The 144179-nt window shown below is 36.1% G+C and overlaps 3 protein-coding genes across 16 annotated transcripts in view; all 3 read left to right on the top strand.

Moving 5' to 3' along the window:
* Positions 1–49665, top strand: part of LOC142339546 (MAP/microtubule affinity-regulating kinase 3-like) — a 125541-nt gene extending 75876 nt beyond the window's left edge. For 4 of the 9 annotated variants that reach the window (XM_075389670.1, XM_075389671.1, XM_075389664.1 and 1 more), the window contains 8 exons: positions 1–124; positions 11142–11374; positions 19332–19529; positions 22032–22082; positions 25590–25649; positions 29613–29768; positions 36257–36440; positions 46300–49665. The exon at positions 1–124 is cut by the window's left edge and continues 54 nt beyond it. In XM_075389670.1, the coding sequence (XP_075245785.1) occupies positions 1–124; positions 11142–11374; positions 19332–19529; positions 22032–22082; positions 25590–25649; positions 29613–29768; positions 36257–36440; positions 46300–46413 (1120 nt within the window). In that variant the 3' untranslated portion in view covers positions 46414–49665. The remainder of the gene's footprint in view (positions 125–11141; positions 11375–19331; positions 19530–22031; positions 22083–25589; positions 25650–29612; positions 29769–36256; positions 36441–46299) is intronic. The other 5 variants (XM_075389666.1, XM_075389665.1, XM_075389667.1 and 2 more) reach the window with 5 other exon arrangements.
* A 10644-nt stretch (positions 49666–60309) lies between these two features.
* On the top strand, positions 60310–82974 carry LOC142340162 (uncharacterized). 2 transcript variants are annotated; one of them, XM_075390668.1, is made up of 8 exons: positions 60310–60809; positions 62581–62825; positions 66391–66624; positions 76701–76850; positions 77176–77396; positions 79061–79547; positions 80365–80531; positions 82614–82974. In XM_075390668.1, exons 1-8 carry the CDS (start codon positions 60706–60708, stop codon positions 82827–82829), a joined length of 1824 nt encoding a protein of 607 aa, XP_075246783.1. In that variant the 5' UTR covers positions 60310–60705; the 3' UTR covers positions 82830–82974. The 2 variants fall into 2 exon arrangements, with proteins under 2 accessions (XP_075246783.1, XP_075246782.1); XM_075390667.1 differs by having other exon boundaries at positions 60311–60809; positions 62578–62825.
* Positions 82975–111420: 28446 nt separating this feature from the next.
* LOC142339545 (alkaline ceramidase-like) lies at positions 111421–142427 on the top strand. Of its 5 annotated transcripts, none has more exons than XM_075389659.1 (6): positions 111421–112112; positions 132983–133360; positions 137048–137196; positions 140829–141052; positions 141153–141481; positions 142112–142427. In XM_075389659.1, exons 2-5 carry the CDS (start codon positions 133262–133264, stop codon positions 141473–141475), a joined length of 795 nt encoding a protein of 264 aa, XP_075245774.1. In that variant the 5' UTR covers positions 111421–112112; positions 132983–133261; the 3' UTR covers positions 141476–141481; positions 142112–142427. The 5 variants fall into 5 exon arrangements, with proteins under 5 accessions (XP_075245774.1, XP_075245773.1, XP_075245777.1 ...); XM_075389658.1 differs by having other exon boundaries at positions 141153–141517; XM_075389662.1 differs by lacking the exon at positions 142112–142427 and having other exon boundaries at positions 111421–111860; positions 141153–141575.
* Positions 142428–144179: the final 1752 nt, after the last annotated feature.

The raw sequence follows: 144179 nt of genomic DNA, 5'->3' as shown, positions 1-144179 counted from the left end.
CCAACAACAACAGCAGCAGCCCAACCCTGCTTCCTTCAGAGCAGGTGCCACTGGAACAGTTACCCCACAGACTAACCCGGCAGCAGCAGCAGCTAATAATGCCCAGACATCTCTTAACAGACAAGTAAGTACTTTAAAATTCTAACTTATCTTTATTTTACAGAACAGAACGTGGAGCGTCGAATTCACTCTATGGCGCTTTTGAGTAAAATAGGGAAAGACGTTTTCAGCAATAAATACAATCCAAAAGATTGGATTGTATGGGCGCGCTGTGTTCTTATAGCTGTAAGCTGAGTGTAGCTATATTGCTGTGTTGTTAGTTTTTTTTTACAGTTCAACGAATTTGAATTGTATTGGGACTCTTTTTAAGATCTGTTCACACATTTTTATGATTGAAATTATAATTTTGTGCACGCAGAAACAAAGTAGAGCGAAAGAGCGGGTGGCTTTGCGGCGTGAAGTTTTTTTGCTCCAATTTCAAAGCAGAGTGAGAAAACGGCTTTTGAACTAAAATTCGCGTTCTTGCTGGTACTTGTTCACATGCGCCTCTTCGACTTCGATTTTTGCTGGTTTTTCGGTTTTTATGGTCGGATTGTTTTCTAAATGGTTTTCACAAATCCATTCATAATCCATTTTAGTTCTAGTTTTTCGTTCAGTCAATGAAAATTCATTGAATTGTATGCCAGGAATTGTTCTGCTATATTTTTTGTTTCGTCATCTGGCGCTCTTTTTTTGTTTTATAATTTGTTCTACAACATTTTTTTGCTAGAGTGTGTGGTGACATTTTAACGCTTCATTTCTTACTTTTTGCTCGAGCTATTTTTCTCTTATTAATAAATTATGTCTGTTGCTAAAAGAAAATTGATCTTAAGATAATGGATCTCAAGGGCATGACAGTCGATTCGTTAATGCTTCAGTTTATCACGCCCGAATATCGGGGGTTTGATCCTCTCCATTGTCAAAAATTTTTGCACCCAAAATGTTCTCATTGATATGTTACTGATGATTGGCGGCGGCGATAACATTTTGAACTCACTTTTGCATCTATTTCTCTGTAATTAACGGCACGCAAGTCTTTTTCGCAGCTGTTCCGGCAATCTGCCATCTACTTTTTTTAAGTATCTGTTCACTTTTTTTTAATAGCCGCACAGCGATAGCTGGTGCTATTGGCCTTCTCTTGGTTTTTTTTTATTTCGGCGTCATGATTTTTGTTACGACCATATGACGTCACAGCCACTTTTTGTTCATTCGTTCATGCAATTTCAACTGAATTACATGTGTGACGTCATTTGTCGCTCATAGTGGAGCGAGTTTTTTGTTCATGCGCGTGATTAAATTTTTGGTCACACTTGACTTACCTCACTCTCAAAAATGACTTCCTCAATTTGAAATTGACTTTTATTTACTTCAATTCAAAGAGATAAGGTCAAATGGGTGTGTGTCACTCTAAATGAAGGTTATTTGAGATCAGCTAATAGAGACAGCAATAACTTTTGCAGATTTTCAATCAAAATATAACAGATCAGCCTTCAATGAGAAGACGAATTTTTTTGGTCTGTCTTTTACTGTATTTTTAGACCGCCGATCTACGAATCTATTGCGGCTATTTTCTGGCAAACTGCCAGCTATGTTTTTTTATTATTTTGATGTCAATGGGAAGTCAATCTAGACTGCTGATTGTAGTAGTAATGGGAGCGGAAAATGCGAGTAAGATTGAATCGTGATTTTTTCCCAATCTGCTTTTAAATTGGAGTGCAAACCTGTTTGAGCAAGATCTTGTTTTTTGAAAATTTCGTTCACGAGTCGTAATTAGTTTTCTGTTCTTGTTGTTTTTATCTATTGCTCAATCTCATTAATGGCAGGGTTCATCTAATGCAAGTTGGGCATGAATTTATTGAATTACTTGATTTCTTAGTGGATGGTTTGTATAACTTTGACAGTGTTTTCCTTGAAAAACTTGCCATTGCACAGTCATGTCTATTGCACGTATTCATAGATTTTATGCTTTGGTAATAATTGCTCTCATGCATACCAGTTCTTATCGGCTTGCTAATGAGGTGTTAATGATCCTTTTTTTCGTCTCCGGTTCAGAGCTGCTATGACTTTCTGTCCGGGTATTGGCATGAAATACTGGTTAGTTTTTCAGTATTGCCCGCGTTTGTCTCGATTTTTGCCTTATCACTCAGTCTCTATAGTGTCTGGTCTCACCGAAATCCAATGAGGGCGAAGGGTACCCCATTAATGAGTTCAGATAACAGCTACTTCTTTTATCGACTTGAACTTTTTTTCAAAAATTCTTTAGTGAAATCTATTGTTCGCTTCTTTTTTGTTATTTTTGTTAGTCTTGTCTTTATAGCCTGATTATGAGAGATAATATTGGAGTGTAAGTAATGTTTTCATTTAATTGCTAATGATTTTTATGACTTTGACTATTTCATCAAAAAAATTTCTATCATTTTCATAATTTGCTGATCGATATGGCTTTTGATGTAGCTTAGTCTCAATAATGGTTTATAGGTTTTCTAATGGGGCGGAATTTCTAGTATCAATCATCCATTTTTTTAACTAAAAGAATTGATGAGATGTTTTGTGTGGTAAGTTGACAGCCATTTTCAAAATTCTAATTGATGATTTTGGCAACACTGGCTTTCCGACGAAGTGGTTTTTGAATTTTATTTCAGATAGTTTTTTTTTGCATCTGGAGTCCTATGATTTGTTGACTGTCAATGTTTGATGTTAAAGAGTTGTTGACCTTTCGTTCATCAGTTAATTCAATTATTTGGATTGTAGTTGATGGCTTGTTCTGCTGCGTAATTAGTCTTGTTGGTTTTTCGTTTTTCATATGATTTTTTTTATAGTTGCGAAGCTGTAAGCTGAGCGTAGCGATATTGCGGTGCTCTTGGTTTTTTACAATTTAAAGAATTTGTATTGGGGCGCTGTCTTTTTTTAAAGATCTGTTCACACATTTTCATGATTTTTGAAGTCAAATTGGAGTAGTGATTTTGGTCACGCCGAAACAGGAAGTGGAGCGAAAAAGCGAGTGGTTTTGCGGGGTGAAATTTTTTCGCTCTAATTTTAAAGTAGAGTGAGGAAACGGTGTTTGAACAAAAATTCGCATTCTCTCTAGTGGTTTTTTGTTCACATGCGGCTATTTCACTTTGATGTTTACTGTTTTTTCGATTTTTTGGATCGGATTTGTTTTCTAGATGGATTTCCCATTCCATTAATAGTCCGTTCTAGGTTTAGTTTTCTGTTTAATCAATGAAAATTCTTTGAATTGTACGTCAGGACTTGTCCTGATATGTTTTTTTGTTTCGTCGTCTGACGCTCTTTTTTCGTTTTACATTTGTTCACACAGCAAAGCTGAGAAAGTCAAATTTTTTGAATGACTTCTTCCTCTAACTAGCGGCATTTGCGCGCGTGACGTCATTTCTCAGTCGCTTTAGTGAAAGTTTTTAAGTTATTTGCGTGATTAGATTTTGATCATACGTGACTTACCTCACGCAATAAAATGACGTTTGCGCTTTAAAACTTAAGTTTAATTTGAATTTGTTTAAGGTCAAAGGAACTCATATGTGCAGTAAAGGTCCCTAATAAGAAGCTTCTGTGGAATGAATTTTAACAAGCTTTTTAATAGCCGCCCTCATCTTCTCAGCCGGCTATTTTAGCGCTCCTATTACAATTCAAAGAATTTGAATTGTATTGGGGCGCTGTCTTTTTTTTTTAAGATCTGTTCACACATTTTCATGATTTTTGAAGTCAAATTGGAGTGGTGATTTTGGTCACGCCGAAACAGGAAATGGAGCGAAAAAGCGAGTGGTTTCGCGGCGTGAATTTTTTTCGCTCTAATTTTAAAGTAGAGTGAGAAAACGGTGTTTGAACAAAAATTCGGTTTCTCGGTAGTGGTTTTTTGTTCACATGCGGCAATTTCACTCTGATTTTTACTGTTTTTTCGATTTTTTGGATCGGATTTTTTTTCTAAATAGTTTTCCCAATCCATTCACAGCTCATTCTAGGCCTAATTTTTTTGTTTGAATTAAATTCTTATTTCTCGGTAGTGGTTTTTTTGTTCACATGCGGCATTTTGACATTGATTTTCTGTTTTTTTCTTATTTTTTTGGTTCAGATTTTTTAAAAATGGTTTTCTTAATTAACTCATAGTCCATTCTAGGTCTAGTTTTTTTGTTTAGTCAATGAAAATTCTTTGAATTGTACGTCAGGACTTGTCCTGCTATGTTTTTTTTACTTCGTCGAATAAAAAATGTTTCGCTTTACCTCATTTTGCCGCCTTTTCAACATTTTGCGTGAAATCTTTTTGACTTCTCTAGGCTAGTTTCTCTCTTCTCTGATTCTGCTAAAAGTGATTTTGAACATCAGTTGCTCAGCAAAGCAATTCAAAATGAACAGAGTTAGTACAAAAATGGATGTCAGAAATAGAAACAGGATAAACCCATAAAGCCCAATTTTAGATGCCCGCTATTTGAACGTCGTTCCTATAAGTCTTATTTACCATCTCTAATGCTTATTGTTATTGATGGTAGCCCCTGTAGCCTCTCTCTAAAACAGAAGTATGTTCAACCACGAAATGCCATCAAAATAAATCGGACTTAAAAAAATGTTTTTGTACAAAATTTTTTTTTTCAATATTTTCTGTTATTTCAATCCCAATCATGCTTATTGGAATCAACGGCGGCTATTTTCCGGCAATCTGCCGGGTATGTTTTAATTTATCGCTGAATGTTTTTTAGCCTAGTTTTTTGAGCGGCGTCGATTTTTTTTTCAATTTAGATCTGCATCTGTTTCTATCTCTATTATATGGCACGCAGGTCTATTCTTTCGCAGCTATTCCGGCAATCTGCCGGCTATGTTTATAATACCGATTTTTAACCTGAGTTCATTTCTCGTCGGATCATTTGACTTTTTATCCGCCAAAACTGGATAAACAGGAACAGGCCGGAGAGTAGCGGAGCAGTTCCTAGGCCTTACTAGTCTCGGCTGTTGTGATTCGCCAAAACTGTTGAGTTGAGATGGATTCATAAATTCATGTGATTGGTGGTTTTCAAGAGTTACCATTCAATTTCCACCCCGAGAGTTTGACCCCCTTTCAACTTCGCCCTCCTCCTCATTCCACCCGTAGCCCTGCCTGCCACGCTACACCCCACTTTCAACTAAGCTTAAGCTAGCCTTTCTGAACCGCAGCTAGCCACTGCTGACGAAGCCAACCTCTCAACAATCGTTTGAACCTCTGAAAAATAGTCTGTCGTTTTGAAATTCAAACATTTTTATATAGTTTAAAAACTATTCATAAATTCTCCAAAAAAACTCAAATTCTTTTAATATTTGAGGCACAGACTTAGCGATTCCAAGTTGTTGCCAATAATTTGAGGCCATTGGACTGGCAGCAAAACTTCACAGATTTGGTACTTCATAACCGCGCAATCTCATTGTCTTAAGAGCTCTCCTTATTCACTTTTTCATATCAATACGAGAGCAGTAAAGAGAGCAAAAAGGGAGTAGGTTAAAACCGTGTTTTTTTTATCAAATTACCTTTTAAGTGGAATGGGAAAGTGGCATTTGAACATTTTTTTTTTGGTTTTTGAAAGGAAATTTGCACGTCTGGCAAATTGATTTTTAGTTCTGCTGTTTTTTTGCATGGTTTCAATAGGCTTCTAAAGGTCGTAAATGTGTTCTTATACTGAATAGTTGTACTTTTTCAATTTATCAAAGGGCAGTTCATATGATGGTTTATATAACTAAGACACTTAGTTTTACGGATTGTATTTGTTCTTTGCGTTGTCCTGTTTCTTAGTCTCATTAATGATTGATCTCATTGATGACGTAAAAGAAGACGTAAAAGGAGCCATTCAATAGTTTAAATTAATGTAAAGGTTTTAACTACTTTGCCTGTGCTTTTTAAATAGCCACCGTCACCCTCTCAAACGGCTATTATTTAGTCGCTCTCCTTTATACAATTTATGATCTGGAGTTTATTGGGGCTCTGTCTTTTTTGTAAGATGGTTTCACATTTTTCCATGACTTTGATCTTTCATACGATTCCTAGTTTATAGATTTTTATGAGCCAGTGGAACTTTCTAAGGGTTGAAATTGGGTCGCTGTATGTAGTTCCGAAGCAACATTTCTAATGAAATGTTGCTAAAATTTGTGATAATTTTCCGAAATTTGCAACTTCTTCGATCTTTTCAGTAAAATGACTAGCGTCAGTTTTTGATGTCTCGAAGATGGGTTACTGAACAAATTCCTGAGACAAAAAATTGGTTTTGAACATTTCAATTTTGCGAAACTAGGAAACTTTCTTTAATTTTTGCCATTGTTTTTTTTTTAAAAAGTGATTTCTCAATTTTTTGTCGCTGTATTTGTCAATTAACGTATTTCAAGGCTTGTTTGTGGGTTATTGGTTATTTTTAAATGAATTAAAATTGGCCTTCAGCGTTAACGCTTCAAGAGCTTGAGCAACGATTAAATTTTTGTTTAGTTTGGTTGATTGTGTTAGTTTCAGCTTTTTGTTGTTTTTTTTCGGGTATTTTTCAATTGGTTTGCTGGTCAGTTACCTTGGTTCTTAAGTTTTTCAATCAATTCGTTTTTCAGGACTTGTTCTGATGTTTTTTAAAAAATTCGCCATCCCTTTTTGATCATGTTTTTTGTTTCTTGACTCGTGACTTACCTCTTTCAGTGTTTCAGCTGAATGGATTTAAAATCCTTTCAGGTATTGATTCAGGCAATGTAGTGAATACGGTGAAAGTCAAAAGTGCAAAATCAAAGGAAGCAAGATAAACATATAGAGCCCGGTCATTAAGTCTTAGTACAGTAGGTTATCAAAGTTCATTAAAATGATTGCTAGCTGGAATTAATATTATGCTTAATAGCCTTCCATTTTGGAAGCTGAATGAAGTTGAAATCTAATCGAAAAATGCAGAATTTCTACACCAAGTAAGAACACTGACTTATTTGTCAATTTTAATCTCTTTTTTTTCTTTTTCCCGGCAATTTGTCGGCTATGTTTGGGTCTTGCCCATTTTTGAAGTTGTTTTTATAACTACAAAGCTGTAAGATGAGCGCAGCTGTGTTGCAGTGCTCTCGGTTTTTTTCATCTCGTCACCTGAGGCTCTTTTATCGTTTTACTTTTCACACAGCAATGCTGAAAGTCAAATTTTCTGAGTGACTTCTCTTACTAACGGCGTTTGCACGCATGATGTCGATTCTCACTCTCTCTCTCTCTCTCTCTCTCTCTCTCTCTCTCTCTCTCTTTCTTTCTCTAGGAAAGTTTTTAACCACTTCTGCGCGCCATTGTAATCAGTCGTGACTTATCTCGCCAAATAAATTGACTTTACACTATAGAACATAAGTTCAATTTGAATTAGTTGAAGGTCAAAAAGATCACTAATAAAAACGGTTTCTGCGAAATGAGTTGTAACAAGTTCTTGTCAAATTATGGCTGAATGTTCTGTACTTTTGAGCAGTGCCAATAACTTTTTCATTTTATATCTGCATCTGTTTCTGTCTATATTATACGGCACTCATGTCTTTCTCAGCTATTCCGGCAATCTCCCGTCTTTGTTGTATAACCAAGTAGTCTCTTTAATGGGAGTTTTCATCGTTTGCTAAAGAGGCATAAATAAATCTTATTAATAGTTTGAGTTAATGGTTAGAGTTTTTGATGACCTTGAAATTGTTTTTTTTTCTGAAAAGCTATTAGCGAATGTTTGCGTTTTGCGTCTTTTTTGTGCTTTGTTTTTGTCATAGCATTAAAACTGATTGATCATCAGATCAATGATTGGTTGCTAATGAGGCTTGAATTATCGAAGTTTTCATTTTGATTTTGGTCTGTTTTCCTTGCGTGTTTGGTTATGTGGCTCAAAATTGTTTTAATTTAAGTTGATGTATATACTTTCTGTTGATGTATATTGCAATAGATATTTGCATTAGAGATTTCTGAGAATTTTGAGATGTCAGAGAAGTTTTAGTTCCATGTTTTAATGACTTAAATGCCACGCATCTTAATAGACATTAGTGAAACTCTTGTTGCTAAATGAAACTGTGTTGTTCGGTTACTTTGTCTCGTAGTGGTTTTGTCTATTGGTGTTTGGGGTTTTTGACGTGTTTTTCTAGTGTTCTTTTTTGTGAGCGTCTTGGATGACTTGGTTACTGATTTGATTACTGTCAGAAGATGTTCTTTTAAGGAGTTGGATAGCGTTATATTCAATTAGTTCATTTCTTTAAATTGTATTTCAGGGTTTGTTCTGTTATTTTAAAATTCATTTTACCTTCTGTTTTTTTGTTTTACAAAAGTCCCAATCTTCACCTTTGAATTCTGACGTACCTAACTCGTTTCAACTGAATAGGTTTTACAACCCGTTAATAAATTATGCAATATAGTGGAAATGCTCAAGGTCAAAGGAGCAAATGCAAAAGAAATGGGATAAACCGATAAAGGTCATGACGCCATAGTGCATTAGGTTATGAAGTCGTAGTGCATTAGGTTATCAAATTTCATCAAAGCGATTTGGGCTCACTTTAGTGGTAAGCTAAATAGCATTTAGTTTAGAAGATGAATTAAGCATAAATTTAGAATTACCTGAAACTGCACTCAAATTTTAAACGCTTTTGGACACTTTTTTGTTTCAATTCTGTTTCAAATTCGATGTTTGATAAATTCTTGGTTTAGCGGTGCAATTTTCAATTCTCAACTCTCCCCAGTTAACTAATCAATTCGTGTATGCAAAAGCAGTTCTCTAACGATTACTTAGCGCTCGATGTTAAAATTTGTTTTTAATAGCAGCACAGCGTTAGTTGAGGCTATTATTGGCCTTCTCTTGATTTTTTACAATTCAAAGAAATTGAATTGTATCGGGGTGCTGTGTATTTTTTAAGATGTGTTCACACAGTTTTTAATCACTTTGATCTTTCAAAACGGGATAAACAGGTAAAGCCCAGAGGGCATTAAGTTTAATTAGAGGCCCAAAGTGAGCTTTAGTAGTCCTTTAAGTGCTTAGAGTGGTACTGCTCCTGGGATGGCCTTAATTTAAGGTTAAAAGGTCATTTTAAGGGCTCAAAATGTTGCAATTTTTAATGGTTTTTGTGATTTTGTTGAGTCTTTTGTTTGATTAGTCTTAAGTTGAAGTTTTTAAAAGTTAATGAAGGTCTTCTGCAAGACAAAATTACTTGATATGACCGTTTTATGAGCTATATGGTTTGGTACTACAAACACAAACACTCAAAATAATACTAATTTCTGCGATTTTTTCAAGTTTTTTTTGAAAATTTTTGTCATTTTTGAGTTTTCCCAGCTTCAGGGGCCAGTGAATCTCCTTTATGGTTTGGTAATAGAGCACTGCATAGTTTCTAGTAACAATGAACTTGTTTTCAACATTTTAATGTCTCGAATTTTAGCATTTTGTTCATAAAATCTGCAATTTTTTTAAGGTTTTCTAAATTTTTCGTCAATTTTTGATAATTGTCCATTCTTAAGTGCCATAAAACCTATTTCACGGTCTGTTAAAAAGTTACTGCTTGTTTACTGGTTTCAATCGATTTGTTTTCAACAATTTAACCTATCGAACTTTTCTGAACCTATCGAACTATCGAAATTTTTTGACAAAATTTGCAGTTTTTTTCAAGTTTTTTTCAAAACGGTTGTCTTTTATTCATTTTTTCTTGCCTCAGTAGCCAGGCAACCTCATCCAGGGTTTGATAGTATGTTTTTTAATGGTTGCTAGGGGGCAATTGAATGGTTTTCAACATTTTAATGGAACGCATTTCTATTTGAATTTATTGCCTATCGATCTTTGAGCCAATATGTTTTTTTATGGCTTGGAAATGGGGTTCCTAGATAGCCTCTAGAGATAGAGAAATGATTTTGAAGATATTAATTTTTTGATTTTCAGCAACATGCATTAAAATATGCAATGGATTTCATTTTTTAATTTTTTCTGACATTTTCTAAGTTAATCGATCTTCAAGGGCCAATGAATTTTTTTTCTTGCATATATAATACTGGACCGATTTCAAAAATAGAATTTTTTTGAACATATTTTTGAAATAAGTATACTTAAAAGGATCATGTTTTGTCGCAGGGGTAAAAGCATCGAGAGTTTTAGCAATGACTATATTTTTGTTTAGTTTATTTCATTGTTTTAGTATCAAAATTTTTTGAGTTGATTTTGTTTATATTTTGGCTGGCATTTTTCTATTGATCTGCTGGTCAGGTAGGGTACTTCTAAGTTTTTCATTCAATTCTTTGAATTGTCTTTCAGGACTTGTCCTGCTATGCTTTTTTATTTCGTCGCGATTTTTGTTACAACCACTTCAAATCTGCTTTTTGTTCATCGTTCATGCAATTTCAACTGAAGTGCGTGCGTGACCTCATTTTTCGCTCTTAGTGGAGCAAGTTTTTCGTTCATTTGCGTGATTAAATTTTTGGTCACGCTTGACTTACCTCACTTTGAAATTGACTCACAAAAATGACTTCCTCACTTTGAAATTGACTTTTATTTACCTTAATTCAAAGAGATAAGGTCAAATGGGTGTGTGTCACTCTAAATGAAGGTTATTTGAGAGCAGCTAATTGAGGCAGCAAAAACTTATACAGATTTTGAATCAAATTATAACATATCAGCTTTCAATGAAAAGACGAATTTTTTTGGTCTGTCTTTTTTACTGTTTGTTTGAGACTGCAGATATACGAAGCTATTGCGGCTATTTTCTGGCAATCTGCCATCTATGTTTTAATTTTTTATCAAAAAATGGTTTTTATTCAGTCTAACTAAAGAATAAATCAATATAATGGCGACACGAAGTGTCAACTATGTTGATACCTCTGATGCTTAGTAGAATAATTTCTCATTAACCGCGTGTTTTAAACTGTGGCTGAAATGTACGCTGTTTTTGCTCATTGGCGCTTGCTCTAGTTTTTGCTCTATGGTCTAAGTGGCCTTTTAAAAACAGAGGCAGTAAAATCAAGTCAGCGGAGTTAAGTTCCGAAGGAAACGGAGTTAAGTTTTGAAGGAAACATTAATTGCTGGAAATTTCATGAAAAATTATGAAACTATATCTGCCAGTAGATAGGAAGAAGTTGATTACTGTTAGTGTATGTAAAGAGGTAATGGGTTGAATATTTGTTACAGATTCCTGGGAGACAGACATATCACGGTGGAGCAGTCAGAGACCATAGGACTGCGCTCAACATGCCCAACCAGGCCACAGGGGGAGGGGTGTCTTCGTCACCATTCGTACCCAACAATCAACCGGGAAGCAGAGGGACACACCACACCCACACACCACATGGCACCGAATTCAGTCGTGCTAACCCCGCCCAGATGTCTCTCTTTGACAGAATATCCAACAGATTTAGCAAAAGGTTAGCAACACTTTCAACAAATTGCGTATAAGTCCTTTTTAATTCTTATTTGGTTGCTGTGTGTTCTGTCTTCTGAGGAAGACCAACTTGAAAATTTTTGTGTTTTAAACTTTAGTGCCATAAAGTTTAAGAAATGCTAATGCGATTGATTAAGCTCAGTGGATTGGACTGAGATTTGTCCAGCGCTTCGTTTCTTTCTGCTGTCTGGTGCGTTGATATGTCTATACTAAAGAGCACTCTGCCCTAGCAGCGTTTTTGTTTGAGTAAAGTTTTTGGTTAATAGCTACGAAGTGATAGCGAGTCGATTACTGATCCCATCTTTGTTTTTGTTTCAATTTGGGGAATATATATTGTATTGGTGCGCTGTCTTTTTTTAGAAGATCTGTTGACACTTTTTTCGGCCTTTTCTTGTCAATGGAAAATCAAATTGGAGTAGTAATTGAAATCATGCTGGTGTAGTAAGGAGCGAAAATCAAGTAGACCATGATTATCGGATTTTACGAGCAAAATTTTTTCACGTTCGGCAGTTTGTTTTCTCTTTTTGATGATTTGTGCCACAAATACCTTAAAAAAGTGATATGCGTGTTCTGATAGTGCATACATGCAGTTATTCAAACACCTCAAAAGGCAGCTAATGTTTTTAAGACTTTGCCGCTATTTGTTATTATGAAATATAGTGATTCTTTGGTTGAGACAGTTTCGCTCCTTACAGGTCACAGTGGCTGTGCAATGTGGCATGTTCCAGTTCATTTACCGATTTGATTTGAAATCTGAGGGTTTTACCGGCTTTGACACTTATTTGTTTTCAAAAAAGCTATTGTAAGGCTTGTTCCCTCTTTTTTAGTTTTTTATTTATCTCTGACTTTGTCTTATGATTGGCATCTGTTGTTGGCTCTCCTATGAGTCATATTGTGATCTAAATAAAGATTTTTTCATCTAACAGTTTAGAAAACTTTTACTTAACTTGTGATCTTGCGCTTTTTGTAGTTCTTTTTGTTGCTCTGTTCAAATCTAGTAGTTTTAACGATTTAGACTCCATTTGTTCTTAAAAGTAATGGCTTTTTCAAAGATTTTGCTTCTTTTTTAAATTGTGTTTGTTTTGTTATTTAGTCTCACTTGTCTTACTTGTGATAGGTCTTACTTGCTCTCTATTTGGGCATAATTAAATCCATTTAAGCGTTTCAGTCATCTGCTATTGACTTGACATCAGTTTTTGAGTAGTCCTGATTGTTCCTAAAACAGATGTTTAATTTTTACCTGAATTGGTTATTGCGTTTGTTACATTGCGTGAATTGTTAAATGAAAGTTGTTTTATGCATTTTTCGATTAATAGTGCGATAGAAGACAAAGACTTCAGATTTTAGGTGCGTGTTTTAACTACTCCCATGCCACTTTTTTCCAATTTTTTTCTTATAAATTCATTGATGCTAAGTGTAGTTTGTGTTGTTTTTTACATTGTCTGGCAGCGGTTTTCGACAGTTGTTGTTGTTTACTGTCTAAGATCTCCTTGTGTTGACATTATTTTGTTGACATATTAGTGGAGCTAATAAATATGCCAACTCCACTTTTCTAAAAGAGACAAGAGTTTTTTTGTGTTTTATTTTTGTGAGCATCTGGGTCTATGATTTGTTCAGTACCAGTAACTTATCTTCCAAGGATGATTGTGTTGGCCTTCATATGTTTGAATTGTATTTCAGGACTGGTTATGCTATATTTTTTTAATTCGGTGTCTTCCCTATTTATATTACGACCATTTGATAACGCGCCAAGAAGTCCAAGTCTAACTGTTCTAGGTGACTACTGCCATTTTGAAACTAAATTTTTGCGTATAAGGCCATTCGTTGCTTCTTTTTGTTTTGGTTTTTAGATCGATATTGTGGTAAATCTTAAATGCTATAACATACTTGACTCTATAAAATGACTTCTGTACTCACATGCCAAATTTAAATTCAAATATGTATTATTTAGAAGACATCATTGCTTGAAATTTAATTTGCAAATAAGGATAATTTGAATTCAGAGTCCTATTTTAAACGCACAGATTTGTCTTTGGTCTTGGTGATTTTTTTTTTAATTACCTGGTCTCCGTGGTCTGTTTCGCGGCTATTAGCATAGTTTCGAGGTAATATGCTATGCTTGGTCAGTATTTTGCATTGCAACAGAAATAGTATCGGGAATGAAATAAAAGAATTTCATTTTCTCATTTCTCTTCTGCATGAAAACCACAGTTTTGCAATGCATGCAACAATTTGCAGGAATGCTTTAAAAATGCTCTTAAACAAAAATCGTAGCAATTATATCAGGCCTAAGGTCTTAGTTAATTCATTTTTTGTACAAACAATTTTTCGTTCTCTGACTTGACTTTGTGTCCTCAAAAGCAGGTACAGCACGTAGGGAATTTAGTGGTTGAGCAGCTCTCTTAACTTTTGCTAGACTCTTAAGTGCATCAACTACCGAAGCTTCTGAGAATACAGAAAATCATTGCGTAAAGGGTCGTGTTGGCGAATTGGAACCTCAGTTGGGCCCACCAACGTCACCCCACCGCATTTCAATTTGTTTTTTATAGCTGTAAGCTGAGCAGAGCTATATTGCGATGCTCTTGGTTTTTTGTCTGACGCTCTTTTTCGTTTTACATTTGTTCACATAGCAAACTTGCAAAAATCAAATTTTCTGAATGACTTCTTCCTCTCACTAACGGCGTTTGCGCGCGTGAGGTCATTTCTCACTCTCTTTAGCAAAAATTTTTTTGCGTGATTAGATTTTGATCACAAGTGACTTACCTCACTCAATAAAATGACTTTTGCGCTTTAAAACTTAAGTTCAATTTGAATTAGTTTAGGGTCAAAGGAACTCATATGTGTAATAAGGGTCCGCATTGAAAAGGCTTCTGCGCAGCTTTATTAATTTATCGCTGAATGTTTTTTAAATTGCGTTTTCAGCGCCGTCGATAACTTTTTTCAACTTATATTTATATTTGTTTCTATCTCTATTATACGGTGTGTTCTTTATACGGTCTATCTTTATTATACGCTCTATGTCTATTCTTTGGCAGATATTGCGGCAATCTGCCGGCTATGTATATGGAATTTGTTGTTTTCGCAGTTTTTTTTACTGAACATTTGACTTTTTTGTGACAGAACGTGAAAAGTGCATATTGCACAGCATTTGTTCCAGAGGGCGTGAATTGATTCTGAATAGAGAGTTTTTTGATATTTTGATCCAAGCTTTTTTGAGGGTTTTAATAGCTGCGTCAGCCACTAAGACAGTTATTTTACGCTAGTGCCTTATTGCGACTCGAAAAGTATTGGAATGGCACAGAATTGGATGATACATTATTTATCAGTCTCTTCGCTGTTTGCAATAATTTTTGACCGTTGATTTTGTTCTCGTCGAACGAGGAATAAGAGCTAATGCACGATAGTAGTAGACGTGTAACTTTTTCGAATCTTTTTTAGAAGTGAAGAGCAGTATTTTATTTACGAGCTGCAATTCATCAGTTGTATTAGTATCATTTTTGGTACATATCTAGTAATTCCGGATTTCATCTTTATGCCTCAATTGACAGAAGAAAACTATGCTCAAAACTTTTTAAAAAGTAGATTGGTACTATAATTAGTTCTACTATTTAATAGCCGCCCTCATCTTCTCAGCCGGCTATTATTGCGAACGTATTTTTTTTTTTACTTCGTCGAACTTTTTTTCGCTTTACCATTTTGCCGCTTTTTTGACATTTTGCGTGAAATCTTTTTGACTTCTCTAGGCTAGTTTCACTCCTCTGTCATTCTGCTCAAAGTCCTTTTAAACAGCAGCTGCTCAGCAAAGCAATTCAAAATGAAGAGAGTCAGTATAAAAAAAATCAATGTCAGAGATAGAAACGGGATAAACCCATAAAGCCCATTTTTAGATGCCCGGTACTTGAACTTAGTTCTCATAAGTTTTAGTTACTATCTATAATGCTTATTGGTATTGATGCTAGACCCTGTAGCCTCTCACTGAGAGACAGGAGTATGTTCAACTACGAAATGACATCAAAATAAATCGCACTTAAAAATGCTTTTGTACAAATATCAATTTTTGTTGATATTTTCTTTTCTTTCAATCCCAATAGAGTTATGGGAATGAACGGCGGCTATTTTCCGGCAATCTGCCGGGTATGTTTTTCTATTTCAATATATACCACCAAAGTAATTTGAATTGAACGCTGTCAATATCAAAAATTGAAATCAAAGATACATCAGCTAAGTTTGATCTTAGATTCTTATTACTTTTCTTTGGTACATGTTATATCGTTCTATTTGGTTTTCATTGCTCTCGAACGAAGTTTGAAGCAATTATTGGAAAGGAATTTGTCTTAAAAAGCTATTGAAGCTTGAGCGATTTAAGTTGACCTTCCGTCTTCAAAAAAGGGGTATACTGGTAAAGTCTGAGGGTATTTATAGTCTGGAGAGCTCTTAGAGCTTCAATAGGCTCTAAGTGTACAGTTTACCAGAGCTGATCAAGAAAATGTGGGCAGGCAGATATTCATGGCTTAAAGAGCAATACTGAGCCACGTTCTCTCCCCGTTATATCCACCATTTTGTCCCCCGCTTTTATATTAATTTTCTCCCTGTGAAGCTAGACGTCCTGGGCTTAAGCTAGCTATATGCATAGCCAACCGTTGGCCTGTTGTTCGAGAGCAAGTCTGCAGACAGCAGTCGGTCACGTTATTTCTGATTCTTATATCTCAAAGTAAAAGAGTTGAGTTTAGCTATCAAATACAAGTTAACGTTCTATTTGAGCGTAAGAAGTAGTTTTTCTATAAGAACGTAAAAAGAAGTTTTCTTTTTAAACTCGGTTTTGTCTTTTCTATCTCATAATTGTCTGCTAAGGTGTAGATTTATGTTGCTAGGGTTTTGTAAGTAGCATTTACCGTTCAGCTGGATTACAAAAATGTAATGTTAAATATTATGTTTAATTGCTCCCAAACGAAGCTTGTAGCAATTACATTAGTCCTGTTGGTCTTTTTTATGCGATTTTTCGTCTGACCCATTTGACTTTTCGTCCTTAAAAACAGGATAAACAGGTAGCGCCCAGCGGGCATTAAGTTCCATTGGAGGCCATTAGCAGCGTTTAGTAGTCCTTCAAGTGCGTAGTGTGGTTAAGCTACTGAGAAGGCCATAGTTTAAGGTTAAAAGGTTATTTTCAGGAGTTTTTCAGCCCAAAATGTTGCAATGTTTCGTGTTCGTCATTTTTCAATTTTTTTGGACCAGTCTAAAATCGAGGCTGGTTAAAGTTGATTAAGGTCTTTTGCAGGACTTAAATACTTTTTGTGACCATTTAAAGAGCTAGGAACCTCCTCTAGGGTTTTATAATAGGTTACTGCATAGTTTTTAGATGTAATGGAATGTTTTTCAAGATTTTAGCATCACGATTTTTAGCATTTTTTGGCAAAACTTTCATTTTTTTTCAATTTTCTGACATTGTCATTTTTCAGGTTTTTTCAGCCTCAGGGGTCTGAAAATCTCCGTTAGGGTTTGATAATAATTTGCGGGAAAATTTTTTTGGCCATGCCTTGGTTTTCAACTTTTTAATATCACAAATTGTGGCAATTTTTGATAAAACGGTTAATTTTTTTGAAATGTTTTTTCAGTTTTTAGGTTGTTCCAGCCTCTAAAGCCAAGAACCTCCTCTAGAGTTGGATAATAGGCTGCTGTATAGTTTCTAGATGTAACGAATTGTTTCTCAAGATTTTAATCTCACGAATTTAGGCTTTTTTTAAAAAAAATTATGTGTAATTTTGTTAATAAGCTGCTGCATATTTTCTAGGGTTAAATGGAATAGTTATCAATATTTTCATGACTCGAGTTTTAGCACTTTTTTGATGAAACTTGAATTTTTTTCAACTTTTTGGAAAACTTTTATTATGTTCCAAGTTAATAGATCTTTATGAGCTAGTGAAACTATTTAGTGCTTGAAATAGGGGTACTATTTATCTTGAGAAAATTTATTGGTTCTGAAGATAATAATATCACAATTTTTAGCAAGGTTTTGTTAAAATATGCGATTGTTTTAAAATTTTTGAATTATTTTGTCCTTTTCTGAGTTTAACGATCATTACCGGCCAACGACGTTTTTCAAGTCCTGATGATGGATTTCATGACAGAAAACCAGAGACGAAAAATGTTTTTTTGTCAAATCTGGAAACTTTTCTTTTGAATTTTGCGCTTTTCAGTTTTTATATGATTTAATTGCTGACAAGGCTAGAACACTAGAAGTGGCAGAGTCAAATCTCATCATGGAAAATATGCCTAGCTCCTTCCCTCACTGTTGGTTGGGGTTTTTGTCTTCTCTTTCTTGTTCATGTTTTATCTCTCACACTCTATCCCTATCTCTCTCTATCTCTTTCTCTCTCTTTCCTTGATGCAGCACTTCTTTTCCGCAACTCTTTCGTTGGTTCGGCACTTCAGCTGCTGATAAGCGTCGTGATATCATCTATTACCCTCATTAAAGCTGAATTGTAGTAGAAATGCTTTATCATAAATGAACTAGCACTTTTTAGGAAATCATTGTTAATTGCTCTCAAACGAAGTTTTTAGCAATTATATTAATCTTGGTCTTTTTTATGTGATTTGTCGCTTGACCAATTTTTTGTCTGACGCTTTTGACTTTTCGTCCTCAGAAACAGGATAAAGAGGTAACATTAAGTTTTTTGGAGCCTTTCAGCTCTAGTCTCCATGTATGCTATTCACAGAAACTCATTTGGAGACATACTTATGGTGTGAAGGGCGGGTCTTTGAGATTGATCCCACACCTCTGCCCCACCCCCACCCACATCAGCCCCCCCCCATTCGCTTCCTGCGATTCGTTCAGGCTGCAAGGGCCCCATGCTTCCAATGATCCCCCTCCCACTGTTGCACCCCCCCCCCCCCTGCTGCGGTGTACCCTCCACCCTCCCCGCTGCGCTCACCTCACAACCCTTGAATTAAGCTAAAGCTAGCCTCACTGAACCGTGGCTAGCTACTGACGAAGCCAACCGCTCGCCGGTCGTTTGAGAGCAATTCGCCCGACTTGTCGGTCATGTGTTATTGCTCTCGAACAAAGTTTGAAGCAATTATTGTAGACGTGAATGTCTTTTCGTTGGAAAATTTTCGCTCGACCGTTTTTTCGATCATGCTTTTTGATTTCACTTCTCGGGTGACTTCTTGATTTTTGCGTGATTTAAATTGCACTTATTCAGAATTTAAGTCTATGCTATTGAAAGGCACTGATAGCTGTGAGGTATGGTAAATACTTTAGTCAGTTCTGCCGGATTTTGGGGATTCGAATCTCCTTGGTCACAGTTTTTTGCGCGCATAAAATTATCTAAGCTACAGCCCCCTCTGATATAAATCCCCGTTTGTCTATCGAGAAGAATTTTTCCGACGTAAGACAGTTAGTTTTTACTTGAATAGTTTCGGGTTTTTTCAAGTCTCTGTTCTGCTCTTTGGGGTCAATCAAGTTTTAGTTGGGAGCCCTCGGCAGTTTGATGGCTATTTATCCCATATTAATCGATTCGACTATACCATGAGAAATAATAGGATTGCTTTTCCGGCCAACCTTTATCAGTTGCTGTTCAAAGGCACAGCTTCAAGTTTTACGTAAGACGAGCAAATCCAAAAATTGCACCGTTGGTTCTTAGAAGTTGTCTACTAGAAATCAGTTTAACTCAGATTTGTGCACTTTGGCGGTGTTCAACTATGGGAAACGAAGTAAAATCTCAACCCTCAGTTTTAGCTAGATGTCATAAGTCTGGAATTTTGTTTTTAGTCAACGTCTCTGGTGGGCATATTTTTTCCACCACACTCGCACTTGATATGTTAAAATATATTGTGCTTACGGGCTCTTAATTGGAGACGGAGGATCTGAAATAGTCTGAAGTGTGATCGCTTTTGATAGACGTGCCAAGATGACTTTGAGTATTATGGATGGATGTTTGTAGAGTGCCTGATGAAAAACACGATAAGCGTAAAAGAGGTTCTGTGAATGCACACACATTCCTCTTGTGTGGTTCCTCCACTGGTAGGAAGGGGGGAGGTGGGGGTGGTCGGAAGAGGTACTCGAGTGGGGATGACATGTATGCATACACGTACATGTCTAGTCCAGAGTCCACCCCCATCCAGAACAGGGAAGACGAACAGTGAGTCATCAGTTAATCTAAGTTGCCAACATATCCAATCTAATTGAAGACATTCTAAATCATATCACGGGAGGGAGATGTGAAGAAAAAACTATGTCCATGGCTATGTTTCTATGAACAGATGAACTGTTTGATTCACATGCGACTTATAGACTTGAAAATGTCTGATTCAAGTCACCATTCCAAACGAGTTGCTGTCATCTAATCTAAATTGGAGTCTTAAACTAAAGCACTAGTAATAAACTGTACCGTTGTGGGTTGTCTAATTGTTTTAAACACGACAAGTGTGAAGTCATTGATTGCAAACAGACAGTTTACAAAAGGTGGATTTAGGTATCCTTAGCATAACTATTCCATCCCATTAGCCTCATAATTGCTAACATCTTGAATTATTGGACTCCCTCGTGAATCCACGTAGATCACAATATCATAACTATTCATGGAAACTGATTCCGATCATTCGAATTCGCAGATGGAATATCGCTCCTTTTCCCAAGTGATGGCCATATCGAATAAATGACTGCATACTACTCCACAGCAGTCTTCAAACATGAAACCTTGAATGTTGTTTCGTACAAGAAGGCGTGTGTTTGAGTCCGTAATGCTGAAACGTACCTCTATCATGCCAAAAAATAGCAGTTGTCCCTGAAAAAAGCAGTTGTGATGTATGTCACTCGCTGTTTAACTGGAAAAGCTCGTTTCTTTATTCCTTGATAGTTTGAAAAAGTTACTTTTAAGCAAAAGCTAAGTTTATCTGAATGCGAAAAACAGCAGATGAAACATTTTGCGTTCAGATTTTTTACGTCAAACTGATTTGTTTCGCTGTACCCACTTTTTCAACATTTTCCGTGGAATGATCACTAGACGAATTCAATAATTCGCTCATTCTGTTCAATGTTCGTACAATGAGAAGTTGCTAAACAAAAAAAACCTGAAATGAATGGTTCCAATGTCGAAAATAAAAATCGAAAATTAAATGGGATAAACCCATAAGGTCTAGATTTGGAAGCCCTCTACTTTATTTTAGTTTGTTTTAGGCCTTGCTAGTCACCAGGTCTAACGAAAATTGGTATTGATAATAGTCCCTTTGTCCTCTCAATAACCAGTAGGAGTAAGCCTCTTTACCAAATGCAATCGAAATAAAGCAGTCAGTTTTTGTTTTTTCTTTTCTGTTTGTTTCACTCCTAATCAGTTGAGATTCAGTTGCAGGTATTTTGCGACAGTCTACCGTGTATGTTTTTAATTGCTCCTGAACGAAGTCCATTGCAATTATTGTAAACGTGTGTGTCTTTTTTATGCAAAATTTTTGCTTGACAATTTTGATTTTTCGAGTGATTTTTACGCCCTTGACTTTTTGCATTTCGCGTGATCTAAAATTCCCTCTCAATCACAATTTCATGCAGCTGAACTCAATTGGCGGCAATTTAATACTAAAAGTCAAATGAAAAGTGCGCCGAAACTGGTGTGATCTTTTACTTTAAATCTTAATAGTGGTATATGTTAACCTCTAATGTGGTTATTTGAAGCCCATTATAGAACTTCTTAGTCCCATTTAGGCTACCCCCCCCCCCCCCGACTGAAGCAGGCTGCAATTGATTAGAGCTCCCACTAGTCGTTCAAGAGCAATTCTTCCGACGTTTAGTCGGTTATGTTCGGTTGTTACCAATTGGTTTTGTTATTTAACTTGTTTGGGGAGCTAACAAACAAATACCGTCCATTTGATTGTATTGCACCCTCAAAAGTAAGTAATCGCTTTTCTTTTTGTTCAATTTAGCTGAAAAGTCGAGAATCTCGTCGCTGGAGGTTTTTTGACTCTGGTCTCTTCTTTGAGAAACTATATCCAACAGTTGTGAATGAAAGACATTTCGATCCAAAACATGCGTTTCCTCCTATTAGGTTTTTATGCTGTGATAAAACTCCATATTTTTTAAACCATTTCTCTTGTTCTTGGCAAAATCTCTTAAGAAAATTTGACCATATGTGCTTTTAGAAAACGTCTAATAGCAGGAAAAAGTTATGGGTTACTCTCGTGTATTCCAGTGATGTATATCTATCTCAACACATCTTTTACTTTTAAAATTTTGGGTATTTTTCGCTGGATCTTTCCGTCCGCTTCAGGTAACGTATGGGCTTTGGATTTCAATATTAGAATAGTTTTTCTAATAAAAATAATTTGTTTCGCGACCTTCGTAGCATAAACGGACAAGCAGTAGAGCCATTAGTGTTCAAAAAGACCAAAATGTCAAATGTCTGTCTTTCAGTACTTCAATATATCACTTTTCAGCGTTCGGCTTTTCTAGAGTCATTGAGTCATTTAAGTGATGAACAGATTGCGCAATTGGTTGAACCCTTCGCGTTGACTTCATTCGTTTCACTTCAATTCATCGACCATCTCGCATAAGTTGGATCGCATTGCTAATTGTTGTCATGGCGGTATTTTCAAGTGTTGTCGAAAGTTTTTTAAGAGTACGTGTTTGGGTAAGTGTTGTTTCTGCTTTGCAGGTTCAAAAGCGACATACCAAGTAGCAAGTCTACACGATTTCAATCCACCAGGTAACCAACTCAGCTCAGAACCTCCTAACATCTCTTATCTTGATCTTCTTATCATTTTCCTATTATCTCATTCGTCTATTTTACCCACCCATCAATCCTTTTTCAGACCTCCCCTTTCAATCTATCTCCTACACCTCCACTCATATTTTGACGTTCTATAACCCTACGTTTACCCGTTCCTTTCTATCCAAAAAGAACAGAAATTAGTTTAATTCGCACATTTGCTGATAAACCTAAATTTTGACTTTCGATTGTGTTCAACCATACTAATCATGGAAGATCTATTAACATAGCAACAAACGCTTATTTTATTGCTAACAGTTAACTCATTTTTAAACTAAAAATTAACAGAAAATTGACTCATCTCTTTGTCTGTTCAATTTGTATTTACATGTACTTCACATGTTTGACTTGACATCACTCGTCTTGTGTTTTGTAGCTGCCATCATTTTCTGGCTCGGCGTTAAAAATAGCAGTTTTTTTGCTGGTTCGATTCAAAAATTTTTAGCGCCTACTTTTTTGTTGTTCAAAAGCAAACACCATGTTCATCGTCATCTCATTGCTCAACTCCATGAGACAATGGGAACTATGTAATGATTTTAGTGAGCACTCGAAGCCGAAATGTTTTTGACTTGTGGATTTGTTTAGAGATCAGAAGTATCTTTGGCTTTTGGACTTAGAACAATTGACAAATGAAGGAACCATTATAGCATGTCATATCACGACTAAAATGGATATTAATCCTCGCTATCATCTTAAAGCTGATTGCTGAACTGTTTATTAATTGCTCTCAAACAAAGTTTGAAGCAACTATTGTAAATGTGGGTGTCTTTTTTGTGCAAAATTTTTGCTTGACCATTTTTGCGCTTTTGTTCTAAAACATTCTTTGATTTCTCGAGTGACTTTTTCACGCTTTTCGTCTTCATTTTTGAGTGATTAATAACCGCCGTCATCCTCTCAACGGCTATTATTTAGGTGCTCTCCTTTTTTTCAATTCGCTTTACCTTTTGGTCACATTTTTCGTTTTACTTGAGTCACAATTTTTTTTACTCGTGACTTACCTCACTCACTGTCTCAACTGAATGGATTGAAAGTTCTTTCACACATTGAAATACGCAATAAAGTGAATACGGTCAATGTTGAAGGAGCAAAATCAAAAGAAACGGGATATACCAATAAAGCGCGGTCATTAAATCATAGTGCATTAGGTTATCAAAGTTCTTTAGAGGAATTGCTAGCTGACATTAGTATTAAGCTTAATATCTTTCAGTTTACTAGCTGAATTAAGTATAATTTTAGAATCAAACTGAAACTGCACACCGAATTAGAACACTTTTTGAAACTTAAGAAAAAATCCGTCAAATTTGATCTCTTCTTTTCTGATTCAATATGTAAATCGATTTGTAAATCTGTGCCAAGCTAGTTTTCTGCGTTCACTAGCAGTTTATCTGTTATAGCTTTCCTGCGTTTTCATAGAGACACATTTCTTTCAATATTTCACAGCAAGAGCATCTATGTAGATGTCGTCATTCTCTAAACGGTTACGTAAGTCACAATTTCTACCGTTGACTTCTTAATTACCTCTCACTGTTTCAAATGAACCGAGTTCGGAATTCATGCCGCACATTTACGCAAATAAATTCAGTGTCGAAAAGCTGTGTCTAGCGATTAGGGATAAACCAACGGGCGCTAAGATTTATTTTCTGACGATTTATCTTCTGGTCGTTGGCAGCTATTTTGTTTTGCAAAACGTTGGCTATGTTTAATATTATCTCTTAAAATGTTAATGCTATTATTGGTCTGTCTGGCTCTTTTTGGTTAAGTGACTGGCTGGTCAGGTCAAAATCTTACAGCTTTTTGTTCAATTCTTTGCACTGTTATTCAGTACTTTTCCTAATCCGTTTTTTACAATCAACGCAATTTGGATTGTATGAGTTTTTAATGGACGCACAGCGATAGCTGGAGCTAATATTGGCCTTCTCTTGTTTTAACCATTCAAAATAGTTGAATTTTATTGGGGTGCTGTTTTTTTTAAGATCTGTTCACCTATTTTCATGATTTTTGAAGTCAAATTGGAGTAGTGATTTTGGTAACGCCGAAACAGGAAGTGGAGCGAAAAAGCGATTGGTTATGCGGCGTGAATTTTTTTTGCTCTAATTTTAAAGTAGTTTGAGAAAACGGTGTTTGCACAAAAATCGCTTTCTCGCTAGTGGCTTTCTTGTTCACATGCGGCCATTTCACTTTGGTGTTTTACTATTTTTTCGATTTTTTGAATCGGATTTTCTTTAATTGGTTTTCCCTATCCATTCCCCATCCAGTTCATTCCAGGTCTAGTTTTTTGTTTAGTCAATGAAAATTCTGTGAATTGTACGTCAGGACTTGGCCTGCTTTTTTTTAAGTTTCGTCATCAAGATTTTTGTTACGACCATATGACGTCACAATCTGCTTTTTGTTCATTCGTTTATGCAATATCAACTGAATTGAGTGCTTGACGTCCTTTTTCGCTCTTAGTGGAGCGAGTTTTTTTGTTCTTTAGCGTGATGAAGTTTTTGGTCACACGTGACTTACGTCAATCTCAAAAATGTCCTCCTTACTTTGAAATTAATTTTTTTTTAATTCAAAGAGATAAGCTCAAGTAAATGTGTGTCACACCAAATGAAGGTTATTTGAGAGCAGCTATTAGAAGCAGCAATAATTCTGACAGATTCTTGATCAAAATAGAATTTTTGAGCATTTAATAAAAAGATTTGTTTTCTGTTTCTTTTACTATCTTTTTGAGACTGCATACCGACGAAGCTATTGCGGCTATTTTCTGGCAATCTGTCAGCTGTTTTTAATTGGTCTCGAGGAAAGTTTGAAGCATTTCTTGGAATATTTTTGCCCTTTTGTTCTATATTTTGATTTCACTTCTCGAGTGACTTTAGTGACTTTTTCACGCTTGATTTTTGCGTGACCTAAATTGTTCCTACTCAGAAATTAAGTCTTTCTGAAACGAAATCGACTGTAAGATAAGCAAGCACAAGGGTCTGATGGCCGAGTGGTAAATGCTGCAGTGGATAAGTGGGTAGGTCATCGCGGGTTCGAACCCCTCCCTAGTCGGATTTTTTTTGCACTCATAATGAAAAATTTATCTAGGCCACGGCCCCCTGTCGTTCGAGAGAATTTCATCTGACGCTTGTCGGTCATGTTTAATTTTGATGTTTTGCTGTAAATTTACAAAATTTTTGCTTGTCTGGCAATGGTATGTCAGTCTGCCGATTGAGTCAGTGATTATCAAATTTTGCTTTCAACCTTTTGGATTGTAATTCAGGACTTGTTAATTAAACGAAACCTGGCCTCCCTGAACCGTATCAAGCTTCTGATAAAGCAAACTCCTCGCGAGTCGTTTGAGAGCAATTCGCCCGAAGTTAGTCAGTTATGTTTAAATACGTTTCATGATTCATACTTTTCATGAGTCGTGTCGTCCAAATTCACTGGTCAAGTTCACAATTGATTCTATATTTTCAGCGGCCGTCGTCACAAAAGTTTCTCAGTTTTCACACATCATTCTACTGCTGTTTCTGCAGGGCAAGTAGCACACTCACAATACATCGGACAAACAACCCAATGGTCTCTTTATATCCTCGTGACCTGTGAAATTCTAATTTTTCGAGGACTTATCACATTCTACATTGTTTTTAGCATTTTTGAGAACCTGAAAAACAAAAATACTGGAAATATGTCTGAATGTTAGTAGTGGGTAATATATGCTATCCAGCCACCTTTAAAAAATCACCTAAATTCACATATATTAAATTAAAAATAAAATAAAATGTAAACTACCTATTTTTTTAAGGTGGCGGGATAGCATATATTACCAAGAAAGAAGTAATTTTGCCCTGATAATTGTTTGTTTAGTTTGGTTTAAGGGTAGCACTATTATTCAACTTAGTGTAAATCGTGGCAAAGAAGTACAACTATGAAACGTTGATGGCAATTTTGTTCCGAGTTAAGAAACTGTTGGGATGTTTTGATGTGATTTTCTACTGATACTCATGAGCTTAGCTTAACTGTGTAACTCTGTTAGCAACATTGTCTATGATGAACTAGTTAACATTGTCTGTCTGCTGAAATTGAGCTACTATTCAGTACAAACAAATGTCATCTTCATTTCAATCATTATCGATTCTGATCGTCTCCGTTGCTGATAGTCATAGTCTCGTGTCATCTAGTAAATGTGTCCATTGGTGGCTTTTTAATAGTCACCCTTGTTTTCTCAGCTGGCTATTAGTGGCCCTATTTTTACTACTCGAAGCGCAGTATAAACAAGTTTTATTGGAGTGAATTTTGAACCAGGAATTGACGGGTGAAAAGTTTTTCAGTCGTTTTATTGTTGAACAAAATTGAGAGTGGAGCCAAAAGATATATGATTTTTGTTCAAACCGCTATTTTTGAGAGAGCGAGTTTTTCTTTTCAAGCTTTTGTTTTTCTTATCAAGCTTCTTCTTTTTTTCTTATCAAGATTTTTTTTTTGTTTAATTTTTTTTAGTTTACGTGGTTTTAGTAGGCTCTTGCAAAAAGTTAAATAAAAATAAGGATGTTCAGATAGTCTTTTGAAAACTTTTTAATAATCAATTTGGGTTTTATGGTATTTTATCTGTTTTATTTGAGCTGTTTTATCGCATTCATTGGAACTGAAACGACGCCTATTGCTCAAAATAATTTTACCTATTAAACAATTACAGTTTTTATGGTATAAAAGTCATTGGAACTGAAACGACGCCTATTGCTCAAAATAATTTTACCTATTAAACAATTACAGTTTTTATGGTATAAAAGTTTTCTTGCTGAGAAAAAAATTCGATTACTTTTAAAATTATTTTCTGCCAATTGCTTGCAGTTGTTCACATTTCCGTAAATGTTAAAGTTTGTGAACCTGAGATGGCTTGCCTATTGCTGTATGAGCAGTTTAAGCTGTTTCATTGTATGAGCAGTTTAAGCTGTTTCAAAAGAAAATGATTTTTGTTGTAAAGTTTACTTGCTTCTGTTATATAAAGAAGTATTTGAACTTTTCAATTTTTTAAATTAAGTTGTTTTTAGGCTAATTTCTCCTATTATTTTTTAAAAGTTTCTACAGAATTTCTTTTCAATTGCTTCAGCATAGAATGTACCAGTTGATTGAAAGGGAAGTTTTCATGACTGAGACTACTCTTCGAGTAATTTCTTTAATTTTTGAGACCATGTTTTTTTACTTTGTTGAAAAAACTTTTTTACTTTGTCTTCACCTTAGTTCATAGCTTGTTTCACATTTAGTGTGAAATGTTTTTGACTTCTGTAGGCTAGTTTTACTCTTCTCTCATTCCGCTCAATGTTCTTCTAAGCAGCAATTACTTAGCAATTTTATCTAGAATGAACAAGGCAAAATCGAAAAGCGAAATTTAAAAATGGCAACGGGTTAAACGCCTAAAGCACAATTTTAGATGCCTGCTACTTGAACTCTGCTCTTATAAGTCTTGGCTAACATCTCTAATGCTCATTGTATTGATACTAGTTCCTGAAGTCTCATTAAGAAGCAAGAGTATGCTCAACTACGAAATCAATCAAATTGGTTCGCGCCTTCAAAATGTTTTTGTACAACAATCAATATTTATCATTGTTTTTCTGTTCCTTCAGTCCCAATCGGTGTTATGGGAATCAATGGCGGCTATTTTCCGGCAATCTGGTGGATATGTTTCTTTTTCATTCCGAATCGGGGTTATGGAAATCAACGGTGGCTATTTTCCGGTAATCTACTGGGTATTTTTAAAGTTTTGCTTTTCTCCGCTGTATCTTCCGCCCGACAATGCTGTTCTTCGGCTAACGTTTTTATGGACAGTGGATTTCGATTTCAGTCTATTTTTCTAAGTATTTGGAAACTGTGCAAGAAGAAGATCTATGTGCTCCAAATAACAGTACTATAGGGGGTTTTGTGATTGATGCTGTACTGGACTGTTTTTAATAGCCGCACAGCGATAGCTGGGGCTATTATTGGCCTCCTCTTGGTTTTTTACAATTCAAAGAAATTGAATTGTATGGAGGCGCTGTCTTTTTTTTAAGATCTGTTCACACATTTTCATGATTTTTGAAGTCAAGTTGGAGTAGTGATTTTGGTCACGCCGAAACAGGAAGTGGAGCGAAAAACCGATTGGTTTTGCGGCGTGAAATTTTTCGCTCTAAATTTAAAGTAGAGTGAGAAAACGGTGTTTGAACAAAAATTCGCTTTCTCGCTAGTGGTTTTTTGTTCACATGCGGCAATTTCACTTTGATTTTTACAGTTTTTCGATTTTTTGGATCGGTTTTTTTCTAAATGGTTTTCCCATTTCATTCATAGTCCATTCTTGGTCTAATTTTCTGTTTAGTGAACGAAAATTCTTTGAATTGTACGTCAGGACTTGTCCTGCTATGTTTTTTTATTTCGTCGTCATGATTTTTGTTATGACCATATGACGTCACAGCCACTTTTTGTTCATTCGTTCTTGCAATTTCAACTCAATTGCATGTGTGACGTCATTTTTCGCTCTTGGTGGAGCGAGTTTTTTTGTTCATGCGCGTGATTATATTTTTGGTCAGACTTGACTTACCTCACTCTCAAAATTGACTTCCTCAATTTGAAATTGACTTTTATTTACTTTAATTCAAAGAGATAAGGTCAAATGGGTGTGTGTCACTCTAAATGAAGGTTATTTGAGATCAGCTAATAGAGGCAGCAATAAAATAACCTATACAGATTTTTAATCAAAATATAACTTATTTTAATCAAAATATAACTCAAAATATAACTAGATTTTTTGTCGTTATATTTGCCGAACGCAATTGGATAACTTTTTTGCCCAAGTAAATCAGAGCTGCAAATGCAACACCTAAATGGACTGAATATTTCGCACCACGATTTGCTTAAGCTCATTTGCACTAACCAAATGCAGCTTAATTTTGCCACATCTCATCGGAATGTTTTTTGTCTTCATGTGTATGAAATTCATCTACGGTTGCGTCAGTTGATTTAATCAGCAGAAGCACTAATTGGAAAAATATATTTGGGATTATATGTTGAATTGTCCGACTTTCTTCATTTTCACATCTTAATAACATTTGATTGGATCTAAGTGTACCGTGATATACGGACAAGTTTGAATGACTTTCTATTATGAGCGTTATTATAAACATTCTAAGAAGTCGCTAATCCTGGTAAGCATCGAAATAGATTGTTCAAGACAAATGTCTCCCTGCATTTGTTTCCAACAGCACCGATCTGATTCGAAACGGAGCTTGTTTCTTGATACATGTACAAAACTCTTGCAAGATTTTACATATCTTGATTTCATTTTGGTTCGTGCTATGGAAAGAAGTTGCTAAGATTTACAATTTTTTCTCAAGGATAGAGGGCAGTCATATATGAATGATTTAAATAGACAGTTATTTATTATTATATATTATCACATTTAATAGAATCGAATTTACGCGGGAGTTGGCAGGTATTCAAAACTGTATGGTTGAAAGTGAGTTTTGTCTTCAGGGATGCGGACGCTAATGTGACCAATGGGGGAGGAGGTGGTGGTATGGGTGCGGGTGCAGCTGGAGGTGTGGCTGGACCGGGAGGACACAAGCCCAGATCCCTCAGGTTCACTTGGAACATGAAGACCACCAGTGCCATGGACCCTGCAGATATGATGTAAGTTGCGACCATTTTTGTATTTACAAACCACTCTTGTATAGAGCAAGCCGGATAATCTGCTCGATTGGTTATTCTTTAGACACTTTTTTTACAAACAGAGATCGTGTTACTGAGCAAAGGGAGTAAAGTGATCACTTGTAATAGTTTCAGAGCAGATTATAGCCGTTTGCCGTTTTTTTTTTAAAAAAAATGTTACCGTTTTCCCGAAAAATTGTAAAAAAAAATTGAACATTTCGAATTATGGAAATTATTGAATTTTTTAATTAAAAACAGCTCAATGTCTTGATTTCCTTTCAGTTTCTCCAATTCTAAATAAGTTTAGTGCTTTTGAAATCAAGATTCGGGTTATCTTAGCTGTGTCGAGCAAACTTATGAGGTGGTCTTATCCTTCTAAGCTAAGCACCATTCAATTCAAGTGATTGAATTGGTATTCATAATAACGACACACTTACGTCATATTGATTTCCTTGTCATCGCACACAAATGAAAGACAAATTTTTGTACTACTTTTATTTTTCTTCTATTTACTAACAAAATGATATGTTTTTTCGTTTCCTAAGAGGTTTTCTGTCTCATACTTACTGCAGAACAAAGCCGCCAACTCTTAAACACCCGAGATTATTTACCGTGTCTTCATGTTCTCATTCGACGTAATTCTTACGAAAGGATATTAAAACGTTTCATAAATTTGGAAACAAAATAATACTGTAATGCTTGTTTGATTCCTAAATACTTTATTGATTCATATGTGAGTAAATTGTGGCAATATTTTTTGCGCGCATGTTAAGCTTTTTTGTATAGGTTATATTTTGTTGAACCAAAATTGTCTGGGTAAAATGTGCAATTGAACCAGAATCTCGAGGACCACTTCTTCCCGAGTTCGCAATTTGTAAAGAAGAGGAAAACTTGCGTTGGCTGGGTGTTGTTTTTGATTTGAAAAATTCCTTCTGCAAAAAGTCCACAATAATCGACAATTCTTAAAAAAAAACTCGTGTAATTTTTCTAATTTCTGTAAAAATTGTTTTTTTTAATAAAGAAGGGCTGAAAATCGCTGTTGCATTCAGCTTAATTGCAAATTTTTATATCAAAGTCTTCATATCAAATTTTCTACAGTGTTTTTTTAATTGCTCTCAAACGAAGTTTGTAGCAATTATATTAGTCCTGTCGGTCTTTTTTTATGCGATTTTTCGCTTGACCAATTTTTCGTCTGACGCTTTTGACTTTTCGTCCTCAAAAACGGGATAAACAGGTAGCGCCCAGCGGGCATTATGTGCTCTTAGAGCCTTTCAGTTCTGTTTCAGCTCAAACTGTCTTGGAGACTTATACTTATGGTGTGAGGGGCGGTTCTTAGAGGTTGACACCCCCTTTGTTGACCCCCCCCCCCCACCCCCACTATTGGCTCCACCCCCCCCCCCACCGCGCTTTTGCCCCCCCCCCCCCCACCCAGTGCTGCCCCCATCAGCCCCCGGTGCACCCCCCCCCCCGTGGCTAGCTACTGACCAAGCCAACCGCTCGCCGGTCGTTTGAGAGCAAGCAATTCGCCCGACGTTAGTCGGTTATGTTTTATTTTTGTAATGCTTTTTGCACTTTTTTTACCACAACACCTCGTTTTTTAATAATGCGTTTTTTGGAAAACTGTCGTAAAAAATCTATTTTGTCATGTAATTACCTTTAAAAAGGTGCAATATGATTTTAATAAGCTTTCGTTTTTTTGATAAATAATTATTTAGTTTTTTGCAAAAGTGTCGTTGTTTAAAGAATCGTATCCTAAAACTTTTACTTTTTGTGTAGAACTTTTTGTGCAAAATTGTGTTGAAAATGTGTTTTTGGAAATTACCTTTTAGAAATCTACATTTTAGCTCTAACTCATCGGCAAATAGTGTTTTTTTTTAAGTTTTAGTACAGAAACTTTTTTTGGAAAAAAAAATTGAACAAAGCATCCTGAACATTCTGCTTTTACCCAAATCATTTTTCATAAAACGTTTTTTGGAGAACTGCTTCGTAGAAACGAATTTGAGTTTCATTTTTCTTAATCAATGCTTTTGCGACGTCTCATTGTTCTGAAATTGTTTTTTTACATAATGCGTTTTGGAAAACTGCTTTAAAACAACAAAACTTAGTTGGATTTGTTGGATATTTTGAAGTGTTTCGAGAAGTAGAATGTACTAAAAGGCTTAGATCAGAAATTAGAAATTTCTCAGATCAACTAGATATTGCTAAATTATGTTCTGTTACATGAAGAAAACCTAAAAATGGTCATTTTTAATTGCTCTTGAACGAAGTTCATAGCAATTATTGTAAACGTGTGTGTTTTTTATGCAAAATTTTCGCTTGAGAATTTTGACTTTTCGAGTGACTTTTACTCCCTTGACTTTTTGCGTTTCGCCTGATCTAAAATTCTCTCTCAATGACAAATTCAAGCAGCTGAATTCAATTGGCGGCAATTTAATACTAAAAGTCAAATGAAAAGTGCGGCGAAACTGGTGCCATTTTTTTGCTTTAAATCTTTATAGTGGTATATGTTAACCTCTAATGTGGTTATTTAAAGCCCACTATTGAACTTCTTAGTCACATTTAGGCTCCCCCTCCCCCCTCTTCCGACTGAATCAGGCTGCAATTGATTAGAACTCCCATTAGTCGTTCGAGAGCAATTCTTGCGACGTTTAGTCGGTCATGTTATAAATTTTAAAATGTTTCAAATCGAATTAACAATTTCAGAATAATTAAATGTTAGGAGAGAACATTTTTGGGGAGTTTTAAGTTTTTCAAGTTGATCACATCATTTATTTCCAAGACACGAATCATGAAACACAGTTTTTGCAGAAAACATAATTCCAAAGTTACACAATATAAGACATTTTTGTTGAAATTTGATTTTTCCAAAAAAATTTTTTTCGTACCGGAATATCAAAATTAGACTTTTTACGACAATGATTTCCAAATCTTTGAAGGTTAGTTTTACAACCCGGCGCTCCAAAAAATGCATTTTTAATGTAGTTTTTGGTAAGTAGGTATTTCAGGTTGCAATTTTGTAAACAATGAAATTTTTTGTGACAAAAAGAAGCTGCAAAAACATTTGCTTTAAAAAACTTGCCTTTTTGTAAGAATTTTGCAGAACCTTTTTAAAAATTACATAAAAAAGACTTGTGGTTGAATTATTTAATACAAAATATTTTTACAGCAAATTACTTACAGTAGGAAGTCAGATATAATTAGATTTGTATCACTTTTACATAATAAAAACGGCTTTTCCGGAAGAGTTAGATAATACCCAAAATAACATTTTTCTACAGACTTTTGAATTATATTTTTTTGCAACTTATTATTTTTTTAATATTTTTTTAAAGACAACTTATTAGAAGGAAAATTCTTAAAGACAACTTATTAAAAGGAAAATTTTTTAAAGACAAATATTTTTTAAAGACAACTTATTAAAAGGAAAATTATTTTTTTAAAGAAAACTTACTAAAAGGAAAATTTAGGTACAAAAAGCATTTTGTCTCGGAATTACGTTCAAAAACTCTTTTTCTGATGATTTAGATATAACGAAGTTGCATTTCTGGAGAGCAAATTAGCAGCGAAATCAGCTCAGAACTTGATAGTATTAGTTCTTAGCAATGAATATGAGCAATTTGATAGGTTATTGATATATTTCAGATATTGCTAGTACTGGTTCCGAAATGATGCAGCTACTCGTCTAAACTCTGGCTTTGGAGGACAAAGTTCCTCTTCGTTTTCATCTCATGTCTTTTTCCAGTCATCTTTGAAGCTCGCAATTAACTGTACCATATGCTTTCTCTTGTATACTGGTTGCTGAGAGTTTTGACGACGTTTTTGCATATTTTCCTTGACAGGTCTTAAAAGGTAATCCAACGGAAGTAAACTATTGAAAAAGGCAAGATGGGCGTTTTTGCTGATTCCATGTATTTTTTCAACTGATGCTCTCTTTCTTTTTCTTTGGATTATCAGCAGCTTCAGTTTCTTTTGAGAAATCCAAAAGACTGACTGTCTTGTTGTTTCTTTGCTACCAAGATCTCGGTCAAGTGTGTTCTCTTCTTCTGTACGACAAATTGCTATACAAATGCTCAGTTATTGACGCGTACTCCCAAGCATTGTAATTTTGTTCTGGCTTCCGTTCCTGCTCGTTGTCATAATCGTCAGAAACAAACTAGAACTTCAATTCCTCATTTGGGCCCTTGAGATTCGTTCTTGTCAGTTGCACTGAGTTGATATTCCTTTTTCGGGGATATTTCTTGTCGAACACAACAAAAAGTTAAATAAAAAACTTTATTCTTATTAAAAGCTTAATTTTTTGAAACTATTTACTATCAGATGCATTTTATGTTGTTGACGAATAAAAAAGACAAGTAGAGTAGCAATTTCAAAAAATATATAAAACCATATTGCTAACCTCTATTAGACCGGGTTTTCGTCGGATGAGAATCTGGAAGTTCTCAGGGAAGTAAGCAATCTTTACTACAGGGCTTAGATTTGATAACTTAGTTTGGCGGTCAATATTGAAAGCGAAGTATCTGAGACGATAAGTGCTAGTTTTAATTTTATTACTGAATAGCATGAAAGTGAAAAGAGTTAAGTTTTTGTGTGATGAAAATTACATAATTTTAACGTAATTGTCACGTGGTATGACGTTATTATCAGTAACATTTCAATAGCGTGAGCTCTAGACTTTTTGAGCAATTATTAACATGTAGGTTCTTATTAGTGTGTGTTATCCGTTGATCTTATGAGTTCAATGGTGCCTATAAGGAGGACATCACCTGATTAGTTTGCTCAATGCAGCTAACGTGACCCGACACCGTCGCTTCTAATGCAAAACGCATTAAACTCGTTTAGACAGGGACGGCTAACAGTGTTGGCCGAAAAGATTCTTTAATAGCCGCACAACGATAGCTAGGGCTATTATTGGGGTTCTCTTGGTTTTTACAATCCAAAGGATTTGGATTGTATTGGTGTGCTGTCTTTTTTTTAAGATCTGTTCACGCTTTTTTCGGCTTTTTCACGTCAGTGAGAAGTCAAATTAGAGTGGTGATTTTAGTCAAGCTGAATCACTAAAGGGGAGCGCAAATCAGAGTAAGTTTAAGGAGTGATTTTTTCCAAACTACCCTTAAAGGGGAGTCAGAAATTGGTGTTCAGTTTTTCAGTTTTTTTCAGTTTTTGAGAGGCAGTTTTTTTTTCACGTGCGTCAATTTGACTTCTGATTTCAGAGTTTCTTTTCCTTGATTGCTTTTAGTATGATACATTTGTGTTCTAATTGCGCCTAGTTGAAATTTCTAGAATTCATCAAGGGGCAGCTGAAACTTTTTATGACCTGAACACTTTTTTTAATCAAAAAACATTTAAGAATTATTGATTTTGACAACTTTCAAATCTGTTGTCTTATAACTAAGTATCATAAATGTCAGGTCTCATTGGTTGATAATGAGGCGCAAAAGAACTTAATTAATGCTCCGAGTTGATAGCTTATTAGTGTTCATGATTTTGACGCTATTTTTTCTCAAAAATTCTACGTTTATTTTTTGATTTTTTGTTGTATTTTTGATTTTTTTTGTTGTCTTATTGTTTATTGTCATTATTAGCAGACCTCATAGGTTGCTAATAGGGGTTATTCTAGTTGATTAAATTGTTTCTGTTCAAAACTGATGCCTTCCATGACTTTGACATCAATTGTGTTCGAGAAATATAATAGAATTTCTGAGTTTTGCGAGTTTTCGTTGTTTATTATCTTATTATCTTATATATTTGTCTCATTATTTACCATTTTTAATGGTTTCTAAAAAAGTTTTTTTGTTTGAAATCTTTTCAATTCATAGCTATTGCTTTCTTTGACTTACATGCGGCTCGTTTTTAAAAAAAAAACTAGTGAATATTTGAGTTTTGCGAGTATTTATTGAGCTTATTGCTGTTTTATCACTTAGCCCCATTAATGACAGATTTCATCGGATGATAATGAGAAACAAGAGAATTTAATTAGTGGCATGAGTTCATAGAAGTCGTTTTTTGATTTTGACCGTGTCTTTAAAGAATTTTATGATTTTTTAGTATTTCTTGAATGTTGACGAAACTATGTTTTCTGTTATGGCCATCGTTCAAAAAATGGTTATCAAAGTTTCCCATGTAGAATGAATTAAGAAAATCATCGAGCTATAATGACTCGAATGATTGAGCTCATTGGGAAAGAGTTTTTACAATAGATAAAGAAGTTTTGATCCTTTTCGACTTATAGTTTTTTCATTGCATAGTCTGTCTGCCCCCCCCCCTCCCTCCCCCCCCCCCCACACACACACACACACACCATGCGCCCTTCACCTGCCTTCCATCATTTACCTCCCGAAAAGTGTTTTGAGGAATTTATTTTTGTCTTTGGCCGTTGCAATGCTATCGATAAAGCAAAGCTACTTTGCATCTATTATTACCAGCTATGTTCATGCTCTAAGTGCATCTTGCAAAAGTGTCTTTGCTCTTAGGAGTGAGATTCGGAAAATCTTGGACAACAACAACTGTGACTACGAGCAGAGGGAGAGGTTCTTACTGTTATGCACGTATCAGGATGTCTCTGGAGTTGCAGGGGGTGCTGGAGTGGCTGCTGCAGCTGTGGGAGGGGGATCCAGTGGAGGCTCTGAAGCCAATATCATCCAGTGGGAGATGGAGGTTTGTTTTATATCCTATTTCGTTGCCCTACTTCCAACAACCTGAAATTGACGTTCATGACGATGGCAGAGCGCTTTCTCGCATCGATATCACCAGAGCATTTCTCGTGAGCTCTCCAGTTTAGTGATAGTTGCGATAACGAGCTATTATTGGCCTTCTCTTGGTTTTTCTTTTCAATGCTACATTGTGTCCACTGAAATCAAAATATTTCTCGTGCTAACTTCAGAGCGGTATCTTAGAAGGTTCTTTATGGAATCTCTTCCGCAGATTTATTGGAATTGGGCATATAAAAGACCTTGGTATTTTTGGAGTTGGGTTAAGTTGTCTAATAACGGTTTCATGGTTAATTAACAAAAGGGCTGCTCGTCTCGTTTTCTTGTTATTCTCCGTAGTCCTAAAATTAGTCGTCTTCAGGAAAAATAATACAAGATATAATTATTAATAGCCGCCTCATCTTCTCAGCCGGCTATTATAGCGCTCCTATTTAGTTTTTTTACAATTCAAAGAATTTGAATTGTATTGGGGCGCTGTCTTTTTATTACGACTCGAAGAGGAGTATTGAAGAAGTCCTTTTTTAAATCAATTTGATTGGAGGGTGAAACGGGAAATGAAACGCGTGAAAAAATTTGGATTGATTTTGGTGCTGAACAAAAGTGAAGAGCGGAGAGTGGTTTTTGTTCATACCGCTGTTTTTGAGAGAGCGAGAAATTGATGTGTGAAAAATTTTTCTCTAAGCGAGCGAAATATTTTTGTTCACATGCGGCTTTTAAAAGCACTTTTTTAAAACTTTTGATGGTTATGAGGTTTGGTTATGATATTGTATTAATTTCAGGCTTGTTTTGATAGGAATTGAAGGTTTCAAGTAGTTAATTTTGAGTTTAATGCTCATTTGGAGGCTTTTGATCAGTTTTGCTGATTTTTAGACGAAATTTAATGATTTTTTGCCTGATTTTTGTTTTAATGCTTTAAGTGGGATTCGAATAGAAGTTTGTTGCTTAAGGAATATTCAGCTACCAACTGGCTAAAGTTTTATTGATGTAACTAATTTTTTCTGAGGAAAAGAGGAAAATTGACAGAAAAATTGAGAAATTTTAAACCTTTTTTTATTTTTTTTGCAGTTTTTTCTTTCTTACTCTTCGACAAGTTTCTTAGCCTTTTATGACTTGCACATTGTTTTGCGAGCTTTTTATCGCTCTAATTGGAAAAAATGTTACTCGGTTTTATGTTTCCTTGTACTATTAAAGAAAACTCATTTCCCGTTTTTCCCGTTTTTTTAATCAATTTGTTTTTGAATGCCGTTTTTATTCTTCTTGTTTTTTTTGTTTTACTGCTTTAAGTGGGATTTGAATAGAAGCTTGTTTCTTAAGGAATTGTCAGATACCAATTGACTAAAGTTTTGTTGGTATGAAGCATTTTTTTCTAAGGAAAAATGACCAAAAAATTCAGAAATTTTAAACCATTTTTCTCATTTTTTCCAGTTTTTCTTTTTTTAATCTTACACAAGTGTCTTACACACCCTTTTATAACTTGCCCATTGTTTTTCATTGCTCTAATTGCAAAGGAACCTTATTCGGCTTTATGTTTCCTCGTACTATTAAAAAAACTCATTTATTTTTTATAGTTTTTTGTTGAATGTTTTTGAATGCCGTTTCTATTCCTTTATTTTTATGGCGTTTGTGGAGGTTCAAGGTTCACAATAGTTGTTCCAGTTGTTAGTTGTGTAGTCAATATTATGGGCGCTTTTCTCCTTCGTGTCGTTTCCGGAATTCTTCCGGCTATGTTTTTTTTTAAGATCTGTTCACACATTCATGATTTTTGAAGTCAAATTGGAGTAGTGATTTTGGTCACGCCGAAACAATAAGTAGAGCGAAAAAGCGAGTGGTGTTGCGGCGTAAAATTTTTTCGCTCTAAATTTAAAGTAGAGTGAGAAAACGGTGTTTGAACAAAAAATCGCTTTCTCGCTAGTGGTTTTGTTCACATGCGGCAATTTCACTTTGATTTTTACTGTTTTTTTTTCGATTTTTTGGATTGGATTTTTTTCTAAATGGTTTTCCCAATCCATTCATAGTCCGTTCTAGGTCTAGTTTTCTGTATAGTCAATGAAATTTCTTTGAATTGTACGTCAAGACTTGTCCTGCTATGTTTTTTTTTCACTTCGTCGAACTTTTTCGCTTTACCCATTTTGCCGCTTTTTCGAAATTTTGCGTGAAATCTTTTTGACTTCTCTAGGCTGGTTTCACTCTTCTGTCATTCTGCTCAACGTCCTTTTAAACAGCCACTGCTTAGCAAAGCTATTCAAAATGAAGGGAATCAGTATTAAAAAATCAAAGTCAGAAATAGAAACGGGATATACCCATAACGCCCATTTTAGATGCCCGGTACTTGAACTTTGTTCTCATAAGTTTTAGTTACTATCTATGCTTATTGGTATTGATACTAGATCCTGTAGCCTCTCAGTAAGAGACAGGAGTATGTTCAATTACGAAATGACATCTAATTAAGTCGCACTTAAAAATGTTCATTCACAAAAATCAGTTTGTTGATATTTTCTTTTCTTTCAATCCCAATAGAGTTATGGGAATCAACGGCGGCTATTTGGCGACAATCTGCCGGGTATGTTTTGTATTTCAAACGTTTCGATTACTTTCGGTTCTTTTTTGCGATGTATAAATGCTGGATGCTTATTACTCAGAGGATTCTCTCTTTTTGATGTTACTTCATTAATTGTTGACCGCGTCAGCTATTCATTCGTATATTAGTTCGCTCTTGTTTTTTATACTTTGCAAATGTAACACTTTCTCTATTACTTAATCTATTACTTATCTTTTACTTAACCTTTTGGCACTAGTTTAAGTGGAAATTTTCAGCAACTATTGACCAGATGCGCTCTTCTCCTAACTGGCTCAAGGCGTTTGTAAGAAACAGTTGCTCAGCAGAGCCATCGAAGGTAAATAAAATTAAGGATAAAGTGATATAGCGTTTATAGAGCTTTTAAAGCCCATTACTTAACTTTGCTTTTCTCGTCACTGTTTACAAGGGTTACTACTAACTCTTAATACTATAATTTCTTCGATTATCTTGATGAGTAACAAAATTGGCCCAAAATACTTAATACTTAAAACAATCAAGAGTTTTGTTTATAGCTGAGCGGAGCTATATTGCGGTGCTCTTTGTTTTTTTTTACAATTCAAAGAATTTGAATTGTATTGGGGCGCTGTCTTTTTTTAAAGATCTTTTCACACATTTTCATGATTTTTGAAGTCAAATTGGAGTAGTGATTTTGGTCACGCCGAAACAGGAAGTGGAGCGAAAAAGCGAGTGGTGTTGCGGCATGAAATTTTTTTGCTCTAAATTTAAAGTAGAGTGAGAAAACGGTGTTTGAACAAAAAATCGCTTTCTCGCTAGTGGTTTTGTTCACATGCGGCAATTTCACTTTGATTTTTACTGTTTTTCGATTTTTTGGATTGGATTTTTTTCTAAATGGTTTTCCCAATCCATTCATAGACCGTTCTAGGTCTAGTTTTCTGTTTAGTCAATGAAATTTCTTTGAATTGTAGGTCAAGACTTGTCCTGCTATGTTTTTTTCACTTCGTCGAACTTTTTCGCTTTACCCATTTTGCCGCTTTTTCGAAATTTTGCATGAAATCTTATTGACTTCTCTAGGCTGGTTGCACTCTTCTGTCATTCTGCTCAACGTCCTTTTAAACAGCCACTGCTTAGCAAAGCTATTCAAAATGAAGAAAATCAGTATTAAAAAAAATCAAAGTCAGAAATAGAAACGGGATATACCCATAAAGCCCATTTTTAGATGCCCGGTACTTGAACTTTGTTCTCATAAGTTTTAGTTACTATCTATGATGCTTATTGGTATTGATACTAGATCCTGTAGCCTCTCAGTGAGAGACAGGAGTATGTGCAATTACGAAATGACATCAAAATAAGTCACACTTAAAAATGTTTATTTACAAAAATCAGTTTTTGTTGATATTTTCTTTTCTTTCAATCCCAATAGAGTTATGGGAATCAACGGCGGCTACTTGCCGGCAATCTGCCGGGTATGTTTTGTATTTCAAACGTTTCGATTACTTTCCGTTCTTTTTTGCGATGTATAAATGCTGGATGCTTATTACTCAGAGGATTCTCTCTTTTTGAGATGTTACTTCATTTATTGTTGACCGCGTCAGCTATTCATTCGTATATTAGTTCGCTCTTGTTTTTTTATACTTTGCAAATATAACACTTTCTCTATTACTTAATCTATTACTTATCTATTACTTAACCTTTTGGCACTAGTTTAAGTGAAAATTTTCAGCAACTATTGACCAGATGCGCTCTTCTCTTAACTGGCTCAAGGCGTTTGTAAGAAACAGTTGCTCAGCAGAGCCATTGAAGGTAAATAAAATTAAGGATAAAGTGATATAGCGTTTATAGAGTTTTTAAAGCCCATTACTTAACTTTCCTTTTCACGTCAATGTTTACAAGGGTTACTACTAACTCTTAATACTATAATTTCTTCTATTATCTTGGTGAGTAACAAAATTGGCCCAAAATACTTAATAAAACAATCAAGACTTTTGTTTAGAGCTGTAAGCTGAGCGGAGCTATATTGCGGTGCTCTTGGTTTTGTTTACAATTCAAAGAATTTGAATTGTATTGGGGCGCTGTCTTTTTTTAAAGATCTGTTCACACATTTTCATGATTTTTGAAGTCAAGTTGGAGTAGTGATTTTGAAACGGGAAGTGGAGCGAAAAAGCGAGTGGTTTTGCGGCGTGAAATCTTTTTAGTCTAATTTTGAAGTAGAGTGAGAAAAAATTGTTTGTTCTTTTTTGCGTGATTAGATTTTGGTCACAAGTGACTTACCTCACTCAATAAAATGACTTTTGCTCTTTAAAATTTAAGTTTAATTTGAATTTGCTTAAGGTCAAAGGAACTCATATGTGCAGTAAAGATCCCTAATCAGAGGTTTCTGCGGGATGAATTTTAACAAGCTTTATTAATTTATCGCTCAATATTGTGTACCTAGCTTTTTGAGGGGCGTCGATTTTTATAATTTAGATCTGTCTCTGGTTCTATCTCTATTATACGGCACGCGTGTCTATTCTTTCGCAGCTATTCCGGCAATCTGCCGGCTAGGTTTGATGATTTTTGGCGAGTTTTTTTTTCAATTAAAAAATCTCAATTGAGTCTGCTAAAGCGCAAGTTTTAATGTTATTTTGCTTTTATGATTTCGCTTCTGAGCATGATTTGATTCCTAACTTTTTCTCATATTTTTCCTTGACTGTTTTACTGCCGAAACCAAAGTGTGTCAATTCACTATTATCAAACAATTCTTGTAAGCTAGTCGGTGCTTACAGCAAGGGGATTCTGAGTCACCCTGCACTAAACTTCCCAAACTCTTATATGAAGAGATCCTTGATGACAGTTAAAAGACCACAGAAAGAAGGAAAGCCATCTTCAACTGAGTTTCTTAAGTATTCAACATCCTGGCAAACAGTTTTCCAAAAACCAACATTTCCCCCCTTTCGTTGACTAAATGAATTGACTGAAATACAATTCGAACATAGCACCGGGGCCAGTAAAAGATAATTAACGACAACAGCAGCCATAACTCAAATCATGGAAGTACACAAAAAGATTTAATCAAAACTGTAAATACTTAGAAATATTATATCGGCTTTCGTTAATAAAAAATTGGATGCCACTTCAATTTTCAAAGCGGATTGTTGCAATTTTACGTTCATGTTATCATATGAATTCTGAGTGCCAGCTCATCTAACGTGATGGCCACCCTCTCAGCCCGCTATTATCGCGCTCCTACTTTTTTTCACTTCGTCAAACGGAAATTTGTTTTGTGTTAACCCCATTTTGCCGCTTTTTGATATTTTGCTTGACGTCTATTTGAGTTCTCGAGGCTAGTTTTACTGCTCTTTTGTTATGCCTAAAGTGCTGCATTGCTATTAAGCAGTAGTTGCTCAGCAGAGGAATCTAAAATGAACAAAGTCAGAATCGAAAAAAGAACTCAGTAACAAATCAGATAAACCAAAAATTAGAAATGGGTTAAACCCATAAAGCTCAGTTTCAGTTACCAGGTATTTACACTTATCAATCTTAGTTGCCTGGTATAGTGATGTTAATTGCTCTCGAACGAAGTTTGAAGCAGTTATTGTAAACGTCAGTCTTTTGTGTACTTTTCTTGCTTAAATTTTTGCATTCTTCATTTTTGCATGATCCCAGTTGCTCTCACTCTGAAAAAAGTTTGTAGCTAAAATATATGCGATTGTATCAAAGGAAATGACAAGAAAGATATGGCCAAATGGTAAATACTTCTATCGAGGACTCCGGAGGTCGGGGATTCTTATTCCTCAATCGTAGGATTTATTTGCATCCATGAAGAAAAATTTATCTAAGGTACAGCATTTGTTCCCGTTATGTTCTTTTCTATCATTGTTTTTATCCCGGCTGATGTCTTTCGATGCAAGAATGGTTTTTGTGATGCTCTCTTGAACATGCTTAAGTGTATGTGCTTTTATTTCTTGAAAAACATTGGAGGCTTGCAGTGAAATTGAAATGCAATCGGAAAGATTTTGTTAGTTTTTTTCCCTTTAATTCGTCAAGAAGTGCGAGTATTGTATGATTGTCTTGCTCCTTCTTGAAAGCTGACTGCAAATTGCAGCTTTCTGTTATTTTCTACCGTGGTCCTTTCTCCACTGCTCAATCGCTGCTTTTCAGTTGGTCTCAAGTGAGAAGTTCGTTGGCTTTTTTTAAAAATATTGTAAGCTTGCAATGGAACACAAAGTTGAAGTTAAAAGTTTTGTTTCCGTGTCTAATTAGTAGCCGCCGTCAGCCTCTCAACGGCTATTATTTAGGCGCTCTCCTTTTTAAAATTTGCTTTACCTTTTGATCACGTTTTTTCTTTTACATAAGTCACGGTTTTCACGATTGACTTCTGTTTTACTTCACTCGGTGTTTCAACTGAATAGATTTTAATTTCTTTTGTTTTGAATTAAGTAATTTTGTGAATTAGGTCAAAGTCAAAAGAGCAAAATCAAAAGAAAGGAGATAAACCTTTAAAGCCTGGTCATTAAATCATAATTCATTACATTATCAAATTTCCTTAAAGCGGTTGCTAGCTGGCATTAATATTCTGCTTAATAGCCGTCAGTTTAGAAGCTGAATTAAGTGTATTTAAGTGCAAATTTTACCAAATGTGCAGAATTTACACACCAAATAAGAACATTTTGACACTTAGAAAATTTCGATCATTTTCTATCTCTTATTATTCTTTTTCTGTTGCAATCCCGATATGCATCAAGCGGGTCAACGGCGGTTTTTTCCTGACAATTTTCCGGCTATGTTTTTGTTATTTAATTACTCTCTAGGGAAATTTTAGCAATTATATCAGTCCTGTTTTTTTAATCCGATTATTTGCTTGATCATTTTTTCGTCGGACGCCTTTGACTTTTCTTTCTCAGAAACGGGACAAACAGATAAAGACTCGGAGGCGTTAAGTTTTTTTGGAACCTTTCGGCTTAATCGTCTCTAAGTATGCGATCGACCGAAGCTATTGAGGTGACTTAAATTCATTGTGTTAAGGGGCGGTTCTTGGTGTTTGAACCCCTGAGACCCCATCTCCCCTCCCCCATATTGCTAGCTAGCATCCCTAAGCCCCAGTTGGCTAGTACCAAAGCCAACCACTCATCGGAGCAAAATTAGCCCGATATTATTTGGTTATGTTTTATCCCTCGATACAGTATCGCTAATATTTATTGCAAAAGCAGCTTTTTAAAGCACCCTTGACCATGCAAGTTCGACTCCCCCCAAATGCGACCCCCCCCCCCCCTTTCGCTCCAATTAAGCCCACAAATGCAACCTCTTTTTCTACTTTTTCTTCTGTAAGTTAAGCTTAAGTTAGCCTCCCTTATGCAAATCTAGCTACTTGCGAAGCCAACAGCTTGCCAGTCTTTTAAGTTTAAGAGGCGTGTACCACCAGTGGTATTGTTTTCAGTTTTTGAAGTTGCACAGTCGTAGCAATAATTTTGTTTATGGCAGAGGTTCTAATTGCGTTGAAATTATTAATTGCTCTTGAACGAAGTTCAGAGCAATTATTGCAAACGTGTCTTTTTATGCAAATTTTTCGCTTGACAATTTTGCGCTTTTCTTCTAGAACATTCGTTGACTTCTGAAGTGACTTTTTCACGCTTTCGTTGTTCATTTTTGAGTTATCTCTATTGCTCCGAAGTAAAGCGTGTTGCTAATATTAAATCGGTTACAGAATAGCAGAGATAAGTGATTCGTAGCGCAGTGGTTAGTGCGTGTGGATGTAAATCGGGAGGTCAGTGTATCGAATCCCGGCGGGAAAGGTTTTTTGCACCCATAAAGAAAAGTTTATCTAGGCTACAGCCCCTGAATTAAATTGATTCGCCTGTCGTTCAAGAGCAATTCTTCATAGAGCAATATCAGATTAAGTTTCAGAACGTCTGTAAGAAGTTTGTGCAACAAGGTGAGATATCTTCTCCTTACATGCCAAACAATGCGGAAAAAACGTTAGAACGAACACAAAAATTTGACTAGATAGCTGATGGCTTTTTCATGACTTGTTGAAAATAATTGATTTCAAAAATTAAAAAATACTTTTACTTCGGATTTTTTTGTCTTTTTGTTACCTAGTCGTGTTAATTACAGGTCACAAATGTCATTTTTGTGGTCGAGGTAGGGCGCAAAGGTACAAAATTTAATGTTTTTAAAGAAGTCGTTATTTATTTACTGGCTTCGACGGGTTTATCGCAAAAGTAAACTAATTTTTGATTTTTGTCTATATTTGACGTTCTTTTTGTAGACGTATTCTGATTAATTACAGGTCTCAAGTGCTTCCTTTGGACGAATAAACAAACCTATTTTTTTTATTTCTTAGCTGATGGCTTTCATGACTTTGAAAAAAAATGTTTTCGAAAGATTCAGAAATTTTACTTCATTTTGCTGTTTTTTCTCTTTTTTACCTATTCTCATTAATGGGAGGTCGCATACCACATTATTGGCGTTGGCGAATGAGGAAGGCTTAACTGAACATACTTTGATTAATTTTTTTTAACTTTGCTGTTTTTTTTTCTTTTTGTCTAATTGTTACCCCGCCTTATTATGGAGTGGTCCTATATCTTTTTTAGTGATGTACAAGTTTTTAAGTTTTTTTGTTTATTTTCAGTTTTATCTGACGCTATTTTTACTAATTTTTTTGTTCGTCTTGACTTACTTTCGTAATAATGGCTGATCTCATCAATCTAATGTCGCATTTTTTACTCCACTGAGTTATTTACGTTGGAGGCAATCAAATTAATCATTCACATTTTTTGAAAAATACTTGGGAATTTTTGGGGGTTTTCTATCTGTTCCTCATTTGGTAGACATTTATGCCAAAAATGTGGATGAGCGGGATCGGAAATTTATGTGAGAGCGCACATTACTGAGCCTCCTTGTTGATAATTATTGCTTCTCTTGTCAATAAAACGCTTTCAGTGACATCTAAGAGTTTCCCTTTCTCTCCTTGTTTTAATTCTAATAGCAGTAATCGGCTCTTTTCCGGCAATCTGCTGGCTATGTTGATGGTATCATTACGTTTAAGTGTTTATCAGTACAGGTTTATCATCAAAAGTGAGTGGTTTCGATGCTTTGACACGCAAAAGGAGGTCGCATTTTTTGCCTCCATAAAAATCCTAAGCTACACCCCTCAGTTAAATTGCCCCTCGCCTGTCCTTCGAGAGCAATTCATTCGACGTTTGTCGGTTTGTGTTTATGAACAGCTTCTTAAGTTGTTCATTGATGTTTTGTTTTCCTTCGACTCCTGTGACGCATGCGTATATTCTAGGTGTGTAAACTCCCTCGGCTGTCTCTGAACGGTGTCCGATTTAAACGCATTTCGGGTACCTCAATCGGTTTTAAACAGATTGCCTCCAAAATTGCCAACGAGCTTAAACTCTGACGACAGCAGATAACATCACTTCACTCTCAAATCATTCTAGTCTCCTCATCTCAAATTTATTATCCTTTCTCTTTGTCAATTTTGTGAACCACCAAAACCATCAATCAACTCAGACCACCTAGAATGACCTCAGCTTCGAATACTTCGAGCAGCCGCATCGCTTCTCTACGTAGACACAAGACGTCAATCCTCCTCAACGTGTCCTTGTTGCGAGATTCTGTTAACAGTCGCAGTCCTTCCATGAATTCCATCAAAATATCAAAGATGAGGAAAATCTCAGAAGCATTTTCCTATTTGAGAAGTCGACTATTTTTCTTTACTTTTTCAGTTTGTTCAACACAAACATTGATGTCTTTTGAAACTTCAGTCGCCATTGTTTTGTAAATCTGGCCTGGCCGTTATATTCTAGTTATTGATTTTGCGAATAGATCAGATATTTCAGTATATATGGAAAGAGACATTATGTTGTATTGATGTGTGTGTGTGGCGGGTTATGAGATGTTTCTTTCTCTTCTATCTGTTGGTGGTGCTGCGGCTGTTTGTTCCAATTTGTGGGTTAACGTCTTGTTGTGTATTTTGGTACCAACTTGCATCCTATTTGTAGTGAATATCTCCCAGTTTGTTATTCTTGAAAAGATTGTGTATACAGAAGTAGACTGCTCACGCCACCATGATTCAGCAATTACACTTCTCAGTCCCTTTTGTGAACAAAAGGCCTCCCTTCTGTGCTGCTAAGATTCTTTGTTGGAACGGCTTTTGATTTTGTTTCCTGAAAACCAAAAACTGGGATAGGATGCTAGTGTTGTATACAAGAGCAATGATTATGGTCAAACATTGATTGGTAGTGATCTACGATTTGGTCTTGCCGTTTCAATCTTATCTTGTTAAAAACTCGCCCCGTTTTATGTCCATTTTAACTTCAGTCAAACTGAAAGAATTGTGCCGTATAGAATAGTCGACCTTTACATCCACCACCTCCCTCCATTTGTGCACCCTTTCGCACTACATAGAGCGATTAAGAGTGATGTTCCCAAATTTTATCCGCTTATTGGTAACGCCTGATACTTATAATGTGATCTATATAAATGTACTATTTCTGTGATTGTATTGGTTTGGTTGTAAATTAATGAAGTCCCATTTAGATCGAATTTGCGTTATTTTTCATACATGAATATGCATACATAGATATGAAGCAGTGTATTAGATTATTGATTACAAGTGATTATTGATTTGCGATGATATCATAAATGAATTTAATGATTGAATTTGATTTGATTTGATTAGCTCCCTTTGCCCCCCTCCCCCTCTCAAATATGTATTGTATTGTCGCCGTATTTTACTGTACTCTCTCTGAATATTCTCTCACACAAACGCTCACCATGCGAGGACAGTTAACTAATTTATTAACTAGTTAGTTAATGGATTGATTAGTTAATTAGTTGACTGACTTCCTCCTTTCTAAGCCATATCCATTCTCAGCACCTGTTCTTTTACTCCTCTTGTCTTTCCCCATTCTCCCAAACTGCAGTAGTGTACAGATTCATTTAGTTTCACCCACTTTAAATGCAACGTCGCCTAAATTGAATCACAGAGGCTCTGCCGTAGTGAAGAACATGCCAGAGTTTTAATCCCAACTCTCAAATTGACTTCGTAGACGATCAAGAGTAACCCTTATGCAGCTATTTAATCTGCAACAATTAGCCAAGAAAAAGGCTGATGCAGATCTCGCGTTGGCTTAATTAAGAAGGCCGTAAAGACTTGTGTCACAGGTACGTCGAGGATATAATTATAACAAAATGTTAATTGTATTACAGCACGGTACTAGTTTGAGGTTAGCATTACTAAGTGGGTTATGCATTAAGAACGGTTATGCCTAATTGGGGTTCCTAGTTAAAACACATTTAAGAATCTTGCAACAAAGATATCACAACAACCAGTATGTATTCATTCTTTCGCAGGACAGCCTTTCACATTTTGACGAAAATGGCACTCTTAGAACCAATTTAGTTCAACTTTCTAATGTGTTGGGATTATAAGCAAGGTCCTTAAAAATAAGAAAAATTCTTGAAGTTTTGATAGCAATTGTGGTATGAGTCAGATAGATTCCCAATAGAAGGTGCTATTCTAGAGACAGCTTCACGCTCTCTCCCACTCCCTCTCTCTCACTCTCTCTCCATGTTGCAACATCACAAACACTTTTGTGTTGTCAATAGACTGAAGCAGTTTTTGTTCCATTCTCATTCGGATTGATCACAGCTCACTAATTTGCACAAATATCAATAACACACTGTGAGTTGGTCTACTTTATCGAAAGATGGTAAGAAAGAAAATGATACCAGGAAAGTTGAAAGGTGATTTGAGTTAATTTTACACGCTAATGTATATTCGTCAGTTGTAGAGAAGGGCAGATATGTGAATGTTAAACTAAACAGATTCAAATAAATTCCGTTATTGCTAAATAGGAGAATATACCTCTTCTTGAAGTGGAATTGCAAATGTTTTTTGTTTATGTTTTGAGATAGTTTATTCTTAAGTTTGCATCGCACACCTCGCCTTCTTCCTATAGAGTGACAATTAATCCTCTTTCGATTATTTAGTTCCCACTCTCAAGACTAACTCACTAGATGTTCTTTCAGTTATCAATCAAACACCATTCGGAACAGATTCTAGTCTCGTTCACGTACAACATTGGCGCTGAGAGCAACAATTTTTCTATCAATCATTACAATCGAGTGAAAACCAGATTCAATTTTTATCGCTGAAATAATTTAAAGCGAGATAAAAAATTTATCTTTACTATTGTTGCTTTCGGCCCGCATATATGAGCTTAATTGTACGTCACTACTAGGGACCACTGCCCGCATCAGTTTAATAGCACACCGCAACAAGTAAAGGTCCCCTAAAATATCCACACCAAATTGATTCTCAGAACCTGATTGCGATTAACTTTCGCTTGTGTTCAAATTAACCTCAATATAATCAGACAACAGAATAATTGACCCATAATCAGCTTAATTAATTCACAATTAGTCTGCCACGTTATAATGTGCGAGTAAGAATTTTTGTGCCATCTCTTTTAAATTTTAAAATCATCAGACAAAGTTTTTTTTTATGTTATGGACTGTCGTAAAGAAAGTTCTTATCAATAATCCACCTGCAGTCTACTCCCATTCCGCCTATTCGGTCTCCCCTTTCCTCCTTCCACTGCAGCAGGTGTTCATTTGTCACTTTTGGTTGAGTGGATAATTTTAACTTTGAAGTTCTCTTATAAATAACTCTTCTTACATCAATCGGCCTCCTCTCTCAGTCCCAATTGACTCAAATACATAATTGCTCTGCTAAATTTTGAAAGGACAATTATTTCTATGCTGTAATTTAATTGCAAATAAATCGTTTTTATAGTTGTCTCGTTTCCTCTTGCAAAAAGTGCTTGCTTCTTTTACACGTAGCTTATTTTAACCGCTTCCGCTTAGCTTATTCGCAAATTAATATCTGCTAATTTGTTGTGTAAAAGGAGAACAAGCTACGCTCATATTCGCTCATTGTTCATATAAATTGGTTATTGAAATTTCACTATTTTTTCCAGACTTTTCTGGCAATCTGAGATTCGGAAGGAAAATGCTCTGCGATTGCTAAAAGACATTTTAGCAAATGAAAAATAATGAGTGTGTATGCCAATTAGTCTTTCTGATAATTTAAACGGTAGGATTTGCGAATTTCGGTATTCGTCGGCTATTGTTAGAGGGATCGGTAAGTTCGATTGAATCATTCAAATTCTACAGAAAAATTGAAGGAAACTAAGAAACTCATTTGAATGTGCAAGCAACATATCTCAATAAGTCAACCTATGATTTTTTTAAATAAATAACAGCCAGTTCTATGAGATATTTACATTCTGAGCAGCTTAAAGAGAGGGCTACTTATTTCTGCTCAGTAAAACGCTGAAGGTGGGCTTCAATTGTAACGGTAATAAATGTCGCCGCAGTCAAAGCTGTACACATGGTATATGAATAATTGGTAGGCTGACTAAATAAAAGAAGCATGGGTCATATAAATGAAAATAGAGCCGTCCCAGTCTGCTTTTGATTGAGAACACACAATTGATACTTATCTGCTAGCAGTCCAGAGTAAAGATTTTTGACTTGAGATATAGTTTGCAGCCAGAAATTATTGTGAATTCTTTAAAGTGAAGATTGCGACGTCGTGGTGAGTATACTGTCAACGCAGTGGACAGTTACAGGGTTTCCTGGCGTGTTAAGTCATGTAGGTGTCAGATGTCTCCTATTGACAGAGTTCTTAGAAAGACTTTTTTGACAATTGGAGAGCTGTGTCGCAGATGAGAACGCTTTATTGTGTTTACTTTGTCCTGTTGGTTTACCAGCTTACCTTCTGGATTGTTTTCTATTTAGCTGCCGTGACCTATTTATACTATAAATAGTTAAAATAGCTATCAAAGCTACTAAGAGATATTTATCGCGACCATAGCAAGAAAAAATAAAATTAAAGAAACATTATTGAAGGAGAAATTTAAACTGATAATAAGCAAAATAATTCTAATTTGTGGCAGAGGGAAAAAGCTTGATAATTTTTGGAAAAGCCGGGGAGGCAAGTTTCAGGCTGTGAGAGTTGTGTCTCTAATTACGGTGCTGGAATTCCTCATCGTTTGCTGTTTCACGGGCGAGAAAAACGGAAAGAGCTGCGAGATAAACTTCAGCTTGGCAATGAGGAGCCATTGTCATGAGCTGAGTTAGATTCTTTTCTGTGCGTTTGGGGAGTGATGCGCTAGAACGTTCGAGGTCTATACTTGGTACCATAAATTAAATGAATGGCCGTACATACATATAGTAGTTCCGACCTCGATACAACTCAATAACTTGGTTGGGATGATTATAGGTCGATGTTTTCCCGCAATTAGGTGTTTACAGATAAATTAATTCCGAATGGGATCAAAGTTTCTCAAAGTACCTTAGCAATAATGCGGTTCAGAAATATATGAATAGTTCATTTAATAGGGTAATGTTATTCTTGTGTTCACGTACTTGAGGATTGAACAAACATGAGGCAGGGAATTTGCCCAATTTGAATAGTTTTGATCAGCTATAAAGAAAATGCATTGGAGGCTGAATTTTGATGTTCACCAAGTCTGTCTGGATGTTTACAACCATGTGTGTTAAATAAGAGAATGTGAATTGCAAAAAATGACATTTTCGATACACTTCATAATTGTGTCCCTAGTGAACAATATTAAAGTAGTCGTTAGCTCTGTCTGCAAGGGCAAAAAAATATTCGGACGAGTAGCGAAATATTACCGTAAACTTTGGATTGATAGGAAATTGGAAACACCCCAATGTGAAATCGCTCCTTTTCCTCGATGTATTCGTTTTCTAATTGACCGGTGCTGCAATGCACTGGGACTTGCTTAAGAGGATGATCTGGTGCGAGCGCAAAGTAGTTTTACACGTTTAGGGAAGTGAATTCGGTGTCCTGTATTAGAGAGGGTTCGTAAATTGGTCGTAGCTGAAGTTTTATCTAGACGGGCGATGCAAAAGTTGTTGTACCGGTACAAATGGGGCTTGGTCACGGAATTCGAACTGAGGTACGCGGTCTGTGTGGGCAATGAAATGAAGGCCGAACAAAGGAGGAAAAACCATTCCTCATAATTCGAACACCTTGGTTGTCCTGTAGACTGGGTTGTCAGTTCTTGTCACAACAAGGAATGCGATTATGAGAACTTGTATCCCTGTGTCACATATGAAGAGCTAATTGTAAATGGCAGGTTAGAACTCAACGATAGCAACTGGTGTGCTGCATAAGGAACTGACTTAATTACTCGACTCGAGATAGTGGTGATTCGAATAGCTGTTTTGGGGGTTGAGCGCTATGGTATTTAATGATAGTACGTTGTGTAAATAATCTGTGAGGTCAATGGGGAAGATGAACTCGGACTCTTATCAACGGTTCTTTCAATGAGCCTGCAGTTGAAGCTTGTTTGAATGAGCTGGGTCTTGAGGGGAAGGTTGTTGAGTTTTAATCGTAAGGGGTAAATACTAATTGTGTCTGTAGACTGTAGCGGGCGTGGGTAAAGGATTTACCCCGGTGAGAGAGAAATACTTTTTCATGAAGCGATCGAAACTGTTTGGCGGTTCCCGACAACCACTTAATCTAATCATTGAGTGGAGAATGCAAAAACAATTGAGTAAGGACAAAAATATTGAAAAGATTTAATTGGGAATATTTGAGGTGGCATACGATTCTAATAAACTCAATTTTAAGGAAAACGTCCTTTTGAATGACATTTTAATGAAAAATTGCCAGAGAGAACAATTGATTGCACGAAGCAGATTTGCTTCGTACAGGCAGGCACTGCTCACCAGGAGTGTACTGAGCGTTAGGGGAAAAGTCTTCCGGTCTACAGTGATGACAGACTAAAAGCAAAGAATATAGAGGAACAAAGCCCCTATGTAACTCTTCTTAGATCCTCCATAGCAACAATATAACAAAGTTGAACGCAAGTTTTGATCGTCTCGCTAGAGCGTGCAATGATTGGGAAGCTGCTTTTGAGAATAAGAATGTGAGCTATGAGATGTAACGACATAAGAGAACTCACTGAAGACGAGACAGACCTAGATAAGCATTCGTGATTGTTAGTGATTTAGAGGCCTTAACATTCTTCTCCTGCATGTGGAGTTTGTAAGAAACGTTCAATGAATTTTTGACCAAGAGTCGGTTCCTAAAAAATGGAATATGTTCTCAAGTTCTTCGAGAGTTAAGGGCCCTGAGAAATCCAGTTGTTATTTTGCCCTAAATTTGTTTTTGATTGGCTTGGTATGGTTGCCCAGTTTTAAGTTTCTGGCAAAAAATTGAGAATCGTTATAAATTGCAGCTACCAGACTGGCTCAGTTGCGTTAATTATTCCTTTTTGTCGAGGGTGACTGCTGGACAATTTTTAAAACTGCTGGACTTTGTAACTATCAGACCATCATCAGTGACTCTTGCAAACGGAGAAATCGGCAAAATCTGGGCCTGCATCAGAGATACTATTTTAGTGCTGTGTTCTAATTGCAGCTTTTTAATAGTCGCAAAGTAATAGCTGAGGCTATTATTGGTGCTCTTTTGGTTTTTTACCGTTCAACGAATTTGAATTCCTTTGGGCGCTGTTATTACGTCGCCGATCCTACACCTCAGCACTTACCGCGTTTGCAAAAAGTAGTGACCACATTTTGTCACCACTTACCTCGTAGAGGGAATATAGTAAAATTGTGGACACCAATGACAATAAGGGTTGCAGATAATCCTGACAAATTTCGGTCACTGATCTCAAAAAATCACTTTTTGTCATCAGTGTTCCCATTTTGTGAGCAGGGGCATCGTCATCAATGTCCGCAACTTTGAGCATGCTTTTTCATTTTTAATTTAATGCTTCGCTCAGAATTTGGCTGGCTGCCATTAATTAATTCAAAAATTTCAAAGTCATTTACGGAAATTTGTAAGCATTGTCCACAATTGTAACATTTAGATCAAAGAGTGAAAAATGAATAAGCTAACACACCCTTACATTTACCTCAAATTAGCTCATCTGCAAGTGAATTTGACTCAATGGCGATCATTTTAATGGCACCAAACGCTAATCGAAGCATCAAAAAAGAGACATTTTATAATTATATGCAGATTATTTTAATGCAAATCACTGAGTGATGTTCTAATTTATAGATATAATTCGAATTTTTGATTATTTTATTTAAAAAACTGCTGTTTTTCCTTTGTTTTTAAAACAATTTACTCAGTGCTGTTTGACTTTTAAATGTATAGATAAAAATTGTCTTCTAATTATTTTTAACAAAAATCCCTCGGTGCTTTTCTTTTCACTAGCTGATATTTGGATCCTGGAGAACAGATTGTTAAAATGATCAAGCAAATACAAAAAAAAATAGGTAAATTCAATCTCATAGAATTAAAATCAATATTTCATTGGCATAATGAATATAACTTTAGACAAAACGCGAACAAAAAAAGTAAGCTTCAGTCAATTAAAAAAATGAAGAAGCGGTCAATGCTAACTATAGGTTTGGCATTTTTTAAGGATCTGTTCTTACAATTTCATTTTTGAATTCAGATTGGAATAGTAATTTTGATTATACCGAAACATGAATTGGAGCAAAAAAGGCGACTCGTTTCCTGAGGCGTGATTTTTTTGCTCTTATTTCGAAGTAGAGTAAGAAAACGGTTTTTGAGAAGCAATTCAAATTCGCGCTGCTGGTTTTTTTTTGTCTGCAAGCGAGAAAGTGACATTGACTTTTACTGTTTTTCCTATTTCCTTTCTGATTTTCTAAATGGTTCTCCCAATTGTTTTATTGCCCATTTCAGATGTAGACTCTTTTCACTCAATGAAAGTTTTTTTATTTCATTGTCAAGTTTTTTGTTACGACCCTATCATATCGAAATCTTTTCAAATATCTATTTTAGTCAATTTGTTCACGCAACTTTAAGTGAATTGCGTGAGCGACGTCATATTTGTCTAGGTAGAGCGAGTTTTTTGTTCATTCGGGTGATAAGGTGTTGGCACACGTGATTCTCCTCACTCTCAAAAATGACGGACGTCCTCTTTCTAAAAAAGATTTTTCTTTACTTTTTTAATGTGTTAAGGTCAAGTGTGTGTGATTGTCATTCATATCACAGGTTTTCTTTGAGCAGCTAATAGAAGGAGCAAAAAATTTTCCAGACTCCCTATCAAAATATAACCTGTCAAACATGTCAGCGTTTAATGAAAGAAGTTAATTCTGTTTTTTACTTTTTGTGACTGCACATTACAATGCTATAGCGGCGATAATCTGGCAATCAGCCAGGTACAGTTGCATGACGTTGTTCTTGGCTTTTTCAAAAAATATAACTTAAATATTACTGAAACGCGTAATGTAGGCTTTAATTTAGGCGAGGAATCATTACAAGAACTAGCTCTTAAGGTCAGGAGATGACCTCGCTTTAACCACAGGAAAATAGCTGTGAGTGTTCCGCTGAACATGAAAGTGGTTTCTGATGGTATTAAATTGTCCAAAAACGTATCTAAAGCTTTGTTTTGTCCTGCTTGGTGTGATGCAATACACAATGAATTCGTTTTCCTTATAAAAAATGTGTCGCAGTTTTTCAAATATTCAATCAATTGATGTCAAATCTAATTGAACCAGATTACATTTCGCAAACAAACATGAGAGCACTAAAAATATTTTCGAAAGAAAAGCTTTTTTATAGCCAAGGCTACAGTCAACAGTAGGCGGTTTGCATCAAGGAAACCTAGTCACCCACAACAAAGGTGAGCGCCATCCGCGTCATCTAACAAACCACTACAAGTTGCGGGAGGACAAAACGAATGGACATTAAAACAGCAAAACAGCCTTTTTTTGCATTCATCGATGAAAATCTATACATACTTTAAACCGAATGATATAAGCATTTCGATTGAAGTGGAGCAAAAGCAGTTGTGGTTTGAAACGATCGGCTTGAAATTGGTACATTAAACTGAAAAACCATTTGCAGCAAATCAGATCTAGAGCATGTATACAGTGTCCTTGTTAGTACGTCAATATAAAGCAACTTAATAGCCTAAACGCGTGTCTGGGTTGACGAATTAAAATTCCATTCGGCCGCAAGTTTTTATTCCTGGTTGGAACTGGAATTGTCTAGTAATTTTGTTGTAAGCGAAGGTTCGAAATTCAATTGGTTTTTGGACATGAATTTAGAGTTTCATAAGAATTAGGCATCAATCAGTTTGAAAAAACTTATTGACAGAACTGTTACTGAAATTTGGCATTTACGGCAATTCTGTTAAATCGGTTTCCACATCGCTGGCCGAAAAACAAAAGTATACAAATTTTGCTCAAAATAAAGTTTCATTTGTCGACAGACCACATACCGTTGTCTCACTGCAAGTTTGAAATATCTGTTCTTGCCCTCTGGACCAAAAGTTGCAAAAGCTATTTAAGTTTTATAGCTTAAGTTCTTTTCGGAGTTGCAAAGATAAAACATTTGATAGCAGTGAAACATGTACTATGTTCTTGAAAAGGACCTTAACAAGGTAAGTTGACTTTCAGGAAAGCCACGGAGAATGGCACTAAACTGATTGCATACAGTGACTCTGAGTGAGGTTGTAATCTTCAATCGTCAAGCGCTAGGGCCTTTTGTTTTCAAATGGGCAAAAATTCTAGTGTTATGAATTTGTCGAGTAAAATATAAACTAAAATTGCAGCGACAACAGCTGAAGGCAATGTATATGCGTGTGGGTCTGCTGCACTGGACATAATGTATCTCAAAGGTTTTTATCTCAAATAAAATATAATTTTTCTGCTACCCTTGTATTTCTTGTTGAAAATCAAACTTGTATTGTTTTCAGTAGACAAACACCTTACAATAGCAAGTCCAAACAATTCATCATTAAACTTCGCCATTAACGTTACTTATATGAAAAGAACATGTTGAGTTAAAATATGTTCCTACTAAAAACCAAACCGCTGTTTTTCTGAAGACAATTCACGGCCAAGTTAAAACAGAAAACTTTGCCCAGGTAATGTCCCTGAGGCGGACGCCTCTGAAACGTTGATTTTGTTCTCTTTTCTTATTTCGGATGCTTTATTTCAGTGGAAGTCATAATGTTTTCTATCTTTTGGAATGTTGAAAAAATTTGCTGGAAAGAAGTTCGCTCACAAGAGACAGAAGTTGCTGGATTGACAAATTGACTTATAGGAATGAAACGACCCACTTTTTTTAACCTTTTTTTGAACTATTAAGAAGTCAATCACAAATATCAGATCAAAGTAACTGATATCGAATTGTAACCGATATTCATTTTACACAATCTGTTTTGTAGAAGACTTTCTCCGCTCATGAATTCCTCCGGCCCTACCATTGAAAAACCTTCACAAACCTGTTTGTGGTTGGTTTTGCTTAACTTCAAGGTAAATAAACTTCAAGGTGGTTGAAAAACACAAACAAGTCAGTAAAACAATCGAGAGCAATTGTGTAGTTTTGTCGTTTTGAAATCTAATTCATGACATGCCAAATTTAAATTTGATGCGAATAGCAACGATTTTACCTATTCTTAAACATATCTCACTAACGTGCGATCAATTGCTCTAGAACAACTAGCGATCATTTGGTTCCGGAAGTGAATAACTTCGGGTTGACATGAGGGAAAAAAATTTAAAAACTGAATGCAAAAGGAGCTTTCTTCTGAATGCATTCATGACAGGAATAGCGGCTTTTAGTTTTTTTGTTACGCAAGGCACAGCCAATTATTTTTTGGTGATAAAATCATCACTAGTTGCACTGGAGTACAGCAAGGTGACTAATAAGGACCTTTATTTGCAATAAATTTTTTGACCAATTATGCAATCAATCAACAAAAAGATGCCTAAACAGTAGCAAAATACTTGGTATGTCGATAACAGCGTTGAAGCTGGGACCGGAATTCAATTAAATCGAAGGTCGCAATTTCTATGTAGGGGAGGCCCAAAACAGGACTAACTTTACACAAAGACAAATGTGAATTGTGGTCACCCCTCGAACTTCTGGAATTAGATAAATCTATCCTGCGGAGCAAACCGCAGGGACTTGAAATACTTGGTACTGCGGTTGGCACTCGCGATTATAATGCATCATGCCTCATGTTTGCAAAAACGAGTCGAGAAAATAGCAGTATTGTTGGAAGGCCTTGATCACATGGATGATCTTCAATGCGCTTTAGCTGTTTGCGATTCTGCGTCAATGTCTTGGTTCTGTGAAAATTGTTTATCCGCTAAGGTGCAAAACTCCTTCTTATAAAGTTTTGGAGATCTTAGGATCCTTTGGTAACCTGCAAAGGGATATCCTTGAAAACATTGTGTGTTCAACATTGCCAGAAGATGCGTGGCTTCTAGCAAATTTGCCTGTCATTCAGTCGTGAATAGTTGTAATGGGACCTACGGATGAAGTCAAAGCAGCTTGTGTTGACTGTATAAGATCAGTTTCCTCAGTAGCTTCTCAAAATGCAGATGTCCAATTGCCAGAAGTTTACCTTGATCTTATTTCAAGCATCTCGCATCTTGTCATTAAAAATTATACAAAAAATTTATCTCAAGAAACTAAAAATGCAAAGATAATCAAGGATTTGTTATTCAGTCAAACGCACGACAGAGAAAAAACCCGTTTTTGTCGCTGTCACTTCCCAAGAAGGAGCATGGCTTGCGGCAACACCTGTTCCCTCACTAGGCCTTCTTTTGCAACCGAATGAATATGGGTTAAGTTAGAAATGCCGTTTAGGCATTCTGGTTTGTGATTGTTACGAAAATGCCCATATTGCAAAACTAGAACATTAGATTTGTACGGCAACCATGCTGTCGCTTGATGCAGTCAAAAAGACGGAATTGCAAGACATCATTGGATCAGAGATCGTCTTGCTGCAGCTTTCTCGTTTGCAAATCTTTCACCAATCCTAGAGAAGGAAAACTTGATTCCCGAAAGCGAAATAAGACCAGGTAAAAATTTCATTCCATCCTGGACAGCCGACAAACCAGCTGCTTTTGACGTTACGATTACGTCATAGCTGCAGTCAACAAGAGTTTTCAGTGCGGCAGCGATGGCAGGCAGGAGTGACCACCAAAATAGCTGAGGAGCGGAACTTCAAAACTCATAACGCTAATTTGGGGGTTTTGTCGTTTATTCTGAAAAAGATTCTCAAGAATTTGGCCCTATCGACTAACAGTCGGAATTGGTTTTCGAAGGGACGGACTATCAGTATCTTACAATAGATTATCGCAATCATTGTCTACATTTAATCAGGGGGTCTGTCTCAATGATTTTGGCTGGCTCAAATTAACCAGATTTAGTTACGGGTCCTCAATTAGAAGAGTCCAGATTGGTGTTTTGCGATAAGCTGCGAAACCCTTGCACCAAACGGGAGCTTTTTTAATTTGGAGTTCTACCACTTTTGTTCTTACCTGACCAAAGTGGGGAGAATGAAAACAAACATTGTTTATGTGGAAAATGAAAAAGACTGATGAAATGTGATTCATAAACTGTTGATCTATTGTATTGATAACCACCGTTATGTTAACCAAGTCAATTATCCTTTAAATTTAAGCGATAAAAAATAATTCATTCAATTGTAGGGGCATTGCGGTAAAAATTACGTAACAGCTTGGTTGAAGCGGCGTGAAAAAAAATTGAATTATTGTTCTCACTGTTGGCCTCTTCTGAATCATGTTTTTGTGGAGAAGAAAAAGATTGCGGCGTGCTTTCCAATGATTTGCTGTAATTACTTTCTTTTTTTCGTGTAAAGAATGTAAGTGAATTTTTGTCCTCTTAATCGCGTAGTTCCTTTGTCGCATTAAAGAGTAATTTTGATTGCTTTCAAGTTTTATGTTCATTTTTTCATTCATTTTAGTATCCAGATGAAAATTTTTAGAATTTTAATTTAAAAAATCAGTGAACTTTTTAGTTTTGCGTGAAATATTTTTCGTTTTTTTTTTGTAATGAGCAGAGTGAGTTATTTTTCTCATCGAGTTTTTTTCGTAGTTGAGAAAGTCAGTAAGTACATTGACTTCATCTCACATTGCCCCGTCTATTTTCTAATCACAATTCTCCATAATTAATTTGTGCTTTGCTCTTTATTTTTCAGTCTCTACTCTCAAATATCATCAAAGCAGTAATTAACTCTTCTCTTTAATACAGAGCGAGTGCTTGTATCAAATTCTAAACAAATGCCAAATTACAATTTTACTCAATCTTATTTCGTTTAATATATGCATGTTTTACTGACACAGCACTTCTAGGCACACCAATTAGAGCAAACTTTGCACGCAGAAAGTCTCAAATTATCAGTTTTTACTCCGGATTAAAACATGCTAAGAACAAAGCAGGTCAAAAAATGAAAAGTTACGAACTCGTTTGATTTTTTTTACTGTGATATGTTTAAAAGTTATCTGAGGTTTGTGACCAGCGAAAGGTTATGAGACTACGCAAAAAAGCGACTACGGTCTGGTTAGCAGAGATATTTTAATTTGATTACAAGAGGTGTTATAGCATGATAGAAGAGACCAAATTGAGATGCTATTGTAATACATAGAACAGCTGGCCATACTCTTTAACATACAGCAATATTAATTTATGCTCATTCGTATCATCTGCTTCAGAATTATCAGAATTTGCTTCTAGCCATAGTGGCTATACAGTATTAATTACAAGACGTCTAAGTTATTGTTACGTGATAGTGGTGGTTGTGGTGGTGGAGTTATAATCGATTCAGTTATAAATACCCCAATTGTAATGTCGCTGAGGAGTCGCAGTGGAAACAGATTGGGAACTATGACTCCTAAAGTGGACATAGCGTCTCTGCCTACTACTTCTCTGTTGAGACTTATCGATGACAGGCTAGCTTGTCAAATCATGGCTCTTTTTGAATAATAATTGAGTGTGTCTAATTTTGGTCACGTACAACAGTTACGATTTTGGCAGAATTTTAAGTGTTTCTTCTCTATTAGAGAATCCGCTCAGTTTAGGAGTTAAAATTAGTAGTTAGAAGAAAAAACAAAATATGAAAGGCTTTGAGTTGTTCCCAATTTTAAAAATAATTGAGAAATATCAAATTAGAAGCAGTTTTAAACGGATAATGGCACAAAAAACCAATCTGATGGGAGCTGTTGACTAACCAAATATCATTCCTGATAATGAATCGCTGACTTTGAAAAAAGATAAAATCTCCCGTGAACTACCAAGGCCTACTGAAAACAAACCTTACAAAATTAGGGAAAAGTTGCGTCAAGACGTTGAGTGGTTTCCAAAAACATATCGCAAAAAGTATTCTTCCCGTATGATACATTGAAGTTTCCTAAAGTCGGACTTGAGAATAAAAAATAGACATAGATTAGCAGTGTATTTTCGGCCCCAATGACTTGATTGCATTTTAAGTTGCTTGTTCTGAAACACGGTTGTTCCCAGCTGTAGTAGTTGTTCCTTGTTTTTGTTTTTTCTAAGTTTTCGGTATCATTTGATATAGTTAATGCAAATTCAGAGTCTGCATAGAAAGTGAGAAAATATGTTTGGAAAATATTTGGATTGATTCTTGAAAAATAGTTAGTTGGCGTCAGGTTTATGGTTAATTCACCACTTTAAATTCATATTAGTTATAATAAAAAATGTGGGGACATGTAGAACTTGACACTGGAGAACCATGTATAATTGCGGTTTCACGAGAACTAAGGTTGTTATCGAAAAATATCAAACATTAAGGTAGGTTAGGAGTTAATGTCTTCTTCGAATCGGGACAATAGCAAAAATGATTGCGAACCTGTGATAGGTAAATGTTTTTCTAGAGTATCAACACTCTGTGCCCCACAGAGGCAATTAAATGTAAATCACTCTGAGATTAGGGCTAACTACTTGTAGAAAAATTGGTTCACTAGCAGAAAACTCAAGTTGTACTGAAGTGTGACACTAGTCGACATTCCATGTTCTGCGTTACCACCTACCTGATGAGTTTTCCTTTACCTGATGACATACCTGATGGGTTTTTGATTCAGTCTGACCATAGCCTGACCAACGTTGGCTGCAATGATGGTACCACATGAAAATTTGAGACGCAAAAAAAGTGGCCATAGTCACCAAAAAAAGAGCAATGCTGCTCATAAAAAGAACAGTCTGAAATGTGCGGAATAATAAGAAAAATGGCATCTGAGAACAGGCCGCAGTAGGCCTAATGCTGTTCCGCTGCGATTACGGAGGAACCAAAATTATTGATCTTATTGTTTTTATCAGCTGGGTTGACACTCGACTGGTTGGATTGAAGATAACTACAACGAGCTGCACATTTCTTCCTCCTAATTAAATGATAGGTTCCTTGGTTAATCTTTTAGAATCATTTACTAGATTGGGAACTAGGTATAGTTATTGATGTTTGTGTCACTTTTTAAACTTCCAGGGAAGTTCATTGTTCATTTCTAATAATAGTGAATGCTTTCGAGCTTTCATTTGTAAATTAGTTCAGTTTGCTAATATTTTTGTGTTGTAGTATATCTGGTAGTATATTTGAAACTCAGAACACGGCTAATCCACTTTTTTTAAAGACAGAAGTGTCACAATAATGAAAGAAATTTATCGAAAGGTAATCTTAAAAAGAAAAGAGCCAATTTGTCTCATAAGAAGTCGCTATTTGCGATCGGAGGTCACAGATGATGACAGTGACTCATCAACACAGCGCAGATTGGCATCTGATGGGGGAGGACGAGGAGGAGGTGGGGGGTTAGAGTCTTCTGTCGAGGAGAGGTCTCTGATTCCCTACTCAGCACCTGTCCTTCTCCCTAAGTCAACGACATCCTTTAGGAATGGAGGTGGTCTCCATGGCAACAACTTCAGTGCCGAGTTGGAGGCACTCGACTGGACTCTTAAAGGTATGTATCTATCTCTTAATAAAAACCAATGGAAAAGTTGATTCAAAGACACCAAATGTTATAAGGGAAAGCAAAACAACTTAATCGCAAATCGCAAGATCAAAATTGTAGACTTTAACGATTTAGCCGGAGAGCGAGGAGGAAACTTACAGTAGTAGAAAAAATTTTGATTTTTTCCGTTTTGGCCCCCAGGACGTTATGCTCCCCCAATTACAGGGAATGTACTATTACATAGTAAATCAGGATCTATTCTGTTTTGGCCCCCCAGCTTAGTGAGCATAAATCTTTTATGACCCCCAGGCGCACGTGCTATTTTCTTACATAGTAACGTGCTATATAACAGCATATAATTTGTAACTGGGGGGTCATATAAAACACGGGGGGGGGGGGAAACAGAATAGATCCGTAAATCACTATGTGAAAATATGGCACGTGTGTCTGGGGGTGCAAATAATATGCTGCCACTAAGGTGGGGGCACAAACGGAAACGATCTAATGTTTTAGTCACAATGGGCTAATTTTAAACAATGAAATTCCGCTTTTAAGCAAAAAGTTACAACACGGTCGTCAGAACATGCATTTGAAGCAACGAACCTCCCTCAGTACGTTATATTTCCCCCAGTTACAGAGTACGTACCATTACACAGTAAAACACTGTGTAAAGAATATGGCACGTGCTTTGTAACTGGTGGAAATATAACATACTGAGGGAGGTTCCTTGATTAAATGCATGTTCTGACAACCGTGTTGTAAAGTACGTTATATTTCCCCAGTTACAGAGCATGTGCCATTACACAGTAAAACATCGTGTAAAGAATATGGCACGTGCTTCTGGGGTTTGCAAATAATATGCACCCACTAAACTGGAGAAGAGAGAAATGGAAAAGCCACTTAATGTTGAAATGCCACTTTTGTAACGTCTCAGAAAAATCAACGCAAAGATAGCAAAAAATAATCAGGAAGAACTCTTAAAAAACTGTTTTAACGGCTGCTCACTCCATACGTTGTTAAAGTGAGTTCTGTAGAGCCGAGTTAGTTTTGAAAAAGTTGTTCAAGCTCAGCTGGCTGTTGTCAGAGAAAATAGGTTGCATTTTTCTCAGATCATAAAGGTTCTTGAACTACCAATCAGTAAAATGTGATTAAAGCTAAATTAGAGGCAGTGGAGGAGAAAAGCTCTGTTGACAACTACCTCGGCTATCTATTTTACAATTGTTTTTCAACTCGGAGTGAAAACTTTTAAAGTAATTACAAATTATGCAAACTGAGACAAGCTAATTGATGCATATGTCGTTATGTTCGCCCATTACGGGAAATCAATTGGCTGGACCTGAGACGCCTTTTTAACAAATAGGTTTCTCTATTTTATAATTTTGAAGTATTTTTGTGGTTGTCACAAAAAACAGAATGGGAAATCATGACACTATAAGTCTCTACTAGGATAAAATAGGATTCGCTCATGAGTTTCGTCATTTTAGAGCTTTGCTACATGCTATAACTGTATCGTTGAGCAGTAGCACATAATATACATTTCTGGCTCGAGTAAGTAGCAGTAGAGGTCTCAATGATGCCTCTAATTTTGCAATACGCATCCCCGACATGGCACCCCTCTTAAGTGTCCCAAAGAAAAAATTAAAAATTTCAATTTCGTTGTCATATGTGGACTTCATTTTCGTTTTCTCTCTGTACCGGTTAGAGCAGTTATATTGACTGCATGAAGCGGTTAAGTGCTTTACCTGTTTGTTTTCAGCTAGCACGAAGAGATCTTTTCGTCCTACAGAATGTAGTTAACGGAGTTATTTATTGTGATCTCGATCATGGTTTTGCGACATCTTATACTAGGCCTAATCATATGGCCGCTTCAAAATAACGAAGACAAAAAAAAGCAAAATGGATGAACATTTCCCATTTTGATTGCAACATGCTGCCAAAAGCCTTTACAAAAAAACATAATACATTTTAACTTGACTAGGAAGAGGTTCACTTTGGAAATCGATAAATTCTTTTTTATAAGAATTGAATTGTTTGACGTCGAAAACACGTGCTTTTTCTATATAAAATGTTGTTACCACTTTGCAGGTCGTAAGCTGTTTTTTGCGATTATTTGTAAATATGTCAATGTTTTAGTTAGTCATGTGTTTTCCTTAAAAAAATGTGTCATTTACTACTACCAAGGCGCAAAACTAATCTGGAACTCTTTTTCTGCAATTTCTCTGACAATTTCATTTAATTAACTTTTTCAATGAAAGAACTTAACCAAATTTAAGCAGTCCAAATTTCTTCTGTTTTTATTTGTACACAAAATTTTGGTTCTAATGTTATTTTTACAAGCCGGGTAGACCTCAGTATTCAAGAAGTTTTAAAACAATAAATAAGAAGTTTTACAACAGATTCAATGAAATTTTTATGACTACATATTCATATAGACGTCATAATATGATATTTTCTAATTTTATAAATTTCAGGTAATTTTTTCAGGTGTTTTTACCTGAATTTAAATTAAACTTCTTACTTAATTTTGGCCGCAATATTTGAGTAAATCTGGGAAAACTGAGGTGAAAACACATGAAAATGAGAATTTTTCCTTTACTGCTCAAGCCTTATTTTCTGGTTTTTTTCAGGCTTTCCTGATGCTTTTCAGGTACAAATTTAGCCAGTGATGACTGAATTTTCATGTCAAATTCTGGTGCTTCAGGTATTTCTCAGGTGATAAAAAATTGCCTGAACGATTCAGGCAAATTCAGATGTTTTTTTTTGCTCAGGCAAATTTACTTGAACTTCTTTTAGATTGTAATCATAGAACTTTCATTTATGAAATAGTTTTAGTCATAGAACTTTCATTTATGACAATGTTGTAGTTCTACCAATTTTTTAAAACTTTGTTGATTTTTGAAGTCAATGTTCCATAATATGAAAGCTCTAAGATTAAAACTTTTTGAATTAACGGGAAAATAACAATTTATATCAGACAGTTCAATTCAGCCTCACTATTGTTTGTCTTCGGCTATTTGAGTTGAACAGATTTGGTAAGATGTTAACCATATAGTGTTAACAGATTTACAGAAGTCTGCACATGCAGATTGATTGCATTAGTGGCAAATGAAAGCATTTAAATGGCACTTCTCAGAGAAAAGTTAATCAAGACATTTTCTTCATTTTAGAAATGAAGGGAAAATTGGGTCTTTCCCATTATAGCCCCGCCAGCTTTGAGCTTTGTAGTCAGATAACCTATAGCTCCCCCCATTATGGTAAATATACCATAATGGGGGATATAATTTCATGGGGGCTATAATGGGAAAGATCCGAAAAATCCCATGTTCTCTTAGTTGATATCTAGGATCTATTCTGTCCCCCCCCCCCCCCCCCCCCTAGTGTTTTTGTGTTTTTTATGACCCCCAGTTACCAATTATATGTTGTTATATAGCACGTTACTATGTGAAAATAATGCACGTGCGCCTAAGGGTCGAAAAACATATATTGCCACTAAGCTGTAGTGCGGGGGGACAGAATGGATCCGATATCTATTGTTCCATAAGCAGAAACTGATCCGTATTATGCGTGTGAACAGGTGACCTTCTGCAGCTGAAGAAGAGTTACATGTGTACATTTGAGGAGCAGCAGAGGGAGATAGAGAGACTGGCAGTCCAATTGGAACAGAGTGAGAGGGAAGTGAGGGCTAAGAGGGCAGACTGTGAGTCACTCTCTCTTCAAATGGAAAGGAGAGTGAACACTCTTCAGAGAGACATGGAACACATCAATGTCAAAAATGCCTCTTCTATTAAATCAATCACTCACTCCAAAGGTTACACACCTTTTTACTTATCCAAATACCTCCATATTGGCGCCAACTAAGGGATGGAAAAGCAATTAATTTTATAGTTAAATTAAATTTTTAATTTTTTTTTTCTAAATTTAGAAATTAAATTTTAAGCGGTTAAATTAATTTTTTAATTTTCTTTAATTTTTTTAAAATCAACTCTAACTAATTTGGGATCTATTCTGTTTTGGGCCCCCAGTATAGTGAGCATAAATTTTTTATGACCCCCCGGCGCACGTGCTATTTCCTTACATAGTAACGTGCTATATAACAATCTATAATTTGTTACTGGGGGCCATAAAAACACTGGGGGGGGGGGGGGGTGGGGGGGGGGGACAGAATAGATTTCCAATTTGTCTTGATTTGCTGCTCATATGGATTTCGGTGCTGTTTTTCTTTAAAACCTACCATCGTATTCAGTTAAATGGATTATCAAATAATATGATTTGGGTGTTAAGTTTTATTCCGAATTGAACCGGATTGAAAAATAACATCGTATGAGGTCTTCTTGAAACGAAAATTTGGATCTATTCTGTTCCCCCCCAGCTTAGTGAGCATGAATTTTTTATTACCCTCAGGCGCACCTGCTATTTTCTTACATAGTAACGTGCTATATAACAACATGTAATTTGTAACTGGGGGTCATAAAAAACACTGGCGGGCCGAAACAGAATAGATCCGAAATTTTTTCCAGAACTCCAAAATATGAGGATGCCGTAGACAAAGTCTTAAACATCTTCAGCACTCAGGTCAGTGTGCCATCTGATCCCACCATCCTTGAGCTCTCACATTTGCATCCTGGTCTTGAATTGGTGTCAGGACAATATACTCAATGCCATTATACCCAATGCATAAAAGTCCCAATGAAACAATTTTTAAGTGCATAAAAGTCTGGACGATGGTGTTAAACTTGTGCGATCAGATTTCACCTCGGTCTGGTATGGTATGATCAGTGCTGTATAATGCAGATGTTGAAGCGATGTTGTATTAAGGAAATTTTCACATGGAAAGGATTTAAAAAAACGAAAAGAGCTGTACATTTTTGAAAGCGACAGCAATGTGTGTCCTATCAAAACACATAGTTTACCAATCAACCCTACACACAGTTGGATGACACAACACATAATTTAGAAAAGAATGCGTTGTAAAGCAACAGAATGCCCTGGCTTGTGTATGAAAAAAATAATTTTTGTTCAGATCAGAGATAAATTTTATCGCTCGAACTGTAACCGGAGGTGGTTTTGAACGCTCGGAAGTTTGGACAATGATCTGAAACATGTTTGATTAGGATCAATTTTTTTCTTGGATAGCCTTAACAGAGGTCCTTTCTGTCTAGATTGGTCTCATTGGTCTCATCACTGTTGATTTTGACCTCACTGCCTGCACATGCAGAGCTTACCTTTGTCCAAATTACCCCCTGATTACCACCCAAAGTAATGTAAGAGTAGAGGGGTAACGGTCTATAGGGAGAGACTATGTACGATTAGGTCGGGGGTAATAGAGGCAGTGGGGGAATTTTTAGATTTCACCCCCCAAAAATTACCCCCCGCTAAAAAAAGATTGTGGAGAGGGTTTAGGGGGGTAAAATGATACAAGGTTAGCCGGTAATGGGGTGTAGGGGGGAATTGTAAGATTTTACGTCCCCAAAATTTACCCCTCAAAAAGATATAAAATTAGGAGGTAGTTTTAGGTGGTATAACGATGTAAGATAAGATGTGTAAATAGGAGTAAGCTTGGAATTGTTAGATTTTACCCCCGAAATTACCATCCAAAAAGAGGTTAGATTAGAGGGGAGATTCGTTTTTTTTTGGGGGGGGGGGGTGGGGGGGGGGGGGTAAAACGATGCAAGATAGGGGAGGTAATGGGGAGTAAAGGGAAATTTTTAGACTTTACCCCTCAAAATTACCATACAAATGACGTTAGATTAGGGGAGGGATTCTTCTTTGGGAGCTGGGGTAGAAACGATGTAAGATAAAGGGTGTAAATGGGGAGTAAGTGTGGATTTTTTATATTTTACCCCCAAAAATACCATCCAAAAATATGTTAGATTGGTGGGGGATCTTTTTTTTGGGGCGGGGTGGTGGGGGGGGGGGAGGTAAAACGATGTAAGGTAAGTATGGTAATGGGGAGTAGGGGGAAATTTATTGATTTTACGCCTCAAAGTTAACATACCAAAAGATTTCTGATTAGGGGGTTTGTTTAGGGGGGTTAAACCGGGTAATGGGGGGTAAGGGGGGACTTTTTAGATGTAATACCCCAAAAATAACGCCCAAAAGCATGCAAAATTAGGGGATAACTTTAAGGTGGTAAAACGATCTAAGATTAGGGTGGTAATGGGTTGTAATAGGGGGAACTTTAGATTCTGCCCCCAAAACACTTCCCAAAAAACAAGTAGGACTGGGGGATAAATTTAGGTGGGTAAAACGACGTTAGGTTAACGGGGTAATACGGAGCAAGGCGAGATTACCCCTCAAAGAGACTTAAGATTGGGGGATAATTTTTGGGTTTAAACAGGTGTAAGATAAAGGGGTGATTCGGGTTAAGAGAGAATTGTTGGAATTTACCCCCAAAATTAATATCCAGAAAAATGTAAGATTAAGCGGGTAGAACGGTGTAAGATAACGGAGGTAATGGGGAGTAAAGGGGAATTTTTACACCTTAGCACCCGAAATTAACCCCAAAGAAGATGTAGGATTAGGGCCTAAATATAGGGGGGTAAAACGATGTAGGTTTAGGTGGGCAATGGGGGTAAGGGCGGAATTGTTAGATCTAAATCCCAATAAAACTAATAAGAAAAAATTACAAGTTAAAATGACATAAGATAAGGGATAAGTGGGAGTGAAGGGGAGTTGTTAGATTTTACTCCGCAAAACGACCATCCAAAAAGATGCAAGATTAGTGGGTATCTTGGCATTCTAAGGCAAACTGGCTCAGGGGAACGAGGTTGTGGGTTCATGGCTATGACTCTGCGACTATAGACGTAGTAGACGATGTAAGATTGGGGCGGCTGGGGGATAAAACGATGCAAGAGTAAGGGGCATCGTTTTAACCCCCCCCCATTAACCCTGCTCTTTCATCATTTTGCCGCCCAAAATTGCCCCCTAGTCTTACACCATTTTAACCCCACACCCAATTACCCCCCCCCCCCCATTACCCCCTACTCTTGCATCGATTTACCTTCATTTCCTGCCAAAATGATGCAAAAGTTTTGAGGTGAATTGGTTTAAAACTCCCCCCAATTACCCCCCTAATCATACATCTTTTTTTCGGGTGAAAATTTGACACGGGTAAAGTGCCCTAAAGTCCTATCAGAGGTCACTTTGATCTGGAAGGACTGATCGGAGTTCAAAACAATCTGATTAGAAATCATTTCGGTCTGGACCTCAACCTACGTTGACAAAATTATTCAATAATAAAGAGTTCAAAGTAACCAACAGAAACGCTTTCAGTTTACGTCAGCGTAGTGAAAATGTTTGCATGACATCGAAATGTGAGTCAAGATTCAACAACCGTTCAATTATCACTCGCGCTAAATTTTGTTTTTATTTACTGTTCAAAACATATTTTCTTAGTTGAATCATACTATAAAACCAAAGAAATTGGATTTGATTATTGTTTGGTTTCCAAAATTCCATATATTACACTAGTATGATAACAGAAATCAGAAATCTTTTTTCCTTGCATTGATGTAATTGCTTTCAAATGAAGTTTGTAGCATATTATTGTTGGCTTATGGTATTGGTTTGAAAAAATTGGCTGGAAGATTTTTTGTTTAACACTCATCCTCAAAAATGGGATCAACAGGCAACACCCGGAAGTCACTAGAGCTTTTTCTCTTGCTAGGGTTTAACTATGCACCGAAAGTTTTTTGAAGACATATTTTCTGGGTGTGAAGGGCGGTTCTTGGAGTTTGGTCCTCCCATTTTACCCCCTCCCAACTCCCACCTCCACTTCACTTTTTCCCCGAACCGGCCCCCTTTCAACCGCTCCCCAATTTTTACCTCTGACACAACCGTCAAGCCGTACCCCCCTCCCCGCCAGACCCTCACCGCGCTCACCCCAAACCCCTTCCTAAACGGTAGTTATCTGCAGACGAGGCCAACCGCTCGCCAGTTGTTTGATTAAGAGCTAACCGCTCGCCAGTCGGTTATGTTCGGGTTTTTTATCAAAAATCCTCAATGATGTGATTCCCGGGAACCATTTTGCGATGCGTCAAAATCAGTTGATATGGAATTTTGATTGAAAAAAATGGACGCTTAATTTGAGAGTGATTGTACGAAGATGAGTAATTTAGATAACCTGAGCTGCCGGGTTATGTTTATTAAGGTCATACATGAAACACCTGTAGAATGTTGAGATAACAACAAAACATGTTCTAAATAGGGAGACAAACGTTTGTTATGGTATCGATGCAGCTAAAGTGTCAAGCAATAGTTTTCTGATGAGTTTTTTTTTACTTTTAGTACTTTTTGATAACATTATGCGGGTATTTACTGCATTGGTGAAATTTTATGTTTCATATATGACGTTGTATCATTAACGAAAAATTTTTCTGAAAAAGATAAGCACATTTTTTCAGACAGCAATTTATTTGTGATTTCTCTATATTTTATAGGAATGCATATTTGAACTTTGTGTGTTAACTGGGAGTTTTATGTGACCTTGAATGAAATTAAAGAAGTTTGTATGACGTTTTACCAAGAAAAAGAGTTCGATCCTAATTTGAGTGAAGTTTCATTTGTCATCAAAAAAAAATTTTCGAACTTTTTTTTCAAAAAAAAATTAATGCACAAAAAGTTTAGAAGATAAGAACTAGCTCCAACCTACAAAAAATCACGATGCAAATTTTTCATTGAAAGCGATATTAACAGAAAGCTAATTACCGAACCTAAGAACACTTAACGTACAAAAAAGTGCTGCATTTTTTTTTCTAGTTTGACGGCATAAGTTTTTGACTTTCAGTTGCTTTATTTAAACGTTTTATATTTACCAAAGAGCAGTCTCAATTTCACTGGTTCACTTCCAGGTATTACTGATATCATAAAAAATATTGATTTTAATTCATCTTATAGGTCACTAGAAAAGATTAGAATGCATAAATTTGGGCTGAAAAATAAGATTAGTTCTACAACTAACGAGATATCATCGCCCTATTTGTGGTTGCTACAAAATTTAGTCGACAGATCTCTTAACCTTCTGAGAGAAAACGTAAAAATTTAGCCAACAAATTCATCCTAAAGGTTAAAAAATCTCATTGGTCGGTAAATCATTAGTTCATAGGACCAGAATACAATTTGGACGAAAAGACTAAAAATTTATACTTCTAAAGATAGCATTTAAACTATGCGTGGATCGAATCAGAAAGCCTGGAATTTTATATCAAAAGCATTTGTAATTAGTCTTTATGAAACTGTTATTATTTTCAGTTTACTGAAGCTACTTCTTTTTCTCATAAATTCAGTTTTTTTCTTCCCCTTCTTGGCACACCACTTCTCTCTGGGACTCATGGGGTTATATAAATCAAGAAAAGATAAAAAAAATTTAACCTATTCTTGCCAACTTTGCAAATCAATTTGCTTATTTTCAGTTTTTAGAATGAGCTCTGCCTTCTTTTCCAGAAAGTACAGGTACAGGTCACTGTCCAATCTGACCTTTTTTTTGACACTTTTGTACATTTTTCAGCTACGTCATTAAATGTGGACTACAGCTGATTGGTGATGATCGCAAAAATCTGTGGTACTTCGTTTACCATTGCACATTGAATTTGTTCTGTAATAGTTCATCCCGCTCAATTATGGATTCCTTAGCCAGACTAGTTGCAATTAAAGCCCTTTATTGTTTGACTCAATGTTAACTCATATAAATACAGAACAGAAATTTATTCATTGCACTGACAACTTTATCTATAGGGAGAAAATTTTTTTAATGCCATCATCATTGGTTTTTTTAAAATTTGCTTTTTTCACAAACACGAACAAGGCAGAGTCTGGATCATGAAACTTTCAGATTGCCTGTGTCCTATCATAAATAGAACGATCCAAAGTCTAGACCGTGTTCCGTTTTGCTCTGGACGTGTATTTTCATAGGGATTCCTGAGCGAGCAAATGAACGCACCGAAACTTTGAACGAGCCGAATTCTGTATCGTAGATGGTTTTGGTCTGCCTGTGTATTGTCACCCCTCACCGCGCTCACCCCAAACCCCTTCCTAAACGGTAGTTATCTGCAGACGAGGCCAACCGCTCGCCAGTTGTTTGATTAAGAGCTAAACGCTCGCCAGTCGGTTATGTTCAGGTTTTTTTATCAAAAGTCCTCAATGATGTGATTCCCGGGAACCATTTTGCGATGCGTCAAAATCAGTTGATATGGAATTTTGATTGAAAACAATGGACGCTTAATTTGAGAGTGATTGTACGAAGATGAGTAATTTAGATAACTTGAGCTGCCAGGTTATGTTTATTAAGGTCATACATGAAACACCTGTAGAATGTTGAGATAACTACAAAACATGTTCTAAATAGGGAGACAAACTTGTGTTATGGTATCGATGCATTAAAGGGTCAATCAATAGACTTCTGATGAGTTTTTTTAATTTTAGTACTTATTGATAACATTATGCGGGTATTTACTGCATTGGTGAAACTTTAAGTGTCATATATGACGTTGTATCATTAACAAAATTTTTCTGAAAGAAATAAGCACATTTTTTCAGACACCAATTTATATGTGATTTCTGTATAATTTATAGGAATGCATATTTGATGATTGTTTGTTAACCAGGAATTTTATGTGATCTTGAATGAAATTAAAGAAGATTGTATGACGTTTTAACAAGAAAAAGAGTTCGATCCTAATTGGAGTGAAGTGTAATTTGTCATCGAAAAGAAATTTAAGAACTTTTTTTCAAAAAAAATTAAAGCACAAAAAGTTTAAAAGATAAGAACTAGCTCCAACCTACAAAAAATCCGGATGTAAATTTTTCATTGAAAGCGATATTACCAGAAAGCTAAAAACCGAACCTAAGAACGCTTACCGTACAAAAATGTGCTGCATTTTTTTATAGTTTGACGGCATCAGTTTTTGACTTGCAGTTGCTTTATTTATATGTTTTATATTTACCCAAGAGCGGTCTCAATATCACTGGTGCACTCCCACGTATTACTGATATCAAAAAAAAGTAATGATTCTAATTCATCTTATAGGTCACTAGAAAAGATTAAAAGGCATATAATTGGGTTGAAAAAAACATTAGTTCTAGAACTAACGAGATTTGATCGCCCTATTTGTGGTTGCTTCAATATTTAGGCAACAGATCTCTTAACCTTCTAAGAGAAAATGTGAGAGTTTAGCCAACAATTTCAAGATAAAGGTTAAAAAATCTCATTGATCGGTAAATCATTAGTTCATAGAACCAAAATTCAATTTGGACGAAAAAATTGACAATTTTTTTCGCAAGATAGCAATTAAACTATGCGTGGATCAAATCAGAAAGCCTGGAATTTTATCCCGAAAGCATTTTTAATAAGTCTTTATGAAACTTTTATTATTTTCAGTTTACCGAAGCTACTTATTTTTCTCATAAAATCAGTTTTTTCTACCCTTCTTGTGAAGTTTACGATGATTCTCTAAGGCACACCACATCTCGCTGGGACTCATGGGGTTAAATGATTCAAGAATAGCTAACAAAATTTACCTATTCTTGCCAACTTTGCAAATCAATTTGCTTATTTTCAGTTTATAGAATGAGCTCTGCCTTCTTTTCCAGAAAGTTTAGGTACAGGTCGCTGTCCAATCTCACCATTTTTCGACACTTTTGTAAAAAGCGCTCACCCCAAACCCCTTCCTAAACGGTAGTTATCTGCAGACCAGGCCAACCGCTCGCCAGTTGTTTGATTAAGAGCTAACCGCTCGCCAGTCGGTTATGATCAGGTTTTTTTATCAAAAATCCTCAATGATGTGATTCCCGGGAACCATTTTGCGATGCGTCAAAATCAGTTGATATGGAATTTTGATTGAAAAAAATGGACGCTTAATTTGAGAGTGATTGTACGAAGATGAGTAATTTAGATAACCTTAGCTGCCAGGTTATGTTTATTAAAGTCATACATGAAAATCCTGTAGAATGTTGAGATAAATACAAAACATGTTCTAAATAGGGAGACAAACGTGTGTTATGGTATCGATGCAGCTAAAGGGTTAAGCAATAGACTTCTGATGAGTTTTTTAATTTTTAGTACATTTTGATAACATTATGCGGGTATTTACTGCATTGGTGAAATTTTATGTTTCATATATGACGTTGTATCATTAACGAAAAGTTTTTCTGAAAAAGATAAGCACATTTTTTCAGACAGCAATTTATTTGTGATTTCTCTATATTTTATAGGAATGCATATTTGAACTTTGTGTGTTAACTGGGAGTTTTATGTGACCTTGAATGAAATTAAAGAAGTTTGTATGACGTTTTACCAAGAAAAAGAGTTCGATCCTAATTTGAGTGAAGTTTCATTTGTCATCAAAAAAAAATTTTCGAACTTTTTTTTCAAAAAAAATTAATGCACAAAAAGTTTAGAAGATAAGAACTAGCTCCAACCTACAAAAAATCACGATGCAAATTTTTCATTGAAAGCGATATTAACAGAAAGCTAATTACCGAACCTAAGAGCACTTAACGTACAAAAAAGTGCTGCATTTTTTTTTCTAGTTTGACGGCATAAGTTTTTGACTTTCAGTTGCTTTATTTAAACGTTTTATATTTACCAAAGAGCAGTCTCAATTTCACTGGTTCACTTCCAGGTATTACTGATATCATAAAAAATATTGATTTTAATTCATCTCATAGGTCACTAGAAAAGACTAAAAAGCAAACAATTGGGTTGAAAAATAACATTAGTTCTAAAAGTAACGAGATATGATCGCCGTATTTGTGGTTACTTCAAAATTTAGGCAACAGATCTCTTAACCTTCTAAGAGAAAATGTAAAAGTTCAGCCAACAATTTCATCCTAAAGGTTAAAAAATCTCATTGATCGGTAAATCATTAGTTCATAGAACCAAAACTCAATTTGGACGAAAAAACTGACAATTTTTTTTACGCAAGATAGCGATTAAACTATGCGTTGATCAAATCAGAAGGCCTGGAATTTTATCCCGAAAGCATTTGTAATAAGTCTTCATGAAACTTTTATTTTTTTTCAGTTTACCGAAGCTACTTATTTTTCTCATAAAATCAGTTTTTTCTACCTTTCTTGTGAATTTTACGATGATACTATAAGGCACACCTTTTCTCGCTGGGACTCATGGGGTTAAATGAGTCAAGAATAGCTCAAAAAATTTTACCTATTCTATCCAACTTTGCAAGTCATTTTGCTTATTTTCAGTATTTAGAATGAGCTCTGCCTTCTTTTCCAGAAAGTACAGGTACAGGTCACTGTCCAATCTCACCATTTTTCGACACTTTTGTACAATTTTTCAGCTACTTCATTAAATGTGGACTACAGCTGATTGGTGATGATCGCAAAAATCTGTGGTACTTCGTTTGCCATTGCACGTTGAATTTGTTCTGTAATAGTTCATCCCGCTCAATTATGGATTCCTTAGCCAGACTAGTTGCAATTAAATCCCTTTCTTGTTTGACTGAATGTTAACTCATATAAATACAGAACAGAAACTTATTCATGGCATTGACAACTTTATCTATAGCGAGAAAATTTTTTTAATGCCATCATCATTGGCTTTTTTAAAATTTGCTATTTTCAGAGTCTGGATCATGAAATTTTTCTGTCTGCCTGAGTCTTCTCATAAATAGAACGAGCCAGTGTCTGGACCATGTTCCATTTTGCTCTGGACGTGTCTTTTCATAAGGATTCTTGAGCAAGCACATGAACGCACCTAAACTTTGAACGAGCAAAATTCTGTATCATAGGTGGTTTCGGTCTGCCTGTGTATTTTCAATTGCCTGGAAGCAAAAATGGCCTGGATGGGCATTTTCATAAGTCATTTTTCAACCTGGGGGAAAATCATGAAAAAGTAAGAGAATTGATCATCTTTTGACCTTTTCATAGACGAAGAGATTGCCAACCTGACCAGATCCTTGGAAAAGAGTGAGGCTCATGTCTCCCAGCTGATGGAACAGTCCAGGTTGATGAAGGGAGAGATGGAGTCACGTGACCACACCAGCTCGGCCATGATTGACTCAATCAACAATAAAATTGGTAATTAACACACCTTTGCTTCCTCTCCATAATCATGACTTAATTCAACTTTCAGTGTATTTTTATGTGTGAGCAACTTGACTCCGTTATGCGGAATGACATTTTTTGTTTGCTGTAGGTAAAAGTGATTTCAGTCCTAAATTGAAGAATTGATCGATAGTGTACGTATAAATTCTACTTTCAATCATAGTACATTGTAGTCTTAATGGCCAGTGAAAAAAGCGATGTTGGATTGTTAAAGAGAAGCTAAAGCTCTAACAATTGAGTACCCTATACAAATAGTACTATAGTTCCAAAGAAGGGAGGAGACTGTTTTGTTAACCAGTTAGCCTGACTGGACAACACGAGGATGAGTTGGAGAAAGTGAGGAAACTGAACAGTGAGAAGATGGAGTACGAACTGGACAAGATGAGGAAAAGTTTGACAGAGTCACACGAGAGTGAGATGAACAAAGTAGAGAAGTCATCTGATATGAAGAGACAACAGTTGGAACACAACATAACAGAACTGAACGGAAGAATTGCAAGACAGGATACTGAACACAGGGTTAGTCATGTGTTCAGTTCATGTACACATTTCAGGTCAGAGGCCAAAATAACCTCTGAGCCAAGTATGACTGAATGTTTTGTACTCTTGTAGTCAATGTCAGTGTCGACTTGGTAAGTTTTCTATGCCTACATGACTTGTGATCTTGACAGAATATTTCTTTCAAGGAGCAAAATTAATCTTGACTGGTTTTTGATATTCCCGTTTGACTTGAACAGCGAGTTCTAAACGACTGAATTTTCGTGGCAAAAACCAATTTGATATTCGCTATGATAAGTTGTTAGGTTAATTATGACCATTAGTGACAAAAATAATTATTTTCGTCACTCGTATTTGCAGATAAACGCAACCGATTTCCACGATTTTGAGCATTCCCATTCCGATAGCCTAAAACATTATTGATCGAGTTTAATTGCTGATAACTTTAGATCCCTATGGGTAGTTTCAAAAAAGCTTATTCCCTTTCTAATCCACGACTTAAACACGGAAGTCTTAAAGTGCCAATAATTACTGTGCCAGGAGTTAAAATGCTAGAAGTTCTCGCATACGTAGCCAGAAGTTTACTGCCATGAACTTTCGGCATTTTCAAGTTTGCGAGTTGAGATTTTGTTGTAGGTTACCTGACTTCTTAAAACATGCAACCAGCACGTATTAAAGTGACTAAAGTAAGTGAAAGTTAACATCTGGCTACCTGTATAGAAACTTCTTGCACCGCGTTCGACATTCTGCACAACATTTGGCAATTTAAAAAGTTTACGTGAGTGTTTTAAACAAGGCTAATTCTGGATAAATTCAGTTCTCGATAAGCGTCAGAACCAGCTCTCGCGGTTCGTAACAATGGGCAACTTCTCTAAAGTTCTTGTACTTCTGTAGTTTTTGTAAGTTTAGAGTGAAAAACACGGTATTAAAATCATTTTTTTCTAAAAGTTTGATTAGTAATAGAAAAGTAGCGCATTGGAGACGGTTCTTGTTGAGTGCTTTGTTGTTTTTTTGTACCTTTTTTTTCATTTTGTCAAGTGATTTTTCTTTGGTTAGAAAAGTCGGGTCTTTCCTATTATAGCCATCCCCCCACACGAAATTATAGCGCGCTCTATTATGGTATAACTACCGAGATGGTTGACTATAAATTACCTAACCACTAAGCTGGGGGAGGGGGGAAGCTATAATGGGAGACCCGAAAAGTCGACATAGCTCTGTCAACAGAGTACGGAAATATTGACCTACATAGTTGCTGTGGCAACAAAAATTGGATAAAATAAACAAAATTGTTATTTTTCTTCCTACGCAAGCTCAGCACCAACAGCCTTATCAAGTTTCTGTCAAATTAATTGACCAATTTATGCTCTCTGAAGTTGAGGATTTGCCGACATCAGAGATATAGTACAGTTCAAACTCAACAAAATGATCAAGTGTTTCTCTGACATCCGGAATTTTTCAATTTCTGAGACCATAAATCGGGCAATTAGTTTGACAGAAACTTGTCTAGGTATTAGAAAACTTTCTAATTAAATTGTTAAACTTGGGCTTTGAAGCGTTAGAACATTGCCTCTCATTTTCACCAGGATGCTTTGAATTCAATCAACACTAAGCTTGGCACCGATGACGTCCGAAAAAAAGCATTACAGAAATCTTGCATATTAGATATTGAACGGAAAATGTTTCAGTCTCTGATGAGCAAACTGAAAGAGGACCACGAGAGAACCCTGCAGACGACCATCAGTCGAGAGAGGGAACGAACTCAGTCAGAGTTACACGACTTACAGCGATCACTCTCTAACAAACACGAATACGAATTGGACAATTTAAGACGCAAACTGACCAATCACAATCAAGAACTGGAAGACAAAAACAAAAAGCTTGAAGTCGAAATTGAGCGACTGAAAAAACGGGAAAACGATTTAGTTGTTGAAATTGAAAATGTCAAAAGGAAAAATCGAGAAGAAATTTTGTCTCAAAAAGAGAAGCTTCAGTCGGATTCGAACACAGAACTTCAGAGTTTGGAAAAGAAACTGAGAGAGAAGTTTGAGATTGAGATTAAAAAAGTGAAAGATGACAAAGGCAAAGTGGAAGATGACTTGAAGATTTCTGAGATGAAGCTGGCGGACATAAAGAGCAAATTTGTTCTACTCGAAGAGACGCTTCAGAAAATGGGTAATTTTTTTATTTGCGATTACCTTTCAGTGCAGAAAGTTCTGTTTTATCTGTATTTAATTGTTTGATCTTTTGGCCGCCACAACAATAGTTAGCTTTCGAGTTTTCTTGAGAATTTAATCAAGGGACATTTGTGCGCAAGTTTCGTTTTTTTTATAGGATAGGATAAGTTAAGGATATGTTGAAAAGTTTTACAGAAATAGGTGAAATTTTCCCGAAATTGCGTAGAAAAGCGGCTAAATTTTCAGAAAATTCGGCGAAAAAACCTTACATAATAATGCGTTAAATGCGATGAAATGATTTGGAACTTTGTAAAAAAAAATGCCCTGAATTTTTTGAAATTTGAGTATGCATTTCATCACATCTCGAAATGCGTTGAGTACGAAATGCGCTGAAAAGCGGCTGAATTTACAGAAAATTCAGCCACTTTTCAGCGCATTTCGTACATAATTTTCTTGACCCGGGTAGTTGTGAGAGATAGCAGAGATAAATCGTATAGACCGGAAAAAAAAGAGCAACACCTAACTGACAAATATTGACATAGTTTTCTCTGACACTGCTAATTTCGGATTGGAGCTTTCCTATGTGATGGATGTATTGCATTTCGAACTTTGGGTTTGAACCGTAACTTAAGTATTTAATAAAGATATTTAAAGAAATCAAGTTTTAAGCTCACTAAAGAAGTTTTGTGGTTATACTAGTCCAACTACGAGTTCTATCTTGCGAGATGTCGAAATATTCTTGCCTATTTTGCGAAGGCGATTAAATCCAATTGAAGAATATGTTTGATTGTAACGAATGATTGATGATTTTTCAGAGGAGCGTACGATCAGCAGCATAGAGAAGACTAGTTTCAAGCTGGTCAAGGCACTCGGATTGGAAGATCCGAGGACAGACAAGTCACAGAGTCTCTCTGCTGCTCTCGAGTACCTCAGATGGACTGCCAAAGAGACAATCAACAGCATTGCCACAAACCAGACACTTGTGAGTATAGACACAATAAGAGACACAATAATAGTCACACTGTTAAATTATACTAAGTTTACAGAGGGACCTGGAATTTTTGTCAATTAATGTGGTATTATGCGCAAAAGTGTCCATTATTACTGTCAAAAAAATAGCAAATATGGCATTAACCAGTGATGAGCTGCATGTTCATGCTGCTCCTAGTGAGAATTTTTCCAACTAAATTCTAAATTTTCAAAATCAGCGCCTCCACAATAGAATTATTCAAGTATGTTGGATATTCCGATATTGTATGGAACCTAATAGCAATTTCAGTTACAGTTTCAGGTTCAAGATGATTACTTTTAAAGCAATTTTTAGACCAATTTTTAAGCAAATCAACACCGGATGAAGGATAAATTAATTTTTCATCATTTATGGCAGTGAATTATTCGAATTTGCCAGTTTTTAATTGCTCTTGAACGAAGTTCATAGCAATTACTGTAAACGTGTGTGTCTTTTTACGTCTCGAAGAGGAGTATTGAGATTCTACAGGTTTTTTAGCAGAAAGCAAGTTTGTTCATGACTTGAATTTTGATTTCTTTCTGTTCGAGCGTTTACCTCCGTTTTTGATAGTTGACTTCTGTTCTCGAACATTGGACTTTAACAGTAGCTTCGTTTGTAATGTATAGTAAATAGAAACTGCTGGTAATGTTCATGGTGAAGAGGTCATTTTGAGATTTTTTGTTCATATATAAGTCATCCCTAATTATCTAAACTACACCGCACAACCACCCCCCGCCCAGCACCTATCTACCCCCCACCAACACCTACCTAACCCCCATCTCCACCGCATCCCCCTACCCCAACTTACCACCACCCACCCCTACCCCCTCCCTTCACCTAGCTAACTCCACCTAACCCACCTCTCCAACTACTCAAACACTACCCACCTCTCCAACCTATCTACCCACCCACCTACCTACCCCCCAACACCTACCTGCTCCCCGCCCCCAAATTACCCCCCCCCCCCTCCCCCACCTACCCCTACCCCCCAAACTACCCCCTCCCTTCACCTAGCTAACCCCACCTAACCCCCCCCCCAACTACCCCAGCACTACCCACCTCCCCAACCTATCTACCCACCCACCACACCTAGCCCCCCCGCGCACCTAAAACAGTGTCGGCATTTTTTAAAAACAATTTAATGTGGTTTGTTGGGCAAAGTGTTTTGCACCCATAAAGAAAAATTGATCTAGACTAAAGACCATGAATTAAATTGCCTCGCCTGTCGTTTAAGGGCAATTCTTCCGACATTTGTCGGTTTATGTTTCATCATTTATGGCAGTGAATTATTCGAAATTGCCGGTTTACCGCATTTATGTACGTATTCCTCCTGAAGGCAGTTAAAATTTTTTCTTGCTGTTCTTATCCATTTGAACTATTTTCACCGCAATGCCCGGACTCTGGTAACATAGTAAAACAGTTCTGTTACATCAAATTCCAATAATGAAATAGTAAAACAGCACTGGAACAGAGTATCCTAAGGGCTTTTTCGTTTTCATTACGGACAGTGAGAAAACTTAATATTTATTTGCTCTAAAACGAAGATTGTAGCAATTATATTAGTCCGGTGGTCTTTTTTATGCAATTTTTGTCTGACTTTTTGATCTTTTCGTCCTCAAAAACGGGGTAAACAGGTAACGCCCCGAGGGTTTTAACTTTGGTAAGAGCCTTTTGGCTTACTAACCTGTAAGTATGCGATTGACGGAAACTGCTTTAGAGACATTAAATTCATGGGGGGAAGGGCGGTTCTTAAATTTCAACTATGTGTTTGTTTGGTGAATGTTGCATGCATGATTGTAAAATGAATCAAAACCACAAATTTGGGATCTTTTCCGTTTGTGTCTCCCCCCCCCCCCCCAAGGTTAATAGGTGCATTTAAATTGCACCCCCAGACGCACGTGCCATATTTTTACACCATGAAATGACACGTGATCTGTATCTGGGGGAGCATAGCGTACTGGGGGGCAGAAACGGAAGTTGATAGTCGTCTGAAATATGACCCTCAAAGTCATTTTAAATGAATCATTCTAGGATTAATATTGTTGATGTGTGCAGGTATTGGACATTTGTGACAAATGGAAGACATTCGAGAGGGAGAAGAGTGATGAGGTGAGGAGATTGAGAGAACAGTTCAGTCATGAGACAGAGGACTTGATTGAGTTCTCAAAACAGGAGATAGGAGAGAGTTACAGACATAATCTGGCCACTTTCAGACCCATTCCACAACAACCACATACAACATCGCCACATCCTCGAGATCATCAACAATAATCACAGACATATTTCAAAACTACTAACAAGCTTTCTATTAAGATTTTTTGGATCTCTTCCGTTTGTGTTGTGCCCCCCCCCCCCCCAGCAGCTTAGTGGGTGCTTTTAATTGCACCCCCAGACGCCCATGCCTTATTTTTTACTTAATCATTTACTATGTAATGACACGTGCTCAGTAGCTGGGAATGTATTACGTACTGAGGGCACAAACGGATGTTCAAATCACCGATTTTTGAGATTTGAAATTCTTAAAAATCAGCGCTTTTCTGCCGTAGCATTCAAGTTACAACACGTTACCGACATGTCAATTGAAAATATTACACTATAGATGATTACTTTATTTTGAAGATTGAGTATATGGAAACAAAGAAAACTTCCAATTTGCGTTGACTAATTGATTATCCCCCCCCCCCCAACGTCGCTGCGCTTTTACCAAAAATGTGTGATCAGACATCAACTCATACTCGCAATTTCTTTTGCAAAGTGCGTACGTAAATCGAAAACAGCAAATATGTGATTTGAATTTGATGCGGGTGTTCAGAAGTAAACAAGAAAAAGATTGTGCTGAAATTCCAAATTACTTCAATTATTATGAGCAGTAGAGTTCATTTTTCATATTTTCAGTCCCGGTCTACGTATTACCCCTAAAATGTCTAAAAAAGTGAGATTTGTGGTAAATGCGTCAACTTTTTTCGCTGCAATTTGCCGCATTTCTTGATTGGAAATCTCGACCCGTGTAGCAGAAAAGAATATTTGAACCAAAGTTTAAAGATATGGCACAAACAAATCCGTCACAAAAATTATCTCTCAAGCAAATTCTTGCAAACTGTTAAAAGCCTCCCAAACTTTCTCACGCGGCCATTTCTCTTTTCTCCGGACCTAAAGTCGATATGTCCAGATCGAAATGAAGGCACAAGGAGGGTTTCGTTCATTACACGATCTGGAAACACAAATGAACGTACGATAGTCTGGACATAGGCAATTTTGAACGCACGTAGTCTGGGCAGAGATACATTTGAACGCACGATGGTCTAGACATAGGCAACTTTGAACGAACGGAAGTCTGAACATAGTGACCTTGGAGCGCACAAAAAATTTTGTGCGCCAGACACTTGTGAGTATAGACACAATAAGAGACACAATAATAGTCACGGTGCTAGGAAATTGGCCGACAGGGCGTTTAGCCGACAAGGAAAAAATGGGAAATTTAGCCGACAGTTTTATCATAATTGGTCATAAAAGTCTCATTGGTCCATAAATCAGTAGTTCGGTTGTGATAGATTCATATCAAGTCCCACGGGCCGCTGAGGCATGGCCATGGCCCGCGAGGCATGGCCAGATGTGGTTAAATACCTTTGTTACGCTAGTTGATAGACCTTCGTTACACTAGTCGAGCAAAAAACTGCGGTAAATTTGTCCGCTTACGAAATAGTGTTTTAAATTGGCCAATCACAGCTTCTGAATAAGTTTTATTGCTCATTTTAATTAAATTGTTGGCTAAATTTCTCATTTTTTGGTCGTCGGCTAAACGCCCTGTCGGCCAATACGGCGGCCACCAAAAGTCACACTGTTAAATTATACTAAGTTCACAGAGGGACCTGGAATTTTTGTCAATTAATGTGGTATTATGCGCAAAAGTGTCCACTATTACTGTAAAAAATAGCAAATATAGCATTAACCAGTGATTAGCTGCAAGTGCATGCAGCTCCTGATGAGAATTTTTCCAACTAAATTCTAAATTTTCAAAATGAGCGCCTCCACAATAGAATTATTCAAGTATGTTGCATATTCCGATATTGTATGGAACCTAATAGCAATTTCAGTTACAGTTTCAGGTTCAAGATGATTACTTTTTAAGCAATTTTTAGACCAATGTTTTAGCAAATCAACACCGGATGAAGGATAAATTAATTTCTCATCATTTATGGCAGTGAATTATTCGAATTTGCCTGTTTACCGCATTTATGTACGTATTCCTCATAAAGGCAGTTAAATTTTTTTCTTGCTGTTCTTATTCATTTTGAACTGTTTTCACCGCAATGCCCGGACCCTAGTAACATGGTAAACCAGTACTGTTACATCAAATTCCAATAATGAAATAGTAAAACAGCACTGGAACAGTATCCTAAGGGCTTTTTCGTTTTCATTACGGACAGTGTGAAAACTTAATATTTATTTGCTACGAAGATTGTAGCAATTATATTAGTCCGGTGGTCTTTTTTATGCAATTTTTCTTCTGACCCTTTGACCTTTTCATCTTCGAAAACGGGATAAACAGGTAACGACCCGAGGATTTTAAGTTTGGTAAGAGCCTTTTGGTTTACTAGCCTGTAAGTATGCAATTGACGGAAACTGCTTTAGAGACATTAAATTCATGGGGGGGGAGGGCGGTTCTTAAATTTCAACTGGGTGTTTGTTTGGTGAATGTTTCATGCATGATTATAAAATCTATCGAAACTACAAATTTGGGATCTTTTCCATTTGTCCCTCAAAGTCATTTTAAATGAATCATTCTAGGATTATTATTGTTGATGTGTGCAGGTATTGGACATTTGTGACAAATGGAAGACATTCGAGAGGGAGAAGAGTGATGAGGTGAGGAGATTGAGAGAACAGTTCAGTCATGAGACAGAGGACTTGATTGAGTTCTCAAAACAGGAGATAGGAGAGAGTTACAGACATAGTCTGGCCACTTTCAGACCCATTCCACAACAACCACATACAACATCGCCACATCCTCGAGATTATCAACAATAATCACAGACATATTTCAAAACTACTAACAAGCTTTCTATTAAAATTGTTTTGATCTCTTCTGTTTGTGTTGTGCCCCCCCCCAGCAGCTTAATGGGTGCTTTTAATTGCACCCCCCAGACGTCCATGCCTTATTTTTACATAATCATTTACTATGTATTGACACGTGCTCAGTAGCTGGGAATGTATTGCGTACTGAGGGCACAAACGCATGTTCAAATCACCGATTTTTGTGATTTGAAATTCTTAAAAATCAGAGCTTTTCTGCCGTAGCATTCAAGTTGCAACACGTTACCGACATGTCAATTGAAAATATTACACTATAGATGATTACTTTATTTTGAAGATTGAGTATATGGAAACAAAGAAAACTTCCAATTTGCGTTGACTAATTGATTATCCCCCCCCCCCCCCCCCAACGTCGCTGCGCTTTTACCACAAATGTGTGATCAGACATCAACTCATACTCGCAATTTCTTTTGCAAAGTGCGTACGTAAATCGAAAACAGCAAATATGTGATTTGAATTTGATGCGGGTGTTCAGAAGTAAACAAGAAAAAGATTGTGCTGAAATTCCAAATTACTTCAATTATTATGAGCAGTAGAGTTCATTTTTCATATTTTCAGTCCCGGTCTACGTATTACCCCTAAAATGTCTAAAAAAGTGAGATTTGTGGTAAATGCGTCAACTTTTTTCGCTGCAATTTGCCGCATTTCTTGATTGGAAATCTCGACCCGTGTAGCAGAAAAGAATATTTGAACCAAAGTTTAAAGATATGGCACAAACAAATCCGTCACAAAAATTATCTCTCAAGCAAATTCTTGCAAACTGTTAAAAGCCTCCCAAACTTTCTCACGCGGCCATTTCTCTTTTCTCCGGACCTAAAGTCGATATGTCCAGATCGAAATGAAGGCACAAGGAGGGTTTCGTTCATTACACGATCTGGAAACACAAATGAACGTACGATAGTCTGGACATAGGCAATTTTGAACGCACGTAGTCTGGGCAGAGATACATTTGAACGCACGATGGTCTAGACATAGGCAACTTTGAACGAACGGAAGTCTGAACGTAGCGACCTTGGAGCGCACAAAAAATTTTTGAATGGAAACAAGAAGGCCAAATCTGATGAGCTTATGGCTGACTAAAAACTCTTACTAGAGCGCGCACTCAAATGGAATAATTCTACGAAGAAAACCTCAACTCACTTGAGTGCAAAAGTTGCAAAATGTTGGAAGCGGGAAAGGTCGCATCCAATATTTTGCTCTGTTTTTGTAAAATATCACGCCCAGAATTATAAACCATTGCCGAACTTGTAAAACAAAATTAAGCTTTTATTACTGCGTGGCTGGCACCACCTTCAATTAATAATTTCATCGAGCACCTTTTATTAATTTAAAATGTACCAACTGCTGGGGCAATTCGTCACATCCATCACCATTAAATATATATACTTGAAATGAATATGTTACAAAAACGTTCTGTAGAATCTATATCAATGAAACTGGCGATAGGTCTTGACATAAAGGGACGAAAGTCTGGAGATATGCAATTTTGAGCGCACGAAAAACGCTCAAAATTTCGAAAGTTTGGACATAGGTGTTTTTGAACGCACAATAGTCTGGATATAAACGCACAAATTTTCAAAACTAGAGCGCAAAAACTTTGGTTTGGAACGCACAAAAGTCTGGTCTTATGTTATTTTGAACGCACGAATGTCTGGACATAAGGTCTTTTGAACGCACGAAGAACGTAGAAATATTTTCGAAAGCACGATAGTCTGGACATAAACGCACAAATATTCAAAACTAGAGTGCAAAATTTTCAGTTTGGAACGCACAAACGTCTGGTTTTATGTTATTTTGAACGCACGGAAGTCTGGACATAAGGTCTCTTGAACGCACGAAGAACGTAGAAACATTTTCGAAAGCACGATAGTCTGGACATAAACGCACAAATATTCAAAACTAGAGTGCAAAATTTTCAGTTTGGAACGCACAAACGTCTGGTTTTATGTTATTTTGAACGCACGGAAGTCTGGACATAAGGTCTCTTGAACGCACGAAGAACGTAGAAACATTTTCGAACGCACGATAGTCTGGACCTAAACACACAAATTTTCAAAACTTGAGTGCAAAATTTTTAGTTTGGAACGCAAAAAAGTCTGGTCTTATGTTATTTGGAACGCACGAAAGTCTGGACATAGGGTCTCTTGAACGCTTGAAGATCGCAGAATCATTTTTGAACGCAGGAAAGTCTGGACATGGCTATATTCCGTCTGGGGTGGTCTGGAAATAGACATCTGTTGTCTGGGACGGTCTGGATATATGGATTGTTGGTCTGGAACTTCAACATGGGAGTACTTTTGAACGAGAGTTGCTCAGCATAAAATCTGGAATCAACAGTCAGTACCGATAAACGAACACGAAAACAAATTTCCTGATAAGTGTCAGTTACCATCTATAATGCTGATGGCCACATGTTGTTGATACTAGCCTCTGTATCGTGTCATTGTGAATCAGTAGTATGTCTAATTATGAAATGAAATAAATTAATTCACATTTAAAAAATTTTTCCTTGCACTACAACCAATTTTTTATTTTTATGTTCTTTCAATTAATATCGGGGATTTGGGAATTAATGGCCACTGTTTCCCGACAGTGTGCGGTGTTTGTTTGTGATTACAATATTTTGATTGAAATGAGCTCTGTTGTTTTCTGTTTCAGCATAGACAAGACTGGGATCTGTCCAAATGTTTTTCCTCTCGGGTGATTCGCAGAGTAATTTATACTTTAATGTTATTTAGATTCCATTTGTTAGAATCTAAGTGCCACTGGCTGTTAGTGTCAAACTAGTTTTGTGTAATTGCTCATTTAATTGCAACTAAGATTTTATTGAAAGAACAAATAAGTGCATTTGGTCCACATTTGAAAATCATTGGGATCTATTGTTACGCGAACTTGCCATAAGAGAAAAAGAACAGCAAGTACGCCCCTAAAACTTTTATTTAAACGCATATTGAATACAAAAAAAAACATCAGTTACGACAAAATATCACTAACCATTTAAATTCTTGGAATGCAAGAAATTAAATGAGACTTCTCAATGATGAGAATAAGCTGCAAGTTGACGAAAAAAACAACAAAAACTGAAAAGTTTAAAAAATCATTGAAACTGTATAGTATCATAACCTTTGAGACTCTTCGCTATAAAAAGATTGCCTGGGGTAACAAGATTCCGGAAATATTCAATTACATCCTTTGGCGCAAAAGTTTTGGTTTGGAACGCACAAAAGTCTGGTCTTATGTTATTTGGAACGCACGAAAGTCTGGACATAAGGTCTCTTGAACGCACGAAGAACGTAGAAACATTTTTGAACGCACAATAGTCTGGACATAAACGCACAAATTTTCAAAACTTGAGCGCAAAATTTTTAGTTTGGAACGCAAAAAAGTCTGGTCTTATGTTATTTGGAACGCACGAAAGTCTGGACATAGGGTCTCTTGAACGCTTGAAGATCGCAGAATCATTTTTGAACGCAGGAAAGTCTGGACATGGCTATATTCCGTCTGGGGTGGTCTGGACATAGACATCTGTTGTCTGGGACGGTCTGGATATATGGATTGTTGGTCTGGAACTTCAACATGGGAGTACTTTTGAACGAGAGTTGCTCAGCATAAAATCTGGAATCAACAGTCAGTACCGATAAACGAACACGAAAACAAATTTCCTGATAAGTGTCAGTTACCATCTATAATGCTGATGGCCACATGTTGTTGATACTAGCCTCTGTATCGTGTCATTGTGAATCAGTAGTATGTCTAATTATGAAATGAAATAAATTAATTCACATTTAAAAAATTTTTCCTTGCACTACAACCAATTTTTTATTTTTATGTTCTTTCAATTAATATCGGGGATTTGGGAATTAATGGCCACTGTTTCCCGACAGTGTGCGGTGTTTGTTTGTGATTACAATAGTTTGATTGAAATGAGCTCTGTTGTTTTCTGTTTCAGCATAGACAAGACTGGGATCTGTCCAAATGTTTTTCCTCTCGGGTGATTCGCAGAGTAATTTATACTTTAATATTATTTAGATTCCATTTGTTAGAATCTAAGTGCCACTGGCTGTTAGTGTCAAACTATTTTTGTGTAATTGCTCGTTTAATTGCAACTAAAATTTTATTGAAAGAATAAATAAGTGCATTTGGTCCACATTTGAAAATCATTGGGATCTATTGTTACGCGAACTTGCCATAAGAGAAAAAGAACAGCAAGTACGCCCCTAAAACTTTTATTTAAACGCATATTGAATACAAAAAAAACATCAGTTACGACAAAATATCACTAACCATTTAAATTCTTGGAAAGCAAGAAATTAAATGAGACTTCTCAATGATGAGAATAAGCTGCAAGTTGACGAAAAATACAACAAAAACTGAAAAGTTTAAAAAATCATTGAAACTGTATAGTATCATAACCTTTGAGACTCTTCGCTATAAAAAGATTGCCTGGGGTAACAAGATTCCGGAAATATTCAATTACATCCTTTGGCGCAAAAGTTTTGGTTTGGAACGCACAAAAGTCTGGTCTTATGTTATTTGGAACGCACGAAAGTCTGGACATAAGTCTCTTGAACGCACGAAGAACGTAGAAACATTTTCGAACGCACAATAGTCTGGACATAAACGCACAAATTTTCAAAACTTGAGTGCAAAATTTTTAGTTTGGAACGCACAAACGTCTGGTCTTATGTTATTTTGAACGCACGAAAGTCTGGACATAAGGTCTCTTCAACGCTTGAAGAACTCAGAATCATTTTTGAACGCAAGAAAGTCTGGACATGGCTATGTTCCGTCTGGGGTGGGCTGGACATAGACATATTTTGTCTCTGATGGCCTTGATATATGGATTTTTGGTCTGGAACTTCAACTTGGGAGTACTTCTGAACGGCAGTTGCTCAGCATATGATCTGGAATCAACAGTCAGTACCGATAAACGAACACGAAAACAAAGTTTTCTGATATCGTGTCATTGTGAATCATTAGTATGTTCAATTATGAAATGAAATAAATTAATTCACATTTTAAAATTTTTTCCTTGCACTACAACCAATTTTTATTTTTATGTTCTTTCAGTTAATATCGGGGATATGGGAATTAATGGCCACTGTTTCCCGACAGTGTGCGGTGTTTGTTTGTGATTACAATAGTTTGATTGAAATGGGCTCTGTTGTTTTCTGTTTCAGCAAAGACAAGACAGGGATCTGTCCAAATTTTTTTGCTCTCGGGTGATTCGCAGAGTGTTTTATAATTTAATATTATTTAGATTCCATTTGATAGAATCTAAGTGCCACTGGCTGTTAGTGTTAAACTAGTTTTGTGCAATTGGTTGAGAAAAAAGAACTTATATCTGTTGTTTTCGAAACTTTATTCTTCTCGACTTTGTTTGCCTATTAGCTGCAGAAATCTTCTCAACTTGAGTTAGTCTCTCTGATTAATTGAAGTGGAACAAACCACTTAGATGTTAATAGTTAGTCAATCTGCTTTCCTGATCTACGAGCTGAACAGCGCGTGACCCCTTTCCTCTCTCTTTCTGACAGGAATTTGTTGAATCGATCACATCATATCACTCCCTGTTTACGAATTAGCCATTTACTCATTTTCTCTTAACTGAGTCACTTCGACATAAAAAAAATTGAATTCAAACTATGGGTAAATCACTCAGATTTTTTGTGTGGCAGATTCCGAATTACGTCTCTAACCGAGAGACTAACAAGGATGCTCGTTAATGTGCGTTCGCACATGATGTTCCGACACGAGCTCATCTACACTTTTGACTTAATTGTCAACCAAATGAAGAGATAATAAAAATAGATGTTTGAGTTTTAAAAAAAAACGTTTAAAAACCTAAGTATTTATTGAATTTCATAATGCCATGCCTCATTACATCGCTGATGAGATTTTTCATTGAAAAAACTACGATAAAAAACAAACAACAAAAAAAAGCAAAAACAAAAATTTCACAGCAAAAACTAAATATCTAAACTTGAACGCACCTATTAGCAACGCCAAATGCAATCGTGTAAAACCTTAACTGCACTAATTTACTCCATACTATACAGTAGATGGCATTTTTCTTTAATGAGACAATGTAACAAAGTCGACAAAAGGAAATAATAAGGCGAAGTTGAAAAATCAATCAACATTTTCTAAACCAAATAATTTCTAAGTTTTAAAAATTATTAGCTTTAACAAAATCCACCCAATTAAACTAATAAATTCACTAAATAGTCATTATGAAGCCAATAGGACCTGTTGTTGGTTAGATTAAGCCATAGGAACGGACTACAGAAGCAGAAAAACTCAAAAAATTAAATAATTTGCGAAAACATAAATTTTTGAAGCCATTAAAATCATTAGCTATTATCTGAAAAGCATGGGTTGTTCCGTCCATTTTAATTCATTTTAAATGCAACTATAATTTTAATAAAAGATTAAATAAGTGCATTTGGTCCACATTTGCAAGTCATTGGGATCTGTTGTTACGCGAACTTGCCAAAAGAGAAAAAGAAAAGCAAGTACGCCACTAAAACTTTTATTTAAACGCATATTGAATACAAAAAAAACATCAGTTACGACAAAATGTTACTAACCACTTAAATTCTTGGAATGCAAGAAATTAAATGAGACCTCTCAATGATGAGAATAAGCTGCAAGTTGACGAAAAAAACAACAAAAACTGAAAAGTTTAAAAAATAATTGAAAATGTATAATATCATAACCTTTGAGACTATTCGCTATAAAAAGATTGCCTGGGGTAACATCAACCCAAAAATATTCAATTACATCCTTTGGCGCAAAATTTTTGGTTTGGAACGCACAAAAGTCTGGTCTTATGTTATTTGGAACGCACAAACGTCTGGTCTTATGTTATTTTGAACGTAAGAAAGTCTGGACATAAGGTCTCTTGAACGCACGAAGAACGCGGAAACATTTTTGAACGCACGATAGTCTGGACATAAACGCACAAATTTTCGAAACGCGAGCACAAAAATTTTGGGTTGGAACGCAAAAAAGTCTGGACTTATGTTATTTTGAACGCACCAATGTCTGGACATATGGTCTCTTGAACGCACGAAGAACGTAGAAACATTTTCGAACGCACGATAGTCTGGACATAAACGCACAAATTTTCAACACTTGAGTGCAAAATTTCTAGTTTGGAACGCACAAACGTCTGGTCTTATGTTATTTTGAACGCACGAAAGTCTGGACATAAGGTCTCTTCAACGCTTGAAGAACTCAGAATCATTTTTGAACGCAAGAAAGTCTGGACATGGCTATGTTCCGTCTGGGGTGGTCTGGACATAGACATATTTTGTCTCTGATGTTCTTGATATTTGGATTTTTGGTCTGGAACTTCAACCTGGGAGTACTTCTGAACGGCAGTTGCTCAGCATATAATCTGGAATCAACAGTCAGTACCGAACTTAATTCTTCTCGACTTTGTTTGCCTATCAGCAGCAGAAATCTTCTCAACTTGAGTTATTCTCTCTGATTAATTGAATTGGAGCAAACCACTTAGATGTTAATAGTTAGTCAATCTGCTTTCCTGATCTACGAGCTGAACAGTACATGACCCAATTCCTCTCTCTTTCCGATAGGAACTTGTTCAATCGATGACATCATATCACTCCCTGTTTATGAATGAGCCATTTACTCATTTTCTGTTAACTGCGTCACTTCGACATAAAAAAGTTTCAATTCAAACTATGGGTAAATCACTCAGATTTTTTGTGTGGCAGATTCCGAATTACGTCTCCAACCGAGAGACTAATAATAGGTTTAACTGACTGTTATAGTGTCTCCGCAGCGGACAGCAATTTCAATCTTATTACAATTGGGTATATATTTGGTGTATTTTGGCATATTGGTCTTTTTGGGACTGGGTTCTTTGTGGTATAACTTGTACGTCATAGGTAACAATTACTAGTTAATACTTGAACAACTAAGACACGTTACCAGTTAATTTTACTAATCTCAATCGTATTTAGTAGCGGAGAGAAAAATAGAAAACATATAAGTATTAATTTTTGTTAAGCTCACAGCAGCATTTGGGACAGATCGACTATAGCTGCCTTTGCGCAGTTTTTGTTCCTCGTTTTCAAAGGAAAAATCAGGTTAATTTACACTTTATTCTTGTAAACCGTACGTCAGCATGGGCCTATAACCCTTTGGGCTATATTGGTGTGAGGTTAAAAAGGGGATGGGCTAAAAGCCTGCGACCTGCCATGCTTACATGCTGTTTGATCCCAACTGCGCTATTTCCTTCTTTCCTTCCTGTTGGACACTGAGCGCGTGAAAAAACGACAAAAGATATATACCCGCCCTCAGTTCTCCTTTTCCGTTACATTATAGGTTTATTTTTTCTTCTTTCGTTTATCATCATCCACCTTTTCTCTCCAGTCTGTCTTCTGCGAATGTTTGAATTTATGATTAAAGCTGATAAAACAGACTTTCGAACGTTTATTTCACAAACATCGGACGGATATAGCTAGTCTACAAAGGCAACTTCATCTCGTCTGGTTAAGGCATCAAGCAACATAAACTTGCATCGGCAAATTTAGCTGGATCTTTTTTAGCAGGTCCTATGTCTCAGATTGGTCGCCGATCCAATTCGTTCAAAAACTATTGGGCGAAGCGAACAATTTTGAGCCATGTTTGTAGCTATGTTTAGGAAATATTAATTTTTTTTAAAAAATCGGTCTTGTTAATTTTCAAAAGTAATATGTACAGCGCGTTTAGAACGGAAAATCTAAGCGAAAGTTTTGAAATAATATACCCACAAAAATTCTCTATCTAATGATATAAATCATTTGTTTCATTTATATTTACCCGTTAAATTTGTTCATCGGTAATTATGGAAATTAAAATTCATGCCACAGATTTTTTTGTGCTTATATCAACTGGGATTTCTCAAATTTTCTGCATGGAAAAAGCCAAAAATTTTAAGATAGCGCTCTTATAGATTGTCATTGGTTGGACGCGCGCCGCGGTATGGCCCCAATAAACCACCCGCGATTTCCAGATTACATCAGGCAGCTGATGAAAAGCATGGGAATGGACAGCGATTTGCTGGGACTGGCAACAAAGCGATGCTTTGAGAAATGACGTTTTTTGCTTCATTGGTCCATTGCAATAAATTATAAATTAGAAGTCCTGTGCACTTTTATGATTGTAACAGTTTACAATGTATTATTTCTGAAAGATTACAAAAATATTAAAAACCCTTGGCTTGCTTTTTTGTCAGCTTGTTTTTGCTTCGGTTTGCTCTGCGTTCATGGATCTGTTCCGCAAACACGGAGTTTTTTCACTGCTCCTATAGAGTTTGCACCCTTATCAGTCCTAACCAAAGCAGGCGTACCCCGACGTGAGACGAACCGTTTCACTCCCATTACACAGGATATAGTTTCTATGGACTGAACGACTTCAACATAGACAGCACGAGTAGTCAGACAAGTGAAGAAAAATCCCTATCTCTTCTAGGCAGTCCGACTGACTGTAACGTCCAATGGGCCAAAGTAATCAAACTTGTTGTTTGTGACGAGATTATACTAGTACGCGAGTCTCTCCTTTGGGAGGTCTGCCATCATTGTGTGGATGTTTGCCGCACGGAACTTACTGCAGAAGACGCAATTTGAGTTGATGGAAACGTGAGGAACGTAGTTTGAGGATGGCGTAAAATTCCTGTACTTTTAACCGCAAATAATTGACGACTTAATGGTGGTTTTTCAATTGACTGTGCGGCAGAGATAGTTTCACAAATGTATGACGCGCAATCAGCACGATAGGATGCTTAGTTTTAAAGTCCTTTTCCATTAGCCGTTGGAGTCAAGCGAAAGAATGCATGAGACCGCGCGGCCCAATAAACGGTGTAAACTGAGCAATGCGGCTGCTCTTCTTGAGGTATTTGTTGTCACGAATGTTCTTGGTTTCGGCACTAAAGGACATTCCTTGAAAAAATACTGTAGATGGGGCTCGGCTTCTTCCAGCTTAAAAAGGTTTGTTATGCTGCCGTCTGCAGCACGTTAACTCTCAAGAGATGCTAAAAGACAGAACATTTATGCGGTGATACGGAGCAGTTTTTGATAAGAATTGAACTTGTTAATTGAGACTAATGGCATGCCTTGTTCCATAACTGGCTTGGCTACCGATGCGGCTAAAGATGAGGTGGAGTCATCATATTGTTCCTTCGATACAGCTCCGAGCGTGTTGTTGTCGATGACGTCAGTATTTGGTACGAAAGGGAATCGCTTTGTCCAAGGAAGTCAGGAACCGCTCAACCAGCTGATAGGCAGCGAAATGTCAGCGGACAGATACCGCATGGCTCCAATTATCAACGTTAGTGTAATCCAGGATTTCACCTATACGATTTGTAACGAAGATGGTGTATTTGTTATTTGCGTTTACCCCCTGCAAGAGGCCCCTACTGTTTGTCGACATTAAAACTCTGTCTACAGTAACGGTCACTGCTCGATCAAGCTTTAATTTTTCAGTCGTGCAGCGAAAAGAGCGACTTTCAATTACAGCTTTGGAACGATCATACCTTCATTGGTGCGATGCGGGCAGTCGTACGCAATCAGTATTTTGTACTTCATTTGCCATTCAAATCACTATCAGTTTATCTGTTGTGTTGTCTTGCGGGTGCACTTAGCACAATTTTGAATTAGAATTCGCTTATTGAATTACCCATCATTTGCTTATCTAATTTGCTTGACGTAAATACAATTGTAAGTGAGTGTGTTAAATTCAGCAACTGATCGCGAGATTCAAAATTAAGAGAATGAAAAATAGATGAAACTAGGTCAGTAAAGGTCACAACGCACATGAACAATAGTTTTCCCGATGCGGGAAAGAGGGCAACAGACTGACAAGAATAACAGGGTACTAAATGAACTGAACATGACTTCTTTAAATACTTCCGTCACATTTAAGTAAAGCAATAAAGTAAGTACATAATTTAGGATTTTTACTGCAGTAAATTAGAATGAGTTTAATATGTACAACATTTCCCCCCTTTTCGACAAATTGAAAATTGCCTAATGAAATTTTTAACAACAAAATTGTTAACATATTAATACTTTTTCACGGGTTACATAATTTTCAACAATATATTAAATGGTTATGATAATTTGTGATAATTTTTTAAAAAAAAAGGTTTAAAGTTTTCGAGTTTCATTGAGAATTCTCCTCATCAATGAACAAATTGTCTTCAGGGCTGTGATCAGCTGGTGGAATGCTAGGATCTGTTAATGACACTTCACCTATGATTGGCGAGGGGTATGGGTTGAAAATTGGTTCAACTCGAGCTGCAGTGTCCACAATTGTTTGCACAACCGAGGCTGTACTGATTCAATGTCGATCACTATTGTTTTTCTTCTAGCTCGCATCAAGTTTCGGGGACATGAATTTGAAGATTTGCCCGACAAATCATCATTGTTTTTTTGCTCGTTTTGCTATCTTTGGCAAAACTTGCTGAAGGGACTCTATGGGGAAGGAGGAGGACGGTAGTTGCAGATATGTGCTGGTGGGTGCCGCTGCAATCAATGGTTGGGCGGCTGTGATTTGTGTGGCGAGATTGATCGAGGCGTTAGGAGTTGTGTTTTGCGGTTCGAAAGCGGTCGGCTTTTCTGTACTTAATTCTGATGGAGCAAGATTTGCCGGAACTTTCGGCATTCGCACTCGCATTGCATGAGCAATGTTGAACCTGTTTGATGAAACGCCGCTTGCATTATTCCGTTTGCAGTGTTTAATTTTACGATCTGCTTTTTGTATTCTTGTAAATTCTTTTGCGCATTTGAGCCTCAGTAGACTTTTCAAAGATGCGTGGTCCTCGTTTGTTGATATACCCGTGAAGTCTGGTCTCGCATTCATCCCTAGTTCCGAGTTTTGCATTATCGCTTTTGCGAATTGTCATCTCCAAACTGCCGGGCTCGTGGATAACGAATGTGTATTGGACTGTTTTTTGGAGAACAGATCCGGGGGCGAACACTTCATAGAGGCACTCAAGATTCATTCTCGACCGTTTGATGGGGTGGCCTTTCCCGGAAAAATTGATACGGACCACCAACTTTTACATGGTAATTGGTCGATGCAGTTTTGAAGATCGGAAGAAGAGACGATCGTTATCATTGGCGTTCAGTTCTCGTGTCTGTGCCTCTGGCGTCGCCTTGTGCATATTTCGTTCCACCTCCTCGTCACTGCGATATGTTCCTCAGTGTTCTTCAGGGTTCAATTCATTGCGGGTTACTGTTTCTTCGTCTAAATAGTGATTTAAGATTTTATCATAGCTTAAATCACAATATTCAGTTATTGTACTGATATTGCTAAGCGGAGTGTTAGCACGACGACCAAAGTGGGATTCGAAAGGCGAATACCCGTTAGTTTTACGTTTGCATATGCAAAGCTGATACCGTTTTCTTTTGAGTGCTGTTCTGATATTGCTCGAATTTGGTTCTGCATGTGCTTGTTTTATACATACAAGGCTTTGTTTTGTAGTACCAATAAGTATTTTTAATAAAGCGATTGCCCGGTGATCATTTGCTTGGGCTAAAGTTACTTTTTTATAATTTTTGATACAAAAGTTTTAAAGAAGGGGGACTCCATGAAGTATATAATTAGCTATAAATTTTTTTACACTTAAGGCGTTTGCATTTTCAAAAGTTTATGCTGATGGACATGTAGATAAATGTTCTTTCTCATTATTAATAGGGCCTGCAAAAGCTCTTTGTGCTTCCTGGTGAAGGACTATGCATGATTTATGAGGCTGATATTGCTTAGCTGGTATAATTGATTTGGGGTTTTGTCCGATCGCAGTGCAAGATTTGCACTCTATGGAGCGGAAAAGTAATTCGCGGACCATGTATGGCCACCAACGGTGTTGGGCCATACAAACCATTCCCCAGCTGCCTGTTAGACTGACTTGGAGGTCTTCGATTAGAGCTTCTCTTAGCGCGTTCGGAATGGCCACCTTTTCATCCATATATACACAGCCGCCGTTAACGTGAAGGTCATGCCAATAACTGTGCATGTGTGGCTTGAATATCTTCAGGCGTTCTACATCGGATCTGATGATGCAGTCTCAGCCTTCTTTGAGCACTGCATCTTTGCTCGTCAGGGAAGCTATAAAATTTTCGGTGAAAACCTTGCCGACAACTGTATCGAATGATAGAACTTGAGGGTTGTCTGTTAGAGGGGAACTGATGTTGGAAGTGGGGGGTGACTGGCGAGGCGTGTTCGGAATTGTGTCCGTTGTAAAAGACACACAGGGTGAAGTTCTGGATAATGTCTTAGGGCCGCATTTCTCTTTCATTGCTGAGACTTTGCTCATGTTGGATAAAGTTGAAATCAACTTTTGATTGCTTTTCAATTGAGCATGTGAAGTACTTAAAAAATTTGAGTTTGTGGTATTAATTAGGAAAGGAAGGTGTGACTTTGATTTGATTGACAAATTAAATTGTTTTATTTCATTAAAATGTTGTGCATTTTGATAAGCGAGAGATGCTTGATTGCAGTTTTGCGACCCCGAATTTGGTATTTTGGGCTTATTTTGTAATATAGAAGGAAAAGTTTTTGTACTATGCAGTACAGGTGACAAAATACTTGGTTGTAAAGAGAAGCGAAATGGTAGTTATGGTAAGAATATTATTTGATTGCATAATTTGATCACAGTTTTGCCGGGCATGTGTTTATTAGTTTTGAGTAAAACGTACTCCCGATGAAGGTGTGCTATTGAAACTAGAGTGGTTAAATGGGATTAACTTTAAAGTAGTGATTCGCTGGGCGAATGGTCAACTTTTTTGAGAAAAGCGTACGCGCGATGCATGTTTGCAATCAAAATTAGAGTGAATAACTCGGATTAATTCCGAAGTACTGTTTCGCTGCGCGAGTAGTAAAATGTTTTTAGACAAACATACCTGCGGAGCAAGAGCGGTCTGCGTATTAGAAGAAAGCTTTCTAGATAAATTATGAGGAGTGTTTTGATTTTAAATTTGGAGTTTAATATATCGGTGATTAAGGATCTATGCTGAATATTGGATTGTCTTGGTTACGTTGTTTTGTTATGTGAGTTTGCGTATCAAATAAATTGTCTAATTATTTGTAGCATCTGTTTGTACACCAAATAATTTAGCATCTGTTTGTGTTCGTGACGAGGTGGCAACTATAAACTCTCCATCATTTTTTGAAATGTTTTTGTTTCTGGTTGATATGTATTACGAGATATGTAGACTACTAAGCCCATTTTTGCTCCATTAAATTTTCTAGTTTGAATTGTTAAGTACAAGACTATATATCCAGCTTGATAAACGACCATTGCAATATTCGTTGGATCGGTGTTCTTTTCAAAACTGAAAGAAGAGCTCGATGGTTGGTTATTACTGGAAATTCTTTCCCTTAAAGTTAATTTTTGACATATTTTCTTGACCAGACTAATCTAAGTAGTTCTGGACCATTAATACTGTAGCGTTTTTTTTTACCATTTAAAAAATCTAGAAGCAAATGATATTGAATACCAACCGTTAACCGTCAGTTGTTTCAGTGCTGTATTGAGGACTGAACGGGTGGCATCACATTTTATGCGTGTTTCGAGTTGCGGGTTGTAATGAATGTCTCCTATGTGATTTGGTATACAAGTTTTAGCATTAAAATGAACACTATGTTCATCAGTCCAAATAGAATCAGTTGATTTACGACGTAAGGGCCTTAAAGGGTGGTAAAGTTGAGCCTAGTTGGGAATAATTTTACTGATATAATGTAGAAAGCCCAGAAACGAACGTAATTTTTCAGTGTATTAGGTGGCTGAAGTGTAAGGATGGCAGAAGTTTTCCATTCGAGGCGAGATATTCCAGATTGAGTAATATTACAGCCTACCCACGAAAATATTTGTTTAGCGAAGTGGTATAGTCTTTCAATCTTTGAAATCTGATATTTGTTTTTAAGGATGATTTTATTAAGAACTCCTGAATCTAAGCCTATTTTTATAGTTTGGTCTCTTTTGATTGTAATATCACTGGCGGAAATTAAAAATAGATGGGAGCAGTTATTAAGTTTTTCATTATGTCCCTCTCTAGGTAATCTTTTTTTTAGTGTTAACTCTGTGCTTTAGATTTGGTTGAAAAATTTTGTGGAATTTAGATTATACAATGTGTGTTTTAGATCTACCAATGCATGAAATAAGTTGTGGAAATTGATAAGAGGACACAGAGTAGCGATTTTGTTGATCATACTGTGTTCAACTGAATTTAGACTTTGGGCTACTGATATGCCAAGCGCCTCCAATAGATCTCTACCAATGAGTGGTTGTAGGCCGTCTCTAACTACAAAGAATTCAGCACCATCAATTCGCCAACCATTATTTTCTACTGGCATCTGCATCATGCCTATTACAGGTATGGGCTCATTCGCAAATTTTTGAGCTCCTTAGAGTGTGCCATTGTCAGCCATCGTGAAAGAAGGGAGTTGTTAATAACTTCAGTAGCAAGTGATTTGTTTATGTGACTGCTTACACTCCCAGAGCCGATGAAAAGACCCGCCTTGTTATTTCAATTTTGAATTGTCGTGTTTTTCGGTTCAACCTGCAGGGTATTACTCGCAATGGTGGCCAGCATGTTGTCTATCGAACTATCGTATTCTGATTCACATTCTGGATTATAGTTTGTTTTTACAATAGCGTTAAAGGAGTTGTCAGTTGTATTTTCGTCAATGGAATTCACAATTGGGATTGGTAGTTTTTGTCGATGCAGATTTCGGCTGACGACACACCCGAGATAAGTATTTTGAAGACCACAATTGTTACAAGTTTTGCCTTTAACTATAAGTTTGTCTCTTTAATTCGTTGACCAAGTGAGGCCGCAATTTCGACACAGTTCATTTGCCTGACGAGTTTGTGCTTGAAAATTTAGACGTTGATTTGAATAACGAAATTTACGTTGTTGTATTATGGCGTTCAACTGTACAGTGGGCTCGCTATTAATTAATTGTAGTTGATTCCACTGACCAAGTTCCATATCAATTGCCAAACGTAATGCTTGAGCAGGGTCGACAGTTTCTGTCAGTAAATCTTTGTGAATTTCGGAATTTTGCATGTTGGCAATAAAACCGTCTCTGATTAAAGTGTTCTTGTTTTCCATGTTCACAGTTTTCTGATATATCCTTTAATTTGCTAAAGAAATGTTCGCTGGAGTCTCCCTTTGACTCTTTTGTTGTAAGAAGCTTATGTCTGTCTAAAGTAATATTACGTGGACGAACAAAAACTTTCTTCATGATTCTTCAGCGTTGCACAGTAGTCAATTTATCCATCTTGAGGTGCGGGTTTTGGCTGCATACAATCCTCCTGCCTTCTGTTCCAAGGCTGATGTACAACATTGAGACGGCTATGCGATCTGCTTGGTTCCAAGGTTTGTCATCACACATGACTCCAATTTCTATTTGTCAGCGGTCTATTGGCAGCGGTTTTACCAGTTCAATTTCAACTGCGCATTTCTAGCCAGTCATTTGCGTTCCGATTGAGCAGAAGGTCTTTGAATTGTGTTTTCGTAGATTGGTTCTAGGGTTAGTTGATTGTGCTCGTGTTTAGGGTCAAGTAGAATGTCCAAAGCGATGTTTCTTTGGCTAGGAGGGCCGATTTTGCCTGTTTTTGCCACTTCTTCCATTCAGAAATGGATCTGAGCCGAATTTTTCCTAAAATGGCTCTACGCCTATTGGGGTCTGTTTTCTAGCAGCTGACTGCGCCATCGACATTGTGTACTTGATGCGCGATCCAAATCACTGTCAGTTTATCTGTTGTGTTGTCTTGCGCGGCAAGTGCATTTAACACATTTTTGAAATTGAACTCGCTTAGCTGATGGTGATATGCAAAATTAAGAGAATGAAAACCAGTTGAACTTAGATCAGTAATAGTCACAACCCACATGAGCAATACTTTTCCCGATGGGAGAATTGGGGCAACAGACTGACATATGAATAACCGGGGAACTAAATGAACGTGACTTCTTTAAAGACTTCCTTCAAAATTAATTACAAGAATAAAATGAGTATATAGTTCAGGAAATCTGCTGCACTAAATTAGAACTAGTTTACTATGTAAAACACGGGTTTTGCCCAGGACGAACGCCGAATCTGTTTTAATATCTCGGGAATTGCAAGTTAGCTAAGCCCATTGTACTGAATACGTCTGGCTGGCTATCGCCAATCTTGTGTTCAAGATATTGAAACGGTACTGAAAACTTTTTTCTTGGTTTAGTGATCGTAGCCAACTGCGGTAGTTCAACACACCATGCAAGGAACAAATTAAATGTATATTTTTGTACCTTGTCATCCGAACGCTTTCCATTGAAATATCAAATGTCTTTCAAGATTAGACAATGACCTACAGGAACGGTGCGACAAGACCAATTGGGCCGTAGACCTTTAATACAAGACTTAAAAACCAAGCGTTTGCCTATTGTTAAACAATTTGTGATGGTGCTATTGGTACCCCTGCTCCAACCATATTGTTATTTTTGGGATCCCACCTGATGCACGTATTCGTATTCTTCCTTGGGTGAAGACATGATTTCGCGGTCTGCAGATTGAGCGGACCCCTCAATTTGGTCAGCCAGATCTGGCCAAAGACTTCCATCGCCAGCTAGTTGGAGAGTATGTAACAATTCTTTCGACCTAGCGTGGGCCCTCTAAGGGGATACCACTGAATCAAGGTAATCATCCATGTAGAAATTATCAAGTACGACTTTTACGGCTTCCGGATACTTTTTGGCGTTATCACGTGTCATTCGATGAAGTGCGTAGTTAGCGCAGCAGGGCGAATCCTTCGGCCCAAAGATGTAGCCTGCATACTGTTGTACCACAACACTTGATGTGAGTTACTCCCGCCACAGAAAGCGCAAAGATGGCTGATTACATGGTATTACTCTCAGTTGTAGAAACATTCCCTCAATGCCAGCTGATACGGTAACTGGTTGCTCTCTGAACCGTAGCGTTACTTAGATTAGGTTTTGTACTAAACCCTTACGACTTGTTAGGAGATGAGCCCTGGATTTTAGCTGCCTCTTTTAGTAACCTAAGAGCCTTGCCCGGAATGTTTGGGTTACCAGCCGGATGGTGCAATAGGAACCACTAACGTTCTGAGCAGGTTGCACCCTTGTGGGCATCTTTGAACCCTACAACGTAGCCGATGTTTAAGTCCTCCTTCAGTGTAGTGGACTTACGAGCTAGTCATTTGTCAGCCGGTTTTCCAAAGATCGCAATTAGACCGGCGCTGAGAATTAATTGTTGAGCAATTCGATGTTATCTTCAGCCCATAGGCTTCAGACAATATAGGTTTTTCATATTATGCACTGGGGTGTTTTCAAAACTTTCTTGCGCACGTGCATTTGTGGCGAATCTTGGGTCTAGTTGCTTAATTGCGCCATACGACTAACTTTTGTACCACAATTTTATCGGACCAGCAATTTCGAAAACCTGCTCCATATCAGCTTTGAAACAAGTGGAGACGATATCTGAAGATGACGTAAAGGGTCGCTTAAAACCCAGCCTATGGACAGGCGAAGAGCAAAGGATGAGCACTTCTCGGTGGCAGCAAAGTACTTCAACGGGTGGATGGCATGATACACATCCTGTCCATGTATCATCTCGTTGTTTTCATGGCAAAATGTTACAGCGTCTTAAACTGTCATAAGCGGGTATGCTTCCTGTAATGCCTTAGTGTTGGTTACGTCGCTGCTCAGTTTCAATTTTTTCTTTAGGTAAGGATCGAATTTAAGGTGTTCGAACGCTTAGTTGTTGGATGGTGTCACAGTCAGCTCAACCAACGTGTTACAGCGTCTTAAACTGTCATAAGCGGGTATGCTTCCTGTAATGCCTTAGTGTTGGTTACGTCGCTGCTCAGTTTCAATTTTTTCTTTAGGTAAGGATCGAATTTAATGTGTTCGAACGCTTAGTTGTTGGATGGTGTCACAGTCAGCTCAACCAACGTGGTGCCCAAAACATCCTCGGTACTTATACCCTTGACTGTTAATTTCAATGTTGTACACTGCAAACTAAATCTTTTTGCAATAATCTTGGCCACCCAGGAGTTACTGCAACTCGTGCTGTGGCATACTTACCAGAAGAGCTAGCCAATTGTAATCCAGTCACATGAATAAGACCTTTCACATTACTGACAGATGACATTGCAGTGGTCTTACACGATAATTGACAACTAGAAGGTTTAGTTTGACTTGCGCCATCAAAAAAAATTTCTTGTTGCTGTTGGTTGCAAAGTATTTTGATTGATAAACTTCCTCGGCAACAGTCTTATCTGCATTAGCGGGGATTTGGGCACTATCGAAAGAGGTGTTTTTCCTTTAAAAATGACAACCACAGCTTTTCTTCGACCGCTACTTTTGATCGCTGAACGGGAAATTTTCTTTAGTTTTTTTCCCCTTGAGTGCCCTTAGATTGTGTGTTAGCAGCAAAAGATTTTGAAGCAACTTTAGCGTAGATTGCTATGTTGGTTTTATTCCCAATAGTTGTCTTTGATGATATTTGTTTCATCAAGTCTTTTGGCTCGGAGTTTTGCCCCAAGCAATCATTGAAGTTGATGAGTGTCCAATTATCCAATGATTTTGGACGTTGAACAGTGAACAACACTCTTTTGCTCTGCTGTTTTAAGGAGCCAGACGTTCTTGAAGTCAGCGCCGTGTGAAAATGACCTAACGACCCCAACATGACTTAAAATGGTGGCAGAAATATCTAGGATGTTAATAATATTTCGCACATTCAGATGTGGGAAACTTCTGAGTTTGTCAAAGTGCGCACTGGATTTGGCCTGTGGCTCACTAAACTTTAGTTCCAGAGTCCTAGGTTCCAGAGTCCTAGGTGCAAGGTTTTTCTGTTACAAGAATTTTAAGTTACGTCTGCTTGTTGTCGTGCTTCAGGGACTGCGAATCATCCGCACTTTTAAATTGCGCGTACAATTCATATCATTGCAAAGGTTAGTCGTTGTACTGCAACATTATCCATTCCGGAAGTGGGCCAATCTTCTTGCTGGCGATTGCTGCCGCAAAATGTTTAATTAAATTCACACTATCCGATGACAAGACAGGGGTAATGGAGTGCCCTGGTATACTCCAACAGAAATGTGCGAGGTGGTGTGACCGCACATCGGAGGTAATATTGGCGTATGAAACGTAGGTAGAATATTGGTTGCCGTGAAAAAAATATTTAAGGGAGGGACAACAACTTCCAGACTGGATATACAAGAACACGGATTGAATAGGTGCTGCTTTCGGAAACGCAGTAAATATTTCTGGCGGAACAATGTTGGGGGGTGTAACAATTGATTTCGGAAGATTAACATTTCGTATGTTTAGGTTGACCACACTTAATGTGTAAATTTGCCGGAAACGCCAGATTTCAGGGTCTGGCAAAGCATTGGTCGAGATGAGGTTTAGTAGTGATTGCTATCATGATTGTGAATGTGGTGGATAATTAAATTAGGGTAAAAAATTGTTTGCGGGAGAAAAAATGATCTGAGCAGGCGGAAAGGGGGTAACTAATTAGCATTCTTTTATTTGGGGTTAGTGTTGTACATTGGTCCTGCTACTGGTGGTGAGAGAGCGGAAAGTTTTGCCCAGAACTAGACTCCGAAAAGCAATTAGCTATAAGGCAAAAACAACACACAAAAGTGAAATCAGAACACAGTACCCAATGGCAAGACGGAGCAAAATCAATAATATTACCTATTCTCGAGGAGCGATCATAAGACATTTTTTGCCAATGAATTTTGACAATTGCAAAAAAAAAAAACGAAAAAGCAATGTAACTAATGGCAGAGATTGAGCTTGAGTTGAAGCGAAAGGTATGATGAAAGCTTAAGAAGTCAACGGATGAAAACCGTAAGAAGTCAATGACTTCGAAATTTTTCAATCAAAAAATGTTTTAAAAATAGTTGAAGATGACACCAAGATAAACAACACTAAAAAATTAAACAAAATTAGTTTGACCCTGGAATTGACCCTGAAAGTGTTTCGATTTAATTATCCTCCGAAGAATTTATAGCTGCATTTTTGCTGATATACAATTGATAATAACTTTAAATGTAAAAGTTACATATGGTCCCGTCATAACCAATAAAATGGTGGAAAGTGGAAACGTCTCCTCTAACATAAACAGAAACTAAAAAAACCGTTGGCACAAACGGGCAAACCTTCATTCTGTATGTGAAATTCTTAAAAACATCAATATGAAATTCATTTTGAGCGATTCGACAAAAGCGTTTGGGAAGGTGCAAACGTTAAAAACATTTAACTGCCAAATGTCATTTCTAGTCAACAAAACTGCTGTTAAGGGTTGTTATAAGTAATTTTTTTATTTTGCGTGTAAAATGTTTCCCACCAAAATGGATCTTTAATCCAAAAAGCAAATACATTTTTTTGACGCGAATCGAGAAATGAATATGGTTGAAGGATCTTAACAGCAAATACTCTCCGGTTTGGTCTCCTTTATTGACATTTTAAAAAGCAAACCATCAGATCAATTTTATTTGAAGAATCATATTAAAAAGACTAAGAAATCTTGCCGATCTCTAAAAAAAATGAATTAAAAAAACAATTATCCAAAGCTGACGCATAGAGATATTAGAATGTTGCTCACATTAAGTTTTCTTATCACCAAACTGCGTCACTCAAAAAAATGATCAACCTGTGAAATTTGCTTTTCGTTCCAAAACTTTAAATAAATCTAATCTGAAGAGCAAGTATCAAAGTCAGAAAGTGACAAAGAAATATGTTCTATCACACAAAAAAAGAGTTAAAATGACTCCCAGAGGACTTATTTTTTATTCTTGGAATTTCAGTACAGATTCAATACAAATTATCCTAACATGACCCTGCATTATAGCTTTGATATTTAGCGGAGATATGACAGGTACATACAGGCTGACAAATGATTTCTACAGAGTAACGAACATGCCTGGTAAGTTGTGAAGAAACTCTGGTAAGACTAATTGATGCACTGTTTTTTCATGCGATAAAAATTGTATAGGCCGTCTGAGAAAATCACCTAGCCCTGAGGCTGTAGAAGTGCGCATGAACTTAGCATACAGTTGTTTAAAAAAATTAGATGGAAACAAACTTGGAATTAATCTGACCGCTTATCATTTGGCAAAACCTGAAATAAATGAATTAGTTTTAGAAATAAATTAATTAGTCTTAAATTAGTTTTAAAATAAATGAATTAGTTTTAATGCCACTTAAAAACAAAAACAGCTTCACTCATAATCCTAAATCTACCGACAAAAACAGTTACAATCAGTTATAGGGTCGGTTCCTGGTCTTATCAGATTGATCAGATTTATTGCATCAAATGATTATTGAAATTAATATTACATATTATTATCACTTGATAAGATAACCAGTGAAAAATATCTGTTTGATATGATAATAAATGTTGATAGTATGATATGAATATTTTTAATAATATAATCAATCCTCAGAATTCTGAATATTGGTTCAGTTAAAGGAATTCTAGTCATTCATTTGTTCTTTGTTGATAAGGAAATGTATGGGAATAGCTTGTAAACTTTGTAATGTATAAGCTCTCTTATCAATTTAAACCTTATTATTATTTGTTTTTTAAACCTTATCAAAGCATAAAAATATTTGTTTTTATTTTAATTGTCTTTTATGTGTTTAAAAGGTCATTAGTTTTTGTTTTTCACATTCATCGATACATAAATTGTCTTGATCTCTGTTTTGCGTCCTGGTAACAAGTCCTACAATTTGGTTTTGTAAATCTAGTCTCATAGAACCTCAATTTAAGACAAGCTTTTGCTGAGTGATTTCGGCCCAGTTATTGGGTTGTGGATTTGTACCGCAAATGCAATTTCAAACGTGTCCGGACAAAACAGTCCCAGACAAAACAGTCCCAGACAAAATAGTCCTAAATTGCAAAATAGTCCCAGACAAAACAGTCCCAGACAAAACAGTCCCAAAAAGCAGACAAAACAGTCCCAGACAAAATAGTCCCAAATTTTTACAGATTTTGACTCAACGCATTAATTAACGAAAGTTAATTCAACGATTAAGCTAATCCGAATCAAATTATCGACATATTAAAAGTGGACGCAAAACTAGTTGTTGAACTCAATGACAGGTTTGGTTTTAATTGTGCAGCATATAAAAGAGTTCCTCACGATGTTTGGCGTCATAATTCTGACGCAAATTGTTAATATGGAATTCATTCAGACAAACAAAAAATCGGAATTGCTCGTCTTTGAAGGCTATGGCTATATAAGGCACCGACAACTTACAGATGGCGCATCCTCTTGGCGCTGCTGTATTACAAAATGCAATGGCAGAGTCAGGCTACGCAATGACCAAATCGAAGTTATCACAGCCCATAGCCATTTACCTGATCCAGCAGATATTGAAAAGAGGAAATTCCGCTCAGCGTTGAAAGACAGAGCAGCAGTGGCTGACGAGACTCCCCGCCAGACAATATTTGCCGCCCAAAAAGACATCAACAGAGAAACAGCAGCCAACATTCCAGCTTACCACTCAAACCAAAGGACAGTTAACAGAACGCGCCAACAAAATCGTCCACAAATGAGTGAGCCCTCGTCGCTGAGAGGATTTGAGATTCCCGAGTTATTACAAATGGCACATAGTGGTGAGAAATTCATGTATTACGATTCAGGGCCCCAAGATGAAAAAAGGATTATTGTTTTTGCAACTCTGCCAGCCATTGACTTGCTCGAGCAATCGGAGGACTGGTTCTGCGATGGGACATTCTCAACTGCTCCAAACGTCTTTTTTCAGGTCTACACAATTCACGCTTTGGTTGATGGCGTCAACTTGCCTCTCGTGTATGCTCTTCTTCCTGATAAAAAAGAAGAGAGCTATCGAAAACTACTCTGTTCTGTTCCGGAAACATCAACAAAACGAGTAACAATCGATTTTGAAATTGCAGTTCGGAACGCATTCCTTCAGTGGAATGAAAACATTCAAATTCAATTTTGTTTCTTTCACCTTGGCCAGAACGTGTGGAGACATGTGCAGTCAGCCGGCAAAGCTTCGGAATACAACAATAACTTGGATTTCCGAGAGCATATCAGAATGATGCTTTGCACGGCTTTCTTGCCAGTGAAAGATGTCATTACTGCATTTGAAAAATTGCAGTCAACTTGCCCAGAAGACTGTCAGCCAATTTTCAACTACTTTGAAGACAATTACATCGGCCGATACAACTCTACTGGACAGAGACAGAAACCACGATTTGCGATTGAACGATGGAATTGCTGCGAGCGCATAAAAAAGGGCTATGCCAGAACCAACAAATCCGTCGAGGGCTGGAACAGTAATTTCGTAAAATTGGTCAATACAAAACATCCTTCACTGCCCAAACTGATTGAGAAATTCAAGGATGAACAAAAAAATGCAGAAATAATGGTAGAGAAGATAACAGCTGGCCAGCAAGTAAAGAGGCCAAAGAAAGCAAATTACGCAAAAATTGATGCAAATTTACAAGAACTTGTTCATAAGTACCAGCATCAGAATATGATTGACTTCTTGAGAGGCTGCAGTTATAATATCAAACTCTAACAGTTGTTGTTTTCTCATTGTGATCCTTTATTTTCTGTGATTCAATTCATTCATTTTCTGCCAAAATTTTTTAAGTTTAAAAGTAACGCTAGAAGCGATCTGATTATTGCAAAATGTCGATCGTGAACTAGCTTTTCATTTTCCCTTCTCTCACGACAACCCATGCCCGGGCTCTCCCGATTTTAACACTTTTCCCAGTTTTTCCCAATTTTCGATCTTATTTAACCTCAATTTTTGATTTTTGCGAAAATATTTTTCCCCACTCGGGCTCGAACCAGCGACCTCCGAATGTGAGCCCAGAGCACTAACTACTGCGCCACGGTGATTTTGATTTTCCGACTTCAAAGCTTTCTTTGAAGATCAAAGCTGCACTTTCTTTTTGATCTGAATTACGAGCGCTTTGAGCGGGATTGTTTTGTCTGGGACTGTTTTGTCTGTTTTCTTCGGACTATTTTGTCTGGGACTGTTTTGTCTGGGACTATTTTGCAATTTAGGACTCTTTTGTCTGGGACTGTTCTGTCTGGGACTGTTTTGTCTGTTCACCATTTCAAAAACTAAGTCCCTATTGACATTGCGAATACAGTAATTGATTTCTCCCTGACCACAAGGTTCTCCATCAATATTCCTATTAAAGGAGTCATAAACTTTTACATTTTTTTGTCCAACTTGAAAAAAACTATATCAATAAAAACCTGTAGACATTGTCAAAACCATTAGCACCAATTGCATGGCCTCTGTGGGCACATATATGGTTGTTAAGATCTACCTTGGATAGAATTAGAGCTGCAATTCAGAATCTTTTAAGGAAATTTAAAAAAAAAACGACTCAATGCTCACAGAGATGTATGCTTAATACTGTGTGTCACAGGATACTCTTAATATTTAATATTTGCAGTTGGTTTTACTGGCGTATAGTGTCATATATAGCTAGACTGATGTGGAAACATATTCCTATAAAAACGGGAAAAGGGGAAAGTAGGAACCATTCCTACCACTCTCCTATCCTCTATAATAGCACTTTTTGGTTAGTCTAAATTAATTGCGGCCTGCAAGCAAAGAAAAGAGAACAAAACGCGTGTTGGTTTGGTTTTAGAGTGCGTCTATTTTTAAACCATACGCAACATCTCGATAGATATGTTTTTGGATGCATTTTTTTAATCACATTTAGTATCATTTCTCTCCCACCAGTTAGTAAGTAAGTAACCAGTAAATATGTTTAACTATGCGCTATAAGCTGGAATGATATAAACAAGTATTTTTTTTTAAATATGCTTCGTGCTTGTCTCTTTGCGTAAACTGTACCTCAAACATTTTAATACTTATCAAGTTATTTGTTTTGGTTTTTGTCAATATTTTGTACTAAATAGTCTTTTATAAGTCGCCAAACACTATATTTAAATATCACACCATAACTTCACTGTGTATAATATAGCAATTGTAGAGAAATATTGTTAAAAATTCCAGTTCAATTCAAATCAATTTCTGAATAGAAACCATTGAATTTATCCCAGATGAGATTATTGACTTTCTCCCTCTCTCCTTTCCTCCTTTCCTTATTCCTTCCGAACGCTTTTCCCTCAATTTTCTCCTTCTAATAGAATTGCAAAGGCAGTTTATATCACCATGATAGAGAGTTAGTCTGAACCAATTTTACCCGAAATTGCGCATCCATTATCCCCCCCCCCCCCCATATATCTGTTCATTCCTGACTTATCTTCTTCTCCTGTTCCGCCGTTAACTATCATCTATCTACAGCTCTTTTATTTCAATATTGTACGTTAAGATCGTGGATACAAGTTAATCATGTAATTTCCTATTTAGTGTTTTTAATCTGTTCCACCTTTCATTATGCTATCAAATTATATACAAATGTGATGTCATAAAGGTAAGAGAAAACAAAAAGAAATCATCTTGATTGAAAATTTTGCAAATATAAGAAAAAATCGATCATACAGGACACAGAAACATAATCTTTTGATTCGTCACAACTTTTATTTATTTTCAGCAAATAAAATACAAATTAAAGCTACATTTATTTTCTAAAAAATATAGAAGTAGCTATCCCTAGACGAGACCAAATGGTTATCTTGCAAGATTCTGCCAGAATCTTGCAAAATATGGTTATATTGCATATGTGTTATATTGCATATGTGTTATATTGCAAAATATGGTTATATTGCATATGTGAGGCTGGCTCAAAGTTTACTAGAGAAATCGTTATAATACGGATTTCTTAATAGAAATAAGCTGTCATATTTGTTTCGGGCGTTTTAATCGATTTTCTAGAATATATATTGAAAGTAACAATTATTACTGAGAAACATTGAAAAGCCGATGTATTTTACATTGTTTTGTTGGATTGAAAGCTGGTTTGGGAAATTGCCCGCAGCTACATACGGTTTTAAAGCAAGAAAGCGTTGTATTAACTCTCCGAGTTTCTTAGTAATCATACAAGGATCATATATACAATTGTACGCTATTTTTATGATACTTGTGTGACTAGTAGGAGATTATAAAAAAGATGTCACTTGTAGACTATTATAATGATAGACTATTATAATCGACTTGAAACCCTTTATGATAAATGCATGATTATATGGAAATCTTGTATGATTCAAGTATGATTATGAGGAAACCTTTGATGATGCATGTATGATTATTTTTGATGATACACGTATGAATATCAAGAAATCACTGATAATCAATGTATGATTGCCAAGAACTCACGGATCCTTTTTTCTACTATTACCCGGAAACAATAAATGATCCGTCCACGATAACAAGAATATCTTAACCTGTTGAATCATTTATAGGATAATTACAACACTGCAGGACATCCAGTAATCTATAAATCTATATTCTAATTATTCAGTATTCCGTTTTACAATTCTTGTATGATTACCAGGATATCATTCTTAAATATAAGAACTTGCATGATAATCAAGAAAATTTGAAGAAAAAAATCGGGATAATTCGAACCAATATTATTATTTAACTTACTTTAGGTGGAATGAGTGTCATAATTGAGGCTGTTTAAGAACCGTTTGGTGATTTGAATGAACCACCTAGGATTATGAGGATATCAAACATTTCATATCAGACCTTGAAAGATTAACGGGAATCATAAATGACTTTATATAATTACCGGCATTTTGATTTGACTGGTAAACCGAGTAATGCCGGTAGAGCCAAAAGTTTACTTATTTTGCATATGCAGCCAAAAACAAAATAAGGACGCCGTGATTGAAAATTTGGTCCACAAAAATAATGCGTAGTTCTAACAATCAAATTCCCAGCCTCATAGATGTTTCAATTAAGCTTTGATAATATCTAGTATATAATTTGCAAATCAAGTCGCTACCCATCTAAATCAATTTATGTGTGAGACCTTTAAAATTTTAAGCGTGATGATAACAACAAGGGCTTTAATTTTTTTTTCAAGAAAAGACTGTTTTTTAATTCTAAGAATATAAAGTAAAAACAGATTACTGTTTTTCATAGTTGTTACTTTGAAAAGATTTTCAGCACGACAGATTTTTTCGAGTGATGCGTGATACGTGACGAAGTCTTGTCAATATTTTTACACTAATCCAAAGAACATACATGGTGGAATAGAGCTGAATGTAGATCCGGTTTTGACGCCAATTTGAACTTAATTTGCTTAGTTTAACAGGTTTCCAAACAACACGCTTACAACTTTAATTTTAAAACATGGCTCGAGAAATTAAGTGACAAAATCAAGCATACGTAATAGACCTTGGCCACTTAATGGTATTTACATCAAAGATACACCATCAACTTTTGAAAAAAGTGACGGCCATTGTCCATAAAGAGCATGTGCGTGATAATTAGGAAGACTAAATAGTTAAAATAGCAATAACAAATCTTTTTCAAAAGCTTGGTTTTTCTGTATCCTTAAGCATTGTCAGAACCAAATAATTTCAAGTTAGCTGTAATCATACCAGTTTCAACTTTTCCGAAAAATTCGAAGTGTCTTTTGTATTTAATTTTGGTTTGACCATCAGTTTTACTAATGATTACCTGCGCCTGAACAATGTGATTCAATTTGTAGTAGATTGTGGTTTGCTATGAAAAAAATTGCACGTTTCATTTGAATGAAGAAACCAGCTTTGTCATGAAATTTTGATTACTATGATTTTAGTGGACCGCTGTCCCTGCCTAAGCATTTTTTTTCCGGATCCGACTGTCAGAAAAAATCAACCCAATTTTACAGTGAGCTGAAGAATTCAAAACTGAGTATAACATTTTTCCGTTGCCAATGAAGGCTTTGCTAAGTTCTATATGCAACCTTTAAACATGAGTGAGCCGAGATTTTCGGCCAAGCTCAAAATTTTGTCGGATTTATCTCACAGTTTATACTACTTTTGATTTTTTCGATTGAATATTTTGACTTGCCAATCAAAATAGATGTTAATAATTTCAAAAAGCGGTTTTTATAAAAGTTTTTATTTTTTTTTAAAACTGATTGTTTCCACTTTTTAATTTTGATTGTTAGAGTATTGTTAATGTTATTGTTAGTGTATTGTTAGTGTTATTGTTAGGTTATACAGATCAATAAAATTTTTTGTTACTTTAATTACTGCGATTTCACTTTTAAAATATTCAACAACGCTTCTCATGCAAAAAATTAAAATTTTCCGCTACTAGTTTTTTTGAAGCCTTCGGCTGATCTTCTAATTTGTTAACCTGTTCGAGATAGAGCAAACTTTGGCTTCCGAAAAAATGTTTAGATTTATAGTGATGATTTTGTTCGCTTTACGTGGATCCGTTTCACAATCTTTTTCAGATCATCAAAACCTTCATTTACTGGATTTGTTTTGGTTTAATTGACCATAGAAGCCATTATAGTCTTCCATTTTTTGGGTTAAAAACCTATGTTTTTGTTTAATTTGTATCCTCAGTGCACAAACTTGTGACCACTGAGGTCATTACAATGTCCAAAAGTCCACATTTTTCGTAACTGAAATAATACACATCTGGAGCTTAAATTTGGTTACCTTATTTTCCTAAACTGAAAAAACTTAAACGATGAAAAAATGACAGCCTGACGTAAATAATCTACTATTATTGTGAAATGTTGACAACAACAATCTATTGAAATTAAAAAACAAAGCATTTTTTACAAAGCATGTACTTTTTCGGTAATAAGTTGAAGTTTGAAAGTGTTTTTTTTGCGAAATAATTTGATATGCTTGCTCTATTTCTTTTGACTCCGAATGAACTCTTGATGAGATCAGCAGAATAAGTATTACTTTTTTGTACCATAATTGTCCTCAGTTATCCTCTTCTGTGACGTAATCTGGGAAATGGGCTCATCTTTCGCATCCGTTGGGTGCAACTATTAGAATATTTCACACCTTCAACTGAAAAATGTCAGTCCCTTTTCCTGATTTTTTTCTTTTCTTTTTTACCAAAGAAGCAAGGCGAAAAGCCTTTTTTATTGTGTTATTCAAGCTTCATAACATTTAATTAATACAAGCATTTGATGAAGCTCTACCTATTGTTGATTTTCTTTTTAAAACCCAAAAGATTAATTTTGATGATGAAGACTTTCTTCAAGTACAAAGGGTGGGTTCTAAATTTTACAAGTTTTTCCTCAAAATAATAATCGCTCAGTCAAAATAAACTGAAGCTCAAGATCATAATTAGGAATTATACTCTAATTTTGTCTAATAAAATTAACAAATTGATTTAGATACTGGCTCCTTTTCTAAGTCGATCTCAAAATTTGTGTTTTCTTTTCAACGCTAATTTTAGCACATTTTAATTTGGATGCATTTCAATAATGGCAATCATCGGTTAGCAGGACAAGTAGTGATTCTGAACAGTTGTGTCATGTTGAATACGTCATCATTTACTACTCAAAATTGCGTATTGGTGACGTGTTAGCCGATGACATCCATTTGGCCGACAGAACTCAAGGCAGATTAGTTTTCAATATGAGCAATAAACCCGGCCATTTTTGGTCAATCATTAGTTCATTATTTTTAAAACGCAGTGCTTTGATAAATTGTTTGGTTATAGCTGGAACCACTAAGGTCTTTCAGTTCTAAAATAATTTTGTTTGCCTTCTTTTCTTTTTCTGCTAGACGACCATTCGTCTAGATATCCTATCTGCCATTTGATCATCTAAAGGAGTGTCGTGGAAAAGGGAAATAATTAGCAATCACTTGAGACAATGCCCCTCTCCTCCTTTTCTCATCAATCAAGGTGTACATTTCACACGCCAATCATAATCACAATCTCTTTCACTCTTATCAAACAAAAATACCGCAACTTATACTGTCTCAAATATCGCCCACAGAATCAAACGAGATATCTTCCTTTCTACAAGAGGTTACAAGAGGTTAGATTGCTGTTCAAAATTCTTTTTATTCCAAAAAACCATGCCATCACTCCAAAAAAGTTCAAGTAATCAGTAGTCAGGTGAATTTCAAGTGTACAGGCACATGAAACACCTGAACTATAGTTCAGGTAAATTTTTACCTGAGCGAGTTCAGGTAAAATTGCCTGAAAGAAATTTTTTATTGAAACAACAAAAAACTTAATATATTCAGGTAAGTTTCAGGTTTTTTTCAGGTGTGTTCAGGTATGGTTTGCGTGAGACAAATCTACCAGAACTGTTCAAGTAAATTGCGGTGTTTCTTCAGGTAAATTTACCTGAACTTTTTTAAGAGTGTGGCTTCGACTAATGGAAAGACTTTAAAGTGTCCACAAAGAAGTCAAGGAAAGCACACAAGAAGTGAAAATATTTTTCGCTTAAAAAGCTAAGTTTTCTTTAATTGAAACTTCTCCGTGGCTGTATATTCTTATCAACCAACTTAAATGATAGCATTCCAGTTCAATTTTCAATATGTTTTTTGACAAACACAGTTTATTAAAAATGCTTTGTCAAATTTTAAAACGACACAATCCCCCCAGTCACGCTACCCAGGTCGAGGTTTTCGTTTGTGCTCGTTTATGACGCAGATTGTTTTTGAACGCGCACAGGGGTTACGGTGCGTTCAAACATACACAGGTGAGGAATTTTCTTGAACGAGAAACATAAACGCACCAAGTACTTATGGCCGAGCCAAAGTCTGCCCCACAGACGAGCCAAAATCTGCAACATAGACGCACCAATTCTGCAAAATAGACGCACCAATTCTGCAACATACACGAGGCACATTCTGCAACATACACGGGCCACCTGAGCCACAGGCGAGCCAAAAACTTTGTCTTAGGCGAGCTGAAGTCTGCGCCATATGCTTTTTTTTGAAAAATTTTACAATGAAATTGTCGGAAATGTCTCAAATTGATTTAAAAAATCAGCTTTTTGACATCTTCCGGTATGTGTTGGGTGCGCTCCCCTACACCTTCTCTCATTTGGGCTGGGGACCGGCTACGGCGTTGTTACAAACGAAAAACTATAGGAGATTTTGAGAACAGCTTTAGGAAAAAAACCAGGCTCAAACTCTATCTCCAAATAATAATTCCTATAGCGAAAATCCCTTTTGTTCTAAAAACTAAGTACACAGGGGATGCTGAATGCCAAGTTTGGTTTGATATGGAGAACTCCTTGACCTGATGAAAAAGACCTATTTTTAAAATTCGTTATCTGCGGAATTCAAAATCTTCCGTATGAAAAACTAACTTCTTTCCTAGCAAGCTATAGCAAAAATTAATTTTGTGCTACACTCTGCCTACACAGGGGATACTCCATACCGGGTTTGGTTCGATTTGGCCAACTCCTTGACCCGATGAAAAAGACCTAGGGAGATTTAAGTAACGAACTAAATACTGTAGACAAGAAGAACTTACATTCAACGAAACGCGACTATGCCCGTCTAATTTGACACAGTAGTTTAGAAGAAATTATTAGAAACGTGAACCATGCTCCGATTTTTCTGCCCAGTAACTTATAATTTGCAAACAAAATCTGGCGAAACGACATAAAATTGACCGTCGGAAAAAATTCAGGACGCAAAGCCAACGCAATCTGTACTTTCTGGAGCTCTCTTTACTGTCCAAGACGGCAAAAAATATTGTGCGAATTTTTCTGGCAGCCCAAGAAAAACTCAAGGCTTTTTTATAGCACACTTATTGAGTCACATTTAACCTACAGCAGATGGGAGAAGGTTCCCAAAAGGGGCAAGAAGAGTATAACGAAGCAAAGTATGGATCATAAGTTGTTTTTGGTCTACCTGAGTCTTGTCACTACTTGAACGAGCCAGAATCTGGATCATGAACTTGTTCGGTCTTTCTGAGTCTTTTCATAAATTTAACGAGCGAAAGTCTGTATCATATCGTATTTTGGTCACGACGGGTCTTCTCATAAGGGTTTTTGAACGAGCCAAACATTTGAACAAGGCAATGTCTGGATCATTAGCAATATTGGTCTGCCTGGGTATTTTCATAGGCAAAAATGGCCTGGATGGTAATTTTCATAAGGAGTTTTGAACGAAGACCTCAACCTCCGTAGATATTTTGTGTGTTCTGGAGTCTTCATTACACATTTATGTACATCCAGTTAAGTTTTCATATACGCCATAAAGTCCTTGGCGGGATAAAAAACTATATCGAGCATTTTATGCCATTATTAGGAGATGCAATCAATACTGGTATTCTCGCAGAAATATGTTGTTTCTAATGTTCTAAAAAGCAACATCGACAGAAATTTGATGATTGTCGTGCGAATATAAGTTAAACATTGGAAATCAACTTCAAAACTTTAACTTAAATTTCATGTTGAAGTAATGTAAAAGTTTTACTAACCGAGATACGGTGAAAGGCAGTTAATTCATAGTAAAAACGCGAGTAACTTTTAGGCAATAAATTTTAAAAAATTTTTTCCGATTTTTGACTGCAAAGGTTTTGTGATAATTAAACCTCCGTTTTCACAGTTTTTTTTCTTTGTTATTTGTTTTCAAGAAAGGCGAGATTTCTTTGAATCTGTTTTATTTTCGTAGTTTTTACCATTTTTTGTGGCTTTATCTCCTTCCAGAACGTTTCCAGTATCCTTCTAATAAAGTATATATAAATTATTTTACTTATTTGAGTTCAAATATAACGGTTTCGTTTCTTTGGGAATTAATTAGTACGCAGATTTTGGCTTTTTCTGTTCTTTTACAGCTCTTGCCATTGTTTATAATCGTAATTTAGCGTTTCGAAAATGAGCGTAACGTCCTTTGAATCATATTTGAATCTCTTATAAGGAGTGTTCTATATCTAGTTGTTTTGACACGACTTCTTTTCTTTAGCAATTTTTAAAATGTGCAATTTTGAATTTCATTGTTTTTCTGTCAACGAGTACATTTAATGATGAGTCTGATTGACTCTTCCATAAAGCGGACCTAAATTTATCTAATTATTTGAGTTCAAAACAAACTATTTTAAAAACTCTGACGCTACTGATTTTCAAATACTTTAAAAGAACACTTTTTTTGGCAGTTTTGGTAGTAGTTTTTGTTTTCCGATCACTATGAATCCCTGATGACAGGACTTATTGGTATACTCCTAATTCATGTTTTTTTATTTCTTTAGATTTTTTATTCAATTGTAAGGGTTTTAATGATTCTGATAGAACTGAGGGAGTTGAGTTATTGATGATTATTTTGTTGGCTCTATTTGTTTTTGAACTTTTGATTGTTACCTGCATTTGGTGGTACCTTTGTCCCTAATTTGTTTATAGTAAATTGAATATATGTGGTCTATTGATGGATAGTGCGATATACGTTGACGAGTTCAAGTTTTAGATGCAACTTTCAAGGATTTTGGTGCCAATTGTTTGAAATAATTTTAGAATTTGGTTCATGCCAATTGCCATTTGTCTTGTTTTTTCTAATGTCTCTATTACAAAAGTGGTGTTTTCTTTCTATTTTTTGCGGTTGATTATGTTGCAATTAATTACTTCGATAATTTGTTTCGAAAGAGAAACTATATAGTTTTTTGTTCTGTTCTGTTTATTTTCGTGGACGTCTGCGTATATGATTTGTTTACTATCAGATGCTGTTTTTAGGAGGCTGATAGAGTTGTTTTGAGTCTTCTGATTTCGTTGAATGTTGTTTCAGCTTTTATTTTGTTGTTCCATATATACTTTTTCATTTTCGCTCTCTTTTTTACTCTCGTGGATTCTATTTCTCTAAAAAAATTCGGAAAATGGTTTTCCTCCATCAAACAGAAACTGTCAATTTTTGTCAGAAAAATGAACTTTCAAATGTGGCACATTAGATCCATTACGCTCCCTTTTTGTTAATGAATGTCACCAAAAATCTCAAGCCTGAGTTCTACTTAGCTGAATTGGTTAAAGTTTCTCCATCACTAACAATGTGTAGAATGCACTGCAGGATCGTGATTGCTGGGTAGATTTCTTATAGAATATGAACTTCATTCAAAGAATCTGTCGGGATTTTTTAGAAGTGACAAAACCATAAATAGATTATATAGATATTTTCACAATCTTGCTGTTTTTGTGTAGGGTTTTGCTTTGTGAACCGAAATCTCTTCTATTAACTTTTGAAATGGAGAGTTTATCAGCCAAAAATCCGCTTTCTGGACGTGCCTTTTAAGGACTGTTTTAATACCCGCAACTACCTGGATCAGAGGGTTTGCTTAGCATGGAATTGTGATGGCGTATCAAAAATTTCCTGTTCATGTGCCAGAGAAAACAAATATAGATTTCTAAACTTTTGTTATCTGAGTTTGAGAATTGAAATGATACTCTCCAAAAGAAGAAATTTTGATTACTGTATACACACCGCGTGAGGTTGTGACTTTAAGGCTACCCAGGTCAAGGTCCCAGACCGAAGCCAGCTCTTATCAGACTTTTTTCAGATTTCTAAATCTGCTCAGACCGTGCCAGACCGAAATGACCCCTGATCAGACTTTCGTGTGACGATTTTTTGTGCGGCTTTTGTGCGACTGTAGCCAGACCAATCCAGACCCAACAGGCCTCTGATCAGACCTCAGTGCAACCATTTTTTGTGTGACTTTTGTGTGATCGAAATTTTTAACGTTACTTTAAGGCGACCAATATTTTAGTGCGACTTTCGTGCGGCCGAGTCATTTGGTGCGATTTTTGTGCGAATAAAACTAAATCACACTAAAATTCAGAGTTCAAATTTTACTGGCGTGAATTAGTAGGCAGTTCTTATGCTGTTGCGACGTGGAGTACATTTACGTTTTCAAGTAGCTCAAATCCTGAGCATCCTCAATAATGGGTCAGTAATGGACCGGGACAGTAATGCATGTAAGGCAGGGTTTATTGCCTTAAGGGTTATAGATGTATAGCTACCTATTTCTTCGCGCGAAGTAAACTTAATTAACTCTATATCACAATAAACGACTCTGGAAAACACTGCAAACGAACTTCAAATATTTCGACAAGATGTTTGTTTATCACTGTAGTCAATGGTATTGAATATACTGAAGACTTACTAAAATATTTAGCATTCGCTATTCAAAGAGAAGAGAGTTTTCTCACTCTGTGATTGGAGGAGAGTTAACAGAATAGATTTCTGTCTGTTGCAACTTTGACATTAATTTTGAAAGTTGGTATTACGTTTTTGCAACTTCACTTTAATTTGCAAACAATTTTATAACTTTGCCATTAATTTGCAACTAAATTACCGCTCCCACATATGTTTGAAAAACATTTACTAGTTATACGAAAGAGAATTAGTTATGATTTTCAGAATAGTTTATTTGTACCATCGATAAAACTTTTAATATCTACAGTTATTCGCAAACGTGAACTAAATATGTCAATTTTTCGTCAATGTCCGAAATTTTTTTGGAGTTTGGCGAATAGTCCGCTTTAGTAAAGGGGAGTCGGGGACCAAAAATTCAGGGCATCAAATGTTCTGCTGTTGTTGGGGGCAGTGGGGGGGGGGGGTGGAGATGAAGGCGGCTGTGTGGGTCATGGAAAAACGGTTTAGGGAGTATGTTTGACCTTGAATACCCATGCCCGCGTGAACGAACTGTTTCAAGGTGAAAATCCAGGTGAAATTAAGGCTATTCAAGGTCAGGCAAGTGATCAATGATTAAATGTTCTCATTTGTTTCAAATTACTCTAGATTGAACTGATAGTTGAGTTAAGTTTATGATATTATGGGTGAATTGAAGATGCATTTTGAGGCGACGTTTATTTGTCCGATATCATTACGAACTCAAAACCTACAATTATGGAAAATCTCATTCACTTAGATATGAAGTTATATAATTTCAAAGTTACTACCATATAACCATGTTGAACTGACTTGAAATTTGAGAAATTATTAACTTGAAATGATAACTATTTAGTTATAAATGAAAGACAGAACACTAAGTCAATGGCGTGTTTATCTAACATAGTGTGCGAGTTAGATTACTGACAAAAGTGAGCTTCTAAAATGGAAGAAGAAAACCTAAATCAAATGTCAATAAAGTTGATGGTTGCTACTGTCCCTTTGTTTGACTTCTGCAGTGCAAAATTTATTTTATCACTCGACGTTATTCTAATTACGCAACACAACTAAATTAAGCCCATCAAACTTTACTTCGTGTCATTTTGAATCTAAACTGAAGATATATTAAATTACATACAATTCTCAATCTTACCACTGCGAGATAATTTGAAAGAAAGAAGCATACAAATCAACTGCTACGAGTTAAAGTAAGTGAAGTGCAGAAAAAGTTGAATAAACTTGATATCATTAAACAGTTTTTATAGTTATCGCCATAAATTCATAGCTTCAGACTCTCTAAAACTTGAAAAAAATACCCAAAATTAATTTTTCCTAAAAGTTTTTGGTATTGAGATTTTTGCATAACCAAGATTTCAGATTCGTGATCGAGACTGATTCTCACTCTGATCGAGACCCAATTACCCTCAATATACCATAATGGGGAGGGGTTGGTATAATGGGGAAAAAAAGCCCCCCCCCGCCGCCAGCTTTAGATCACCTCACCAATTAAGCGATACAGTAACTATGCAGCCAGAGTGGTTGAGCCCAAGTCCAGGTTTCACCGGAAATAGACTTCAGAGTTGCGACGAATTACGAACAAAAATGAAAAACAAATTTAAACTCATTTTCTAAGGTGAATGCGTCGAAATTGGTGAATTTTTGTATCAAAGTTATTTTCCTGTTTTGTTGAATTGTTCATCGGAATAGAAGAGTAAAAGGAAGAGAGCAATCCATTTTACATAACTGGCAAACTGTCAAATGTTGGTCCAATATTTTTACTCCGAGCTGAAATCTGACATTTATTAATAGCCGCAAAGCGATAGCGGCTATTATTGGGGACATCGTGTTTTTTTACGACTCGAAGAGGAGTATTGATTATCTTAAGGTTTTTACAGGAAGTACTATTTGCTCAGGCGGCGTTTTGACCTAATAGTGAAAGTGAGTAAAATTGCCGTGTGAACTAACTTTTTCTGAGCGAGAGAAGTATGTTCATGCGCTGCGTTCAGTGAATGACTTTTTGACATTGAAAATAGTTTTCGATAGATTGGCGCATATAGATGACTTTTTAGCAGTGATTTCGTCCATATTGCCAATTTTTTTAAATTTGTTACTTGGTTTTTTGTAGAAGTAAATTTTGAGTGATGCCGAATGAATATGCAACTATCTGAAATCAATACCATAGTGTTTCTGAGCACTTAATAATGCATTTCAAGTGCAAAATTGGCTCATATTTCTCAATTGTTTTGTCACTTGTTAGCTTTTTAATAGCCGCGAAGCGATAGCGGCTATTATTGGGAACATCGTGTTTTTTTTTAATTCGTCGTCTCCATCGATGATTCTTAAGACCTGACTTCTTGGAATTGACTTTTTCAATGACTTCAGTGACTTCTACTGCTCTGCAGTTGAATTTTGTGTGCGTGACGTTATTTCTGCTCTTAGGTCATTTGGTGACTTACTTCAACCAAAAAAATGACCTTTGAACTCACTTATGGAACTTTAAGTTTTATGAACGTTTACTAGTTAATAGTGTGGATCTAAGTAGTGCCGAACTTATATGCCCTAATTCCTGATTATTAGTCTCGAGTTTTTTACTTCCAATATCAATTTTGGAAAAAAAAGTTATCTTAAGGCTTTTTCCTTATAGAGCGTGTGTGTCATAAAATTGACATTCCTAATCTGTCAATCTTATTCTTTTAGCTGATTCAATTCATAGAAGGCCACAAGCGTCTATCGCTATCGCTACTATTTTCCGGCAATCTTCCGGCTATGTTTTTCAATAATTTCTTCTTTTTGGTTCGATGAGTGGACTTTTTTAAACCAATTTAGTAAATATGTCGACGTCTTTTGGATAAATCCTGAATTAGACGCCTCTATTTAACGCGAGGTGTTTTTGTTTTAGAAAATTGTACACATACTACTCCAATTTTGGCGGTTTTTGACAAAAATTTCTGAGTTTTTTTGTTTGTACTTTGATTTTATATACCATTAAAAAAATTTTGGAGCACAATTGGTGTTTTTAATTGCTCTCAAACAAGGTTTGTAGCAATTATATTAGTCCTGTCGGTCTCTTTTATCCGATTTTTCGCTTGACCATTTTTTCGTCTGACGCTTTTCACCTTTCGTCCTCAAAAACTGGAAAAACAGGTAGTGCCTTGCAGGCATTAAGTGCTCGTAGAGCTTTTCAGCTCTGTTTCAGCTCAAACTGTTTTGGAGACTTATACTTATACTTAGGGTGTGAAAGACGATTTTTAGAAGTTGAAGACAATCCCACTGTTGACCTCCCTCATTGCCCCCACCCGCCCACCGCGCTGTTGCCCCCTACCCAAGTGCTGTCCCCAATCAGCCCCCGGTGCACTTGCTAAAAACACTTGCTAAAAACAAAAATTTATACTTGCTAAAACACTTACTAAAAACAAAAATTTTTACTAATTTGCAATTTTTTTCAAGCTTTTTGAAAATTTTGATCTTTTTTGTTTTTTATCATTCCTAGGTGTCAAAGAACCTCTTCAAGGGTTTGACAATAGGTTACTGAATTGTTTCTAGTGGTAATGGAATGATTTCAAATTGTTAACATCACGAAATTTAACAATTTTTTGACAAAACGTTCATTTTTTTGAAAAATTTTAACATTTTTTCCTTTATTGAGGACCTTACTGACCCTAGGGCCAGAAAAAATGCTAAATGGTTTAAAAATTAGTTACTGACAATTTGTTAATGGCCAAGGAATAGTTTTTGAACTTTTAAATGTGACAGTTTATAGCAATTTTTTGATAAAATTTGCTTTTTCAAGTGTTTTTTCAAAATTTGTTATTGTTTTTTAAGCTTTTTTCAGCCTTAAGAGCCAAGGAACCTCCTCTAGTGTTTGAAAATAGGTTACTGAATGGAATGTCTTGCAAGATTTTAACATCACGAATTTTGGCATATTTTTGATATTTTTTGCCAATTTTTTTTCCATTTTTTTGACTTTTATAACCATTATTCTGATTTTTTGAGCCTCAAAGGTCAAAAAGCTTTCGTTAGAATTTGATAATAATTAACTGATATATTTTTGTTGGTCATGGATTAATTTTCAATATTTTATTATCACAAGTTTTAGCAATTTTTTTAAATAAAATTTGCAATTTTAAAATTTTTTGATTTTTTTTTGTCATTTCTCTGGTTTCTCTGGCCCCAAGGGCCACGGATTTTCCTTTAGTGTTTGATATTATGTTACTGAATAAACTATAGATGTAATGGAAAGTTCTTCAAGATTTTAATATCACGAATTTGAGCAATTTTTTTTAAAATTTGTGCATTTCTTTTTCATTTTTTTGAAATTTTTCCGGCAGCAGAGGCCCCCACCAAGGTTTGATAAAAAGCTGCTGCATAATTTTTAGAGTTAATGGAATGTTGATCATTATTTGTTAACTCCAGTTTTAGTAATATTTGGATAAAATTTAAAGTTTTCAAATTTTTCGAAAATTTTTTTCTAATTGCATGGATCTTTTTGAGCCTGTGAAACTATTTCAGGCTTGATACAGGGATACCGGATAGTCTCTTGAGACAATGAATTTGTTTTTAAGATATTAATGTCTTGAATTTGAGTTTAACGACCATTACTGGTCAACGAAACTTTTCAAGTCTCGGAGATGGGTTTCTTGACAGCACTTTTGAGACAAAAAAGATTTTGAACTTTTTTTTACGAATGTGAAAACTTTTTTTGCCTTTTCAGTTTTTTTATATGATTTTTTTATTACCAAGGTTAGAAAACTAGAAGTTGCGGTGTCGAATCCAATCATGAAAGATATTTCTGTCTCTTTCTCTCTCTTTCGGTTAGCATTCTGTTCCTTCTCTTTCTCGTTCACGTTTATCTCTCTCTCTCTCTCTCTCTCTCTCTCTCTCTCTCTGTCTTTGTTGATGCCGCACTTCAGCTGCTGTTATGTGGCGTAATGTCATCACCTCTGAGCCTCATTATCAAGGAGTTATAGTTCAAATGTTTTTATCATAAATGATCTAACAGGCACTTCATAGGAAACTATTGTTAATTGCTCTCAAAACAATTTGTCGCAAAAATAATAACCCTGTTTGTCTATTATGCAATTTTTCGATGGGCCGATTTTTTGTCTGACCCAGCTGATTTTTGTCTTCAGAAACGGGATAAAGAGGTAGCGCCCTGAGGCCAACCGCTCGCCGGTTGTTTGTGAGCAATTCGCTTGACATTAGTCGGTTGTTTTTTATTTCGTTTTCTTGCCAATTGAATTGTTTTTGGCGAAAACTTTTTCAAATTCAAGGAAAAACTTTTTTAACATACTTTCAGCATTTTTTTTCGAATTGTTTACTGTTTCGCAATTGAGCTATTTTCACTTCTTTCTGAAACAGGAACATGACTATATAATTTATTTAAACCTCGATTGCTTAAAAACAAGAATTCATTTTTTTACCTCAATTATTTATTTAGATTTTTGATTAGAGTTTCCAATTTCAATTCAGGTTTTTGATTTTTCAGAAATTTCAATTTAGTTTTTTAATATATTTTTCACAATGTCTGTATTCTCCAAAATCTAGCATGTTTTTTTCTAACTTTCTGTTAAGATTTAAATTTTTGTCTTTATAAAAAGGAAAACTATCGATTTCATCTGATAATTTTTGTCTTTCTCCTTTAAAACTTTTGAAGGTTTTTGCACTTGATTTTTATTAACATAATATGTCACTGAGATTTTGCTTGCTGCACTTTTACAGATTTTGAACAACTCTGAATTTCTGAGATGTTTATTAGGGCTTGGTTTTGGTAACATACGAATTTTTGCGTTTGAATATAGTTCTATCTCTTTTGTCTTTTTCTTGATTAATTTCGATTTGATTAATTGTTGTCGAATTTTAGTTTTATCGCGTTCATTGTGATTGAAAGTTACCTCTAATGCTTAAAGTTAAAGCGACAAATCTTTTTTAGTTAGCAATTGATTGCTGATTTTGTAGTGCAAAATAGTGTTCCGACTGAGATAACTTGCGGAAATTGATACATTTTGTAACAATTTTCGTTCAATTCTTGCAGTGTTCAATTTCTTTTTCGAAACAAAATTTTGGGATCCCAACATGGCTTGAGTTTTTGTCAATTGCGTTCACCGATGCTTTGAATTGCGTAGAAAAAAATTTGGCTTGTTTTATGTAGGTGTAATGTAATTTTTCAGTTCAGTTGTTTTAATAGTAGCCAATCGTGCGCAATACTCTATGTCCTTGGCTAATTGAGCGTGGTACTTGGTTAAATGCAGAGTTATAAGTTAAATTGTTAAGTAGATTAGGGTGTGAGATATGTCAGTTTTGTTGATTTCGCTCGAAGCCCGAACTTTGTCTAATCACAGGTCTATTTTCTTTTCTGACACCTATCAACCTTGTGTCAGCCATAAATCAGGTAATAAATCAAATTTTAAACTAAATCTTTAACCTTGAAACCCAAGGTTTTTAGTACATTTTCTATATACGTGTGACACTCGAACTGCCCCCCTCTTAACACGAATAGAGTTCACCACTCACTCTAAATTAAACAATATTTTTATTCACAGATCTTGTTATGTGAACGTCTTACTATACAAAAAGTTTGTAGCTTCATAAGGACAGTTTAATTATCAGTTTTGGTTGTTCATAACTTTTTCTGCCTCGTCAAGTCCAAATATGTTGTACGCTTTACGTGCCGCATCATTTGTCAGAATTTCATATGCTCGGTTAGTGGTCTTGAAGAATTCCTCGTCTCCACCAGCATCAAGGTGCGTCAATAGGCTCATTTTGTGGTAGTATTTCTTGATCTGATTTTTGAAGCTGAACTTTTTACCAACAAAATCTCGTATGGCGTTGCAGGCCGGTTCATAATGTTTTTGTTCTCAATCTCGAATAAACATTTCTCCGTGGCCCTTGTTTTGGCTTTTTAGATCCTATGAGTACTCTTTTGTCGATCAATGAAATTTCTTTTTTTCGGCATTTGCTGGCCAAATACGGATTGTAGTGTTCCAGCTACTCAGGCTCTGACCTCAATTGGTCATTGATTTTCTCAATATTTTCGATGGCTTCGCCCTTCTTAGCAACTTTGACTTACAAATCGGCCAACTCTTACTTCAATACCTCAATGGATTGCTCCTGTTCAGCATTTCCGGCTGCTGCTGCCTTTAAGTTATCTCGTAATGCCTCACACTCGGCGCTCAATTTACCCAAAACTTCTTTTATTGCCTCTTTGGTGTTTTTGCAATAGTTACCCAGTTACTGTCGAAGCTCGACGAGGTCTTTTTGAAGTGAAGAGTTAATACTCTTCAACTTCTGTAATTGTGAGCACTGGTTTTGCAGTTCCACTTCAGTCTGCAGAGCACGCGACCGAATATTGGCTGGTGCCAGATGTTCTAGCGTAGATACTTTCCAAGTCCGCGACAGACAAGGTTCCACTCGATACACTCCCGGGGAAAACTAGGAAATAACTTTCCACAATTCTGGCATGTAGTATACAAACTTCAATAAACTCAAGGTTCAATGGTGTATTTGAAGTCAAATTATGTTGAATTCAAACTCAATTAATTTTGAACGCTATCTTATTATCGAAAAAACATGTACGAACCGATTTGCGATATTCGAATTTTTAGGTAAAACTCACTTGAAAGTTCGAAAATGGCAGTATTCCTTGTCGAAACCCGACACCAGTTCAAAATTCTTCTTTCGGGTCGTGATGTTAAGACGTGAGACTCGTGTCGAAAGTTGATTTTCAAACAAAAAATAGATTTCTGTTAGAAATCAGTACAAGGCTCAATATTATTGGGTGGTGGTTTTCTAGTTACTTTTAATCTCTGTCGCCAGTTTAGTAGCCGCCCGTGCGCAATACTCTATGTCCTTCGGCTAAATGAGCGTGGTACTTGGTCAAAATGCAAAGTTATAAGTTAAATTGTTAAGTAGATTAGGGTGAAAAAAGTTGGTTTAATTAGACTATATTTAATAGAGTGGGTAGCCCTGATGGAAGTTTGGTGTTCAATGAATGAATTTATTCCCCGCTTTGATCGGTACCCAATATCGGTTCTATCATCGTGGTAAATGAACTAAGTCAACAAAGATATGTCAGTTTTGTTGATTTCGCTCGAAGCCCGAACTTTGTCTAATCACAGGTCTATTTTCTTTTCTGACACCTATCAACCTTGTGTCTACCATAAATCAGGTCATAAATCAAATTTTAACTAAATCTTTAACCTTGAAACCCAAGGCTTTTAGTACATTTTTTTATATACGTGTGACACTCACAGTTTTTTGGGTTATCTTCATTTAGTGACTGACTTTTTTTAGTGACTATAGTACAAACCAGTTGATTTAAAAGGTCATTTTTTCATGACGACAACTCTGAGAGTTGTTTCCGGAAAGCTTGCGGCTATGTTTTTGAACTCGTCGTCTAAATCAAATATTCTTACGACCTGATTTCTTGGAATTTACTTTTTCAATGACTTCAGTGAATTCTACTGCTTAAAATTTACTGTAGTTAAAATTTGTGTGCGCGACGTTATTTCCGCTTTTAGGTCAATTGCATGACTTACCTCACTAAAAAAAGACATATGAACTCACTTATGCAACCTTAAATTTTTTGAACACTTACCAGCTAAGGTCAATAGTGTGCATCTAAGTACTGCCAAATCATATACTCTAATTCTTGAGTATTAGTTTTAAGTATCAGTTCTTAAAAACTGTTTTTAGGGCTTTTGGCTTATAGACCTTATGTGTCATTAAATTGACAGTCCAAATATAACCAAAAAGTCTTGTGGTCCATAAAAGAACTGGTGGTTGATCTGTCTATCTTACCTCTTCAGTTGTAACAGTTCATGGAAGGCCACAAGCGTCTATCTCGACTATTTTCCGGCAATCTGCCAGCTATGTTTCATAACTATTCACACCGCATTCTGGAATAAATGATGGTTCTTTAAAAAATGTGGGGTGAGGTTTTCGATCTCGTTTTTTTTTTACGAGGGATGAGTACTCATAACGGGGTAAATTTTTCGATACTAGGTTTGTTCACTTCTGTAAGTTCTCAAACAGTTTTACCCCGGACTAAACGTCAAATTCTAATGAGCACTGAGCATGTCCCTTTGTAGACTTGGTACTTCTTGAAGCAAGTCTGAATTCTCGGCCAAGTCTTGACAAGTCTTGAGCAAATAATGGCCAGGACTAAGCACGCCTTGAATCAAGTCTTCGCACGTCCCAAAAAATCCAAAAAATAGCCGAGAAATTATAAATTGTTTCTAAAGTGATGATTAAAAAAATGGTGCATAGCTCATTTAGATTGGACTTGAACTGGCGATATTGTATATCTGACTTACCTCAAAAATTAGTATATGAGAATTACAAGGCCAACAAGCCCACCCATAAAAATCATTGATCTCAATGAACTCGTACTCCAGTCATCAAAATCTTATCGAACATCCTTGCCCCTGACAGGGTTCCTGTTTGATTACATATCCTGGTAATTTATTCTCCCTATCCAGGGCAAAATGGTTTCAATTTTCGGATCCAGGAGAGTGTTCAATTGCGGGTTGGGATATTGACGTTTCTGTAGCCAAAAACTCAACTCGAGCTCTAAGAACTGCAATATATTTCCTTCTTGGGGTAAAGGTGATACTGAGTCTTCTTTTACCTGTAAATATTTTTTCGAATGACCTATCAACAACTTGAACTAAACCGGATTCAATAATATAGCCAAAAAATTGATAATAATGGGAAAAAAATTGTGGCCAAAATTTGACCGAAAACTAAAGCTTCCACCAGAGAGCGATTCGACACATCATTATACCGCTGGCATGATTTGATCCAGCAGTGATGTCAATACGATGTCGAAAAGAACACAAACACTACTCGTTTTTGCACAACGTTACTCGTGCTCTTTTTCTGGACCAATCATGGCACATTTCAAAACTTTTTGGTCACTTCGAAAATTTTTTACTAAAATATTTTAAGACTTGTCAAGTCCTGGCAAAATTTGGCCAATACTTGGCTAGCCTTGAAACTAGACGTGATCAACACCAATTTCTAAAACAAAACGTGTTTTATTGCCCGAACGATGTTGAAGTCTTGATCAATATTTATCCAGTGACATAAACGTCTTAAATTGACATATCAGTCCTCATCGCTTTGGCCAAGACTTGACTAGTCTTGAATTAAGTCTTTCCAAAAACTTGGCAACTCTTGAGTCAAGCACTTACAAAGATTTCGCGAGTCTTGTGTTAAGTCTTTGTGAAGACTAAAGAATTCTTGAGTCAATTCTTTGCCCAAATTTGGCAAGCCTTGAGTCAATTCCTGGCCAAAGTTGACAAGTCTTGATCATTGCGCAGTTGATATGCGCAGTAGGATTTTGCGAAGACATTTTTTGTAATAATTGCATTGCTAAATTAGCCAAAGTTTGTAAAATTTTTCACGATAAATTTGTCAATCCGACCAGGCCATTTTTAACTTGAGCATATTTCAACTTAAAATTTTCAATACAGTAACTGCGAAGTTATATTTTACTGTTGCCTGAAAGTAATGGCCATGATTGGAACACTGGGGTGGTATCAGAAAAATTTTATTCTGTATCAATGAGTTTTGTGGTAGTTCTCGCATTTTCTCGCGCTTCTGTCTTCAATTTGGAGGCCTTTGAAGGCGAGCCGTCGTGAATGAGGTGTTTTTTCTTTCGATGCGAAATAAACGAAAACCAATACTAAAAACTGTGCTCAAGACTTGACGCAAGACTTAGACCAAGATTTTCTAATGACTTGTGAAATCTTGGCCGTGACTTTCTCGAGAATTGTCATGTCTTGCTATTACATAAGACTTAATTCAAGACGTGCCATGTCTGAAAAGTGACATGACTTGCAATTTCACTTAATCAGTACTCATTACGACTTGACGCTCAGTCCGGGCGGAGAAGTATTGATCAAGACTTGAAACTCGTTGCAAGATCGTGTACATACAAGGATGTATCTTTTAGAACTATCGCATTTTGTATTATGCAATTCACATTTAGAAGAGAAATATTTTGAAAAAATATATAAAATTCACTGGTCTATCATATAATTCATCCAGTCAAAAAGGTTCTGATATTCTCAATGTTCCTGTACCTGTTTTCTAAAATTATCAAATTACTTTATTCCTGGATGTGTCATTAATGTAATCTTTTTTGAGAGTAGATTTATTGGGCAGTGGGATAAAAAGAAAAGAGTGCTATCTGTATGTACATATTGAGAGTTTTGGAAGTTTTTCAATTAATAGTTCCAGTAATAACAATTACTATTGTTTTTCCAGTAATAACAATTACTATTTTTGTTGACTTTTGATTTTTTTACAGGACGGCTTCTGAACTATTACTTTGGGAAAGTTGACGATTCCAGCAGTAATTGTGTCGCAAATACCCAAAAACAATAACTGCTTTTATTCCCAATTTGAGTTTGCACAATATCAATGAAGGGAAGCAACGAGGCAAAATTGTCCGGATTCATCGTGAACATTCGCAGAACACTTGCATAGAATTAACATTCCGGCCGATATCCAGATATCAAATACAGCCTCATATCGTCTTATATAATCAGTGGGCAAATTGTGGTCCAGTGTGGTGGTAGATATTACAATGAGACTCCCAGAAGCCTTCAAGCCTCTCAGTTCCAAAGTGGACTGGTGTGAGCCCAACTATCAAGTCACTCCCTACATCACAGAATTCGTCAACACGGTAAGTTTTTTCTGCCCGTAATGCACATAATCTTGACAGAATCTCTTATGTGCAGCTTACTTGATTTTGCTTTGAGAACTTATGGGGTTTTGAATCGAGAACTGCACAATAGTTAGAAACGTCACCAGGCTAAACTGGAACGTTATCTTGCAAGATCGTGCAAGACAGTGACTACCTTCCCTAGTCGAGACAGGATGTTAATCTTGCGAGAGGATGTTAATCATGCAAGCTCTTGCAATAAAATCTTGCAAGATTATGCATAATCTTGCGAGATCTTGAAAAATTAACATCCTGTATCAACTAGGGTTGCACGAATCTCCGGCTAAGATCCGGCGCTAATCGGGCTAATCGTTCAATAAATAGTTGGGTGACGAAATAGTTGCGTGAGTAGTAAAAATTATATCTTAATTTCACAAATTTTCAGTCAATCTAAATTTTACTTTTCGACAGAAAATAAATCTTTATGATGCTTTTTAAACTGAATTAGGCTGACAACCTAAATGTTTACAAATTGAAACAACTTAATTAAACATTTTTTTCAGTTTTTTTGTTTAACCTTATATCATTCTACGCTATTTGGTGGCTTAACTTCTTTACTTTGTTTAACTGTTTTGGATAACGAAGTCTTCATTATGCCTATAACTTTTTGAATTATCAAGTTGTTGAATAGAGGCTAATAATAGGCCTAGTGAAACAAAAAATCAGCGTTGAAAGCAGTGGTTGGTGAGTTTGGTTTTACAGTTGCGTTGTTTGCGTGATTTTGGATAGTTGTGCCAGTATCAACACTCAATTGCTCGAGTTTGATCCAAAGGTTTTTTTGTAGCGCTTGAAATTTAGACTCACCTTTTTTCTAGAATTCATATGATATATGACTTTTACGCCATTTTGCCCCTCTTGAATCTTTTTGCTAGATTCCAGCAGGGTTCACGATGTGGTCGCTAAGACTGATCAAAGGAATCCAATTGGTAAATCTCAAATTTAAATAATGGAGGATGGGGGAGTTTGAAATATGATATCTTTGTGGTAGATTAAAATAATGATGAAGAAGGAATCAACAAATGGTGCAGTTTTTTTCCATTTTTATCGTAAACCATTAGATACTATGTGGTAAGAACAAACTTTGCCTTAAGCATTCTGACAACTGAAAATTTAATGATATTGAGTTTTGATTTCGATTCATCATGTCCTACCTGCTTTTTATTTATCCTGTCTGTGCTTGCGCTACAAATCTATCAACTTTTCTCTGTTTGTCACTGAAAGCATCAGTAGTTCCGTTTTCGTCGTTTCTTTGTTCCACAGATATTGTTGATTCAATGTAGAATCTTCGCGGGATATTATAGTTTCCATCATAGATTTGAATTTTTGATCTCTTTATGTTGTTGTCTCCTTCAATGTTTGAGCTCATATTCTGCAAAAATTTCTTTAAAAAACGATCACAAATTTTGCTAACCTTGTGAGTTCTTAGTTGCCCACTGGACTAGTCCGAAATTAGTTTTAAGTTGAATAAGTTGCTCAAGCACCGCTGAAAAATATACGGTGCACAAAGATTCTTCACTTTGCCATTCTTCTTTGGTCTTGAAAAGTTTAGGTTTGGGTAATTCGAATATTTTAGTCTCATTTTTGATGTTGAGACGTTAAACCTGTACTCACTTCACTTTTTGAACTGTCAACTAGTCCATTCTATTTTCTGAGTTCCTATTGAATCACACTACTTTTTGGGACCCCAAACACAAATTCATGACCGTTGTTTGATACAAAGTTCACTGCGGTACTCTAAAATTTGAAGCAATTAGACAAAAATCAGTTTCTTGCTATAACTAAGACTCTAATGCTTGCCACACAGCTTCTATATAGAATGAAACCACGTCAACAATTTCTATTACAATTCCTAATTTCCTAATATAACTCCAGTACATGTGCATCTATTCCAAAGATTAGTTTAGGCCACATTGAAACTATTTTTTCCCAGGCTTGGTCTTTTAAACAGATTGTCTTCAAACTTGTTTTGTCAATAAGATGTTTAACGTTTTGTATGTTGAGGGGCCGCCAGGTTATTGTTCTTGCTGGTGCTTCAGTTGAGTTTGTTGATCAATTGGGTTATGCTATCAATAGTCGCCTCAACTTCTCAGCCGGCTATTATAGCGCTCTTATTTTTACATTTCAAAGAATTTCAATTGCATTAGGGCGCTGTCTTTTCTTAAGATCTGTTCACACACTTTCATGATTCTATAAGTCAAATTAGAGTAGTGATTTTGGTCGCGCCAAAACAGCAATTTGAGCAAAAATTAGAGTGGTTTGGCGGCGTAAAATTTTTGCACTCTATTTTTTTTTGTTAAAACGAGTGAGAAAACGGTGTTTGAACAAAAGTTTGCTTTCTCGCTAGTGGTTTTTTGTTCTCCTGCGTCAATTTTTCTTTGTTTCTTCATTGTTTATTTTTACTGTTTATTCAAATTTTTGGACAGAATTTTTTTCTAAATGCTTTTCCCAATCCATTCAGAGTTCATTCTAGACCTAGTTTTTTTAACCAAGTTTTAACCAAATTTCAATTTATCGCTATTGGTTTTTTGTTCACATGCGGAATTTTGACATTTTCTGGTTTTTTTTCGAACTGATTTTTAACAAACTTAGAAATGGTTTTCCCAATTCACTCATAGTCCGTTCTAGATCTTTTTTTTGTGTAGTCAATAAAAATTCTTTGAATTGTACGCCAGGACTTGTCCTGCTATGTTTTCTACTTCGTCGTACTAAAATTTTTCTGCTTTACCTTAGTTCACAGCTTGTTCAACTTCTTGCATGAAATCGTTCTGAATTCTCTATGCTAGATTAACTCTTCTCTCATTCTGCTAAAAGTGTATTAGAGAGCACTTCCTCAGCAAAGCAATTCAAAATGAACAGAGTCAGTATCAAAAATCGAAATCAGAAATAGGAAAAGGATAAATCAATAAAGCCCAATTTTAGATGTCATTTACTCAAACTTTGCTCTCAGTTAATCTCTATTGCTCATTGGAATTGATACCAGCCCATATCGTCTCACTGCAAAAAGACATCAAAACAGTTCGCACTTTAAAATGGTTTTTTTACGGAAATCATTTTTTTCATTAGTTTTCTTCTTCTTTTAATCCCAATCTTGGTTATGGGAATCAACGGCGTCTATTTTCCGGCGTTATGCCGGGTATGTTTTATTTTTACATACCAATAATTGTTTTTTAATTTACACACATATAAATTTGTTTTTCAATTTTTCGTACTGATAAATTCTTAACTTCACTGCGCTTTTTACCATTTGCATTTTATTCTTCTGGGTATTAGAGGAAATTAACATTGTTTCTTTGTATTAAGATTTCTCCAAAAATCTACTTATACTTCCTAACAATGAACGCTTGACGTATCAGGCGGCACTCTTTGAATTCTTGGCCTAATTTTAGTTGTTATCAGTCATTTTGGCTCGTTCTACTGCTGAATTTAAGGACATAAAACCAGGCAAACTTTATAATGAACTGTGATTAATATTAATACTACTAATAATTTGATTCTGCAGAATCGCAGCGGAGCAGCATTAGGCGTTTAGTCTACAGTGCATTAACATTGCCTGGTTCTGAGCTGTCTTTTTCTGTTACTCCCCCCACATCTCAGACTGTTCATTTAGTGAGCATGAATGTTCTTTATTATGATTTTGTGTTTTTTTAGGTGTCTAATCTTCCGCTTGTGGTGTTCCCAATTGTGCAGTACTGTCTCTACCTGAGGTACTCCTCCTACTGTCAACCTAATCTCAGATTTCTCCTCATCACCATGCTGATTGTGGGACTGGCATCCACTTACTATCACGCCACTCTATCGTATGTATACCCCAACCCCCCCCCCCCCCCCCGCCACTATAGCTTAAGAAATTTTTTCACGCCTCACCGGGATTCATACTGCTCTCACTTATTTGCCCTGGTTGAACATTCTTCCTAGTCAAACAAGGATCATACTTGGAATCATTCAGATCACGTGTTTCCCTGTGCAATGCTTGTTGAAACCGAGGAAATCGTAACCCGGGTCGAGAAAAAAATGCAAAAATTCACCGCTAAAATATGTAATTTCACCGCCCTTACAAGGGTCCGACCCTCTCACCTCCTGCATGTCATCCACTTCTTCTTCCACTGCGCCATCTCTAAATTGTTTTATTTTTTGTTTGAATATAAATCGAATTCACTCTACTTTCTCCAAAACATGCGCGGTGAATTTTTGTAAAATTTGCAATTTTTAGCGGTGAAATCACATAATTTAGCGGTGAAAAGTGGTGAATTTTTGTAAGTTCACCGCTTACTCTAGTGGTGAAATTACATAAAGTCATCGCTTAGAAAAAAGTGTCAAAAAGATGTAAGATTAAGGGGTAGTTTTAGTGGCAAGGCAAATCTAACAATTCCTCCCACACTCACCCTTAATTTCACCGGATTCTTTGCTGATCTCAAACATCTTTAACAATTTTTTCTAAGCGGTGAATTTATGTAATTTCACCGCATTCACCGCTTATCTTACATAATTTGGACATTTTTTTCGAAGCGGTGAATTTATGTAATTTCACTGCTAAATTAAGCGGTGAAATTATGTAATTTCAGCGCTACCAGGCGATAAAGTTTTTTTCACCGCATTCACCGCCTGATTTATGTACTTTCACCGCATTCATCGCTTATCTTACAAAAATTTCCGCATTAACCGCTTATCTTACATAATTTTGGGTTGAATGGCGGTGACACCTCGACCCGGGAAACGAGAATTTTGTACGAATGCTCACAGTTCAATCTTATTTCTTCTCCTTTGAATCACACGAAAAATTGTATCTTAGCCGATTTTTCGTGGAAAAACAAACAAAAGATAAAAGGCCCACTTACAAGAGAAAATTTGTAAATTTACACTTTTTACTGGGCTTAGCCATGAAATTTAAACCTAAATACTAGAGAGGTTAAGAAGCATCACAAATGTCCGTTCGCACTTAGTGATCCCAATATTAAAACGAAGGTATAATTTGATAAATTGAAAACGATTTGTTGATGACAGTTATGACTCTAATAAGAAAGGTTGACCAATGGTGTTGGATTTTGGCGTAACTCTTTATTCTAACATAGGCTGAGGGTAAAAATATAGAGTGGCAACTAAAGCAATAGAGTGGTAAAAAAAATTGAAACAGAACTTTTCTGCTAATAAAACAATCTTTGTTTTGAGGCTTTTGCCCCCTTGAAGTTTTTGTTTTGCATTATTTAAATTTCCCTCTAATTCACAATTTTAAGCAGCTGAACTCATATGGTGGCCGTTAGCTACTAAAAGTCAACTGGGAAGTTCGTCAAAAATGGTGTCATTTGTTCACTTTAATTTTATTATCGGTTATAGTGTGAATTTAGTCCAGTAGTGAATTTTGTCGCCCCCCGACTGCAGCATGCTGCAATAAGCAAGATCTCCCACTACTCATTCGAGTGCTTTTCCTCCAAAGTAACTTGGTTATGATTTGAAGCTTCATTTTGGTGAAGAAAATTTAAATACAAAATTGAGCTCTTTTTACAGACTAGCTTCCCGACCAAATTAAGATGCATCATTCGGTTCATTTCACCAATCATATCCAACAAAATGGATCGTGAAAATGTAAAATGGTTGTTAAATCATGATGTTACAAGAGAATTGTTTGGAAGTTATTTCATTTTTTTGTCACGAAAATCCACAAAATGGCCAATTAGGCCATCTTGTGGAATTTGGCAACAATTTTATCCTCAGATTTTGTCCTTCAAAATTAGGTTACATCAACATTTAACCGTATTTAAATTCCACGCGCTGCATCCTTTGGAATCTACATATAACCCAGTAAATAATGTAAAGTAAATAATACAAGTAAATAATGCAAGTAAATATAAACAAGTAAAAAGCTGATAAACTTTCAAAGACGCTTTGAAAACAAAGTGACAGTGCTGGAATTTTCAAACAACATAGAACTCTTTTATATAAATTGGATTATGTAATGAGTTTTTGTTTAATATAATTTTTTTTCCAGAGAAGAACCAAATGAGAAAAATTCAAGCAAAAGTTTCAATTTTCGAATTTAAATTTTTAAAATTTTTTTAAATTATAAATAATTTCACTTATAATATCTGGTTAAAACCGCTTGAACTATTATAAAATTCTTCAACTGATCAGGACCAACTAATAGGGCTGGCAAAGTAAATCAGTATAAGCTAACGAAAGCTGATTTGGTGAAGAATGAGTAATTGTATAATAATTTCTGAAGAATCCCTCTGCGTGAAAAGTCATTAGTAACTATAAACTTCTAATAAATTGCTCCTTTTGAAAAATGATTGAAAATTAATAACTTCTGAAAAATCCTTTCTCGTTAAAAACTGATGAGGAGTTATTAATTTCTGGAAAATCCCTCATCATTAAAAGTGATCAGTAAGTTATTCAATTTTTTCGTTCAAGTGTTTAAATTCCAAATGCAAAACTTCACAATAAAATTTCTTTGGAAATACATTCGTTATGATAAAATACGTTCGTAATTTGACTAAGTTGTGAAATTTCCCGCAGCTAAAATAAAACAATTTTTTCACTATCAGAAACTCAATTGTTGAATTTGGGTGGCAATTACAACTAGCTTTGAAGCAAAATCAGCGCCGAATAGATAAATTTAATTTACCAAAAAACACGCTCACTGGCTTAATTGAAGAATTCATTGACAAATTTTATCAACATATTTCACATCCTTAAATTCTCGTTTTCCACAAAACACAAAAATTGGAGTGTGGTGATAAAATTGGTCACCTTTCAATGTAGCAGAAAGTTTGCAGCCGCAAATAAATTTGTGTGTTGGAACAAATTTATTGTGTAAAATACTTAAAGTTTGAGCTAATGTACACAAATTTTTCCTTGTTAGAGATACGAGAAATTTGATTTTCAGCGTTCAAATCTAGATCGATGTTTATAGCGTTTTGATGGCTGGGAATGCAAAAAATTGTAATTCTAAGATTGCTGAAGTTTTTGTTATAAATTGAACCTTTCCTACGTTCTACATTTGCTTGTTCTTTGATAACTACATCTTTTGATTTATAGAAAATCAAGTGAACGATATTTTGTACTTAAGTTCTGATATAAATTTTTGCATTCGTCGAGCAGATTCTGAATCATATTCTTTTTCAAGCCTGGCCTCTTCTTTGAGGAGGGAATAATTAGAAACAGTCTGTTCAAGTATTTCAGTCAGTTTTCCGAGAGTCTTTTAACGGTACCCTTTCTACTGAATATATCTCTCCACAAAAGATATCCATCAGTCGAAATGTCAACAATAAACGAGCAAACCTCGAAAGCTAAGCAAAAATAGCGAAGTTCTTAACCACAGATAAAGCTCCAGGGTTGGAACAATTAAGTATGGAGACCTAGAGGATGAGGTCAGAGTGAAATTGGTACCTTTTAAAAATTAACAAGCGGCTCAGTCTGTTTTTGTTGTTTACAGATTTGCAGGTCAGTTGCTGGACGAGAACGGGATCCTGTGGAGTCTGATGTGGCTATCAGCCGGCTACTGGCCCAAACACCTCTTGCCATTTGGGATAAAGTCCAGGAGTAAATTCACTCTCTGCTACATATTCGTGGCCTTCTGCTGCACTGTCATGTCCATCTCGGCTCCTGAGTTCAACCAATTCGCTCTCATCGTATTCGGGATACCGTTCTTATTCACAGGTCAGATTATTGTCAGCCTAATCTCATTACCAAAAATGGAAAGCCCATCGAGAGATTTATGGCATGGAAAGTCCTAAATGAGGATTTTATTCTGTTTCAGTGATGACTGACTATTTCTCCTATCGCACCCCGACAGAAATATACAGGAGTTGTTTCCCTAAATTCATCCTGGGATTCGTCCTTGCATTCTTTGTGTGGACTCTGGACAAGACCTTTTGTCCTCTGTGGCGTTCCCTCTACATTCCCTACTTGCATGGAATCTGGCATATCATGACTGCTTATGCTTCTGCATATGGGATAGTTCTATGCATACACGAAGACCTCACAACTGGGGGGTACCCTCTGGAGAAAATTCACATGAGATATAAACCCTCATGGTTGGGTACTTTAGGCGTGCCCTATATCCAGTTCTCACCTTTATAGAACATGGTTGCCATCATAATACAACAAAGAATTTTGTCTCGGGTCGAGATTGAAGAGAAACTTTGTTTTAAAGTTATAAGTTCATTTTTAAGTTTATGTACCAGCTACAATTTCATCATGGTTACCAAAGTGTCAAATTTGATTTTGATTTTTTTTAAAAATTGGTAATTTCATTTTTTTTTTCAAAATTTGTACTTTCAAAATTTTTTGTTTGTTTTTGATAAACTGCATGAAATACACCAGTGCAGAGGTCCAAAAAATGGAATTTCGCAGAATATTATTTTCATTTTTATCCTCATAATCAATTATAAATTGTTTTGTTAGAGTAAACACTCAAGTAAAGTAAGCTCTGATCATAAATTGGAGCTTGAAATGATAGTTCACTTTAAGAAAGAACAGCTGAACTAAAAAAGATCCAAAATATTGTTCTCACTAAAATGCAGGTGACGTAGAAGCAACATAACGAGTTAGTAGTCGCTCTAATATTTTTAAGTTTCACTTTCGTATTTTTCAGGGTGGTTTTTAGGTTTATTTTGGCTTAAGAGGTTCTAACCCTCTAAATTTTAATCAATTCTAAGTTTGGATCAATTTTATTTAAAATGTTCTCGGAGCTCTCAAAATTTGTCTCGACCCGAGTGTCAAAAAAAATTTAATCACAATTGCCGTTTACATGATGCCGGAAAGATCAAATTCGTTGCACATTGTAAAACTGATTAACTCTATGCCGCATAAACTGCCATTTTATAGGAAAAAAACAGAAACTAAATAAAGACACAGTAATTATCTGGTGAAAAAAAAAATGAAAATTTAATAAAAACTAACCATTTGTATTACTTTATTGAACTGCAGTGCTATGATTTATCCATTTAACTCCAATGAAATATACTGTACATACAATGTAAAAAGATATTTCGAACTTTGTGTTCAATTTAATTTAATTATCAGCTATTAACTATTTTTTTCTCACACATTAATGAGGAGATTCGTGTGAATAATTGATACCCTCGATTTGGCTTTTCAATCCTGCTTGATTCTCACATAATGATCGCGACATATATATATATATATATATATATATATATATATATATATATATATATATATATATATATATATGTAGAAATTACAGTAAGCATGGAAAACAGTAAACGGGAAACAAGGAAAACAGGGTAAATGCGGTCTGGTTATTAACGGTTTAAATACGAGAGAATTTACCCAATGCCAAAATGCCCAATGTGACAAAATACACAATGTCAATCGTTCAATAATCAGATAACAAATAATCAAAAGGCATTGCTAACATATTTTTTCACTCTTTAAAAGATAATTTGATCTCATGTTTGGTTGTGAATTTTTCAAATCAAGTCCCACGAGCCACTGAGTCATGGCAATGGCCAGAAATAGTGAAAAAAAGGAGAGAACTTTACTCCAGCTCTGCTGTTTTGTTCAGTCAGCTTTTGAATTTCTGAGGACATCCCAGACAAGCACAGAGGGTATCATTGAAAAACTACTCGCGTCTAGAGTTTCACTACAAAAAAACAAATAATTTTCTTTCAAAATTTGTTTGAACTATTTTCGGCTAAATTCCGAGTCTGTTTCATCTAAATTTTATCCAATTCGATAAAAATTTACCAAAAAAGTTCTCATTGGAATCATTTACGACAGGTTACGACTTTTTTGAATTAGTTTTAGTAAAAACCAATAGCTTTTTTTTCAAACGCTGCCTTTGTCTAGAATTTAAAAAAGTTCAAAAAAGGATGATGGAAAAAATATTTGAGATTTTATTAACACATTTTATTTCATTTTCAACAATTTTTCAAAAATTTATCTTTTTTCTAAACATCACAAAAATATGAACTCAGAATGAAAAAAAATTTAATTCGTTCCTCCAATTTTCGACTTTTTTAGTATTCTCCTATATATTTTGCTGATGAGTTTCTAAGGAATCTCCTTTCTTTGAACCTACCTCTGACAGAACGCTTCAAATCTATTGATTCTCTCAAAGCATCTCACTCCTCCTCACTCAAGATTTCCTGAACCAATTAGAACAAAAAGATTTGGGAAAGAATTGTTTCAACTTTGACCACACTTTGTCGTTTTTGTCGTAGACAGTGATAAATTGCTCAACTCTAGGTAACGGTGAATATTTAGTTTTGAGTTCAAAACTGGAGTCTCTTTATGTTGCCCGAGTTTTTTAAAAAGCAGTACGAGATGCTGAATGTATACTTTGGTTTTTTCCTTTCTGGCGATAATGAAACAAGACCTCGTATTAAGGTATCGATAAAGCTCCAAACATTTAATATATTTTTCAGAACATTTTTTGCAGCTGCTATAACAAGCAAAACTTTAATTTTGGAATTCTTTAATTACACTATCACAATTTTGGACAATTTGTGAACGCGAGAAAATCTTAAGTATTGCCGAAATTTATTACGAAAGTGAACTGTGCGTACGCAGAAACCATGACTTTTACATTTCCCAATTGATTTCAATATTTTTTTAAATCTTCAAATACACTTCACTCTATGACCACTAAATACTTTGACAGCTACAAAGGGCGAGTTAGTCATGCAATTTTTGGTCAAAAGTGGATAGAAGCAGAGTCGTAGCAAACTTTCCCCGGGTTGGGGTCCCATTGGTCTCCACTAACGATCCACTATTATTTCACTAATCAACATTAGTGAATAACTAGTGTTTTGTTACC

This window comes from Convolutriloba macropyga, chromosome 5 (assembly GCF_964194025.1).
Source record: "Convolutriloba macropyga chromosome 5, txConMacr16.3, whole genome shotgun sequence".
Lineage (NCBI taxonomy): Eukaryota > Metazoa > Xenacoelomorpha > Acoela > Convolutidae > Convolutriloba > Convolutriloba macropyga.
The sequence above is the reverse complement of the archived record's forward strand: the minus strand, read 5'-3'. Positions and strand labels throughout refer to the sequence as shown.

Bases quoted from the DNA above. Each gene is read 5' to 3' on its own strand.
- LOC142340162 (XM_075390667.1), top strand. From the start codon at position 60,706: ATGTCGCTGAGGAGTCGCAGTGGAAACAGATTGGGAACTATGACTCCT. The intron at 66,625-76,700 runs GTTACACACCTT...ACCTTTTCATAG, and splicing joins ATCAATCACTCACTCCAAAG to ACGAAGAGATTGCCAACCTG. The intron at 80,532-82,613 runs GTGAGTATAGAC...TGATGTGTGCAG, and splicing joins TTGCCACAAACCAGACACTT to GTATTGGACATTTGTGACAA.
- LOC142339545 (XM_075389659.1), top strand. From the start codon at position 133,262: ATGAGACTCCCAGAAGCCTTCAAGCCTCTCAGTTCCAAAGTGGACTGG. The intron at 133,361-137,047 runs GTAAGTTTTTTC...GTGTTTTTTTAG, and splicing joins TCACAGAATTCGTCAACACG to GTGTCTAATCTTCCGCTTGT. The intron at 137,197-140,828 runs GTATGTATACCC...TGTTGTTTACAG, and splicing joins TACTATCACGCCACTCTATC to ATTTGCAGGTCAGTTGCTGG.